The 144,179-nt window shown below is 25.1% G+C and overlaps 29 non-coding genes across 29 annotated transcripts; 13 read left to right on the top strand and 16 right to left on the bottom strand.

Annotated features, from left to right (window-relative positions):
- The first annotated feature begins 46,432 nt into the window (after window positions 1-46,432).
- On the top strand, window positions 46,433-46,504 carry Trnar-ucu (transfer RNA arginine (anticodon UCU)). Its single transcript has one exon. It is a non-coding gene; the product is annotated as a tRNA-Arg (tRNA).
- Window positions 46,505-48,729: 2,225 nt separating this feature from the next.
- Window positions 48,730-48,802, bottom strand: Trnav-aac (transfer RNA valine (anticodon AAC)). Its single transcript has one exon. It is a non-coding gene; the product is annotated as a tRNA-Val (tRNA).
- A 976-nt stretch (window positions 48,803-49,778) lies between these two features.
- Trnar-acg (transfer RNA arginine (anticodon ACG)) lies at window positions 49,779-49,851 on the top strand. The gene has a single exon. It is a non-coding gene; the product is annotated as a tRNA-Arg (tRNA).
- Window positions 49,852-50,214: 363 nt separating this feature from the next.
- On the bottom strand, window positions 50,215-50,286 carry Trnar-ccu (transfer RNA arginine (anticodon CCU)). The gene has a single exon. It is a non-coding gene; the product is annotated as a tRNA-Arg (tRNA).
- A 433-nt stretch (window positions 50,287-50,719) lies between these two features.
- Trnad-guc (transfer RNA aspartic acid (anticodon GUC)) lies at window positions 50,720-50,791 on the bottom strand. Its single transcript has one exon. It is a non-coding gene; the product is annotated as a tRNA-Asp (tRNA).
- Window positions 50,792-51,556: 765 nt separating this feature from the next.
- Window positions 51,557-51,628, bottom strand: Trnah-gug (transfer RNA histidin (anticodon GUG)). The gene has a single exon. It is a non-coding gene; the product is annotated as a tRNA-His (tRNA).
- Window positions 51,629-51,634: 6 nt separating this feature from the next.
- Trnae-uuc (transfer RNA glutamic acid (anticodon UUC)) lies at window positions 51,635-51,706 on the bottom strand. The gene has a single exon. It is a non-coding gene; the product is annotated as a tRNA-Glu (tRNA).
- A 10,687-nt stretch (window positions 51,707-62,393) lies between these two features.
- Window positions 62,394-62,465, top strand: Trnac-gca (transfer RNA cysteine (anticodon GCA)). Its single transcript has one exon. It is a non-coding gene; the product is annotated as a tRNA-Cys (tRNA).
- Window positions 62,466-62,666: 201 nt separating this feature from the next.
- On the bottom strand, window positions 62,667-62,738 carry Trnae-cuc (transfer RNA glutamic acid (anticodon CUC)). Its single transcript has one exon. It is a non-coding gene; the product is annotated as a tRNA-Glu (tRNA).
- A 6,209-nt stretch (window positions 62,739-68,947) lies between these two features.
- On the top strand, window positions 68,948-69,019 carry Trnae-cuc (transfer RNA glutamic acid (anticodon CUC)). The gene has a single exon. It is a non-coding gene; the product is annotated as a tRNA-Glu (tRNA).
- A 201-nt stretch (window positions 69,020-69,220) lies between these two features.
- Window positions 69,221-69,292, bottom strand: Trnac-gca (transfer RNA cysteine (anticodon GCA)). Its single transcript has one exon. It is a non-coding gene; the product is annotated as a tRNA-Cys (tRNA).
- A 7,734-nt stretch (window positions 69,293-77,026) lies between these two features.
- Window positions 77,027-77,098, top strand: Trnae-uuc (transfer RNA glutamic acid (anticodon UUC)). The gene has a single exon. It is a non-coding gene; the product is annotated as a tRNA-Glu (tRNA).
- Window positions 77,099-77,104: 6 nt separating this feature from the next.
- Trnah-gug (transfer RNA histidin (anticodon GUG)) lies at window positions 77,105-77,176 on the top strand. The gene has a single exon. It is a non-coding gene; the product is annotated as a tRNA-His (tRNA).
- A 773-nt stretch (window positions 77,177-77,949) lies between these two features.
- Window positions 77,950-78,021, top strand: Trnad-guc (transfer RNA aspartic acid (anticodon GUC)). Its single transcript has one exon. It is a non-coding gene; the product is annotated as a tRNA-Asp (tRNA).
- A 436-nt stretch (window positions 78,022-78,457) lies between these two features.
- On the top strand, window positions 78,458-78,530 carry Trnar-ccu (transfer RNA arginine (anticodon CCU)). Its single transcript has one exon. It is a non-coding gene; the product is annotated as a tRNA-Arg (tRNA).
- A 1,410-nt stretch (window positions 78,531-79,940) lies between these two features.
- Trnav-aac (transfer RNA valine (anticodon AAC)) lies at window positions 79,941-80,013 on the top strand. Its single transcript has one exon. It is a non-coding gene; the product is annotated as a tRNA-Val (tRNA).
- A 363-nt stretch (window positions 80,014-80,376) lies between these two features.
- Window positions 80,377-80,447, bottom strand: Trnag-gcc (transfer RNA glycine (anticodon GCC)). Its single transcript has one exon. It is a non-coding gene; the product is annotated as a tRNA-Gly (tRNA).
- A 1,789-nt stretch (window positions 80,448-82,236) lies between these two features.
- Window positions 82,237-82,308, bottom strand: Trnag-ucc (transfer RNA glycine (anticodon UCC)). Its single transcript has one exon. It is a non-coding gene; the product is annotated as a tRNA-Gly (tRNA).
- Window positions 82,309-118,340: 36,032 nt separating this feature from the next.
- Window positions 118,341-118,412, top strand: Trnag-ucc (transfer RNA glycine (anticodon UCC)). Its single transcript has one exon. It is a non-coding gene; the product is annotated as a tRNA-Gly (tRNA).
- Window positions 118,413-120,637: 2,225 nt separating this feature from the next.
- On the bottom strand, window positions 120,638-120,710 carry Trnav-aac (transfer RNA valine (anticodon AAC)). Its single transcript has one exon. It is a non-coding gene; the product is annotated as a tRNA-Val (tRNA).
- Window positions 120,711-121,688: 978 nt separating this feature from the next.
- On the top strand, window positions 121,689-121,761 carry Trnar-acg (transfer RNA arginine (anticodon ACG)). Its single transcript has one exon. It is a non-coding gene; the product is annotated as a tRNA-Arg (tRNA).
- A 363-nt stretch (window positions 121,762-122,124) lies between these two features.
- Trnar-ccu (transfer RNA arginine (anticodon CCU)) lies at window positions 122,125-122,197 on the bottom strand. Its single transcript has one exon. It is a non-coding gene; the product is annotated as a tRNA-Arg (tRNA).
- A 433-nt stretch (window positions 122,198-122,630) lies between these two features.
- Trnad-guc (transfer RNA aspartic acid (anticodon GUC)) lies at window positions 122,631-122,702 on the bottom strand. The gene has a single exon. It is a non-coding gene; the product is annotated as a tRNA-Asp (tRNA).
- Window positions 122,703-123,467: 765 nt separating this feature from the next.
- Window positions 123,468-123,539, bottom strand: Trnah-gug (transfer RNA histidin (anticodon GUG)). The gene has a single exon. It is a non-coding gene; the product is annotated as a tRNA-His (tRNA).
- A 6-nt stretch (window positions 123,540-123,545) lies between these two features.
- Window positions 123,546-123,617, bottom strand: Trnae-uuc (transfer RNA glutamic acid (anticodon UUC)). The gene has a single exon. It is a non-coding gene; the product is annotated as a tRNA-Glu (tRNA).
- Window positions 123,618-131,561: 7,944 nt separating this feature from the next.
- On the top strand, window positions 131,562-131,633 carry Trnac-gca (transfer RNA cysteine (anticodon GCA)). Its single transcript has one exon. It is a non-coding gene; the product is annotated as a tRNA-Cys (tRNA).
- Window positions 131,634-131,834: 201 nt separating this feature from the next.
- Window positions 131,835-131,906, bottom strand: Trnae-cuc (transfer RNA glutamic acid (anticodon CUC)). Its single transcript has one exon. It is a non-coding gene; the product is annotated as a tRNA-Glu (tRNA).
- Window positions 131,907-137,671: 5,765 nt separating this feature from the next.
- On the top strand, window positions 137,672-137,743 carry Trnae-cuc (transfer RNA glutamic acid (anticodon CUC)). The gene has a single exon. It is a non-coding gene; the product is annotated as a tRNA-Glu (tRNA).
- A 201-nt stretch (window positions 137,744-137,944) lies between these two features.
- Window positions 137,945-138,016, bottom strand: Trnac-gca (transfer RNA cysteine (anticodon GCA)). The gene has a single exon. It is a non-coding gene; the product is annotated as a tRNA-Cys (tRNA).
- Between the last annotated feature and the right edge of the window lie 6,163 nt (window positions 138,017-144,179).

Below are 144,179 nucleotides of genomic sequence, written 5' to 3'. Positions count from 1 at the left end.
TAAACGAAGCTTCAAATTTGATTTGATTAAAACTTTGCTACTAAACATTTATTATCAATGAGTCTACTTAAGTAAATAAATTTGTGCGTTAACTTTATTTATTTTGTAGGTTTGTTTAAAAGGAGTATTTTAAACTCTTAAATACTAAAGTAATATAATATTAAGTTGGTTCTTGTCTTCATACATTAAACATAAACTTAAATTGTTATACTAAAAAGTTAAAAATAATAATTTAAAGAAATTTTTTTTTTCTCCAGCTAGAAAAAATTCAAAACATTTCTGCTTTTATTCCAATTCTTTCCCTCAAAAAAAAAACTCATTTATTTAAAGAAGATAAATGAAAAATTCCAAACACCGTATGGCAATCTTTTGAAAAAGATAATTTAATATCATTGTAAGAAAGAGCTTCCTGATATAGCGCATGCTTATTAAATTATTGCCTCTTAGCAAAGCAATAGAAAAATCACGAGTAAAATTATTTTTAGCATTAAAGTTATCAAAACTTGTTTTAGAAATACTAAAAGTTTTTTTTTAATCTATCAGTTTAAACACAAACAAAGTCTTTTATTCTACACAAATATATTTCTACAAATTTATCTCAGTTTTATACAACAGTAACAATATAAAGAAAAATTTTAACTAATACAGCTTTAAAGTTAAATCAGAAATTAGTTAAAATTCTAAACAAACATAACATGATTGCAACTAAACAACGAAAAACAATAATAAACAATCAGAATCTTTCTTCCTAAAAAATTTTTGTATAAAAATTTAAATATTCTTTTTGTCCTGCAAAATATCCAATTATTTTGATTTTGCCTTATGCACGTCAAAAATCTTCTCAGATTTTCAAAAACATAAAAAAGTTAACGGAAAAAGTGTACCGTGCAGCTAAACCTTGAGTTATTTTTATATCAGGTTCTATTTTAAGTCTAGTACAGACCTTGTGTCTAAAAAACATATCAATTGCGTGGATTTGACGTTTGATTGCTGTTGCTATTCAATAGAATGTTGATCATACCCTAGGAACCTTAAAATAAGAATTAAAGAATATATTTCAAGTATGTAAGAGAACATATTAAAAAACTAGCCAAAGAAATTTAGTGTAGCAACTTGAAATGCAATAAATAACACTAAAAATTTAACGTCCACTGTCTATATAAAGCATGCATTACGATATTGTACAGTACAAATGATAGTAAGTAACAATGTTCAAATGGTAGTAAAATACTAATTGTTCTATGAACTACAAAAATTTTTGTATAAAATTTCAAACTACACATAGTTAATTAGTAAAGCTAGTAACACATAACTCAATATTACTAAATTAAAAGTAAACTGGTTTGATAAAAACTTCGCATTTAAATGCTTATTCTCAATTAGTCTGTTATTAATTACCTTAACAGGTAAAATTTTAGTTTAACTTAAGAATTTTATAAGTAATACTTTAAATTTTAAAAAACATAATTTTATAATGATAAGTTGGTTTTTGTGTTTTTACACTACACTAAGCTTAAGTATTTATACTTTTAAAATTAAAAATAAAACATTGTTTTGTTGCAAGCTAGAAAAATTTTAAGATATTTCAATTTTTATTCCTATTCTTAACATTAAAAAAAGATTTATTTAAAGAAGGTAAATGTAAAATTCCAAACACCGTATGGCAATCTTTCGAAACAGATAATTTAATAGTATTGTAAGAAAGAGCTTTCAGATATAGCGCATGTTTATTAGATTATTGCCTCTCAACAGAGCAATAAAAATCATGATTAAAATTGTTTCTATAAACACTACTAGTTTTTAAAAAATTATCAGATTATTAAAACAAAAGTCGATTTCGTTACTAAATTATATTGATATAATCTACTTAAAAGCAAGCAAAATTGTTTAGCTGTATACCTCAGCTGAATAAGGGTAAAACATGAAACACCTTGGAGTCCTTGTTTGCCTTTAACTGCTACATATCTAACAGTCTAACAACTAAAAATGTATCAAGTTTTAATAAATTCCATATCAAGTTAAAATATTCCCATACTAACTGTTTTATACAAAATTTATTTTACATATAGCATTTTACATAATTATTTAAATATATATAATAAAAAAGTAAAAATGACCTAGAAATTATTAAAACTTGACACATTTTTAGTTGTACAAATCCGTCTTTAGAAAATAACTTTGTTTATTATTAGAATTTTATTAGTTTTGCAGAGAAAAGTTAAAACTTCTTTAAACTAAACTACCTTAATTTAATGAATATATAACTAATCTAAATAAAGATACTTATGATTTATCACAACTCTCTAACAACTTTCAATTTAATTTTAAAACAAAATAATAAAAATATTTTAATTACTTAAATCTAAATTAAAAAGTTTTTATTGATAGTATATAAACTTAAAAACCAAAGAAAACTTTTGCTGATGTTTAATTGTAACATGTAAACAGTCTGAAAAAGTTTATATACCAGGTTTTGTAATCTTTTTGTTTAAAAGTTTTTTTTTCAGGATTTCAAAAAGTATTAAATTTAATTTTGATACAATACAAATAAAATATTTATACAGCTTAAATTGACTCATTGTTTAAATTTATTTTTAAAAACAGCTTATAGAAATTTTCTCGTTTGGTTTTTATTTAAGTAAAAAATTGTTGCCTCAAAATTGCGAATGTGTTTATTTTATAAAATTTTACATAACTTAGATTAAAATATTATGGTTTTAAACTCGGGAACAGGTCAAAATTGCACAAAGACAAAATTGCATGAGGTTACTAAATAGCACGAGGGGACAGCATTGCGGCAGAACAATATTGCACAAATGCACAAACTTGCACGAAGCCAAACTTGCACAAGGACATAAAATTGTACGAGAAATCAAAAATGCACGAGAAGAAAATTGCACGAGAACAAAATTGCACGAGTGCATAAAACTTTACGGAGATATTTTTAAACGAAGAAAAATTTGCACGAGGGCAAAAAATTGCACGAGGGATCAAAATTGCACGAAGACAATTTTGCACCAAGCGTTAGTTTTGCACGAGAGTAAAATAAACAGAAAACAAATTAAAAGATAAATTAATAAAAAAACAATAAGAAAAAAAAAAATACTTACCGAAGGTAAGAGTTAGGGGTAACAGTGGTAGTAAAAGCTAGATAAAAAAAATAAAAAATAATAAAAACATAATAAAATTAGTTAAAAAAAAACGCTACTGACCGAGGGTAAGGGTTAGAAGTAACAGTGAAAGTAAAAAAAAGCAAAAGTGTCTTCGTGCAAAAGTGACCTTTCGTACAAAAGTATCTTCGTGCATCTTTATCCCCTCGTGCAAAAGTGTCTTGGAGCAAAAGTATATTCGTGCAATTTTGTCCCCTTTAGAATTATGTACGCTCGTGCAAATTTGACAGCTACCCGTTAAACACACCACTTTTTAGTTAGATAGTTTTTTGATCGGTTCTAGTATATTATATTGGCAAAAGTCAAAACTACATAAGTTATGAAAAGTTGTAGACATTGATTAGTAGTTTAAAATAAAATATTTTTATAAATTTCAATAAAAAGGCTATATGAGATCGAAGCTCTAGTTTTGTTTTCTCAGCCACGAGTTTTTAAATGTCAATGTTGTTTAGCACAATTTTAATTCTATATTCACGCCAAAACAACAAGATTTGCTAATCTTAATAAGTACAATTTCCGTTTCAACAATTTTATGATATTTTCTGTTTGCATAATAATATATTCACCTTATGAAAGGTAAAATTAATATTTTTTAATAATGAAAAAATTAAGTTTGAAAAGTTGTGTTTCATAATATATAGAATTTTCTAATTAACAAACTTCAGCAAGTTTTAAAGACAGTTTTGAAGTTTTAAGTAGTAATTTTAAAATGGACATACACCTTATTTGTAAGTTAAATTCGTTTTTTAGAACTGTTCACAGTCTGGTAAGTAAAACTAGGCTAGAGGATGTATAAATTATTATTATAAACAAACAGTTTTAGTTTAAAACTTTATATTTTTAAACCTACAATGTAGTAAAAAAGATCATAAGAAGTACTATTTAAATTTGCTCAAAGTTCTTTTTTGAAAATAACAGTTTAGCTTTTATCCAAAATCTTTTTCAGTAAACTAATGAACTAAAGTGTATTTGGAAATAAATCGATAATAGAAATTTAATTATCTGCAGTTAGAGGTTAGCTGCACTTAAATAAGCTACACGTAACCTTAGAAGTTTAGTTTTTTATAAAAATATCTCTACTGCGTAACACCACCTTTAAAAATAGTATTTGAAAACTAATTTTTTATACGCTTGTTTAAAAAAACATAAATCTTTTAAATTAAAGCTTTTATTTAACAAGCATAAGATGTTGATTTAAAATTCGTTTGTAACTAGTTGATCAAAATTATTACTAAAATTCTTGATAAAAATACTTCTTAAAGAATATACAAATGTTAAAGCACTAGTTGACCTAGTAACACACTTAATAGTTAAGCTGATTAAAATCGAATAGTAAGAGTAAAAGTTTCTAATTAATTATTTATCTGTTTAAGATGTTTCGTTATCGATTAAATTGATTGATAATCTCAACGTACGAACTATTTTTTACAAACACTTAATAACTGTTAAAATTAGTACTTATACTTTAATTAGACTTGTTAGTATCAGCTTAAAACATTTTAAACACTTTGACGAATATATTTTGAATGAGAAGTTAACTTCTCTGAAGTTATCTATGCTTTTTATCAAAGTTATCATTTTACTAGGTTACTTGTTTTTTATTTGAAATTAAACAAAGTAGACAAATATATATTCAAAGTAGTTGATTACGTAACGTCCCTTGACTTATATTAGTAAGTAGTTATAAAACTTTCTTCAAGTGAAACAGTTTTTTAATTAGTTTAAATATTATTTGTAATATATAAACTAGATTTGTAATAGTTTAGCATTATCCTAACTTTTATTTTTATTAAAAAAAAAATTGTATTTATTAACTTGTATAGTATGTAGCTAAGTTAGTCATGAAATCATCCTAATTTGTCTAAAATTGTATAATTTCATGCTACATAAAATATTATAATCTTAATATAAGTGTTAAAGACTTGTGTTAAGAAGTTTATCAAAAATATAATCATATATTTTCTTAGCTAGTTGTCTTGTATACTTTAACAGCAAAACCAAAACAAGCCGTTTTGATATTAGTCTAGTTTTTATTTTAGTTAGTATATAACTAAATGACTTAATTTAGTACTGTTTCTAAGTTATATTTAAAACTAAACTAACTAATGTACAAGTATTTTTTGAACAATAATTGTTATGGTACAAATCAATTACTTTAATTCAAACATTTTTTTATTTGCCTGCTACTTCTTAAAGGTAATGAACTTATAAACCTAAATTAAATTAGAAAGTACTTATACTGAAAGAGATATCAAGTTCTCTGTTTTGAAAGACTGCGTTGCCCTTTTTTAAATTGTATTTTTATCCAGTTCAAAAAAGCCATTTGTATAAATATAAATGATTGCAATAAGAATAAAAACGTCTATTTTAAGTTTGAGACAGAACAACTTGGCATTATTACTGTAATTCATTTAAACTTGTAACGTTAATATTAAAGCTTTTTTTAACTTTTTTTGCTAAGGTTCACTAACGAACGGTTAGCTTTAGTTCAATGAAAAAAGTACTATGCAAATAGTTTTTTTTTTTATATTAATTTTAACTATTTGAAGCATTTCTGATATTTTTCAATAATATGGCTATAAATTTTTGCACAACTTTTCAAGTTTTGTAAAATTACGTCATTATAGTTTTGAGCATAAACTAAGTATAAAAGCAACTGTTCTCATTAGTACTGACTTACTAATTTAAACATAAGTTACTAAGTTAAGCAAATTAAAAAAACATGTTTAAGTTAACCTATAGTAGTTGGCCTTTTTTATTTGTTTATATATTTATTGTTCAACGAAGTTGAATTTAAATTTAATTAAATATATACCTAATTTGTTAAAGCAAATAGCTTTTAGACTAAAAGTTTATGATTTCTAAAATATATTTGTTCATTTTTTTAATGCAGATCAATATACTGAAGTCTCTAAACCATAGATATTAGTGGATGCAAAATTTAGTTTATAAATGACTTTAATGTTTTTAATTTTTAGGTTTTTATTTGTATTGGTAAGGTCGTTGAGCGAAAGACTTTTTACAAACTAAACTTTGAAAAATAAATATAATGGGTTTCAAAACAAATGACTAAAAAACTTAGCATAGCATATATTAATTATCTGTTTTAGTTGTTTTATCACATTAACTATTTATGTAGTAAATCAAGTTTAATCTTATAAAAGCTATATTTAATATGTTTGAATTTTTTATTCTATCTAAATAAACCAAAAATTTAACTTTAAAGCTAAATGTTAATAAAGCAAACAACAAAAACCGTACAACAAATAATTAATTCAATAAATTAACTTATAATTTTAAAATATTAGAATAATTTAACGTTTACCTGCAACTTTATTCAGTTTAAACAAAAATATTAAAAAAGCTTAAATTTTGTTGTACTTGAATTAAAAAATGTAAACATCATCTATTTTCCAAGTATTTTGGCTTTTTACTACTATGTATAAAATAGGATAAATTAAAAGAGAAATAGTAAATAGCATTAAGTAAAATATAATGCAGATGTTATACTTGAAATAAACTTCTTTAAATCAAATTGATACAACATACAAAGTCCACTTCATATAAAGTAAGGTTTTCTCCTATGTATGATAAAGATGGGTATTTAAATAAATAAGTTTTTAAGTACTTTATGAAGTAGTAAAGGTTTAAATAAATCGGTTATTTTCTAAGTTTTTATTTGTTTTTTTGGCTTCTATGGCTTGGTTAATATTTAAGTATAATTTAATAGCTGTTGTTTTAGTTTACTAAACTTGTTTTAGTAGTTTTGTGTTTTATTAAGTACACTACTAAGCATTAACCATGTAGCTGCTTTGAACAAAAACCGAAAAAATATAAAAGTTAACCAAAGAACTAAATTAAAATTGCACATGTATCTAATTATTTAAATATATTTGTTTAGTAAGTTTATTGTTTCTAGGGTTATAAATGGATACAATAAATAAAACATATGCGAGCTAAAAAAGTATTTGTTAGAGTTATTGTATAAAAGAATATTAAGCTAAAATTGTATTTATTATTTAACTTTTTTTTTGTTTAGTAAAGTAAGTGTTTTAAGATTTATAACCGGACATGTGCATGTTACTTTTGATTTTGTAAAAAACCTAAAGTTTAAATAATAATTTTTAATATTGATTTTACATTACTTATAAATGTAAAAAGTATTTGGAATAAACTAGTTATAATTAATAGCTGAACAAAAAGATTTTTATTACTTGCTATTAACCATAGTTAATGTTTAATTTTTCAACTACATCTATTCTTTGGCAAACTAATGTTATTACCTAGCAAACAAACTATAACTACTCGTTTTAACTACTTAGGTTTAATTAGTTAGTTTAAAACTTATCTTTCGGCAGTAACAATAAATTAAAACAATTTTATTGCCAAGTTGATATTCGTTAGTTTATAAAAAAATTTAAAGTTGGTATTTAACAAAAGTTCGAACATTTAAACTCAACTATTAGTAGGCTTGCATCTGCACGAGTAGCGTTTTAAGTTTGAATTTCAATATATAAACAATTAACTTATCAAATTTAAATAGTTGTTTTTCAACCTTAATTTTTTTTCTAAAACATAAAAGCGGTTTGTAATACATAAATGTAGAGTTTTGCACTAGTTAATACTTGTTAGGTACATTTTTTAACTACAAATACCAAACTTTGATTGATAAAGTACTTTATTCTTAAATTAGGTATATAAATTATAAGTATTAAAATAATATACGAATTGTGTTGCATTTATTAGAATATAGTTTCTATTGCTTGTTATAACTTTAAACAATTAGTTTAGTCTTACAGTTAACCAGCTTAGAGATAACTTTTATACTAAACAATGTTTAAAATGTTTTTAATACGACTTTGCAACAAAAGAAGGAAAAGAAAAAAGTTTACAGGTTATTTAAACATTTACTGATAGTTTTTATTTTTTGGTTTGCTTCTAAGTAGAGTATTTCGTATGTTTAAAGTAAACTGCTTTGGCTTTAACTATTAGTTATTGTAAGAATTAATTAAAGGTTTTATTAAATCAAATAACCGAATTGTAAAAAAAAGTTAATGATGTTATTTGGCCTTGAATTGAATTTGATGTAAAGATTATTAGTGTTTTGTTGCTACTTAATAAAAATAAACTTTACAAAAAACGGTTGATAAAGTGTGTGTCTATTGTTGTTGTAAAAAATTACTAACTTGAAAACAATATTTTTATAGAAGCTATTACACACTTGCAGTTGTTATTAATAGCTACAAAAGTATTATATTATAAATATAATAAAATTATAAAGACATTTTTTATAAGTTTACTAATTTCTATACCAAGGTTTCCAAAACTTTTTTTCATACGGCCCCTGTTTCAAGTTTAAAGGCCCCCTCTTACTAAATAAAAATCATCTAAATACACCTAAAACCTTCTGCTTTGCTTTTAACATTTAACTCCAGAATATCTTGTGTAAGTTTCAAATTATACTCTCATGCCTCCCCCTTTGACCCCTAAGTTGCTTCACTTTTAAAAACACTGAAAGCTCTGAGAACCAATGATCTTTAAATACTTTTTAAATATTTTATCAATTTTTTGTTATTTTTTTAGATATTAAGGAAAACATAGATGCACAGAGTGAGACAAGTAGAAAAGACGAAATAAGACCTTTAGTAAGTTGTTTGTTATAATCATTATTATTATTATTATTATTATTATTATTATTATTATTATTATTATTATTATTACTATTAGAAATTATTTCAAATATGATTTCATTATTATATAGAAACGACTTTATTTATTTCACAACAAAAAACTACTTAACTTTTTTTTTCAATTTGTTTAACAATTTAGATTTTTTTTCCATTATTTAACGTAAATAACTTTAGTCTAAACGTTTCGAAAACAGATGCTTGACAAAAGAAAAGGTTCAAAAGTTCAAATCATTCAAAGCATTGGCGACCTTGGAGAAGTAAAGAACGAAAACTGCGTTGCAAAATACACAGTTGCCCAAGTGGACGCCTTAGCCGAAAACGACCAAGGTAAAAGCAATGTGAAGTTTTAGTTTTAGTTGTGATTATTTTGTAAATTTACTTGCAGCTGGGATCTGTTTAAACGAAGTTGTGTTCGGTAAAGAGTTAGTTGAAAGAAACAGAGAGCAAACCGAATCTAATCAGGGAAAAAGCTTGAGTAAAAACAAAAAGGTTTAATAGTATGTTTTTATAGTTAGTTAACAGTTACAAGTATTACTAGTAAAAACTAAATTTAGCTAATATAGTTAATATAATATTGTAAGTAATAACTACATAAACAGTTCAATTTGATTAACCTAATAAAGTAAAAAGTATAATGTCAAGTCGTTGCTTGTTTAAAACGATTTAAGAAAAAAAATTACACTGAATTGTTTAAAGACAGTTTAATATTTTTTCATATTAGTTTGTATCATATATGAATTTCAGTTTACTTATAAACAAACTTTTATTTTCAGAAAAAGTCTGTCAAAATGAAACTTGACGAAAATGTACCTTACTTAGAAGAAGAAGTAAAAATTAAAAATAAACGCACAAAATGGTCGCGATTAAAATCGTTTTTCGGTTATCGACCTAATTAAAAAAAGACAAATTTTGTATTTAATTTTTTGTTCTAGCAAAAGTAAATTAGACAATTGTTATTTAGTTCGAAAATATACTTGGTTTTTTAAATTGATCTTCGACTATATTGCAATGAAAGTTGAGACTTGTGAAAACAAGTTTGAATAATATTTTTATTATAACTGAGAATCTCATTAATGTTGTTTACTAAAAAAGTGAGATGTTGTTTTTAAAATTATTTTGTGCATCAATAAATTAGTTATTGTTCTACTTAGATGCAAGTTTAGTTTTGTGATTGTTGCTCTCGAGCTAAATTAAAAGTAAACAGTCTGTAAAGTTAATTCTAAAACTCTTAAAGGTTTAAAAAAGTGTGAAAAACAACGTTTTATTCTAGAATTATTGTTTGTACAAAAAAAATCTGTAAAGTAAAAAACTAAGAAAATAATATTATAAGCATAAAACTACTTTAAACTCTAATAAATTATTAAAATACAATCTAATAATAGAAAAAAAAAACTTCACACTACAGTGTTATTTTTTAAATTTTAAATAGTATTTCAACAAAATTTTCTGTAAAATACGGCTGTTACAGTTAAAAAATTATTTGTAATCATCGTAAGTTTAAGTGCTAAAAAAGTTTAAAATCAAAATCACTACAATTAAACTTTTGACTGGTATGTTTCATCGAAGCTATTGTTTATTTGGTACACATCTCGTTTCTTTGAAAATACTTAATAAGCTTTAAAAAAAATCTTTTTGTTTTTGTTGTAAAGTATCTGTTAAAAATAACCCATTTTAGCTAAAAATATTTTAACCAAAGTTTTTTTCTATTTGTCACCATAATAACTTAGGTACTAAATAACTTTGCATTAGTTGTCCATATAATGATATACTCATAACGATTGAAGAAATTAATTAAAAATACTATATTTAGCTTTTAAGATTAATGATGTAGTTTAGTAAAAAAGCTTAAACTTTATATACCATAGTATATTTCACTATTAAATATCAGTAATAAACTGTTTTGTTGATAAGACTTATACTTAGATATACTAGAACTAGACGATAACATTCAAAAGTTTAATCAGTTGAATGAAAAACTATATAATCGAAAAATTAAGCATGCTTAATTTTCTTTTGATTATCTAGTTTTTTATTTAAAAAAAGAAGAATATTGAATACTACATTTTAGTAAAATAAAAGTAAGATACATAATTCCAAAATATATAAACAATTAACCAAAATAATACATACATTACCTTAAGTAAATATGTAAATTAGAAGTAAATTTACCGAAAATTTAATGTTAACTAGCATCAGAATTTGTTTCTAGATTTAAAAGAGAATTACAAAACCTAAGTAAATATTGTTTAAAAAAACTATATTGTAAACTAAGCAAACAGTTTTTGTTAAGTTTGTATAGTTTATGCACCAACAACAACTTTAAATCTTTTTTTTAATACTTTCTTCCACAAACTATTTTTTTTACATTATAAACAACTCTTTAAAAATATGTGACAGTTCACCATACAATACATAGATTAAATATAAGTAATTAAGCTTAATCGTTAAAAGTTGTTAACAACAAAACAAAACAAATTGCTACTTTTTATCAAAAAATAATAAAACTTGTAAATTTGAAATTATTTATGATTTCAATATAATTTTTCAATACTTTAGATTACATGTAAATCTTTCTTTGCAAACGTGAAAAACAATCTTGTATTGACATTTTAGATAAAATCACAAAAAGACACTTCCGAAATCTAGCTACCATACTATAATAATTTTAAATAAAATTGAGAAAAGGAATAATAATGCAGATAAATAAATACATTTTAATAGGTAAAGTTTTATTGTAAAATAACTAGATATTTTAAGTACAGTCCTTATTCACTTATCCGGACACTCACTTATCCGGACAGTTTTGGTCAGAAGAAAATTCAAAAAAATTTCAATAGTAAACACAAAGATTCATTTTAAAAGTTTCTCAACTTTTAAAATTCCATGAGTTTTCTGCTGAAAAACGTGGAAAAACTATAAAACAAACGTCTATTATTTCTAATTTTAGTAAAAATTCCAATTAAAAGTTAAAACTATTTTGTTAGGACTTAGGAGTGATGTGTTTCCGTTAAATTTACTTTAAACTTAGTCAAAGTTTCCCGTTTTTTTCTGTCTGTTTTTTAATTAAAAAAAAAGTCTTTCATTTCATTTAAAGAGATAGGTTTACATTATTTTTTGTTTTTAAGATAAATTCAATTTATATTTTCTCTTAAACAAAAATTAACATATTTTTTTAATTAATAGTTAGGGCAGTTGGAATTACAAATGATGAATTTTACTTGCTTGACCCATAAAAAATGTATATAGTTACAGAGGGTTAGTAAGTCTGATGTTATTCTACCATAGAAAAATAAATTAATTAACCGTAAGTTTAGCTTTTACTATTTATCATTTTATTATTAATTACTTACAGTTACTATGTATTTGTTTTTACCATAACACTTTTATTATGCATTGCATTGTATGCAGCAGTTATATTATTATATGAAAAAATTGATTTTTTGTAGTTTTCCGGATTTATAGTTATCCGTACACCTTTACAGAAAAGTCTTACTCAACATGTCCTGATAAGTGAATAAGCACTGTATTTAGAAAATCAAGTACTAAAACTGTTTTTGCTAACAAGCTATTTCTAAATGTCAGTTTCAAAAAAAATAATTTAACTAATACAAACGAGTAAATTTAATTATAACAACATTTAAACTAAAAACAAGCTTTTGTATTAAGTAAACAATTTATTAAAACATAAAGCATTAAACACAAAAGCATATTAGAAAGTATTTAGTAGTAAAGATATTTAGTATTTACATTTACATCAGAATGTTAATTTTGTTAATTCCCTTTACTGAACTTGATTAGGAAGTTGACTGTAAACTGGTGATGCAAATTAAAATAAAGATTGATAAAATTTTTAAAATTGTTTGTTTTTCTTAAGTTTGTGCTAGTAGAAAAAACATTATTCGATGAACATAACAACTCCAATTGAAAGAAAACTAATTTGAGTTTCTAAAGTAGTACGGTATGTTTTGTTTATTTCAAAAAAGATATTTTTTAGCTTTTGAAAATAATAAAATATAACTACGTTTATATATAAACTTATCAACAGAACATACCAACTGTAGGAGCTTGTTAAGTTGGGTAAGGTACATAAACTACTTGTTCTTGTTGAGTTTGAACATTATCCTGTAAAAAAACAAAGGTCTTTCATGAACCTTTTTGCACCAAATTTCTAACCCATTTATAGTTTTTAAATTTTTGTTGGTTTTTGAAAGTATTTTATACCAAGTAATAAAGCTTAAGTTAACTAAGAAGACTTTGTTTAATTCAACCTAATGTTTTAAAAAAGTTAAAGGTGATAAACATTGTTAAAATTTTAAATAATTTTTATTCTAAACACGAAAACGTTTTATTCATTTTTTAACGCTAGCCCTAACTAATATAAAAACAGTGCAAACAGAATGTATTAAATCCTGAAACACCGTAAGTAAAACTTGTAGTATTCAGTATTTAACTAACTTAAATTCAAAAAACTTACCATATTTCTGCAGCAATACTTGTTAAGGCAGCAACTGTAACTTGCGTTGATAATCAACAATACAAGGTTTGCAAAAGCCACAAGTGATATTACCACCTGTATTGCAAAAAGCCAAACTGAATCTGAATGCTGTAAATATTGAAGTTTTTATTTTAAATCCCTTTTTAAAGAGCAATTAAACTTTTTTTTTGCAATTATAAGTTTAGTACTTTACGAAATTATAAAGAATATATTTTTAAATGTAACTTTAAGCAATTTTTTTCAAACAAAGTTTGCCTCAAAGCCAATTTAAATATGTATGCACAAAGTGTACTTTAAGACAGATAACATAATGCATCACAAATTAATTACTTTAAAACCAATTAAAAATGTTTTAGTTACATTGTAATCTAGTATATTCAAAAAGAACTGATTTTTATAACTTTTTAACTTCCAACGATAAAACTTCTTTTAAAACCCTCTAATGAAAAAGTCTTTTTTTTTTTTCATCTGACCATACTAAAAGTAAAATATCTGTAGCAATATATTTATGATCAAGATTTTAATTTAGTTATATCTCTTAGAGAGCAAGAGTAAGTGTGCTCTTTTTTGTTTAAAAAAGACCTAATGTTAATGTACAACTCATAAAGTTAAAAACAAGCAAAATTTACTTACCCACGAATTAACTGTGAGAAAAAAAGGTTCCAACAATACAAGTAGACATGAAAATACTGCTCCAACAATGCTAAAACCCAAAACTAGACTTACCTATAATTTAAAAATATTTTTTCAGCTTTAAAAACTTTTGTATATGTTTATACTGAAAACTTACGTGTAAACAGTTTAAACCATAAATAACTTTGTATTTTTTACAAAGTCTTGTTTTATTCATATTATATATATACATTATTTTATTAACAAAACTGAATATTTTTAAAATCTTGCTGCTAATTTTTACTTATTATTTTATATACAGTTCAACATTTTTTTAAACCGATTTAATTTCTTTTAAAATAATCTTTCACTAATGTATATTTACAAATATTAAAAGTAAAAAAATCTATTTTTATTACAAACATTATTGAATATTTAGTAATTTAAGATGTTTATTAAAAGTAAACTCGATAAAAGCATAACAAAAAATAAATTACACTCAAAGTTAATTGATCTTGTATAAATATAAATATTTACTTTTGTTTGATTTTTCGCATTTTTACTTGCAACAATTCCTAAAATTCCAGCAGTCAGAGGCTAAAACGATTTTTTTTAATAATTTTTAAATGAGTAAAAATAATCATTAAAATTAGTTATAAACAGATAAATTTGTATTTTTAATAAATTTTTTGATATTTAAAATAACTTTTAGTTTCTTTTAATATACTCGAGATTCTGGCTTATTAAATTTTGCTTACTTATAAGAGATGTTTTTAGAACATGATTTAAAATAAAATGTTTTGTTATTCAACAGATATTATAAAATACAAGTATAAAAGTCTCACAAGTACAGAACACCAAATAGTCTGTCCGATAGTAATGGTACGACGACACCGTTTGTAAGGCTTTCCGGAATCATAATAGGTATCAGTATAACAGTGTTTTGAAGAAACCTCAATTATACCAGCTATAAACAAAAGAGCTGACAAAACAACAATTGATTTCTGTGAACAAGTAGTAAAATTATACCTATGTGATGAAATAACTTATATTAAAGTGTTATCAAGAAAATACATTTTTAAGCCATTAACTACTTGGGTATATAATTAAACTCATGAAGTTACAAATAGTTACAAGTCTATATATTAACTCCTTTTTTACATTTAATGCTAAATTACGATGTTTTTTCTGTTTAATATAAATACTAGTTATATTATAACATTGGTACCCCAAGTTTTTTGATAACGTTTCCTATTTTTCTCGATTTTGCTAATCTCAGATTATTGTTTGGAATTGATACTTGAACTTGAGGTTGTATTGTGACGTTGTTTTGCTGCAGGTAATCAGGTGACGTCATAATATAAATACTTATTAGAAAACTGATACAAGATTTATTCACATTTACTACATTTTATAAGAATAAATAGTTAAAACAGTATTTACTAATAAACATTAATTTTATCTAGCTTAAAAATAATTTTTTTTACTGAAATGTATTACCGATAGTTAATTCTTTTTAACCGACCGATTAAAAACTTTGGCTACTTTTATTTATTATTATAGAATTACAAAGTATTCATTTTATTAACAAAATAACTTTCATACATTTTGACGGTAATCCTGATAAACACAACTTTTTAAATGAAAAAGATTTTTTCTGATACTTAAAAGGTCATAAAGTTTAATTAATTCATAAATACTTATTTAAATTGGAAAGTGCTGAATTATCTAATAAAAGTCAAATAGTTTTCAGAAATGAACAAAACATATTTTGCTTCTGAAAACAAAATTAAAGCTTAGTTTGTATAGTTTACCAACAAACGACTAAAAATAAATTAAATACTTTTAAATTATATTTTGTCTAAAATTATTTTTGCTTTACTAAAAATACTTACAATAACCTTCAATAGTCAAAAACTAAAACAAAATGTTTCTATATATTTCTAACCGAATTTAACAATGTAGTAACCTTTCATAGCTAAGTGTTTAACAAAACTGTGTTTACTTGGAAAAGTCTTCTAACCTCAAGCTGTATCAAAAAAGGAGAAAAACTTTTGAAAAACAATCTTCCTACTAATAGAATAAATCTATTGTAACATACACGTGTATTAAGGAAACTCGCTTGAATACAAGATAAAAAAAACTTAAACAAGAAATTACACAACAGTGAAATTAAATGTTAATGATTTTGAATAATTTAAATTGAGCAAAAGAGTTTTCAAATTTTTTTATACTAAGCTTTAAGAAAAAAAGAAAAAATAAATATTTTGTAGTAATACTTCAACAATTAATGTTTTTTTTTTCAATCTCAACAAAGCTGAAAGCAAAACTTTAAAAAGCTTATTATAAACCATAAAAAGTTCCAACTTGCTTTTGTTAGTAGCTTTGCTACGAGTAAAACTGTATCTTCTTTAATACTTAAGGTTATTAAAAACTTAAGTTAAGTTATAATATACTTCTTAGTATAAGTTATGAAAAACATATAATTTTACAAAAACCTGTTAAAAAGAACTGTTTCGACTTTTTATCAGTCATTTTTTATGAAAAAACTGTGCGAAATAAATAAAAATTAGTGTTAAACAACTAAGTATACAAATAAAAAAGTAATAAGATATATATAAACAGTTATGTATTGAAATTATAAACTACAGCAAAATTACAGGTTACATAAATACTTATACATTATTAAATAGAATAACTAGTCAAAATTTTTTTGTGTGTGGGTAATACCCGGTTTAGTTATTTTCTTGTTTAAAACTAATCTATAACGTTAATTGAATACCATTTTATTGCAAGACACAAGACTTTTTACATTATTAATTTTATTAAGAGTTTAACAACGTTCGGAAATAATAAACCCCCTAGTCAAAAATACTAAGCCAGGGGTCGGCAAACTGCGGCCCGCGGTCCAACTGCGGCCCTGCGAGCATGTAAATGTGGCCCGCTGAGCAAAAATATGTTTTAAGTTAAAATTTTTCAGTAAATTGGTTTAATTTGATTAATTTTGTTTTAATTCCCTGTATATTATTTTAAAACAATTAAAATATTTTGCTGCTTTAACTTAAAAATGTTTAAAAGACAGATTAGGATTCCACCAGAGTATTTTTTCTCAGTTTCATAATAACTTTCTTCTTACAATAGCAAGTTATTATCTTTAAAAACGAGCTTTAACTTAGCTCGATTAACATTTTTCCAATTTTAAAAAAATTCCAAACTTTATATCTAATAATTTTCCTTATCGTTTTAGCTAACTAAGATTTCTTTTTACTCTAGAGAATTTTCCTTTGCCTTAAATTAAACAAAAATCCATTGGATTTGGGTTTAATTTTTGAGTTGGCCCTTTAGAAAAAAGTGTTTGTTTTTGGAACTTTTTCTAAAACCGATGTTTTACCCAGATTTTTTTTTTTTTTTTTACTTTGCTGTGTTATCAAGGGTCCTTTTTTTTCCGAATTTCTAATGTTTAAATAATATATAAAAATATGCCCGATCGTAAATTTCAAAGTCGTTCAATTTTTTAACGGTCTTTGTAGCAAAAAAATGCTTAATTTTTTACACTTAATTATGACTATTTAAAATGGTCCACGCTTTTTTATCTAAACTGTTTTTATGTAAGCCATGAACCATGCACATGAAACAAAAGAAACATGACTGCCTGATGAGTTCTAATAAGGACAAAACCGTTCTCAGTTTACCGAAAAATTGTGATCTGATGATCGAATTGGCATGGTCAACCCTTTGTACACTTTATTTAATTCTTAAGTTTGATTAAGTTTAGTTTGTGCATAGTTTTCTAACATTATTCTTTCTATATGTAACGTCCAAATGTGTATAGACACATTTAAAATAGTACATATGACATAAATTAAAATACTTTATGTTAAGTATACTTTTCTATTTTTCAAATAATGTTTTTTGACAAATTTGGTTAATTTTTATGCGTTGCATACTAATATAAACAGTTGCTGTATTCGGAACTACCTATTTAACACAAACTAGATTTAGGGATGGTAAATTTATTAAGCTTGTACATTGTTAATCGAAACAGTTTAAATTGAAGTAAATAAACAACTAAACATTAATACACACTCATACATTGACTGTTTGAAGACTTCAAATCTCATGCCAATTTATCATTTTTTTAAGCTTTCGGCTTTAACTGCATTTTGTATACTAAAACATCAGTCTAGTTGTTTTTGCTTTAAAGAGTGGCAAATTAAACTCATGATGTATAATTTGTTCAACTCACAGTGTGTGTTTAAATTATAATTTATGCTAATTTTTAAGTCTTGCAGCTGATTCACTTTGCAATATTATTTTTATTAATTGTACATATACAAGTGTGAACAATCAGTGTTGCCAAAAACTTGCTGGAAAATCTTGGAATTTTACAATTAGTTCTTAAATAATCTAGAAAATTCTTGAATTTGAGAATTTTTTTAAAAACCTGAAATTTTAAACAATTTTACCTGTAAAGTAAATAAATTCCGATTTAACACAAAAAATCTACCAAACAAATTCTTAGAAAATAAAACATATTTAAATTAGCTTAAGAGTTTCATTTTAAAGTTGCTATTAATATTTTAAGACAGTTTTTTTTTTACCTTAAACTTAGTTTTAAACTAAAAATAAGTTCAGATCACTTGGACACGTAAATTTGTAGACTAATTAACTTTGATACAAATTTAAATAATCAACTTGGTTCTGACAAAAGATCAAGAGTAACTATCAATATATTTCAATAATCCATTTTTTTAATTGATTTTTGTTTAAAAAAATACACTTTTGTTATTTTATTGTGTTATTGTTAAGTTAGAATTTATTGGCTCCCGTCTTTTTATCAGAATTGTTTAATCTATTTTTAGATACAAGTTTAGAAGTTCAGATAAAGTTATAACTTGGCTTATTGAAGTATTCAGCTTCCAAGATTGTAAAAGCGGTAAATGTATTCAATTTTCCAAATGTTTATTTATTATTATACGAAAATAGTCGGGTGTTAAACAACATTAACTAGTAAAACCTCTTTCAATCAATATATTCCGTCAATAAAAAGGTAACTTTACACAAGAATACTCCCTTGCAGTAATTTCTTGGTCGGGTTCATTCGACCATTTTCCTTCGGCGACGCCGTAGCTCATAGTCGAAAAACTCCCGAACGCGAAAATGTTGTTTTCGAACGACAGCGCCTCGCACACCCGCCCATGTAAAGCGGAAGTTGATGCTGACGTCACTCGAGTTGTAAACTTCGCACGTAAGAAATTCATGCTCGCCGCAAACAGCTTGCTTCCGACGGTGACCAGCTTGTGGTTCTTGCTCGAAAACATTATAATGCCAATTGCAACTACAATTAAAAACTACAAAACTCTTCAAACGCTACATTTGTCTTTTTTCCGAGACATAAGGTGTTACAGATAATGTTAAAAGACGATTGAAATTTGCGTTTGAAGAACACAATCTAAAGCCAGTTTTTAAACAAATATCCACAAAAAATGATGATGATAAATTGGAGTTTTTAGATGTCAACCACGTCATTGACAATACATATACAGGCGGGTTTTATGTAAAAAACTACATAAAACCAACAGCAAAAAATCTTATATTTGTAAGTAGAAAATCACACCATCCACGCTCCATTTACAGTCAGTTGTACTCGGAGAGTCAATAAGACTAAGAAGATTGTGCGAACGTGACAGTGATATATTTTTTTATTTAGAAGCAATAAGGTCTTTAAACGATTAAAGTTTAAAGTCTTGCTTCTGTAAGGCTTTAGTTGACGATATGATTAATATCACAGCAGAATGAAAAGATTGGTTTTGACCTCAAACGAAGAAGGCTAAAGAAATTAACGAGAATATAAGTGTTTGGACGACAAACGTTCCGAAACTATCAAAACTCACAAAGAAAGAAAGAGAATTAAACCCAAATGTTTTGTGGCATATAAACGTCCACAAACAATTGCGACACTATTAACAAACTATAAGATCGAAGCCCATGAAAATAGTGTAGCAATTGGTAGATCTGACCCTTGTGGAAAATGCTTATTATGCAGGCGAGGGGGAGTAGGCGGAATAGTAAAAAAACTAACTTAATAGAATCAAAAAGTGGTAAAATAATTAAATTGAAAATTAATTTGAGTTTTAAAAACTTTGGGATATATGCGTCAAAGTGCAATGTCTGTGATGAGCATTATTTCCCAAAGATGGTGCTCTCACAGACATAACTGGAAGAACATGAGCACCAGCGAGACAAATGATCGAGGTACACTCAAACTTAACTATGCCAACAAGCATCCAACATCGAGCAAAACCTTTAAAGAATCATTTTCAATCACTTTTACAAACTCAACAAGCAACCATACAAACTTAGATTATTTAAAAAGTAAATGGGTTAATTCATTAAAAGTAAGTATAAACATAAATAAAACAATACTGCCTTTTTATAGAAAACATCAAGCTTGTAAAACGAAAAATTTTACAACAACCGATTTTTGTTAGGATTGTTTTACAAAGAATATTTTTTGTTTCAGAATAGTTTTTAACCGTTTGTTTATTTGATAAAATGTTTACTTTAAAAACAAAATATTAGAAAATTAATTTACTGTTAAAACAATTTAATTTAATCCTTTATTTAATTTTTTTACTATTGTTTTACTTAGGTTTTGTTTCAAAATAGTTATTTTTATTCATCGATAATACTATTTCTTAAAAATAATAATTTAGTAAGATACAGTTTCTTCTTAATGTAGGTTTTTGTATTTAATTAAAGTATTGTTTGGAACCGTTTTTATTTTCACCAATAGCAGTAATTATTAAACTTACATCAAACAGTTCCTTACTAAGATAGTTTTTAAATTAAATTTTATATCGGTAAAGTGTTTGTTTTTATATTCATTTCATTTGGATTACTTTTACATACAAAAATATCGTTATAATGTAAAAAATCTTCTGGCTTTTAAAATACAGTTTTGGTTTAATACACAGTTATGAATTACTACGTCATGATTACTTTTTAACTTTTATTTACTTAGTTGCATATATTTGTTTAAGTTCTGTTAGTTTAAAGTTTACTAAAGAAAGACTGTTGTCCGAAATCGATTTGAACTAAGGTATGCAATACACTTGTAGGTTTTTTAAACCATCTTCTGATTTTTTGCAACTACTGATGCAGGAAAAAAATCATAAGTAAAAACAATTGACTCTGTCCATGACCGATTTGAGAATTGTATATAAATCTTGTCCAGTTATATTTACAATCAGTTATTAAAACAAACAAGTATTAATTGTATTCTAACGTAAATTATACAAAAACTAGAACTAAATTAATTTATAAAGAGTTAACGAATTTGTTGACTATCAGAAATTTGTCCAAGCTATGTAAGATTCATTTTATAAAAAAAAACGATTAGAAAATATATATTTTAAAAAATGCATTGTATACGGATAACATTTTGTTACTCATTTATAAATTATAAATAAAACTAAGCATTTTTTTATAAGATGTATCCATGTACAAAAAAGTTTTAGTAGTAAACTTAACTTTTTTTTACATTTTATTTAAATCTACTCTAAAACAATTTTGAAGTAAGCTGAAAAATTTTCCACACAAATAAAGCTTTAGAAATATTTTTTTAGTAAGTTTTATTGATACAAATAGTTAGGAACATCACAGACAAAATTTGTGTTTTATAAAAAAAAAAGTATAACACTTGTTTTTCCTTTTTGTTAGTAAAGAATTTAAAGTAATGTTTTCCTTTGAGACCAATTAATCAGTTTTTTTTTTACTTAGAAACTCATATTTTATATTCTGAAGATAAAAATGACTTACGCAATTAAATTACTACAAAAAAAATTAAACAAAACTGAAAAACAATTGAATAATAAAAACTTGGAATAGAGGTATTGCGTTTTAATTTGTAAATATTTACTTTTACATCATTAGTTTTTTTAACGAATCAAAATTGTTTTTACAATGTATACTACACACTGTATACTACTTTAAAGAAGTTTTAAAACTATTAAAGTTCTATATTAAGTAAATAGTACGCATTCAAACTAAACAAAGTTATAAATAAATCAAAGGAAACGTTAAAAATTGTGCTTGGCACGTAAACAAACTGTCAAAAGAATAATAACTACTAGCTAGTAGTAAAAAGTAAGTAATAATTACTTTTTTGCATTTCAAGTCGAAGTGTGGTTTGTTTAACTTTTTTTTGTCGATCACTCTTTACTGAGGCTGATTGTAGTTTGTTGCTGCAAAAAATAGCTAATTTCAACTTGTGCCTTTAGTATTGTTTTTTTTAAGGTTTTTATCATTTGTAAAACTATTATCAATCGAAAAACTATATCTTACTTTGTTTTTTTTTACTTTGTTTTGACATTCTCAGAAACTCAATTTGAATCAAATTGTCTTATGAATATGAACTTAATTTCTTATCTATCATAAATAAACTATCTTATAACTTGTTGTACTACTTGCGAATTTAAAGGACAGTTTAAATTAACAAGTTTAAACTGAATAACTAACCAGCTGTAGGGACTTGTTGATGTGGTGAATAAAGAACTTGCTGATTTTGTAGAGTACCCTGTAATATGCATAGGTATTTTTTTTAAATTAAAGCAGTCTGTATAATAAACAAACAATTAAAAGTTGACATAAAGTATATAAACTTATTGTTAATTAAATTTTAGTGGGAGATTTTTTTAAGAATTAGCTACTTTTATATTTTAAAACCTTTTATCAAGAATTGGAACTGACCTATCAAATTTAGTTTATAAACGCTACATTAATTGAAAAGTACCTGTCAAACTTAATAAAACGTTATATATTAAGTTAAGGTTTCAAAAACGAATAAAATAATTTAACACTAGTATAATTTTCAATAAATTAACTACAACCAATGAAAGTATCTTTTACTCCGATTAATAAGCTGACAGTAAGTAAATTTGAATAACTGATAAATATATTAAAACTTTATACATTTTAAATTAAACTTGTAGGATTCTATAGTAAACTATTAAGTTTATCTGTTTTGATTTTAAAAAAAAGTAAAGATATCTCAACGACTAGAGGAGAAATAATATATTTATTCTTTAAAGACTTTAATATACAAACTAAGTTTCGGTCAAAGACCTCGTCAGTGCTTAAATAAAAAAAATAAAAAGATATGTAACAGTCATGGAAAATAGTATTTAAGCAATTTAATAAAAAAAATGTGTTAATTGTTTAAAACTTCTATTATTTTACTCAAATTTTTAACTTAAAAACAAAACAATTTAATTTTAATCTTAAGGTTTAATTTATTGCAAATTTTAAGTTTTAGTTAAGTTTCAAAATCATTATAATATAAAACATTATATTAAGAACATATATGTAGGCTTCTTTTTTCTTCTAGTAAGTTTTCAAAATAAACATTGCTTAAATAAAAAAATAATTAATAGTAGTGAATAAGCTTTAAGTTGAAATACATTTTAGTGAAGCTTTTAATTTCAATGTACCGCACTTCAAAAACTCCACTTCAAAACTTAAATCTTAAGTTGTTCGTAATACAGATCCTATACATGCTCTTAAAAATTTTTTATGTAGGTACTATTTTTTGAAACTAAAAGTTTTTACAAAAATCATTCAAGCAAAATTTAAGATTATTATAGTTATAACGAGTAAACATTCTTTAAATTTTCGATAGAAGCGTCATTATTAAAGTTATCCACAATAAAATGCATTTCAACTTAAAGCTCATTTACTACTGATAAGTACATTTTTGTTTAAGCAATGTGTATTTTGAAAACTTTCTAGAAAAAAGAAGAAGATTCTTATTATTGTTTTTATTTTTAAATTGACTTTGAAACTTAACTAAAACTCAAACTTTACCATAAATTTAACCTTAAAATTAAAATTTAATTTGTTTTGCTTTTAAGTAAAAAAAAATTAATTAAATTTTTTTTAAAGAGTTATGTTTTTATTTAATTGTTTAAATACTTCTTTCCATGACTGTTACATATCTTTTTATATTTTTTATTTAAGCACTGACGAGGTCATGACCGAAACTTAGTTTGCATAGTAAAGTCTTGAAAGAATAAATATATGTAAACTATTAAGTATTAAAAAACTAACTTCATCCCTGCAGCAACAGTAACTGAGACAACAACAATAACTTGCGGTGATAACCAATAAGACAAAATTTGCGAAAGCCACTAGTAGTATTATAAGTTGAAGTGCTATAAACCCACTGCTATCGTAGTACTGTTAAAAAAGATAAGTAATTTGGTTTCTAATCTTTTGATACCAAATAACGTATTTAGACGTTATTTTTTATGATAAAAATAGGAGTTCTTTTTTAAATAAAACGATACAACGGAAGAATCATAACTAAAGTCATTTTTTTCCATTTTATGTTAATAAATTTCAAATTCTAAAACAAAGGTAAATGTATATGCACGAAGTATACTTTTGAACGATATGTGTTTTCGTAATGTTAGAAAATAAATTATTGAAACTACAAGTATGGTTTTTTTTAACTTCAATATACTCTATTCAAGTAGAACTTATTTGTTCTAGCCTAGTTATTAAAGAGTTATACTTAGCTGAAAACTTAATTGAAAATAAAATATTTTCTTTTATCGTACAATTGAACTTACATTTACATAAGTTAGTTTAAACAACAAAGTATTTAAATTTGAATTATTTGAGTTTTCTTGTATATTAAAAAATATTTATGTTTCTTACCGTTAAATTAGTATACAACTTGTAATTTTAAATTAAAAAACAAATTACTTACCGAAATATTTCTGAGATATAAAATTTCCATTAATAAAGGTATAAATGAAAATACTGCTCCAGCAATGCTAAAACCCATGACTAAACCTATCTATAGTATTAAATCTATTTAGTAATATTTTTATCATAAACTTTATATAACGATAAATGCATTTACACAACTATTACATATTTAAACAAAATTGTTTTATTACATAAACGAGACTGTTAATTTATAAATTTTTACTGCTAGGTCTTACTTAAAACAACACTTTATTACAAAATAAAATCAGTTTTGCATAAAACTTAGATTTTTATTTAACTCTTGCAACGGTTGTACTTATTTGCCTAACTGCGTTAAAGAAAAATATTGATACTTAGTGAAAAAAAAAACAATTTACTTAAAATAACTTTGGTCACGAAGTTTTAATTTGAATAAAAAAGAACGTTTTTTAAAATGAGCTTTTGATGATTTTATTGTATCTACTAGCATGCAAAACTACAAAAGTATTACTATATAGAAAATAAAATAACAATATCTTTAAAAAAATAAGGTTCTTACTTTGGTCTGGCTCTTTGCGCTTTTACTGGCACTAATTCCTAAAATTCCAGCAATTAGAGGCTAAAAAAAAAACATTTTTAGTGGTAATTTAAAAAGTTGATATGAAACTTTAAAATATATTATAAACTTAATTTTTCTTAAATTTTACTGCATAACGTTATAACACTTTATAACAAAAGAAATTCAAAACATTAAAAACAATACTTTGTATTACAAATAAACCTATACAGGAAATTACAAAAACTTGCCTTAATGAAATGACAAAAGAAAACTAACAAACAAAGAGCACCAAATACTTTGTCCAACATAGACAGGACACTGTTCATAATTTGGTTTTTCCCAGTCGTTGGTATACGGATAAGAACAGGGCCGTACACAAAGCTCAAGTATGCCAGCAAAAAATAAAAGAGTTGATAAAGACACAGTTGCGACCTGTAAAATAGTAATTAAAACAGTTATTTGTACTTAAATTATTTATCCAATATTTATTTTAAATGTTTATTACTAACAAAACAATGTTTCACTCCTATACTTGCATATAGGAGATCCTCAGTTGTTGTAAACAGGTCTTATTCAATTAGATTGTGTTTTTATATTGTTTTGTTAGTAATAAACTGTTAAAATAAATATTGGATAAAAATCTCCTTGAAGACATTCAGGTCGAGAACTTTAATTTGTTTAATTTAAAACAAGTTACATTATTAAAATATTTATGCTAAAAATTGTTCTTGAAACAAAAGACTGTGGGACAATGATCTAGAATGATTTTATAAGATATTGTTGAATAAACCAAGTAATATAAAAAACTTGAAGATTATGTCGCATTTTTGCATTTTAAATGATTTTTTATGTTAATTGATTTTGCTAAAATCCTACAATGTTTGTTTACAGAAAATTACATATTAGTAAAAACATTTATACCCCAAGTCCTTTAATAGTGTTTCCTAATTTCTTCATTTTTTCTGAATTATGATCATTATTCGGCATTAAGACTTGAACTTTAGGTTGCATTGTGACGTTCTTTGCTGCTGATAATCAGATGATGTAATAATAATTAATATTCCTATAGGATTTTTACAAAAGTTTATTAAGTTATACTGTAAACCAAAACTTTGATAAAAACTTTAAAGAGTTTTATTTCTTCTACTTAAATTGGATGTACTGATCATTATACTGATATTTTTATTATTTAAATATTCCTATTATTTATCACTTGATATTTAGTATTAAGCTGAAAAAGCACTTTTTGCCGAAATAATTAAATAAAAAAATGTTGAAATGTTATTTAAAAAGTAAGCTTGTAATATTTAAAAGACTAATTATTAAATAAACTTTTAAATGCTATAAGTTTATCTGAAAAAATTATAGAAACGAACAATCAGTTTATGAACAAAAAAAATAACTGTAACTGTAATACTAGCTTTTTTCAACTTAGTTAGATAATAGGTAGGTATTTTTGCTTTTTTTTAAATCTTACTAAAGATCTAAATTATCTTAAACCTATGGAAATATTTACATTAGTAACAATGCCACTTATTAACAAAGTTCTCTTTATTAAAATAGCAGATGAAATGTTTATCTTAAATATAAAATATTTAAAAGATGAGCCATGTAAATAAGCAAAACGTATAAACTAAAAAATAAGTTAATAATTTTAGTATTCTGAAAAGAATTAAGAATAACATTTGAATAAAATTAGTTTCGTTAGTATATGCTTAATATGTTTTGTTTTAATGGCTTTCTTTGCAAATTATTTTTTATATAATAAACAAAAACCATCGATAAACAACAAAAAAACTTTATATGATACTTTACTAAGTATAGAATTAATATGATGAAAAACTTAGTTCTAATTTAAATGTGTCGAGTTATTGATTAAAATCAAGTAAAACTAAATATGAGTTGAGTGAAATACATAACACAAACTATGTTTTTTTAATAGTTAAACAATTACGTTTATCAACAAAAAACTACATTAAATACGAATAAGCATTACAGTAAACCTTAAGTAAAAAGTATATCACATAACAAACTTTTTCTAATCTTAAAACTAGTTTTAACAGCGTAATCACCTTTCATAACTAAAGTTCAGTAAAAATATGTTTAGTGGAAAAATAGTTCGTTTTAATTAAAATACAGTTTCTATTCTTAAAATGTTGCAAATCATGAGAAAAGATTTCGGGAAAAAAGCTTTCTTCAAACTGAACAAATCTATTGTCATTTGTATTGCACGTATTCAGGAAACACTATTGTATACAGGAGCAAAAAAATCCTAAAATAATCATTACAAAGCAGCGATAGTATATGTTAATTTTATTATAATAAACTAAATTTTCGAAGGAAGTTATGAAATATTTTCTTTAAAGCTACAGGGCTTATTGTAAATAAAAAAAAGTTTAAACGAAATATTCTAGTATGTAATTTTAAATATATACTAAAACTAATTTTCAAAAATATCTTAGATAAAAACTTATTCTGTTTATATATTGCAAGCAAATAATTTTTTAAGTTTAGAAAGTTATATTGTCTTAAAATACTTTAAAATTAATGGAAATTTGAAGTACGCCAACTTAAACATAATAGCTGACAAAACAACATTTGCTATTTGTATATAAGTAATAAAAGTAATTGTTTCTAATTACATTAAATGTGCTAAAAAAGTGTTCTTTAATCGAAAAATTCTAAAGCTTTACTTTAGTTTCATAAGAAAGAGCTTAACGAAATAATTAGTAACCGACTACTTTGAAAAAATATATACTTTTAATTACTTATCAATAAAAACAGTTTTTCTAGGTTTTTTTTTTAGAGATTATACTTGCATTAAAAATATAATGTAAAGACTTTTTTTTTGTTTATAGAGAATTTCGGTTTAAGTTAAAAACCACTAGTCCTTTGATTACGTTTTCTAATTTCGTTTTTGCTGATTTCTTATTATTTTTCGGCATGAATACTGGAAGTTAAGGTTGCATTGCTACGTTGCTCGGCTACCGGTAGGACTTTTTATGGGTAGTTTTAGATATTGGGTACTTTTGATTGCAGCAATTTTGCAAAAAAAGTACCCAATATTTTGATGACGTCATTAACTTTACTTTGGGTAGTTTTGAAGCTTAAACTTTGTAAACAAAGCAAAATTGCTGTCCAGGCCTATGATAAATTCACATTGTTTATTTTTTTAAATATGAAAATGCATAAATCTGAAAAAAAACAATGAAATAGTACAAAACATTTCCCTTTGTTATTAAAGTTATAGAAATATAATGTCTAACTCTGATATTTTTTGTGTAAGTTACAATTTCAAACTCAAAACAAATTAAGCTATTCTCTTATTAATTTTTCCTTTTTAGTTTATTATTGATGACTTTAAGTCATTGAAAAAAATTAAACTAGTTATACATAAGTTTTGTAGTTCAATAAAACCTAGCACTTTTTTAGTTTGAAATAAAGCTAAAATGATGGTCATCAAACCTAGATGTTTATTGGAATCTTGGAATGTTGTATAAAATCCTAGAATAACTTAAAATTCTGATGACTTTTTCTTATAGAAAAATAAATAATACTTGTAATTAAAAAAGAATGTTAAATTAGGAAAAAATTGTAAAAATAAATAAAAGATGCAGTTGTAAAAATAATAGAAAAGTACATACACTTTACATTTGACTCTGTATTTTCTTTAACAATGCAAGTGGGAACACCACAAACGTGGATGGGAGTTGCCCACATTGCATGCAGTGCAATGGCACTTAATATACATATAAATACATTCTACCCATATGTAAATGGTCTAGAAAATACTATAGCCAAATTGCTTAACACAATTTTTAATTGTAAAGTTTATGGAAATGAAGTAACTATTGTAATTCAATGGTCTTCCATAACTTTTGTTACTAATAAATATTGGCAGCCAAATCATTTTGTTAGTTTGGTAAGTAAATTTAAGCAAAACAGTAAATTCAAAATAAGTAAAAGGAGAATTATAATTGTTGACAGCGATGATAAAGACAGTGATGATTTTTCAAATGCTAGTGTTAATGTTTATTCAAGTTTAAGTGAGAATTTGTTTAAAACAGTTAAAAACAATAAACAAAATGAGCCTCAAACAACTTATTCCAGTGATAGTTCAGATGATTTTGTAAATAATTTTAATGCTAAAAATAAAAAAGGTGGTAATTTTTATAACACAAAACACTTTTTTAAGCCTACTGAAAGAAAAAATAAAAAAAATCTTGTTATGTTCAGCAACCTTATTTAAAAAATAATACAGATAACAAAGATATTGTCAATAATGTAGATGGTATATATATCAAACCTTATAGTGAAATTAAAAGGCATAAAGGTATTTTTAAGGTTTTAGAAAAGTGTGACAAAGTTTTAGATGCTGTACCAAAGATTATGAAAAGTAATGTTCAATTTGTATTAAATAAATTTAGTTTAAGATTGGAATACTATCTATGGGTGATCCCAATTGTAATTTGACTGCAACTCTATCAACCTCATATGTGTCAAAGTGTACACTTTGTCAAGTGTTAAGTAGCCCTAAACAAACTTAGGAACTTCACTTAAATAAAAATTTTTGAACTCTTTTTCACATACTTTTATTGTGATTGAACTAAAGTACTATATTTGCCTGTATAAATTATTAGTGCACAAGTAGTTACCTAGGACTAATGATATTTCATTTTTTTGTTATACTAAAAAGTGTATGTTTTAGTATTTCTTTTTAATTTCTTTATTTGTTAGATTTAACTTTGTTTTTGTTAAGTGCTGTTTTATTTCAATTGTAAAAATAAATTTTTATCTGAGTTAGTCTGTTTCAATTTTTGACCATATAATTAAAATTAAATCATGGTTACATACTTAACTGTTTATTTTATAAAATCAGAACTGTGTTGTTTTATGATCTGTAACTGTCAGTAAACATTTTAATTAGATTTTTAAGTGTTAATTTTCTGTTTAAATATCAAGTAGTATTAATATTGATAACCAAAAGTTGCTTTTTTAAACAGGATTACCTAGGACTAATGACATTTCATTTTTTTTGTTATACTAAAGAGTGTATATTTCAGTATTTCGTTTTAGTTTCTTTATTTGTTAGATTTAACTTTGTTTTTTTAAGTGCTGTTTTGGTTCAGTTGTAAAAAGAAGTTTTTATCTGAGTTAGTCTATTTTAATTATTGACCATATAATTAAAAGTAAATCATGGTTACATACTTAACTGCTTATTTTATAAAATCAGATTTGTGTTTTTTTATGATCTATAACTGTCAGTAAACATTTAAACTAGATTTTTTGTGTTAATTTTCTGTAGTATTAATATTAATAACCGAAAATTGCTTATTTTAAACAAGATTACCTAGGACTAATGATATTTCATTTTTTGTTATACTAAAGATTGTATGTTTTAGATTTATATACCTGTTTTTAATTTTTCAACACATTTAACGGAAGAAATTGTTTGTTTTTATATTAAAAAGTTTAAGTATTAAATGTATTATAGATAGATGTTTTGTTTTCTGCTTTAAAAAAAAATTTCAAAATATGTTTGGATTATTTTAAATACTTAAGATAAGTGAGTTTTTTATTGTGTTTTATAATAAATTATGAATCTTATACATTTAGGTAAATATAAGGTTTTTTTTTAATTTGTTGTGTGTGTGAAAAAATTAACATAGTTTAAAATAATAAGTTTTTAAAAAATGCGAAAATGTTTCATTTCTTTATTTATTAATTAAAATTACAGGAGATACTTATTTTTGTTAGTATAATAAAATGTTTTAGTTATAATTGAATAATTTTACAGTTTTAACTTAAGCTTTAACTAGAAATAAGAGCAAGTAATAAAATTTGTTAAAAATAAATTTTAGAACCCTTATGGCAGGTTTAAAGTGTTATTTAAATAATTATGATAAACAGCTTACAATAAAAAAACTTTACTAGGTTTTTGTTTTTAAACAAAATGAGAGTAGTATCTTTAGATTTAATTTAAAACTAAATTGGTTATTTATGCCTTATTTTAGTTTATATATACACATCACATTACCGGCTTTAATCATTATATTAACTGGTCAAGTATGTTTTTTACGGAAATCATAACATAGAAGAAGTCTTATTGTATCATGATAAATAAGTTTTAAATGTATGATTTCAAAATTACTAGTAACTACAGTTTAATTAGTGTTCTTCTGTAGTTATAACTTAGTAAATAAGTTTATAAAGTACACATGACTCAAAGAAAATTACATATAAACTAAAAACAACCCACTTTATAATTGTCATTACATTTCATTAAAACTTATTAAATATTTAAAATAGTTTTTTATTTTATTTCTATATATGTGGTTGAATTTGTTTACAATTATAAATTACATAGAAAGCGTATTTTTTTATAAACAGAGACGCTTGTTCTTGTGTTTACAAAAATAAAGCTCCAAAAACTAGCAGTACGACTTTTAATGAAGCCATTTATATAGAATTTTTAAATGTAAAATTGTTCAATTTACTTTTCAGCGTGACGTATTTTTACAACTTTTTTGTATAATTTTAAAATCAAAACTACCCAAAATATGCTATGACGTCATCAAAATATTGGAGCCTTTTTTTGCAAAATTGCTGCAATTATACTCATGAAAAGTACCCAATATTGCTCGAAAAAAAACTACCCATAAAAAGTCCTACCCCTCGGCTACTTTTAATCAGATTACGTCATAATAGGTAATATTTCTCAAAATACTTCTAAAAAATAAATTAGTTACATTACATTTTTTAAGAAAAGCACCACTTTTAAGCATTTCAGTAGTGTATATTTTACTATTTTACTGATATTTTTCTTGTTATATAACTTTACTAATTAAATTTTATAAAAACATTTTATATAGAAAAATTATATGCAGAATTAGTCTTAATAAAAGTAAAAAACAAAAAACTGTTATAAATAGATAAAACAGTATGTAGTAAAAAAAAAATTTTATTTAGATAAGATATAAAAGTATATACTTTACAGTGACTAAAATGAAGAAATTGCACGATTAGGTGGTTTTAAAGTATAAACATTTCAAAAAAACTGTAATGTTTTACCTTTTTACATTGTTATTTTTGTAACTAATATGTGTAAACTGCCAGTTAAAAATTTAAACTACTTTAAACTTTTAATTGTAGAACTATAAAATATTTATTTCCTTTGCACATTGCTTATATATTGAATTTTTTGTTTGTTATTATTCGTAAAAAAAAAACTCATTTGTACAAAACAATTGTTACTAAATATCTTCTTCGATTACGTAAAAAAACGATCAGCATGTTTAGTTTAATAACAAACAACCACAAAAAAAACAATTTTTTTTTTTTTGTTATCTAAGTTTATTTTTCATTTACTTAGACAAGTAAATATTACAACTTACTTTAAACTGACAGTAATTGAAGAAAAAAGTATACATTTTTTGAAACTGAATATAACAACGCAGTAACTTTTTATAACTATGTGTTTAACAATACTTTGTTTACTTGGAAAAGTGTTCTATTCTTAAGATATATCAAAAAAAGAGAAAGACACTTTGAAAAACAATCGTCCTGTTAATAGAATAAATCAATTTATCAAACGCACATTTTAAGGAAACTTGATAGAAAAAAAAGCAAAACAAATTGCTTATAACGAATTAGATACTATTTACGTTATATGTAAACTTTTTTTGGAATAAATTAAACTTTGCATGAAAGTTCTAAAAATTTTTAAAGCTCGATTTTGGTAGAAAACAGTTTTTATTTTGTTTTCGTTTAACTTTGCAGATTTATGACTTTTATCTCTTCAAATTTTAACAAAATTACATACAAAACTTCCAAAAGTTAATTAAAAAACTATAAAAGCCATTAAATTGTTATTATTAGTAGCTTTGCTACGAGTAAAATCTTAAGCTTTGGTCGTATTTTATATAAGATAAGTTTCTAGAGTTACAGATAAGTTTTTATGATAAAAAATAGTTTAACTTAATACTGTTTCGCATTGCATACTGTTTATAACAATTGCAAACCACAGAATTTAAGGAGTTCAAAATGCTTCGCGAAATACTTGTTTAATAAAAATATGTATTAAAAATGTTATTTTGTGTTATAAAAACGAAATAAAACTAAGTTTTTTAGACGTCAATCACAAGGCACATAAACTAAAAAAATAGTCTTTAGAAAGTATACTAATGTTAACTACTAAAGTTTTGTATGACTATTCTAAAAAGATACTAAAAAAACTTTGTTTTCTTTAATTACTGTCATGTTAAAATTTATGCAAGCATATTAATATCATAACTAAAAGTTTATTTTACTACTAAAGTTGTTTATTGAAAAAAAACAAAAAATTGCTCAACAAATTTTGGTTTAAGGACCTGGATACCAAAAAGGACCCCTCGGTCATCAACTTAATCAAATTATACTGAGCTACAAACTAAAAATAAGAAAAAAATTTTACAGTCAAAATTTAGACTCTAAAATTAAAAACTCTAGAAAAATGAGACTATTAAACTTTTTATTATTAAATATTTCTCTAAAAAAAAAATTAAAAAAATTAAATAATTTATATACACACATATATCTAACATTGTATACACATAAAATATATATTGAACTCTACGTCAAAAGCTTAAGTTTCTATCTGAAATGTTTTTAGATTTAAAATTTATAAATGATTTCAGCAAATAATTTAACCTTTTATATGATTTGAAAAAGAGAAAAAAGAAATAATCAATAAATAAAATTGAAGTTTTTTTTTTAAGTATGTTTTAAAATTTTAACTATGTAATAAGGTTCTTATCAGGTTTATTTTTATTATTTTGGTATAAAAACATTTAAAATATAACTATTGCATTGTAAAAAATGTTTTCTACACACACTGGTAGGCAGTTTCGCTTTACTCTTTGTAATTAAAATAACAAAAAAAAAATTATTGACTTCTTTTTCCTTAGTTAAATAATTTCTTCATGTAAACGTTTAACTTATAAAACAAAGCCTCAATATTTTTCTCTGTTGTGAGATAACTAGACAATCGTTTATGTACCTTATGTAAAGAGCTCGGGACGATAATTCTTCAACAAACTTAGATTCTAAATATCCCATAAAGATAATAGCGAAAGTAGGCATAAGAAGAGAACCAATAGCAACTTTGTCTACTTGACTGTAAAACTATAAAAAATTAACATCAAATATAAATTCTTAAAGCTGACATATACTTGAAGTATTAAGTGAGTTTATATTTGTTATAGTTTTTAGGTATTACGAAAACAAAATAAGTTTTGAGATTTTTTGTTCTATTTACCTTATGGAATAGTTTTTTGCGGTTTAGTTTGCTGTTTTTTTTTTAATGACAAAATACATAAGTTTTGTAGACTGATTTTTTTAATGAAGTATTTTGAATTGTTGTAGGTTAGGCCGTAAGGGGTTTGAAAATACTTAAAAAAATGTTAATGCCATAGGGAGTGTAGGTCACTATATTTACAACTTGTTCTTATTCTGTGAGAATTAAGTAATCTACAAGTTGACTTATACCGTTTTTTAAGTTTAAAATATTTTTTAGATTTAGCTAGCAATACTCTAGAGTTCAATAGGTTCCTTAAGTTTTCAGCAACACTATAAATAGTTTTATAAACAAAAGAAAAATCAAACTTTGCTTTAAAGTTGTTAAGTATTGTCAGTACAACTTTCAAGGTATAAAGCTCAAAAGTTTTTGACTGTAAACATGTAAAAATTAAATTTTATTTTCTGAAACGTACAAAATATATTTGGTCACCAGCAAGACGTGCCCAGTAAAGTGAGGGAAATTTTATTATGTATAACTTAACGCCATGGTGTGCAAAACAAATTTGGTTAACAGTATAAAAACTTAAATGATGATCAGTTTAAATTTAAAGAATCATTTTTTGTTTTTATTTACTGTTGTACTATAATTTACACCTCATTTATTTTTTTAAAAATTGCAAATGTTTTTTTACAGATGAGAATGCTACTCGACTCTCACCACATGTTCACAGAATCGTGACATCAAAGCACAAGAAAACAGAAAGTTGAAGTTGAAGACTTATCAAATTAGTTAGTGTATACGTGTTTGACTTTATTTGAATTATATATTTAATTTTCTTGCTTTATGATAACTACATTACTTAAATTCAATATATGATGTACATACATCTTGCCAGTTTAAAAGCATATAGTTAGATAAACTTTACTTTTAACTGAAAATCTAGCCAACATTTGCTCTTTTTTCTATATTTAAAAACCAAGCTGGCTCATTTTCCTGTTAAATTGGCTAAATTAATGTTTTTTAAGTGTTTGGAACTTGTCTTATTTTGATATTTAGTTTATGTTTATTAATAAATATAAACTTACAGCAATTTGTTTTTCTTTATAATGAATCGTTATTGCTCAACAATCATTTTTATTACATTTACTAAAATTTTATAATAAAATTTTAACTTTTATAATAACAAGTAATTTTTAGGAATTTTGAATAAAAATTTTATGATGTTTAGTGAACTTAATTTAACACTTACAAAAAACTTAATAATTTCAATATAAAGCTATAATTTACTATAGAAATATAGATTACATTATTTAAAGCACACCTACTTTGATGTTCAAAATAGATTTAGACCAGGGTTTCCCAAACGAATTTATATTATTAACTCTATTGAGTTGATGCTCTATTTAATACTGTTGATCAGCATATTTTTGAAGTTGGCAAATTATTGAACTTTGTTTAAACATTATAATATTAGCTAGTTATCACAGTTAATCATAGGGTGGGCAACTTACAGCCCGCAGGATGGATCCAGGCCGCAGAATAGTAATTACAAGACCGTCAAAGGTAAAATGATATGTATTGGTATTTTAAAATATTGTAGAAAATACTTGAAACTTTGATCAGCAAAGTTACCTAAACCGTTATTACCGACACACTACGAATTTTTGACTAGTAAAATATATTTTCTTTTAACAATGTTTAAATACTTATGTAACCTGTAACTTTACTGTAGTTTATAATTTTGATATATAACTCATTATATATAGCTTATTATTTAATTTATTTCGTACATTTAATTTTTTTGATACTAATTTTTAGTAATTTTGTTTAGTTATTCATTTGAAAAACTGATGAAAAGTCTAAACGTCGTCGTTCAAACTAAAAAAATATAAACTAAATAATACTGTACATGACAAGATGTATTCACAAAAAAGCTAAATTTAACATATTTGTTTATATTTGTTAAAACATTATAAATTCGGAAAAAAAATAACGACCCTTAATAACACAGCAAGGTAAGAATAAAAAAAAATTCTGGCTAAAACACCGGTTTCAGAAAAATTTCTAAAAACAAACACTTTTTTCTAAGGGGCCAACTCAAAAAATAAAACCAAATCCAATGGATTTTTTTTTTTAATTTCAGGCAAAGGAGATTTCTCTAATCCTAGTTAGCTGTAAAGATAAGGAAAATAATTCGATATGAAGTTTGAAAACTTTAAAAAATTGCAAAAAAATCTGATCGAGCTAAGTTAACGCTCGTTTTTAAACATAATAACTTGCTGTTGTAAGAAGAAAGTTATTATGAAACTGATAATAAATACTCTGATTGAATCCTAATCTGTCTTTTAAACATTTTTAAGTTAAAGCAACAAAATATTTTAATTGTTTTGAAACAGGGACTTAAAACAAAATTAATCAGTTTAAACCATTTTACTGAAAAAATTTAACTTAAAACTTATTTTTGCTCAGCGGGCCACATTTACATGCTCGCAGGGCCGCAGTTGGACCGCGGGCCGCAGTTTGCCGACCCCTGGCTTAGTATTTTTGACCAGGGGGTTTGTGATTTTCGAAAGTTCTTAAACTCTTAATAAATTAATAATGTAAAAAGTCTTGTGTCTTGCAATAAAATGGTATTAAATTAAACGTTATAGATCAGTTTTAAACAAGAAAATAACTAAACCGGGTATTACTCACACACAAAAAATTTTGACTAGTTATTCTATTTGATAATGTATAAGTATTTATGAAACCTGTAATTTTGCTGTAGTTTATAATTTCAATACATAACTGTTTATATATATCTTATTACTGATTTTTTTTTTGTATACTTAGTTGTTTAACACTAATTTTTTATTTATTTCGCACAGTTTTTTCATAAAAAATGACTGATAAAAAGTCGAAACAGTTTTTTTAACAGGTTTTTGTAAAATTATATGTGTTTTATAACTTATATTAAGAAGTATATTATCACTTAACTTAAGTTTTTAATAACCTTAAGTATTAAAGAAGGTACAGTTTTACTCGTAGCAAAGCTACTAACATAAGCAAGTTGGAACTTTTTACGGTTTCATAATAAGCTTTTTAAAGTTTTGCTTTCAGCTTTGTTGAGATTGAAAAAAACATTAATTATTGAAGTATTACTACAAAATATTTATTTTTTCTTTTTTTCTTAAAGCCTAGTATAAAAAATTTTGAAAACTCTTTTGCTAAATTTAAATTATTCAAAATTATTAACATATAATTTCACTGTTGTGTAATTTCTTGTTTAAGTTTTTTTTTATCTTGTATTCAAGCGAGTTTCCTTAATACACGTGTATGTTACAATAGATTTACTCTATTAATAGGAAGATTGTTTTTCGAAAATTTTTCTCCTTTTTTGATACAGCTTAATGTTAGAAGACTTTTCCACGTAAACACAGTTTTGTTAAACACTTAACTATGAAAGGTTACAACATTGTTAAATTCGGTTTGAAATATATAGAAACATTTCGTTTTAATTTTTGACTATTGAAGGTTATTGTAAGTATTTTTTAGTAAAGCAAAAACAATTTTAGACAAAATATAATTTAAAAGTATTTAATCTATGTTTAGTCGTTTGTTGGTAAACTATACAAACTAAGCTTTAATTTTGTTTTCAGAAGCAAAATATGTTTTGTTCATTTCTGAAAACTTTTTGACTTTTATTTGGTAATTCAGCACTTTCCGATTTAAATAAGTGTTTCTGAATGAATTAAACTTTATAACCTTTTAAGTATCAGAAAAAAACTTTTTCATTTAAAAAGTCGTGTTTATCAGGATTACCGTCAAAATGTATGAAAGTTATTTTGTTAATAAAATTTAATTCTATAAAAATAAATGAAAGTAGTTTAAGTTTTTAATCGGTCGGTTAAAAAGCATTAACTATCGGTAATACATTTCACTTAAAAATATATTTTTGTTTAATTTAAATAAAATTAATGTTTATTATTAAATGCTGTTTTAACTATCTATTCTTATAAAATGTAGTATATGTGACTAAATCTTATATCAGTTTTCTAATAAGTATTTATATTATGATGTCACCTGATTACCAGCAGCAAAACAACGTCACAATGCAACCTCAAGTTCAAGTATCAATTCCAAACAATAATCAGAATTTAGCAAAATCGAGAAAAATAAGAAACGTTATCAAAAAACTTGGGGTACCAATGTTATAACTAGTATTTATATTAAATAGAAAAAAACATCGTAATTTAGCATTATATATAAAAAAATGAGTTAATATATAGATTTGTAACTATTTGTAACTTAATGAGTTTAGTTATATAACCAAGTAGTTAATGGCTTAAAAATGTATTTTCTTGATAACACTTTAATATAAGTTATTTCATCACATAGGTATAATTTTACTACTTGTTCACAGAAATCAATTGTGGTTTTGTCAGCTCTTTTGTTTATAGCTGGTATAATTGAGGTTTCTGCAAAACCCTGATATACTGATACCTATTATGATTCCGGAAAGCCTTACAAACGGTGTCATCGTACCATTACTATCGGACAGACTATTTGGTGTTCTGTACTTGTGAGTCTTTTATACTTGTATTTTATAATACTTGTTGAATAACAAAACGTTTTATTCTAAGTTATGTTCTAAAAACATCTCTTATAAGTAAGCAAAATTTAATAAGCTAGAATCTTGAGTATATTAAAAGAAACAAAAAGTAATTTTACATATTATAAATTTATTTAAAAATACAAATTCATCTGTTTATATCTATATTTAATGTTTTTTTTACTCATTTAAAAACTAAAAAATATCTTTTTAGCCTCTGACTGCTGGAATTTTAGGAATTGTTGCAGGTAAAAGTGCGAAAAATCAAACAAAAGTAAATTTTTATATTTATACGAGACTAATTAACTTTGAGTGTAATTTATTTTTTGTTATGCCTTTTTCAAGCTTACTTTAAAAAAACACTTTGAATTACTAAATGTTCCCTAGTGTTTTTAATAAAACTGACTATTTTACTTTTAGTCCTTGTAAACATACATTTATAAACGATTTTGTTTAAGAACTTCAAAACGTTTTTTATTGCTTTAAAGTTTCTTTGTTTCAACATAAAATTATAAACATGAAAAGTTGAAATAGTAATATATTTAAATTTAAATCAGTTTAAAACAGTTTTGAACTATATACAAAATAGTAAGTAAAAATTAGCAGAAAGGTTTAAAAATTAATAAATTTTGTTTATAAAACAATTGAAATAAATGATGCTAATTTAAAAAAAGGTTTAAAAACAATTTAAATTTATTTATGGTTTAGACTATTTATACTAAAATTTTCATTTAAAAGAAAAATAAAAACAGAAGTTTATAAGCTGAAAAACTACTTTCATACTATAGATAAACCTAGCTTTGGGTTTCAGCATCGTTGGAGCAGTATTTTCATGTCTACTTGTATTGATAGAACCTTTTTTTCTCACAATTAATTCGTGGGTAAGTAACTTTCGCTTGTTTTTTAACTTTATGAGTTGTAAATTAGGTCTTTTAAACAAAAAGAGCACACTTACTCTTGCTTTAAGAGATACAAGTAAATTAAAATCTTGATCATAAATATTTTACTTTTAGTATGGTTACATAAAACGGACTTTTTTATTAGAGGATTTTAAAAGAAGTTTTATTGTTGGAAGTTAAAAAGTTATAAAAACCAGTTATATTTGAATATACTAGATTGCAATATAACTAAAACATTTTTAATTGGTTTTTAAGTAATTAAGTTGTGGTGCATTATGCTATCTGTTTTAAAGTAAACTTTGTGCATACAGATTTAAATTGGCTTTGAGGAAAACTTTGTTTGAAAAAAAATTACTTAAAGTTATATATTTTTAATATATTCGTTATAATGTCGTAAAGTACTAAACTTATAATTACAAAACAAAAATAAATGTTCAATTGCTCTTTAAAAAGAGATTTAAAACAAAACTTCAATTTTTACAGCATTCTGATTCCGTTTGGCTTCTCCCAGTACAGGTGATAATATCACTTGTGGCTTTTGCAAACCTTGTCTTGTTGATTATCAACGCGAGTTACAGTTGCTGCCTTAACAAGTATTGCTGCAGAAATATGGTGAGTTTTTTTTATTTAAGTTAGTTAAATATTGATTACTACAAGTTTTACTTACGGTGTTTCAGGATTTAATACATTCTGTTTGCACTGTTTTTATATTTGTTACGGCTAGCGTTAAAAAATGGATAAAATATTTTTGTGTTTAGAATAAAAATTATTTCAAATTTTAACAGTGTTTATCACCTTTAAATTTTTATAAAACATTAGGTTAAATTAAACAAAGTCTTCTTAGTTAACTTAAGCTTTATTACTTCGTATTAAATACTTGCAAAAACCAACAAAAACTTAAAAACTATCAACGGGTTAGAAATTTGGTGCAAAAGGGTCATGAAAGACCTTAGTTTTTTTACAGGATAATGTTCAAACTCAACAAGTAGTTTATGTACCTTATCCAACTCAAAAAGCTCCTACAGTTGGTATGTTCTGTTGTTAAGTTTATATATAAACGTAGTTACACTTCTTTATTTTTCAAATGCTAAAAATTATCATTTTTGAAATAAACAAAACATACCGTACTACTTAAGAAATTCAAATTAGTTTTCTTTTAATTGAAGTTGTTATGTTCATCGAATAATGTTTTTTCTACTAGCATAAACTTAAAAATAACAAACAATTTCAAAAATTTTTTTAATCTTTGTTTTAATTTGCAGCACCAGTTTACAGTCAACTTCCTAATCAACTTCAGTAAAGGGGATTAACAAAATTAACACTCTGATGTAAATGTAAATACTAAATATATATACTACCAAATACTTTCTAATATGCTTATGTGTTTAATGCTTTATGTTTTAATAAATTTACTAAATAATACAAAATTACTAAATACAAAGGCTTTTTTTTATTTAAATGTTTTTATAATTAAGTTTACTCGTTTGTATTAGTTAAATTATTTTTGTTTGAAACTGACATTTAGAAATAGCTTGTTAGCAAAAACAGTTTTAGTACTTGATTTTCTAAATACTTAAAATATCTAGTTATTTTACAGTAAAACTTTACGTATTTAAATGTATTTATTTATCTGCATTATTATATCTTTTCTCAATTTTATTTAAAATTATTATAGTATGGTAGCTGGACTTCGGAAATGTCTTTTTGTGATTTAATCTAAAATGTCAATACAAGATTGTTTTTAACGTTTGCAAGGAAAGATTTACATTTAATCTAAAGTATTCAAAAAACAAATATTGAAATTATAAATAAAGTAAAATTTACAAGTTTTATTATTTTTTGATAAAAAAATTGCAGTTTTGTTATGTTGTTAACAACTTTAAACGATTAAGCTTAATTACTTAAATTTAATTTATGAATTGTATGGTGAACTGTCTCATATGTTTGAAAATTTGTTCTGAATGTAAAAAAAAAATAGTTTGTGGAAGAAAGTATTAGAAAAAATTAGGTTGAAAGTTGTTGTTGGTGCATAAACTATACAAACTTAACAAAAACTGTTTGCTTTGTTTACAAAATATTTTTTTTTAAACTTTATTTACTTAGGTTTTGTAACTCTACTTTAAATCTATAAAAAAATTTCTGATGCTAGTTATTACGATAAATTATATTTACTTTAGGTAATGTATGTATTATTTTGGTAAATTGTTTATATATTTTAGAATTATGTATCATACTTTCTATTTTACTAAAATAAAGTATTCAATATTTAAGCATGCTTTATTTTTTTGATTATATAGTTTTTCATTCAAATGATAAAACTTTTGAATGTTATCGTCTAGTTTTAGTATTTAAGTATCAGTCTTATCAACAAAAGAGTTTACTACTGATATTTAATAGTGAAATATACTATGGTATATAAATTTTAAGCTTTTTTACTAAACTACATCATTTATCTTTTAGCTAAATATAGTATTTTTAATTAATTTCTTCAATCGTTATCAGTATATCATTATATGGAAAACTATTGCAAAGTCATTTAGTACCTAAGTTGTTATGGCGACAAATAAAATAACAACTTAGGTTAAAATATTTTGAGCTTTAGTGAGAATATTCTTAACGGATACTTTACAATAAAAACAAAAAGATTTTTTTTTAAAGTTTATAGAGTATTTTCAAAGAAACGAGATGTGTACCAAATAAACATCAGCTTCGATAAAACATACAAGTCAAAAAGTTAGTTGTAGTGGTTTTGATCTTAAACTTTCTTAACACTTAAACTTACGATGGTTATGAATAATTTTTAACTGTAACAGCCGTAGTTTACAGAAAATTTTGTTGAAACACTATTTGAAAATTAAAAAATAATACTTTAGTGTGAAGTTTTTTTTTCTAGTAATAGATTGTATTTAAATAAATTTATTAAAGTTTAAAGTTGTTTTATGCTTATATTACTATTTTCTTAGTTTTTTACATATACAAACTTAATTTGTACAAACAATAATTCTTGAATAAAACGTAGTTTTTCACACTTTTTTAAACCTTTCAGAGTTTTAGAATTAACTTTACAAGCTGTTTACTTTTAATTTAGCTCAAGAGTAACAATCAAAAATCTAAACTTGCATCTAAGTAGAAAAATAACTAATTTATTGATGCACAAAATCGTTTTAAAAACAATATCTCACTATTATAGTAAACAAAATTAATGAGATTCTCAGTTATAATAAAAATCTTATTCAAACATATTATTATAAGTCTTAAATTTCCCTTGCAATATAGTCTAACATCAATTTAAAAAACCAAGTTTAATTTCGAACTGAAAAACAATTGTCTAATTTACTTTTTCTAAAACAAAGAATAAAAAACACACAACATTTGTATTTTTTTAATTAGGTCGATAACCGAAAAACGATTTTAATCGCGACCATTTTGTGCGTGCATTTTTACTTTTTACTTCTTCTTCTAAGCAAGGTACATTTTCGTCAAGTTTCATTTTGACAGACTTTTTCTGAAAAATAATTTTTTTTTTTAAGTTTACTTAAACTTATATATGATACAAACTAATATGAAAAAATAATAAACTGTCTTTAAACAATTCAGTGTAAAATATTTTTAAGATAAATAGTTTTAAATAAGCAACGACTTGACATTATACTTTTTACTTTTTTAGGTTAATCAAATTAAACTGTTTATGTACTTATTACTTACAGTATTTTAATTTAAACGATGTACGTCAAATATATTAGCTAAAGTTTGTTTTTACTAGTAATACTTGTAAGTGTCAACTAATTATAAAAATATACTATTAAACCTTTTTATTTTTACTCAAGCCTTTTCTCTGAACAGATTCAGTTTGCTCTCTGTTTCTTTCAACTAACTCTTTACCGAACACAACTTCGTTCAAACACATCCCAGCTGCAAGCAAATTTACAAAATAATCACAATTAAAACTAAAACTTCACATTGCTATTACCTTGGTCGTTTTCAGCTAAGGCGTTGACTTGGGTAACTGTGTATTTTGCAACGCAGTTTTCATTCTTTACTTCTCCAAGGTCGCCGATGCTTTGAATGATTTGAACTTTTGAACCTTTTCTTTTATCAAGCAACTGTTTTCGAAACATTTACACTGAATTTATTTAGGTTTAATAATGGAAAATAAATCCAAACTGTTAAATTTTTTTTTTTTTAAATAACTTTTTTTTAGTTGTAAAAGTAAAGTTGTTTCTATATAATAATGAAAACATATTTGAAACAATTTCTAATAGTAATAACAATAATAATCAACTTACTAAAGTTCTTGTTTTGTCTTTTCTACTTGTCTCACTTTGTGCATCTATGTTTTCCTTAGTATCTAAAGAATAGCGAAATTCAACAAAATATTTAAAAAGTCTTTAAAGATCATTGGTTCTCCAAGTTTTCAGTGTTTTCAAAAGTGAGCAATATGGCCCCCTTAGGGGTCAAAGGGGGAGCCATGAGGGTATAACTTGAAACTTACACAAGATATTCTGGAGTTAAAGGTTAAGAGCAAAACAAAAGGTTTTAGGTGTATTTATAGGTAAGTTTTTGAGAAATTTAGTCGGAAGGGGCAACAGCTTTTAAAATTCAAACAGGGGCCATATGAAAAAAAGTTTTGGAAACCCTGGTATAGAAATTAGTAAACATATCAAAAATACCATATAATTTTGTAATTATTAATAAAAATTGCAAGTTTGTAAAGAATTAAGAAACAACTTGAGACCCTGATCAGCGAAAATATTTTAATTAAACGTCATAATTCAATTTTAAACAAGCAGTTAACTAAACCGGGTAATACCGGCTCACCAAAATTTTTGACTAGTAATATGTATTTTTCTTTTAACAATGTGTGAATATTTATGAAACCTGTAACTTTACTGTAGTTTATAATTTAAATACATAACTCATTATATATAGCTTATTATTTAATTTATTTTGTATATTTAATTTTTTTGATACTAATTTTTAGTAATTTTGTTCAGTTATTCATTTGAAAAACTGATGAAAAGTCTAAACATCGTCGTTCAAACTAAATAATACTGTACAAGACAGGATGTATTCACAAAAAAAGCTAATGTTTAGCTTTAACTTATCCTTAACATACTTTTATCAATATAAAGAAAAGTAATAAAGTTTGTAATATCTGCAATACATTCTAAATTCTAGCATTATATCGAGTACTAACAACTTTAAAACAATATAAGTTTAATATTACTTCAACAAATAGAGAGATCTCAACTGCTGGAGGAGAAGTAATATATTTATTCCTTCAAAAATTTATTTTACAAACTAAGTTTTGGTCAAAGACCTCGTCAGTGCTTAAATAAATCAAAAAAATATATGTGACAGTCATGGAAAATAGCATTTAACAATTAAATTAAATAAAACCAAATTATTACTGAAAATTTTTACTTAAGAAACTAAACAAATCAAATTTTAATATTAAGACTGAGTTTTAGTACAAGTTTAAATTTTTAGCTAAGTTTTAAAATCAATATAACAACAATAATAATAATAATCAAAGCTGTATGTAGCTTTCTTTTTTCTTCTAGATAATTTACAGAGTAAACATTGCTTAAGCAAAAGTGTAATTAATGAAGTGAGCTTAAAATTTAATTGAATTTGGTGTAGCTTATTTTAATTGTGACGTAATTATTGAAAATTTGAACAATCTTGTGCTTTTAATCGGTATTAAAATTTAAAATCCCGCTCAAATGCTTTATATGAAAGCTTATGGTTGAAATAATTTTTTTACCTAAAAACAAAACAAGTTAAATTATGGTACTAAGTTTGAATTTTTGGCAAAGTTTAAATTCTAGTTAAATTTAAAAATCAAAGAACAACACAAACAATAAAAGTAAAAAAAAATCGTTTGTAGCTTTCTACTTTCTTCTAGTTGATTTTCAAAGTAAACATTGCTTAACTAAGAATGAGGTTAATAGTAATAAGTGGGCTTAAGTTAAGATGCATTTTAATCAAGCTAAATTTTATTGTGACTTGAATATTGTAAATTTAAGTAATTTTCTGCTTGTAATAGCTACGAAAATTTGAAAATTTTGCTTGGATGATTAAAAAAAAAAAATTTAACTTTAAGAAAATTATAGTTACAAAAATTAAAAAGCATGCACAAAACCTGTATTTTGAGTAATTTAAGTTTTGAAGTTTTAATATTACTTTAACAAAGATAAAACTTGTTTAAAATATTTAAAGAAAGCTACTTAAATTGTAAATATAGATTAAAGAGCACAAAGTTATTTCCAGATATACTGCTAAATGCTAAGCTTTACTGCTGGTTATACGTAGTGTTTACTGCTTTACACATGGGTTGTTTTTAGAAATAAGTTTAGAAACTAAATTTGTTGGAGTGTATAACAAGCGTCGATGGTGTAACGGTTAGCATTGGTGCCTTCTAAGCACTAGTTCCGGGTTCGACTCCCGGTCGACGCATTTTTATTTAAGTTTTTCAAACATTATCTAAATTAAAACTCTATTTTATTCAAAAACTCAAGTTAAGCCTTAGTTTCATTTTAGATTAATTAAAAATTGGAAGCAGCAAGTATTGCTTATTTTTTCAAAGCTTATAGTTATCTTAAGTAAAGCTAATTTACTTTATTCTACAAGGTAAAAAAAGTAAAAAAAAAACTTCTTAACATACTCTAAACTTTTCTTTACTTATAAAGAAATTTAAATTTTATTGTTTTAACTAAAACAATTTCCGCTTCAACCTTTACTTTTTACAAAGATTAACGTTTTCAAGGTTGAGTTAGTATGTTACACCATATGTAGTTTAGCCAGCTTTTGAGCTTTAACATTAAATCAAAATATATGCAATGTAAATACAAAAGCTTGGTTTCCGGGCCAAATTAACGCCTTTGCGGGTATCGTTTTACTTTTGACGGTCTCATAATTACCACTCTGCGGACCGGATCCAACCCGCGGGCCGTAAGTTGCCCACCCTATGGCTAACTGTGATGACTAACTATTGTTATGTTCGAACAAAATTTAATAAATTGCAGACTTCAACTATAGGCTGTTCAACAGTACTGTGCATAAAATCACCACAAATTAATATATTGGTTATAGTTCATAAAAAACACAATTCTGGTTTTATAAAATAAGCAGTTAAGTCTATAACTATGACTTTACTGTTAACTATATGGTTAATAATAAAAGTTGACCAAGTCAGCTAAAACTTTTTTTTACAATTTAACAAAAACTGCAGTTAACAAAATAATTCAATGTAAATTTTCAATAAAATAATATCAGTTAGACGCTTTATCTTGTATGTTTACAAAAATAGAGCTCCATGTACTAGCTCTAGCAGTAGTCTTTACATTTTGTAGAATTAGAAAAGAAAAAGAGATTTGTAAAATTGTTCAATTTACTTTTCAGCGTGACGTATTTTATAACTTTTTTGTGTAATTTTTTAATAACAAAACAATGAAAAAACATTAAATCATGGGCAAATTTAATTGCAGCAATTCTACCCACAAAATAGTGCCCATAAAATAGTACCCATAAAAAGTTCTACCCCTAGTTATTAAATGCTGATTTGATTACGCGTAAAAACTATTTGTGACGTAATGCACAAAAAAAATATTCGATTGATTTAATTGATTTCCAACATTTAATAATCTCAGCTGACTCAGTTTAGTTTTGTTTTTCTCACATGTTTTACTAAACTTTATACAACCACAAGAAAAATACTAGCTTTATGTATTAATGTAGGCATTAAAGTTTTGCAATTTTGTAAAGCTTAAATCTTTATTTAGAAAACTATTTTTTCTGAAAGCTTTTTTTAAGATTTAAAAACAGCTTTTACATCTTATTTAAAAATATTGTTTAAAAAAAATCAACACATTCCTATGTTTTTTTTAAAAATCTTCAACTTTATTTTAGTATACTGGTTTCAACTTCAATCGACATTTACTTTTTTTGTGTAAGTATTTCAAAATTTTTGTTTATATTTTTATATAACTAGAAAGTACATCAAATAATATTAACTTTTGGTATAAGTCTTGGGTTTTGAAAATAAAAAATACATAAATGTTTTTCTTTGGAATAAAACTATATTTTCCTGCATAATGGGCAAAAAATGAAAACCTTTTTTTTTAAACTTACAATGCGATGGTGGACTTTTTAAGAAAATATAAGCATTGAACAAGTAATATTTGCAGCTATACTAAGCACATAAGTGAAAAATAATTTATAACCTTCACAAACCGATTTAAAATAGATGCATTGTTGGTTTAGTTGTAGAATTCTCGCCTGCCACGCGGGAGGCCCGGGTTCGATCCCCGGACAATGCATTTTTGTCTGAAAATTGGTTTAATGCTTAAGATTCATTAATCAGAAATAAAAACTGTTGTAACTTTTTTTTATTGACCAAGATATTTTTCTTACTTTTATAATGCTTCTACACAAATAATAGAAAAAATATATAAAACTCACCATTTTAAGATTTATAGCTTAAAAACATTTGATTACATTTAATGGCAAAATAAAATTATTGACTTCTCATACGTGAATATATGTAAATAGTTAAAGTTTGATAAAACTTGTTTTTTCAGTAATCAATAAAAAAGAAAAAAATAGATGGTAGTTAGGTTATCTTAGTTGTATAATATGTGTGTTTTGGCAGTTTAATCATTATTTATTTTTTCAATGAAAAATGTTTCCGCCCGGGCTCGAACCGGGGACCTTTCGCGTGTTAGGCGAACGTGATAACCGCTACACTACGGAAACTTGTGCCGATACGCAGCTAATTGCGTTTATATACTGATATTAAACCGACAAGAGCTTGTATATAGTATTTTACAGCACACTTAAACCAGAATATAACTTTATCTTAGCATCAAATTAACGTAGCTTTTATTTGATACTTTGCATTCTGTTTTTACAAATGCATTTTGTATATATACTACAAAAAACACGTGTAGGTTTATACTACGAAATTCTATCTTGAAACCCACAACCTTTTAATAACAAAGTTTTTTAAAATTCAAACTTAAATCTTTATCAAACTTTTATAACTTTCTTCATTTTTCTAAGTACCTTTTAAAAAGTAAGTATTTATATGTAACTTACCTGTAAAATCTAATTATATCTATAAATCTAGTTCTCTAATTTTTATAAACTGTATTTTGTTTTTAATTGTAATTGGAATTCGTGAAAACGTATAACGACTTATACTTCACAGTATAAGTGAAATAAATAAATTTTAAAAATACATACTTAGTTGTAACCCTTAAAATTTTATTTTTTGCTCTGTATATTCTTTATACACAAGACGAAAATAATTTAAAATACTAACAGAAAGCAATTTTTTCGGCGTAAATTGTTATCAAGATTGCTGTACAAACTAATAGTCAAGTTTGACGTAGCAATTAAAATTTGACTGTTGGTAATAAAATTTATGATAAAGTATAAGTTTTAAATATCAAAATATTAAAATTTTAGAATAACTTTTTTTCTAGTAAAGTGAAATTAAAGCAACCGAAAAGAGTTCATTAAAAATTTTCCGAGCCAATAAGAATTACAACTGAACTTAAAAGCTAACAGCGATGTAATCTCAGTCAACAGCCAATTACCATCGTGACGTAACGATTTAGCCGAATTTATTTGCATTGCGCTGCATAGTTGAGAAATGTTTGAAGTGAATATTTCACGCGCGCATCAAATCTTAACATTTATAATTGCTAATACGAGCCCACAATAGACCGGCCGCGTGGCCCAATGGATAAGGCGTCCGGCTACGAACCGGAAGATTGTGGGTTCGAGTCCCATCGTGGTCAATTTTTAAAGGTGGTTATTGCACTGAAATATTAGTATTATGTAAATCGTTTGAATTTTGATTGGATAAATTATTTCAATACTTATGTACCATATACTTAAGACTTCTATTAAAATTGTTAAGGTAGTTTGTTTTCAATTAGAATTTGCGAAAAATGATGTTAGTTTAATTTTTCAGCAAACATTTTTGATTAACTTATTATTTACAATATCAAGATAGTCCTCTATATAAGAACGATATAAACAACTGTTTTAAAGCAGTTTTTTCAGGTGATATATTTATTAAAGTATAAACAAATCATTAGTATGCTCATTTGTTATTAATAGTTAATAAATTATGTGTAATTTCAAATTACATTACAAAAAGACCACGCCGGGACTCGAACCCGGAATCTTCTGATTAGGAGTCAGACGCCTTATCCATTGACCACGCAGTCTGTTATCCGTAACCAAATTATATGATTTATAAAGGTAATATTTTTTTGTTGCCTGTCTGCCTGATGTAGAATTTATAACAACAGCCTAAGGCAAGACCTGAACAAACGATGTTTTTTATAGACTAAACCAAAGAAATTAAGCTAAAAAATAAAGAAGCTAAACTACTTAATTTGGCTACTTTTCTTATCACTGTTAAAGATAAGATAACACACTTATGTCTTCAAGATTAGCTCATAGATTTAGAAATAAACTGAGGCCAGCATATATAAAATTACAAATTTATTGTTAATTTTTAATAACTTTTTCAACAAACTAAAATGTCGTTGTTATGATTTAGGTGCCTTGTAATGGATAACAATTTTCAATTTATTTATTTTGATATACATGTTTTTCAACAACAGTAGAGAAATCTTTAAACAAAGTTATAAAAACCTCCCCGTCGGGGAATCGAACCCCGGTCGCCCGCGTGACAGGCGGGAATACTCACCACTATACTAACGAGGACTTGTCAAGATACGACCTTATGCGTTTATAAACCTACAATGCTTACAAACATCACTTTGGTTTAAGCATACTTGTTGACAATCAAAAACTTTTGAGCTTTATACCTTGAAATTTGTACTGACAGTATTAAAACAGTTAACAACTTTTTAATCAAACCTAGATATTTATTCTGTTTTTAAAGTTACTTATGGTGATTAATTTGTTTGTACTAATACAAATTAAACTTTGTCCAAAACTTTGTTTCAAAAAGAGGTAAGGAAATTGGACCAGAAAAATATGTAATCAACTGAAAATTCCGAATACAAGTTTGTTAAGTTTTATTAAAAACTAAGTCCAAAAAGTTTTATTAAGATTAGTTATTAAAATAAAATTAGTATAACTTTTTAAAAGTCATAAGCCATGTTTTTATAAACAAACAACACTTTTCATTTACTTTTTTATTTAGTTTGAGAAATGCCGTCTTTTTGTATTTATATAATATTTAAAAAATATATAAAACTTTTATTTACGTAAACACTATAAAAAAATTGTATAGTGTTTATAAAGCAGTTTTTTTATTTTATTGATATTTCCGAAGGTCGGAATTTTTCTCACTGAAACCTGGAAAAAAATAGAAAATTTAGTTCTCACTTGTACTATTGCTTAAATAATTTTATACAATAAACTTTTATATAATATGTATTTTTTTTTAACTAGTGAATTTAAGTACCTATTTTATTTTTTATTACTCTTATTTCATTAATATTTAACATTCTGCATAAAATGTGCTGTAACCAGGATTCGAACCTGGGTTGTCACGGCCACAACGTGAAGTACTAACCACTATACGATTACAGCCAAATGTTCCTACACCAGGAATCGAACCCGGGCCGCCTGGGTGAAAGCCAGGAATCCTAACCACTAGACCATGTAGGACTTGTACGTATGACGCTTATTGCAATTTTGTTCTACAAATAAATGCATAGTGACGTAATAATAACTACACACATTGCAATTAAGAAATGCGTCGATTAGAACTTTATGTACAGTAACCTCTCGCTTATTTAAGCACATTGTGTCCACAGAAAAAATGCGTAAATATATGAGAGATCGTAAAGATACGAGAGGTACCAAATATACTTACTATAATGGCTGTTCTTTAATATTGTTTCTATTTAAAGAAGACTGGGGACTTTCCCACTTTTAACAATTTGCTTATTTATTTCTAAATATGAAAACAAAAGATAAAACTATACATAAATAAAAAATTAAAATATTTATATTAATAGAAAATAATAATACTTTAAAAGAAATTTACTAATTTTGAGAAAAAGTAGATTTTTAAGAAATAGAAAATTAGTGATATGTTTACTAAAAAAATCATTGAGATTTGTGATTAGTGCAAGATATATATTTATTAAGTATCACTGCTACTTTTTCCTAGGAAGTTTCATTAGATTTCTTTTTTAGATGTCTATTAATATATAGGGCAAGAGTGCTGTATTATTTATTTGTGTTTTAAACTCTCATTATTTCATTATACTTTCATTATTTAACACAGTCATATTTCTTTCAGAATTTTAATTTAATCTCTTTTGTTAACAAAATTCTGATATACTAAGGTATAACTAAATGTTTATCAATTAGTGAAGGAACATAAGTCTAAAGATATAGAGAGGTGAGGTAGCATTCAAAACATTTTTTAAATTAAAAATATACAAAAAACCTAATTTTTGCAATACTGAAAAAAAAAAAAGAATTATTTTTTAAAAACTCTAAAATGCGTAACTAAACAAGAGTGCGTAAGGTCACGAGTGCGTAAAGATGCGAGAGGTTACTGTATGTGAAACATTCTAATAGTTATATATTGATGAATGTATTGTGAGTTGGTTTTAAATTTCTCTGTTCGTTAAAAAAAAACTCTGCTAAATACTTCTTTCACAACCTTTTCGTTTTTTGTTGGTTTTTAAACAATATTTCATCATCGAAAGTTCTACTTTTGAATAATTTTAAAATAACAACTTTTTGATCCGTAACTAAACTAAAATTAAAAGTTTAGATGATTGGCTTCGTTTGGAACGTTAATATAGTAATGATTGAACTATCGAATTGAAAAACTAAATGAATAAGATCAATTTATTATAGCTCGTAAGAATTATCAAAAATATTTTTGACTGATTCAAAAATATTTTTGACTGATTGGTTAGTAAACTTTCGATTTTGACAATAATGCTTTAAATGCTCTAAAAAACTTTTTGCTAGGAAGTTTCATTAGATTTCTTTTTTAAATGTTTATTAATATATAGGGCAAGAGTGCTATATTATTTATTTGTGTTTCAAACTCTTATTATTTCATTTTACTTTCATTATTTAACACAGTCATAAAAACGTAGGAGTAGATAAGATTTTAGTGATTTCTCTTTATTCGTAATTTAGTTTTCTCCTCCCTTAAAGACCTATTAAACTCTCGACTATAAATAGCTAAATCTTAAAAATATACTTTAAAATCAAAAATTCTGTAAAAGTCAACTTGTAGCTTACTTGATACTCACAAAATAAGATCAAGTTGTAAATAAAGTGACCTACACTTCCTATGGCATTAACTTTTTTTAAGTATTTTCATACCCCTTATGGTCTTACCTACAAAAATTCAACATACTTCATTAAAGAAAAATTGGTATACAATACTTATGTATGTTGTTATATAAAAAGAAACAGCAAACCAAACCGCAAAAAAATATTCCTTAAACTTAATAGAACTAAAAATATCAAATTATTTTAATTTCGTAATACCTAAAAACGATAACAAATATAAACTCACTTATTACTTCAAGTATATTTCAACTCCAAGGATTTATATTTAATTTTAATTTTTTATAGTTTTATAGTCAAGTAGACAGAGTGGCTATTTGGTCTCCTCTTATGCCTACGTTCGCTATTATCTTTATTTAATATTTAGAATCTAAATTTGTTGAAGAGTTATCGTCCCGAGTTCTTTACATAAGGTACATGGACGATTGTCTAGTTTTCTCACAACAGAAAAAAGTAATGAGGCTTTGTTTTGTAAACTAAACGTGTTACATGAAAAAATTTCATTCACTAAGGAAATAGAAGTCAGTAGCCAAACTTTTTTTTTCTAGTTATATTATTTACAAAGAGTAAAGCGAAACTGCGTACCGTTGTGTATAGAAAACCTTTTTTAAAGGACAATATTTGCATTTTCAACCTTTCTGCACCAAAAAAAATAAAAATATACCTGATATGAACTTTATACTACAGTTAGTAAAATAATTTTTAGTTATGTTATTGATATGCTTGCAAATATTTCAAGTTTTCAGTAGTTAAAGAAGAATAAGTTGTTTTTTATATCATTTTAGAATAGTTATACAAAATCATTTGGTGATTAATTTTTGTACAATTTAAAAAAAATATTTTTATAGTTTGTGTGATTGACGCCTAAAAACACACGTGGTTCACATAAGATAGTACTTTTTTTTAAATCAGCATTGAGATACAAACTTTAAAATAACACTATTTTTATCATAGTTGAAACGTTTTAAATTTTTATAATATTTTTTTCTTTAAAATTTTTTTTTGCAAGTGTGATTTTATAAAAAAAGTAGTGAACTTGCTAATTTATTTACTAACTTTATTCGTGTTATCAGGGATATTAAACTTAAAAAATAAAATAAAAACATTATCGTAAATCAACTATACTAAACTATAGCTAAAGTTTTAATAATTCAACATACACATCGTTTAACAACTACTTAAGTTCTTATTGTTACGTCATAATGCTTATTGTAAACGTAGTAAATACCATTATGTTGTAGTCACACATGGTCTAGTCTTAGTGGTTAGGACTTCTAGCTTTCATCCAAGCGAACCGGGTTCGATTGCCATTTTAGGAATTTTAAAGTTAGTTCAAACAATTCTTTATCATATTTTTTTTCTCATTATGTTTTTTTTACTATATACAAGTGTCAATATTATATACGAATTTTTAAAACATATACTGTTAAAAACAAAATAAATGTTATAAAACTAGTATAAATAGAAGGATTATTCATGACATTTGCTTAGTTCCCGTAAAATTAAAGTTAAATAAATAAATATATCTATCTATATATATATATATATATATATATATATATATATACATAAAAAGGTTTATTCAAAGATGTAAAACTCGAAGAACTCAAGTTTCGTGATTACTCACTCATCAGCTTCAAAACAAGTTTAAAATAAAGCACAAAACAAAATCACTAATGAAGGTAAAAAAATTTTTTGCATAAATAGATTATGACGTAATTTTGAAACTATCAAAAATCGTGCAAAACGGCTTGTGCAAAAACTAATCTACCAACAGACAATAAACTAGCGAAAATTCATATAACCTCAGTGAGTAAATACATATTAGGACAGATAATTGGAAGAGATAAAGATAAAATTAAGATGCAAATTGAAATTTAGGTTATTTTAAGATGAAATTAAAACTTGTTAAACTTTAAAAGCGACTTTTTTATATGTCTACAAGACGATACAAACTCGCTTCTTTTGTTCAAACATCTTTTGTCTTTCAGTGCATATACAACGGCTGATGCTTCTTTGAGACACAGCCTACATATCGGGCTATTGCCGTCGGCTATAGGCTGTGCTCTTTTTATAACTTCCCAGGATATTTCGTAGTCAATGCCGCTGCGCTTTAAGCCACAAACATACTTCGAAAGTTCAGTGTCATTTTCATATATGCCGCCTTTAAAAGATTTTTTATGATTGGCATACCTGAATCTAAACTGAGTCGAGCACAAGCCGACATAGAACCTCGTCTCAACGCCAGAGTTAACTGTGGCCTTGTAGACGATGTTCTCTGAACGGCAATTACCCCCTTTCAAATTATATTTACAGCTACCAGCGCAGCCGCATTGACTTTGAATTCCTGAGTTTTGATTTAAAATTTTTTGGTTGTGTGCCTTAATGATATTCTCTAAATTTGCCGTACACGAATAACTTATTCGCATATTATGTTTGTTGAAGATTTTAGTTAGCGGATTTTGTTTGTTGAAGTGTTTCTTGACTAGATTTATAAATTTTCTTCCAATATTAGTTTTTACAGAATTGCTAAAAGGAGGGTTATACCAGATTACATTTCTTTTTCTTTTGTGTTTTTGATTATTAGGTTGTTGCTCAGGTTTTTCGAATTTAAGTTTGTTGTCGTATCCGCATTTTTTCATTATTTTTTCATATTCATCTTTAGTCTTTAAAAAAAATTTTCTTCTTTGCTTGATCGTTTATTTAGGCGTTGATTTATTATGTTAGGAATTTGTTTTATAATGTTTTTAGGGTGGCTTGATTGTTTGTTGACATACATAATTTTAGCGTTTTGTTTCCTGTAAGGCATAAAAGAGATATCATTCAAGTTGAGCTTCACATCTAGGAAGTCAGTTATCACTAGTGGAGATTCCACAGTGACTCTCAACCCCATAGATTTGAAGAAGGCATGGGTTTGTTTTTTTAGCTTCTCAACTTTAAAGCCAGAAGAGTTGGGCAATACAGCTAGACCATCGTCTCTGTATAGCCCAACTCTATTTAAACCAAAGATATCTTTTAACCCGTCTAACAAGAAAAGTCCAACAAGTTCGCATAGTTCTGCGCCCATGTAAGACCCCTGTGCTACGTCAAAAAGTGAGTTGGTGGTATTTACTCCCTTTCTACACCACAGAGCTCCTTGTTCGCAGAGTACCGATTTGCAGGCATTTCTTATCAGACTTAAGTCCTCGGCAGGTACGCTAATGTAATTATTAGCAAAGTTCAGTGATTTAATCACCAACTCTTCACTAATAGAAGGATAATAATCGACCACATCGAACTTGAAAAAGCTGTACTTCTGTTCCTCCAATCCAATAAACCAACTTAAGACTTGGTCTGTGTTGGTCCACTGCATAAGTTTGGATTTCAGACGCACAGCTTTGTTGATGCGGTCGATTTTGACCTTACATATACGTCCTACTTCAGACTTAGTTGGGTTAATCAATCTACATTTAAGTCCTACTTCCTAGATGTGAAGCTCAACTTGAATGATATCTCTTTTATGCCTTACAGGAAACAAAACGCTAAAATTATGTATGTCAACAAACAATCAAGCCACCCTAAAAACATTATAAAACAAATTCCTAACATAATAAATCAACGCCTAAATAAACGATCAAGCAAAGAAGAAAATTTTTTAAAGACTAAAGATGAATATGAAAAAATAATGAAAAAATGCGGATACGACAACAAACTTAAATTCGAAAAACCTGAGCAACAACCTAATAATCAAAAACACAAAAGAAAAAGAAATGTAATCTGGTATAACCCTCCTTTTAGCAATTCTGTAAAAACTAATATTGGAAGAAAATTTATAAATCTAGTCAAGAAACACTTCAACAAACAAAATCCGCTAACTAAAATCTTCAACAAACATAATATGCGAATAAGTTATTCGTGTACGGCAAATTTAGAGAATATCATTAAGGCACACAACCAAAAAATTTTAAATCAAAACTCAGGAATTCAAAGTCAATGCGGCTGCGCTGGTAGCTGTAAATATAATTTGAAAGGGGGTAATTGCCGTTCAGAGAACATCGTCTACAAGGCCACAGTTAACTCTGGCGTTGAGACGAGGTTCTATGTCGGCTTGTGCTCGACTCAGTTTAGATTCAGGTATGCCAATCATAAAAAATCTTTTAAAGGCGGCATATATGAAAATGACACTGAACTTTCGAAGTATGTTTGTGGCTTAAAGCGCAGCGGCATTGACTACGAAATATCCTGGGAAGTTATAAAAAGAGCACAGCCTATAGCCGACGGCAATAGCCCGATATGTAGGCTGTGTCTCAAAGAAGCATCAGCCGTTGTATATGCACTGAAAGACAAAAGATGTTTGAACAAAAGAAGCGAGTTTGTATCGTCTTGTAGACATATAAAAAAGTCGCTTTTAAAGTTTAACAAGTTTTAATTTCATCTTAAAATAACCTAAATTTCAATTTGCATCTTAATTTTATCTTTATCTCTTCCAATTATCTGTCCTAATATGTATTTACTCACTGAGGTTATATGAATTTTCGCTAGTTTATTGTCTGTTGGTAGATTAGTTTTTGCACAAGCCGTTTTGCACGATTTTTGATAGTTTCAAAATTACGTCATAATCTATTTATGCAAAAAATTTTTTTACCTTCATTAGTGATTTTGTTTTGTGCTTTATTTTAAACTTGTTTTGAAGCTGATGAGTGAGTAATCACGAAACTTGAGTTCTTCGAGTTTTACATCTTTGAATAAACCTTTTTATTAACAAAGCCCTCAAAGTGGGCTCAGTGTGAAAAATTTAATTTATTAAGTTAAATAACTTAATTCTATATATATACATATATATGAATGTGTGTACCAAGAGTTCTGCAAAACCTCTGCTTATCTTTAAGTAACTCTGTTTAATATTTGCTTAGTTACCTTTCATTTAAATTTTAATTTTTTAGCTTAATAGTCTAAATCTGGGTTTCTCAAAGTGGGCGACATCGCCCCCTGGGGAGATTTTAGTAAGTCGGGGGCAATAATTAATAAGGGGGCAAAAGGGTGGGCGACAACTAGTAAGGGGGCGAAAAGGGGGCGATTTTAAAATTTTTGGCTTTGATAAAATTTTTACTTTTTATATTGCTATTTTACTCATTTTAGCTTGCTACTAAATATTTGACCCTGAGGTAACACTTAAACAAAAAAAAGTTTATTTTCTTTATGTAAAATATAGAAAAAAATCAAGTACTTATGACTCCTATTTTCAAGTAAATTACATATTTTTATTCATATATTTTCTTATTTAACATTTATATAGATCATAGACGATCGGAATCCCTCTCACCTTTTTATAATCTGACATATATGTTATTTGGGATCATAAATTTGTAAAAATCTATGTTATATATTATTAAATTTTTAGGTAAACTGGCAACCCTGTATACTTTTATTTTTATTGGAAATATCATGAGGTGATACTTATATCACCTCATGATATTTCCAATTGTTTTTTAAAAAGTTACTAAGTTAGGCTAAGAAATAAAACTATACAGGGTTGCCAACTAACCTAGAAACCTGGAAAATCTGAAATTTGACAATTTACGCAAAAAAAAACCTAAAAAATCTGGAGTTTTTAAAAATTTCAACATATTAAGTAGTAAAATTTCGATTTGACACAAAAAAGCTATCATATAGATAAAAATATGGATCTTTTCGAGGCAGATCTTTTTAAAGTAAACGACTAACAGGAATCCTTCTCAGACTTACAAACTGACCTTGAACTTAAAGTATATTTTTCAAAAGAACGATATGAAAGCTTTAGGACTCAACAAAAACTAAGGCAAAAGTATCCAATCATTTGAGAGGGATTTAGATTGTTGTTTATAGTTTTTCCTTCTAGCTATGTTGTTGAGAAAGCTTTTAGATCAGTTGTCAACATCTTGAGCAAAAGATCTAATCTAGATATTTGTAAAGGAGGCTTTATTTTACTGATTAAGAATCATATTAGAAAAACTTGCAAGCAGTCATGAACCTCATCCTTCACATTCTATTAGACTTGAGTAGCAGACATTATTTTATGAAAGTTTTTTTTATTTTATTAAACCTTTTAAAACACTTCTTATTTAACCTGGTTTGTATTGTATTTAAGTAGTCTTTTTACAATAAAATTTTTATTAAGTTATTTATTCTACAACAGGTTTGCATAATGCCTAATAAAAATTAATTACGGTAGACTTCTTCTTGAGTTGGCAATATTTACCCTAAAAAAATGCAAACTTATATTTTCTAAAATTTAACTTAAATAAAGTCTATTACTATTAAGAATTAATAAAACAAAAAATACATAATATTTAATAGGTTATATAGATCAATTTTTTAATAACTAGTTGATTTCATGTTATATGCATAACGTTATTGCATATAACATATTTAAATTTATCATTTTGTAAAGACAGTGGTAATAATTTTTGAGTTTGCACTTTTTGATTTTGTTCAAAGTGCGAACTCAAACGAAAGTCTACTGTATTTATTAAATGGTTTATGTTTTAAACATTTTAATAGTTTTATTTTAACCTGGTTAATTTTGTTGTTTATATTTGTCTTTTTACATTACACTAAAAGTTTTTATAGCATAGTGATTAAAGTATTTGTTTAAAAGAAATTTATTTGACATACTTTTGTTATTATTTGTTTAACCTGTATAAATAAAAAAATCTTGATTACCATTAAATTTTTTATTTCAAATATTTTTTTGGTTTTAAAAGAGTATAGATTTGTGATCTCTAATTGAAATGACTTCAATTTTTTTATTTAAAAGACTCTTAAACTCAATTTTATTTTCTAACTTGATTTATTATTGTTAAAAAATTTATACATTAAGGATTTTGAAACTATTAATACAACTGTTTTTTTTTGTTTTATCTTAATTTTTAATATATTAGCAATTAGAATATGTTGTTTATTTTAATAGTTCAACACTAGCTTTTAGTTTTTCACTATTTTATTCTGGTAAATTATTATAGGCTAATAACTAGAGAAAAAATAAATTTAAACAGTATTAAATAAGCCATCAAAAGACTGCTACAGTTACAAAACAAAATTTTAACCTAATTAAAAAAAATTTTTAATCGATTACTTTCTGTTAACAGAATTAACTGTAAAACTTTAGACTTATTTTTTTGAATTCAATTTAAAAAAAAATAAAATGTAAATTTAAGGTTTAGTTTCCTAAAGGTTATTCCAAGTCAAATACTATTTAATGGCATTCTACTACAAAGCGTATAGTTTAAAAAGTTAAGTTTTTAACTTTACAACTAACTTGCTATAATATATCTTAGCATTGAAATTAATAATTTTACTGCATTAACTGAAGCTGTTTATGAGACCACTTTTCATGTGAGATAATCAAATAGTCGGTCGAACTTCCTCAAACTAGATCAGAAACTATGCTTTAATATTATTTTATTATGTGTAAAATAAATTGTTCATTCTTTTGTAGTTTTTTAATCTCTGGTAAAATTAATTTTAGAACATGCCTATTTATAAAATAGTATAAAGTATTTTGTGCGGCTAAAATAAGTTACTTAGTATTAATTTCTAAATGTCCGAAGTTCGTTATATGAGATATTATTATAATGTCAGGTTTAAGTTAAGATTTCAGATGGGTAACGTACGGTTAAGATCCAGTCAAATTTAGACCCGCTAAGTAACTTAAAAACTACTTGTGCAAAATAAACAAAATTTAGTTTTTTGATACTTAATATTTTGAAATTCACTTTCAATTTGGTTTTCAATTAAAAAAAGTATTTCCTAGATCACAATAATACTAAATCATTCTATTACAATTTTGTTCGAGTTTTTTAATTTTCATATATGTTATTTTTTTTAATATATGCAGCCCGCAAATACACTTTTTTAACGAGTTGAAACTAAAAAAGATTTATTTAGTAAATATTAATTGCTGACTACAAAAGTTGTCCACCACTACCCTAAAAGTTTCATTAGTTTCAAAACAATTCATACCTAAAAAGGATTGATTACAGATTGCACAAAGCTTTTTAATAGTTAAGTATTTTAATACACTTTACTGGGCTTATAAGAAAACAAATATAACTTATTTTCTCAAGCCCTGTAAACTACTTTGAACACAGCCCAAAACTGCGTGCATAAGAAGTACCAGACTAAATTACATTTCGAACAAAACTTTTTCGGCTCAAAAATTTGTACTCAAGAAAAAAAATACATTGTAAAATCGTGAGGGGCGATTATTTTTCAAATTTCTGAAAAGGGGGCGATTTAGAAAATGAGTTTGGGAAACCCTGGTCTAAATCTATTTTGAACATCAAAGTAGGTGTGCTTTAAATAATGTAATCTATATTTCTATAGTAAATTTTAGCTTTATATTGAAATTATTACGTTTTTTGTAAGTGTTAAATTAAGTTCACTAAACATTATAAAATTTTTATTCAACATTCCTAAAAATTACTTGTTATTATAAAAGTTAAAATTTTGTTATAAAATTTTACTAAATGTATAAAAAGTTTTACCATATTAAAGCTGTAGAAATTGTTGAAAAAATTGTAGTTAATTTTTTCAATTTTAAAATAATTTTATAAATGTTTCACTTTTTGTTAAAAAACTAGTAACTTATGTAAAAAAGTCATTACTTTATGTTTTAAGAATTGTAAATAATGTTCCAAAAAATACCCTAAAAGTTTTATATGCTATTCATGTTGTTATAAAAGGTTTTTAAATTTTTTAAAAATCTTCCTAAAGTTAAAAAAGTATACTTAATGTTATAAAGTTGTACTGTTAGTAGATTTTTAGGCTTAGTTTTATTTTGTTTTTATAACACAAAATCAAATATTTAATAAATACTTCATTTAAACAAGTATTTCTTAAAGCATTTTGAACTGCTTTAAATTTTAATTTTTTGACATTTAATTATTCTGTATTGTGGTCTGCAATTGTTATTAACGGTATACAATGCAATTAAATAAACATTGTATAGCATTTTGCTTTAGGCTAAACACAAAACTTGTTTATATTTTAGTTATACGCCTTCTTAACGCACGGGGATATAGCTCAGTGGTAGAGCAATCGACTGCAGATCGATAGGTCCTTGGTTCAAATCCGAGTGTCCCCTCCATTTTTAAAATTTCTTGAAAACATTTAAAAATAAATTATAGTAAAACTGTTTTTTATCAATAAGAGCAGATAAATGTTGACTAGCTTGATTATATATAATACTATAACGAAGACATGTAAATAAATTGAATAAAAAAATAAATACAAATAAGTTTATATCAAATTTTGAGAGTACTTGTTACTTCAATACCAAAAAATGTTCCCAGACCGGGAATCGAACCCGGGCCGCGTGGGTGAGAGCCACGAATCCTAACCACTAGACCACCTGGGAGAACGTTAGAGATGAAGAAATAGCATTTATATAGACTCTAAGTAGCGCTAAAGGTTATAAAAAGTTTATTTCTACCAAAAACTATCAAAATATTTTGATTTTTTAATGTTGTTGTTGGTCGTGTAGTGAAGTTAATTGTTTGTTAATTATTCAAAACACGACTATTATAAATGCTAATAGAAAAGTTAATAAATATAGACTATTAATGTATTTTCTAGTTAACGTATTGTAATAACAACATATATATATATATATATATATATATATATAAAAAAAGTTTTATTCAAAGATGAAAAAACGAGAAGAACTCAAGTTTCGTGATTACTCACTCATCAGCTTCAAAAACAAGTTTAAAATAAAGCACAAAACAAAATCACTAATGAAGGTAAAAAATTTTTTGCATAAATAGATTATGACGTAATTTTGAAACTATCAAAAATCGTGCAAAACGGCTTGTGCAAAAACTATATATATATATATGGAATTAAGTTATTTAACTTAATAAATTAAATTGTTCACACTGAGCCCACCTTGAGGGCTTTATTATTAAAAAGGTTTATTTAAAGATGCAAAACTCAAAGTACTCGAGTTTCGTGACTATTCACTCATCAGCTTCAAAACAAGTTTAAAATAAAGCACAAAACAAAATCACCAATGAAAGGTAAAAATTTTTTGCATAAATAGAATATGACGTAATTTTGAAACTATCAAAAATCATGCTAAACGGATTTTTCAAAAATTAATATACCAATAGACAATAAACTAGCGAAAATTCATATAACTTTAGTGAGTAACTATATATTAGGACAGATAATTGAAAGAGGTACAGATAAAATTAAGATGCAAATTAAAATTTAAGTTATTTTAAGATGAAATTAAAACTTGTTAAACTTTAAAAGCGACTTTTTTATATGTCTACAAGACGATACAAACTCGCTTCTTTTGTTTAGGCATCTCTTGTCTTTCTGCGCATAAACAACGGCTGATGCTTCTGTGAGACACAGCCTACATATTGGGCTATAGCCGTCGGCTATAGGCTGTGCTCTTTTTATAACTTCCCAGGATATTTCGAAGTCAATGCCGCTGCGCTTTAAGCCACAAACATACTTCGAAAGTTCAGTGTCATTTTCATATATGCCGACTTTAAAAGATTTTTTATGATTGGCATACCTGAATCTAAACTGAGTCGAGCACAAGCCGACATAGAACCTCGTCTCAACGCCAGAGTTAACTGTGGCCTTGTAGACGATGTTATCTGAACGGCAATTACCCCCTTTCAAATTATATTTACAGCTACCAGCGCAGCCACATTGACTTTGAAGTCCTGAGTTTTGATTTAAAATTTTTTGGTTGTGTGCCTTAATGATATTCTCAAAATTTGCCATACACGAATAACTTATTCGCATATTATGTTTGTTGAAAATTTTTGTTAGCGGGTTTTGTTTATTGAAGTGTTTTTTGACTAGATTTATAAATTTTCTTCCAATACTAGTTTTTACAGAATTACTAAAAGGAGGGTTGTACCAGATTACATTTCTTTTTCTTTTGTGTTTTTTATTATTAGGTTGTTGCTCAGATTTTTTAAATTTAAGTTTGTTGTCGTACCCGCATTTTTTTTTTTCATATTCATCTTTAGTCTTTAGAAAATTTTCTTCTTTGCTTGATCGTTTATTTAGGCGTTGATTTATTATTTTAGGAATTTGTTTTATAATGTTTTTAGGGTGGCTTGATTGTTGGTTTACAAACATAATTTTAGCGTTTTGTTTCCTGTAAGGCATAAAAGAGATATAATTCAAGTTGAGCTTCACATCTAGGAAGTCAGTTATCACTAGTGGAAATTCCACAGTGACTCTCAACCCCATAGACTTGAAGAAGGCATGAGTTTGTTTTTGTAGCCTTCAATTTTAAAGCCGGAAGAGTTGGGCAATACAGCTAGACCATCGTCTCTGTATAACCCAACTCTATTTAAACCAAAGATATCTTTTAACCCGCCTAACAAAAAAAGTCCAACAAGTTCGCATAGTTCTGCGCCCATGTAAGATCCCTGTCCTACGTCAAAAAGTTTGGTGGTATTTACTCCCTTTTTACGCCACAGGGCTCCTTGTTCGCAGAGTACCGATTTGCAGGCATTTCTTATCAGACTTAAGTCGTCGGCAGGTACGCTAATGTAATTATTAGCAAAGTTCAGTGATTTAATCACCAACTCTTCACTAATAGAAGGATAATAAACGACCACATCGAACTTGAAAAAGCTGTACTTCTGTTCTCCAATCCAATAAACCAACTTAAGACTTGGTCCGTGTTGGTCCACTGCATAAGTTTGGATTTCAGACGCACAGCTTTGTTGATGCGGTCGATTTTGACCTTACATATACGTCCTACATCAGACTTAGTGGGGTTAATCAATCTACATTTAGGGTGTGTTAAAAAATTCTCTTTGTGGTCTTTAACCGTTATATATGCACTTTATAATGGTAGTTTTTTTTATTCTGTCGTGTATTTTAAGTGTTTTTGTTAAATTTTTAGCTTCTAAGTTTATTTCATTTAAAAATGTTATAATACATTTTACATAGTCTTTAGTAATATTATTAATTAATAATTTTCTATTTTCACTCACTGAAACTTCATAAAAGTTTGCAGTTTTGTCTGAAGGTACAATCAAATTGTTGCACCTATATCCCGCACAATTATTAATAGTTCCGTCTGGAATTGGCTTCTTGTTTTTCTGAACTCCACGTTTTTCACCATTCTGATTAGATCTTCTTCAAAAGCCTGCAGATGTTCTATCGGCTTTGGTGTACGTGTGGTTTTGAAGCCGTAGTTGTCATGATCTTCTGTTGACACATCTTCTTCTTCGAAAAACTTTGCCTTTAAAAAAGTTTAACAAGTTTTAATTTCATCTTAAAATAACCTAAATTTTAATTTGCATCTTAATTTTATTTTTACCTCTTTTAATCATCTGTCCTAATATATAGTTACTCACTAAAGTTATATGAATTTTTGCTAGTTTATTGTCTATTGGTAAATTAATTTTTGTACAAGCCGTTTTGCATGATTTTTGATAGTTTCAAAATTACGTCATAATCTACTTATGCAAAAAGTTTTTAACTTTCATTGGTAATTTTGTTTTGTGCTTTATTTTAAACTTGTTTTGAAGCTGATGAGTGAATAGTCACGAAACTCGAGTACTTTGAGTTTTGCATCTTTAAATAAACCTTTTTAATATATATATATATATATATATATTAAAAAAAAATATATATATATAGTTTATATATATATATATATTTATATAAACATTAAAAAAAGAAAACAAAAAAAAAAGAAAACATTTATTCATCAATTTTAATAATCATAATGTAAAGTATATATGATTTAAAATTTTAAATAACAACAAGTCTATTGAACAAATAAAACAACATTTTATTTTACTTTTACACTATTATATTAAACAAATATCAGTTATTTTTTATTGGATGTAAGTTTATTAAATCTAGGTTTATAATGACTGAATTTTTTTTAATATAATAGTGTAAAAGTATAATAAATGTTGTTTTATTTGTTTAATAGACTTGATGTTATTCTAAATTTTAAATCATATATACCAGGGGCGTAGCCTGGGGAGGGACGCTGACCCATGCGTGCCACCAAAAAAATAAAGAAGTAAAAAAAAATGTAATATCTTTATCCTTAATTGTTTTTTTTTTTTTTTGCTTAATTTGACTTTTTTCAACTATGTTTTTCTACTATTCGAAAAGTAAAACGAAATTTCGAATACCAATTAGTGACAAGTTAGGAAAATTACCCAATATACTGATTCGGTGCGTAATTGCAAATGCGCACCGATGTTGATGAAAAACTCCATAAGGAAAAATGTTATAACTTCATTAACTTTATAAGAACTTAGACTCAAACGCAACTAGTAAGTGCACCGTAGTAGTATAACCTTATGACAGATTTTTTTACAAAGAAAAATGCTAACATTTTGATAACAAACCATAAAGCTAAACCTGTTTTATGGTGATAATGATTCAAGAATAAACAAACTGTATAAAAATAGCAATAAACAACTGCTAACAAAATAAAAATAAATTGATAATAAGAATAAAAATAATAACAACATAGTTTTAAAGAAAAATAGCAAAAAACAGAAAAAATAAAAGAATAATTTAAAAGAAATAATAAACAAACAGTTCATACTGTGATTACAGTTTTAATCTCACTATACAAAAACAGTTGTTTTAATTAACTAAAATTATTTTTGTTTTTATTTTTTTTATTTATTAAGATAACAAACAAATCGAACTTTGTTTTTTTATCAGCCATAAAGTTTAAAAATTAATCAATTTTTATAGCAAGTTATTTTAAAACTTCTTTAGTCACATCATAAATAGATTTAGAGCAACTTAGAAAACAAAATTTTCCCAATAAATTTTTAGTCTAAAAGACATAATTGATTAATTATAAATTTAAATTTATTTTGTTTTAAATCAAATTTTAAACGATATTTAAAAAAAAATTCTTTCTACTAATTGTTTGTAGTATTTAAAAAACGCTATTTCCTAAAGATCTTAGAAAAACTTACTTTAAGATAAGTGAAAAGTTATATTTATTGTGCATTTTTAAAAGCATGGAAAAGTTGACCTTAAAAAATTTATCTTTCAAACAATTTGCTTTGTTTCAGAAACATTTAGTAAAATCTTTCCACACACTCAGGATAACTCAGGATTTTATGAAGATTTTGAAAACTTTAGTATGACTCAGTAAAATCAGGATAACTCAGAATAGTTTAAGTATTTTTAAGCTCAGGCTGACTAAGGATAGATTGTTTTTTTTTTAACTCAGGCTAGATTTAGTGGCTTTAAAAGCTTTGTTATAAAGTTTAGTTTCTATTAGTTTAAAAACAATAAAAAAATTCTCTAAAAGAATTTAAAGTGCTTATGATGACACATGACATTTTTAAACTAGCTCAGGACAGTTATTTTGACTCAAAGAGTGGCAAGGCAATTCTGAATTCTTCAAAGTAATTTGTTTTTTGATTTTTTGTGTAAAATATGTTTTATAATATTAAAGAAAAAGTAAACATTTGTTTTCATTAATTTTTAGATTGTTATTTAAAAAAACATTCAAAGTAATATTGTATGGAATGTTGCAAGTATAAAAATATGTCAGGTAGGAAATTGTCTGAAGTTCAATAGCTTGAATTGAAAAATAGCAGACCAACACCAGATATTGCTATTACTTAAAACTGCAGTTCAGGTGGTATGAAGTTTTTAATTTTTATTTTGTTTATATTTCAGATTTTCTTCATTTATTAAGACTTATTTTTACAGTTTTATATTGTAATATAGGTAAAAATGTAGAAGTTAAAAAAAAAAACTAGCTCTTTAGGTTTCTCCTACAAAAAATTTAAAACTTTCAATTTTAATACTAAAGATTTAAAACTTTTATATAAAAGATAAAGATAGTATATTAAAAGCTGCAACAAACTAAAATATGAGTTATTTTGAGTTTTATACAATTTTTTTGTTGATATAAAATAGATATCGAACATTATTTAGAAGTTGCACAAAAAAAAAGTGTTTTGAGATATTAATAGTTATACTTAGTTGACTATTTATTTGTAGTTTAAGTCCATAGGGTGATTGAGCCATGTTTTTTAGAAGTTGATCTTATTTGAAAGATTTTTTTAAGCTTTAAGATGCTTTTAATTGTTTTAAAAAATTCGATTTATTTTTTGAGATATGATCAGTCAAAGTCGGGCCGCATAATAGGTTACCTATTGGAAGGATAAACTAAAACAGCGAAAAAAGCTAGTTTGTTTAAAATCTATCTCCTCCTACATTTTTCAAGCAATCTTCTTCAAACTTTAAGAGTTTAATCTTTACACAATAACAAAAAAATATTACTTGTTAACTCAAAATTTTATGGTAAATTTTTTTTTTTTTTGACAAAAAAAGATGATTTAATTTTTTTTATAAAATTACGTTAGCTAAAAATACATTTATAATCAATATTTATTAATTTTTCTCTGAGTTTTTATAAAAGTCTTGTTTTAAATAATTAACAAACAGTTAACTTCACTACACGACCAACAACAACATTAAAAAATCAAAATATTTTGATAGTTTTTGGTAGAAATAAACTTTTTATAACCTTTAGCGCTACTTAGAGTCTATATAAATGCTATTTCTTCATCTCAAACGTTCTCCCAGGTGGTCTAGTGGTTAGGATTCGCGGCTCTCACCCACGCGGCCCGGGTTCGATTCCCGGTCTGGGAACATTTTTTGGTATTGAAGTAACAAGTACTCTCAAAATTTGATATAAACTTACTTGTATTTATTGTTTTATTCAATTTATTTACATGTCTTCGTTATAGTATTATATATAATCAAGCTAGTCAACATTTATCTACTCTTATTGATAAAAAACAGTTTTACTATAATTTATTTTTAAATGTTTTCAAGAAATTTTAAAAATAGAGGGGACACTCGGATTTGAACCAAGGACCTATCGATCTGCAGTCGATTGCTCTACCACTGAGCTATATCCCCGTGCGTTAAGAAGGCGTATAACTAAAATATAAACAAGTTTTGTGTTTAGCCTAAAGCAAAATTCTATACAATGTTTATTTAATTGCATTGTATACCGTTAATAACAAGTGCAGACCACAATACAGAATAATTAAATGTCAAAAAACTAAAATTTAAAGCAGTTCAAAATGCTTTAAGAAATACTTGTTTAAATGAAGTATTTATTAAATATTTGATTTTGTGTTATAAAAACAAAATAAAACTAAGCCTAAAAATCTACTTAGTAAAAATATTATAATATTAACTAAAACAGAACTCAAAATTTAAAACTAATTTTGAAATAATAACGAAAAATTAATAAGTATGAAATTAAGTTTAATTTCTAAAACTATAAAATACAAAAACATATTTATTACTCAAATTAAAAAAAAAAGTTACTAATAACACAAACTACAACATTTATTACACTAAAAACAATTTCAAACATTTGGTACAATTTTTATAACATCAAATGAATTTTTAAAACATTATTGACAACATCTTATACATTTAAATAGGTGTTTTATATCATTTAGTGCAACTTTTACTCCATTGTTTACAAATTTTAAACTTTCAAGTGAACTTTTATAACATTCTACATTTTATAAAATTAAGTACAACTTTTTTAATATAATTTACAAATTTTTTAACATTTACCCATTTAAACTAAGAAAAATAAAAACTCATCTGCTATTTATTTAATAAACAATTTGATAGCAATACATACAATATTCACAACATAGAGTACAATTTAGTATAAAGTTTAAAACATAAACATGACTTTTATAATATTTAGTGCAACGTTTTATATATCTCAGTACAACTTTATAACATTAAGTATACTTTTTTAACTTTAGGAAGATTTTTTAAAAATTTAAAAACCTTTTATAACAACATGAATAGCATATAAAACTTTTAGGGTATTTTTTGGAACATTATTTACAATTCTTAAAACATAAAGTAATGACTTTTTTACATAAGTTACTAGTTTTTTAACAAAAAGTGAAACATTTATAAAATTATTTTAAAATTGAAAAAATTAACTACAATTTTTTCAACAATTTCTACAGCTTTAATATAGTAAAACTTTTTATACATTTAGTAAAATTTTATAACAAAATTTTAACTTTTATAATAACAAGTAATTTTTAGGAATGTTGAATAAAAATTTTATAATGTTTAGTGAACTTAATTTAACACTTACAAAAACCTTAATAATTTCAATATAAAGCTTAAATTTACTATAGAAATATAGATTACATTATTTAAAGCACACCTACTTTGATGTTCAAAATAGATTTAGACCAGGGTTTCCCAAACTCATTTTCTAAATCGCCCCCTTTTCAGAAATTTGAAAAATAATCGCCCCTCACGATTTTACAATGTATTTTTTTTTCTTGAGTACAAATTTTTGAGCCGAAAAAGTTGTGTTCGAAATGTAATTTAGTCTGGTACTTCTTATGCACGCACTTTTGGGCTGTGTTTAAAGTAGTTTACAGGGCTTGAGAAAATAAGTTATATTTGTTTTCTTATAAGCCCAGTAAAGTGTATTAAAATACTTAACTATTAAAAAGCTTTGTGCAATCTGTAATCAATCCTTTTTAGGTATGAATTGTTTTGAAACTAATGAAACTTTTAGGGTAGTGGTGGACAACTTTTGTAGTCAGCAATTAATATTTACTAAATAAATCTATTTTAGTTTCAACTCGTTAAAAAAGTGTATTTGCGGGCTGCATAAATTAAAAAAAAATAACATATATGAAAATTAAAAAACTCGAACAAAATTGTAATAGAATGATTTAGTATTATTGTGATCTAGGAAATACTTTTTTTAATTGAAAACCAAATTGAAAGTGTATTTCAAAATATTAAGTATCAAAAAACTAAATTTTGTTTATTTTGCACAAGTAGTTTTTAAGTTACTTAGCGGGTCTAAATTTGACTGGATCTTAACCGTACGTTACCCATCTGAAATCTTAACTTAAACCTGACATTATAATAATATCTCATATAACGAACTTCGGACATTTAGAAATTAATACTAAGTAACTTATTTTAGCCGCACAAAATACTTTATACTATTTTATAAATAGGCATGTTCTAAAATTAATTTTACCAGAGATTAAAAAACTACAAAAGAATGAACAATTTATTTTACACATAATAAAATAATATTAAAGCATAGTTTCTGATCTAGTTTGAGGAAGTTCGACCGACTATTTGATTATCTCACTTGAAAAGTGGTCTCATAAACAGCTTCAGTTAATGCAGTAAAATTATTAATTTCAATGCTAAGATATATTATAGCAAGTTAGTTGTAAAGTTAAAAACTTAACTTTTTAAAATATACGCTTTGTAGTAGAATGCCATTAAATAGTATTTGACTTGGAATAACCTTTAGGAAACTAAACCTTAAATTTACATTTTATTTTTTTTTTAAATTGAATTCAAAAAAATAAGTCTAAAGTTTTACAGTTAATTCTGTTAACAGAAAGTAATCGATTAAAATTTTTTTTTAATTAGGTTAAAGTTTTGTTTTGTAACTGTAGCAGTCTTTTTGATGGCTTATTTAATACTGTTTAAATTTATTTTTTCTCTAGTTATTAGCCTATAATAATTTACCAGAATAAAATAGTGAAAAATTAAAAGCTAGTGTTGAACTATTAAAATAAACAACATATTCTAATTGCTAATATATTAAAAATTAAGATAAAACAAAAAAAAAACAGTTGTATTAATAGTTTCAAAATCCTTAATGTATAAATTTTTTTAAAATAATAAATCAAGTTAGAAAAAAAAATTGAGTTTAAGAGTCTTTTAAATAAAAAAATTGAAGTCATTTCAATTAGAGATCACAAATCTATACTCTTTTAAAACCAAAAAAATATTTGAAATAAAAAATTTAATGGTAATCAAGATTTTTTTTATTTATACAGGTTAAACAAATAATAACAAAAGTATGTCAAATAAATTTCTTTTAAAAAAATACTTTAATCACTATGCTATAAAAACTTTTAGTGTAATGTAAAACGAGAAATATAAACTACAAAATTAACCAGGTTAAAATAAAACTATTAAAATGTTTAAAACATAAACCATTTAATAAATACAGTAGACTTTCGTTTGAGTTCGCACTTTGAACAAAATCAAAAAGTGCAAACTCAAAAATTATTACCACTGTCTTTACAAAATGATAAATTTAAATATGTTATATGCAATAATGTTATGTATATAACATGAAATCAACTAGTTATAAAAAAATTGATCTATATAAGCTATTAAATATTATGTACTTTTTGTTTTATTAATACTTAATAGTAATAGACTTTATTTAAGTTAAATTTTAGAAAATATAAGTTTGCATTTTTTTAGGGTAAAAATTGCCAACTCAAGAAGAAGTCTACCGTAATTAATTTTTATTAGGCATTATGCAAACCTGTTGTAGAATAAATAACTTAATAAAAATTTTATTATAAAAAGACTACTTAAATACAATACAAACCAGGTTAAATAAGAAGTGTTTTAAAAGGTTTAATAAAATAAAAAAAACTTTCATAAAATGATGTCTGCTACTCAAGTCTAATAGAATGTGAAGGATGAGGTTCATGACTGCTTGCAAGTTTTTCTAATATGATTCTTAATCAGTAAAATAAAGCCTCCTTTACAAATATCTAGATTAGATCTTTTGCTCAAGATGTTGACAACTGATCTAAAAGCTTTCTCAACAACATAGCTAGAAGGAAAAACTATAAACAACAATCTAAATCCCTCTCAAATGATTGGATACTTTTGCCTTGGTTTTTGTTGAGTCCTAAAGCTTTCATATCGTTCTTTTGAAAAATATACTTTAAGTTCAAGGTCAGTTTGTAAGTCTGAGAAGGATTCCTGTTAGTCGTTTACTTTAAAAAGATCTGCCTCGAAAAGATCCATATTTTTATCTATATGATAGCTTTTTTGTGTCAAATCGAAATTTTACTACTTAATATGTTGAAATTATTAAAAACTCCAGATTTTTTAGGTTTTTTTTTGCGTAAATTGTCAAATTTCAGATTTTTCAGGTTTCTAGGTTAATTGGCAACCCTGTATAATTTTATTTCTTAGCCTAACTTAGTAACTTTTTAAAAAACAATTGGAAATATCATGAGGTGATATAAGTATCACCTCATGATATTTCCAATAAAAATAAAAGTATACAGGGTTGCCAGTTTACCTAAAAATTTAATAATATATAACATAGATTTTTACAAATTTATGATCCCAAATAACATATATGTCAGATTATAAAAAGGTGAGAGGGATTCCGATCGTCTATGATCTATATAAATGTTAAATAAGAAAATATATGAATAAAAATATGTAATTTACTTGAAAATAGGAGTCATAAGTACTTGATTTTTTTCTATATTTTACATAAACAAAATAAACTTTTTTTTGTTTAAGTGTTACCTCAGGGTCAAATATTTAGTAGCAAGCTAAAATGAGTAAAATAGCAATATAAAAAGTAAATTGGTACACACATTCATATATATGTATATATATATATATAGATAGATATATTTATTTATTTAACTTTAATTTTACGGGAACTAAGCAAATGTCATGAATAATCCTTCTATTTATACTAGTTTTATAACATTTATTTTGTTTTTAACAGTATATGTTTTAAAAATTCGTATATAATATTGACACTTGTATATAGTAAAAAAAACATAATGAGAAAAAAAACTTGAAAAAGAATTGTTTGAACTAACTTTAATATTCCTAAAATGGCAATCGAACCCGGTTCGCTTGGATGAAAGCTAGAAGTCCTAACCACTAGGACTAGACCATGTGTGACTACAACATAATGGTATTTACTACGTTTACAATAAGCATTATGACATAACAATAAGAACTTAAGTAGTTGTTAAACGATGTGTATGTTGAATTATTAAAACTTTAGCTATAGTTTAGTATAGTTGATTTACGATAATGTTTTTATTTTATTTTTTAAGTTTAATATCCCTGATAACACGAATAAAGTTAGTAAATAAATTAGCAAGTTCACTACTTTTTTTATAAAATCACACTTGCAAAAAAAAATTTTAAAGAAAAAAATATTATAAAAATTTAAAACGTTTCAACTATGATAAAAGTAGTGTTATTTTAAAGTTTGTATCTCAATGCTGATTTAAAAAAAAGTACTATCTTATGTGAACCACGTGTGTTTTTAGGCGTCAATCACACAAACTATAAAAATATTTTTTTTTTAATTGTACAAAAATTAATCACCAAATGGTTTTGTATAACTATTCTAAAATGATATAAAAAACAACTTAATCTTCTTTAACTACTGAAAACTTAAAATTTTTGCAAGCATATCAATAACATAACTAAAAATTATTTTACTAACTGTAGTATAAAGTTTATATCAGGTATATTTTTATTTTTTTGGTGCAGAAAGTTTGAAAATGCAAATATTGTCCTTTAAAAAAGGTTTTCTATACACAACGGTACGCAGTTTTGCTTTACTCTTTGTAAATAATATAACTAAAAAAAAAAGTTTGGCTACTGACTTCTATTTCCTTAGTGAATGAAATTTTTTCATGTAACACGTTTAAGTTACAAAACAAAGCCTCATTACTTTTTTTTGTTGTGAGAAAACTAGACAATCGTCCATGTACCTTATGTAAAGAACTCGGGACGATAACTCTTCAACAAATTTAGATTCTAAATATTAAATAAAGATAATAGCGAACGTAGGCATAAGAGGAGACCACTCTGTCTACTTGACTATAAAACTATAAAAAATTAAAATTAAATATAAATCCTTGGAGTTGAAATATACTTGAAGTAATAAGTGAGTTTATATTTGTTATCGTTTTTAGGTATTACGAAATTAAAATAATTTGATATTTTTAGTTCTATTAACTTTAAGGAATATTTTTTTGCGGTTTGGTTTGCTGTTTCTTTTTATATAACAATATACATAAGTTTTGTATACCAATTTTTCTTTAATGAAGTATGTTGAATTTTTGTAGGTAAGACCATAAGGGGTATGAAAATACTTAAAAAAAGTTAATGCCATAGGAAGTGTAGGTCACTTTATTTACAACTTGATCTTATTTTGTGAGTATTAAGTAAGCTACAAGTTGACTTTTACAGAATTTTTGATTTTAAAGTATTTTTTTAAGATTTAGCTATTTATAGTCGAGAGTTTAATAGGTCTTTAAGGGAGAAGAAAACTAAATTACGAATAAAGAGAAATCACTAAAATCTTATCTACTCCTACGTTTTTATGACTGTGTTAAATAATGAAAGTAAAATGAAATAATGAGAGTTTGAAACACAAATAAATAATATAGCACTCTTGCCCTATATATTAATAAACATTTAAAAAAGAAATCTAATGAAACTTCCTAGAAAAAAGTTTTTTAGAGCATTTAAAGCATTATTGTCAAAATCGAAAGTTTACTAACCAATCAGTCAAAAATATTTTTGAATCAGTCAAAAATATTTTTGATAATTCTTACGAGCTATAATAAATTGATCATTTAGTTTTTCAATTCGATAGTTCAATCATTACTATATTAACGTTCCAAACGAAGCCAATCATCTAAACTTTTAATTTTAGTTTAGTTACGGATCAAAAAGTTGTTATTTTAAAATTATTCAAAAGTAGAACTTTCGATGATGAAATATTGATTAAAAACCAACAGAAAACGAAAAGGTTGTAAAAGAAGTATTTAGCAGTGTTTTTTTAACGAACAGAGAAATTAAAAACCAACTCACAATACATTCATCAATATATAACTATTAGAATGTTTCACATACAGTAACCTCTCGCATCTTTACGCACTCGTGACCTTACGCACTCTTGTTTAGTTACGCATTTTAGAGTTTTTAAAAAATAATACTTTTTTTTTTTCAGTATTGCAAAAATTAGGTTTTTTGTATATTTTTAATTTAAAAAATGTTTTGAATGCTACCTCACCTCTCTATATCTTTAGACTTATGTTCCTTCACTAATTGATAAACATTTAGTTATACCTTAGTATATCAGAATTGTGTTAACAAAAGAGATTAAATTAAAATTCTGAAAGAAATATGACTGTGTTAAATAATGAAAGTATAATGAAATAATGAGAGTTTAAAACACAAATAAATAATACAGCACTCTTGCCCTATATATTAATAGACATCTAAAAAAGAAATCTAATGAAACTTCCTAGGAAAAAGTAGCAGTGATACTTAATAAATATATATCTTGCACTAATCACAAATCTCAATGATTTTTTTAGTAAACATATCACTAATTTTCTATTTCTTAAAAATCTACTTTTTCTCAAAATTAGTAAATTTCTTTTAAAGTATTATTATTTTCTATTAATATAAATATTTTAATTTTTTATATATGTATAGTTTTATCTTTTGTTTTCATATTTAGAAATAAAGTAAGCAAATTGTTAAAAGTGGGAAAGTCCCCAGTCTTCTTTAAATAGAAACAATATTAAAAAACAGCCATTATAGTAAGTATATTTGGTACCTCTCGTATCTTTACGATCTCTCATATATTTACGCATTTTTTCTGTGGACACAATGTGCTTAAATAAGCGAGAGGTTACTGTACATAAAGTTCTAATCGACGCATTTCTTAATTGCAATGTATGTAGTTATTATTACGTCACTATGCATTTATTTGTAGAATAAAATTGCAATAAGCGTCATACGTACAAGTCCTACATGGTCTAGTGGTTAGGATTCCTGGCTTTCACCCAGGCGGCCCGGGTTCGATTCCCGGTGTAGGATCATTTGGCTGTAATCGTATAGTGGTTAGTACTTCACGTTGTGGCCGTGACAACCCAGGTTCGAATCCTGGTTACAGCACTTTTTATGCAGAATGTTAAATATTAATGAAATAAGAGTAATAAAAAATGAAAATAGGTACTTAAATTCACTAGTTAAAAAAAAAAATACATATTATATAAAAGTTAATTGTATAAAATTATTTAAGCAATAGTACAAGTGAGAACTAAATTTTATATTTTTTTTCAGGTTTCAGTGAGAAAAATTCCGACCTTCGGAAATATCAATAAAATAAAAAAACTGCTTTATAAACACTATACAATTTTTTTATAGTGTTTACGTAAATAAAAGTTTTATATATTTTTTAAATATTATATAAATACAAAAAGACGGCATTTCTCAAACTAAACAAAAAAGTAAATAAAAAGTATTGTTTGTTTATAAAAACATGGCTTATGACTTTTAAAAAGTTATACTAATTTTATTTTAATAACTAATCTTAATAAAACTTTTTGGACTTAGTTTTTAATAAAACTTAACAAACTTGTATTCGGAATTTTCAGTTGATTACATATTTTTCTGGTCCAATTTCCTTACCTCTTTTTAAAACAAAGTTTTAGACAAAGTTTTATTCAATTTGTATTAGTACAAACAAATTAATCACCATAAGTAGTTTTAAAAACAGAATAAATATCTAGGTTTGATTAAAAAGTTGTTAACTGTTTTAATACTGTGAGTACAAATTTCAAGGTATAAAGCTCAAAAGTTTTTGATTGTCAACAAGTATGCTTAAACCAAAGTGATGTTTATAAGCATTGTAGGTTTATAAATGCATAAGGTCGTATCTTGACAGGTCCTCGTTAGTATAGTGGTGAGTATTCCCGCCTGTCACGCGGGCGACCGGGGTTCGATTCCCCGACGGGGAGGTTTTTATAATTTTGTTTAAAGATTTCTCTACTGTTGTTGAAAAACATGTATATCAAAATAAATAAATTGAAAATTGTTATCCATTACAAGGCACCTAAATCATAACAACGACATTTAAGTTTGTTGAAAAAGTTATTAAAAATTAACAATAAATTTGTAATTTTATATATGCTGGCCTCAGTTTGTTTCTAAATCTATGAGCTAATCTTGAAGACATAAGTGTGTTATCTTATCTTTAACAGTGATAAGAAAAGTAGCCAAATTAAGTAGTTTAGCTTCTTTATTTTTTAGCTTAATTTCTTTGGTTTAGTCTATAAAAATAAACATCGTTTGTTCAGGTCTTGCCTTAGGCTGTTGTTATAAATTCTACATCAGGCAGACAGGCAACAAAAAAATATTACCTTTATAAATCATATAATTTGATTACGAATAACCGACCGCGTGGCCTAATGGATAAGGCGTCTGACTCCTAATCAGAAGAATCCGGGTTCGAGTCCCGGCGTGGTCTTTTTGTAATGTAATTTGAAATTACACATAATTTATTAACTATTAATAACAAATGAGCATACTAATGATTTGTTTATACTTTAATAAATATATCACCTGAAAAACTGCTTTAAAACAATTGTTTATATCGTTCTTATATAGAGGACTATCTTGTTATTGTAAATAATAAGTTATTGAAAAATGTATGCTGAAAAATTAAACTAACATCATTTTTCGCTAATTCTAACTGAAAACAAACTATTTTAACAATTTTAATAGAAGTCTTAAGTATATGGTACATAAGTATTGAAATAATTTATCCAATCAAAATTCAAACGATTTACATAATACTAATATTTCAGTGCATTAACCACCTTTAAAAAATGACCACAATGGGACCCCAACCCACAATCTTCCGGTTCGTAGCCGGACGCCTTATCCATTGGGCCACGCGGCCGGTCTATTATGGGCTCGTATTAGCAATTATAAATGTTAAGATTTGATGCCCGCGTGAAATATTCACTTCAAACATTTCTCAACTATGCAGCGCAATGCAAATAAATTCGGCTAAATGGTTACGTCACAATGGTAATTGGCTGTTGACTGAGATTATATCGCTGCTAGCTTTCAAGTTCAGCTGTAAGTCTTATTGGCTCGGAAAATTTTTAATGAACTCTTTTCGGTTGCTTTAATTTCACTTTACTAGAAAAAAAGTTATTCTAAAATTTTAATATTTTGATATTTAAAACTTATACTTTATCATAAATTTTATTACCAACAGTCAAATTTTAATTGCTACGTCTAACTTGACTATTAGTTTGTACAGCAATCTTGATAACAATTTACGCCGAAAAAATTGCTTTCTGTTAGTATTTTAAATTATTTTCGTCTTGTGTATATAGAATATACAGAGCAAAAAATAAAATTTTAAGGGTTACAACTAAGTATGTATTTTTAAAATTTATTTATTTCACTTATACTGTGAAGTATAAGTCGTTATACGTTTTAACGAATTCCAATTACAATTAAAAACAAAATATAGTTTATAAAAATTAGAGAACTAGATTTATAGATATAATTAGATTTTACAGGTAAGTTACATATAAATACTTACTTTTTAAAAGGTACTTAGAAAAATGAAGAAAGTTATAAAAGTTTGATAAAGATTTAAGTTTGAAATTTAAAAAACTTTGTTATTAAAAGGTTGTGGGTTTCAAGATAGAATTTCGTATATAAACCTACACGTGTTTTTTGTAGTATATATACAAAATGTATTTGTTAAAACAGAATACAAAGTCTCAAATAAAAGCTACGTTAATTTGATGCTAAGATAAAGTTATATTCTGGTTTAAGTGTGCTGTAAAATACTATATAGAAGCTCTTGTCGGTTTAATATCAGTATATAATCGCAATTAGCTACCATTGAGCACAAGTTTCCGTAGTGTAGCGGTTATCACGTTCGCCTAACACGCGAAAGGTCCCCGGTTCGAGCCCGGGCGGAAACGTTTTACTTTGAAAAAATAAATAATGATTAAACTGCCAAAACACACATATTATACAACTAAGATAACCTAACTACCATCTATTTTTTTCTTTTTTATTGATTACTGAAAAAACAAGTTTTATCAAAATTTAACTATTTACATATATTCACGTATGAGAAGTCAATAATTTTATTTTGCCATTAAATGTAATCAAATGTTTTTAAGCTGTAAATCTTAAAATGGTGAGTTTTATATATTTTTTCTATTATTTGTGTAGAAGCATTATAAAAGTAAGTAAAATATCTTGGTGAATAAAAAAATGTTACAACAGTTTTTATTTCTTATTAATGAATCTTAAGCATTAAACCAATTTTCAGACAAAAATACATTGTCCGGGAATCGAACCCGGGCCTCCCGCGTGGCAGGCGAGAATTCTACCACTGAACCAACAATGCATCTATTTTAAATCGGTTTGTGAAGGTTATAAATTATTTTTCACTTATGTGCTTAATATAGCTGCAAATATTACTTGTTCAATGCTTATATTTTCTTAAAAAGTCCACCATCGCATTATAAGTTTAAAAAAAAAGGTTTTCATTTTTTGCCCATTATGCAGGAAAATATAGTTTTATTCCAAAGAAAAACATTTATTTTTTATTTTCAAAACCCAAGACTTATACCAAAAGTTAATATTATTTGATGTACTTTCTAGTTATATAAAAATATAAACAAAAATTTTGAAATACTTATACAAAAAAAGTAAATGTCGATTGAAGTTGAAACCAGTATACTAAAATAAAGTTGAAGATTTAAAAAAAAACATAGGAATGTGTTGATTTTTTTTAAACAATATTTTTGAATAAGATGTAAAAGCTGTTTTTAAATCTTAAAAAAAAGCTTTCAGAAAAATAATTTTCTAAATAAAGATTTAAGCTTTACAAAATTGCAAAGCTTTAATGCCTACAATAATACATAAAGCTAGTATTTTTCTTGTGGTTGTATAAAGTTTAGTAAAACATGTGAGAAAAACAAAACTAAACTGAGTCAGCTGAGATTATTAAATGTTGGAAATCAATTAAATCAATCGAATTTTTTTTTTGTGCATTACGTCACAAATAGTTTTTACGCGTAATCAAATCAGCATTTAATAACTAGGGGTAGAACTTTTTATGGGTACTATTTTATGGGCACTATTTTGTGGGTAGAATTGCTGCAATTAAATTTGCCCATGATTTAATGTTTTGTCATTGTTTTGTTATTAAAAAATTACACAAAAAAGTTATAAAATACGTCACGCTGAAAAGTAAATTGAACAATTTTACAAATTTTCTTTTTCTTTTCTAATTCTACAAAATGTAAAGACTACTGCTAGAGCTAGTACATGGAGCTCTATTTTTGTAAACATACAAGATAAAGCGTCTAACTGATATTATTTTATTGAAAATTTACATTGAATTATTTTGTTAACTGCAGTTTTTGTTAAATTGTAAAAAAAAGTTTTAACTGACTTGGTCAACTTTTATTATTAACCATATACTTAACAGTAAAGTCATAGTTATAGACTTAACTGCTTATTTTATAAAACCAGAATTGTGTTTTTTATGAACTATAACCAATATATTATTTTGTGGTGATTTTATGCACAGTACTGTTGAACAGCCTATAGTTGAAGTCTGCAATTTATTAAATTTTGTTCGAACATAACAATAGTTAGTCATCACAGTTAGCCATAGGGTGGGCAACTTACGGCCCGCGGGTTGGATCCGGTCCGCAGAGTGGTAATTACGAGACCGTCAAAAGTAAAACGATACCCGCAAAGGCGTTAATTTGGCCCGCAAAACCAAGCTTTTGTATTTACATTGCATATATTTTGATTTAATGTTAAAGCTCAAAAGCTGGCTAAACTACATATGGTGTAACATACTAACTCAACCTTGAAAACGTTAATCTTTGTAAAAAATAAAGGTTGAAGCGGAAATTGTTTTAGTTAAAACAATAAAGTTTAAATTTCTTTATAAGTAAAGAAAAGTTTAGGGTATGTTAAGAAGTTTTTTTTTTACTTTTTTTACCTTGTAGAATAAAGTAAATTAGCTTTACTTAAGATAACTATAAGCTTTGAAAAAATAAGCAATACTTGCTGCTTCCAATTTTTAATTAATCTAAAAAAGAAACTAAGGCTTAACTTGAGTTTTTGAATAAAATAGAGTTTTAATTTAGATAATGTTTGAAAAACTTAAATAAAAATGCGTCGACCGGGAGTCGAACCCGGAACTAGTGCTTGGAAGGCACCAATGCTAACCGTTACACCATCGACGCTTGTTATATACTCCAACGAATTTAGTTTTTAAACTTATTTCTAAAACCAACCCATGTGTAAAGCAGTAAACACTACGTAAAACCAGCAGTAAAGCTTAGCATTTAGCAGTATATCTGGAAATAACTTTGTGCTCTTTAATCTATATTTACAATTTAAGTAGCTTTCTTTGAATATTTTAAACAAGTTTTATCTTTGTTAAAGTAATATTAAAACTTCAAAACTTAAATTACTCAAAATACAGGTTTTGTGCATGCTTTTTAATTTTTGTAACTATAATTTTCTTAAAGTTAAAAGTTTTTTTTTTTAATCATCCAAGCAAAATTTTCAAATTTTCGTAGCTATTACAAGCAGGAAATTACTTAAATTTACAATATTCAAGTCACAATAAAATTTAGCTTGATTAAAATGCATCTTAACTTAAGCCCACTTATTACTATTAACCTCATTCTTACTTAAGCAATGTTTACTTTGAAAATCAACTAGAAGAAAGTAGAAAGCTACAAACGATTTTTTTTTTACTTTTATTATTTGTGTTGTTCTTTGATTTTTAAATTTAACTAGAATTTAAACTTTGCCTAAAATTCAAACTTAGTACAATAATTTAACTTGTTTTGTTTTTAGGTAAAAAAATTATTTCAACCATAAGCTTTCATATAAAGCATTTGAGCGGGATTTTAAATTTTAATACCGATTAAAAGCACAAGATTGTTCAAATTTTCAATAATTACGTCACAATTAAAATAAGCTACACCAAATTCAATTAAATTTTAAGCTCACTTCATTAATTACACTTTTGCTTAAGCAATGTTTACTCTGTAAATTATCTAGAAGAAAAAAGAAAGCTACATACAGCTTTGATTATTATTATTATTGTTGTTATATTGATTTTAAAACTTAGCTAAAAATTTAAACTTCTACTAAAACTCAGTCTTAATATTAAAATTTGATTTGTTTAGTTTCTTAAGTAAAAATTTTCAGTAATAATTTAGTTTTATTTAATTTAATTGTTTAAATGCTATTTTCCATGACTATCACATATATTTTTTTGATTTATTTAAGCACTGACGAGGTCTTTGACCAAAACTTAGTTTGTAAAATAAATTTTTGAAAGAATAAATATATAACTTCTCCTCCAGCAGTTGAGATCTCTCTATTTGTTGAAGTAATATTAAACTTATATTGTTTTAAAGTAGTAAGTACTCGATATAATGCTAGAATTTAGAATGTATTGCAGATATTACAAACTTTATTTCTTTTCTTTATATTGATAAAAGTATGTTAAGGATAAGTTAAAGCTAAACATTAGCTTTTTTTGAGAATAACTCCTGTCTTGTACAGTATTATTTAGTTTGAACGACGATGTTTAGACTTTTCATCAGTTTTTCAAATGAATATATGAACAAAATTACTAAAAATTAGTATCAAAAAAATTAAATATACAAAATAAATTAAATAATAAGCTATATATAATGAGTTATGTATTTAAATTATAAACTACAGTAAAGTTACAGGTTTCATAAATATTCACACATTGTTAAAAGAAAAATACATATTACTAGTCAAAAATTTTGGTGAGCCGGTATTACCCGGTTTAGTTAACTGCTTGTTTAAAATTGAATTATGACGTTTAATTAAAATATTTTCGCTGATCAGGGTCTCAAGTTGTTTCTTAATTCTTTACAAACTTGCAATTTTTATTAATAATTACAAAATTATATGGTATTTTTGATATGTTTACTAATTTCTATACCAGGGTTTCCAAAACTTTTTTTCATATGGCCCCTGTTTGAATTTTAAAAGCTATTGCCCCTTCCGACTAAATTTCTCAAAAACTTACCTATAAATACACCTAAAACCTTTTGTTTTGCTCTTAACCTTTAACTCCAGAATATCTTGTGTAAGTTTCAAGTTATACCCTCATGGCTCCCCCTTTGACCCCTAAGGGGGCCATATTGCTCACTTTTGAAAACACTGAAAACTTGGAGAACCAATGATCTTCAAAGACTTTTTAAATATATTATTAAATTTCGCTATTCTTTAGATACTAAGGAAAACATAGATGCACAAAGTGAGACAAGTAGAAAAGACGAAACAAGAACTTTAGTAAGTTGATTATTATTGTTATTACTATTAGAAATTGTTTCAAATATGTTTTCATTATTATATAGAAACGACTTTACTTTTACAACAAAAAAAAAGTTATTTAAAAAAAAAATTTTAACAGTTTGGATTTATTTTTCATTATTAAACCTAAATAAATTCAGTGTAAATGTTTCGAAAACAGCTGCTTGGTAAAAGAAAAGGTTCAAAAGTTTAAATCATTCAAAGCATCGGCGACCTTGGAGAAGTAAAGAATGAAAACTGCGTTGCAAAATACACAGTTACTTAAGTCAACGCCTTAGCTGAAAACGACCAAGGTAATAGCAATGTGAAGTTTTAGTTTTAGTTGTGATTATTTTGTTAATTTGCTTGCAGCTGGGATGTGTTTGAACGAAGTTGTGTTCGGTAAAGAGTTAGTTGAAAGAAACAGAGAGCAAACTGAATCTGTTCAGAGAAAAGGCTTGAGTAAAAATAAAAAGGTTTAATAGTATATTTTTATAATTAGTTGACACTTACAAGTATTACTAGTAAAAACAAACTTTAGCTAATATATTTGACGTACATCGTTTAAATTAAAATACTGTAAGTAATAAGTACATAAACAGTTTAATTTGATTAACCTAAAAAAGTAAAAAGTATAATGTCAAGTCGTTGCTTATTTAAAACTATTTATCTTAAAAATATTTTACACTGAATTGTTTAAAGACAGTTTATTATTTTTTCATATTAGTTTGTATCATATATAAGTTTAAGTAAACTTAAAAAAAAAAATTAATTTTCAGAAAAAGTCTGTCAAAATGAAACTTGACGAAAATGTACCTTGCTTAGAAGAAGAAGTAAAAAGTAAAAATAAACGCACAAAATGGTCGCGATTAAAATCGTTTTTCGGTTATCGACCTAATTAAAAAAATACAAATGTTGTGTGTTTTTTATTCTTTGTTTTAGAAAAAGTAAATTAGACAATTGTTTTTCAGTTCGAAATTAAACTTGGTTTTTTAAATTGATGTTCGACTATATTGCAAGGGAAAGTTAAGACTTGTAAAAATATGTTTGAATAAGATTTTTATTATAACTGAGAATCTCATTAATGTTGTTTACTATAATAGTGATATATTGTTTTTAAAATAATTTTGTGCATCAATAAATTAGTTATTATTATACTTAGATGAAAGTTTATATTTGTGAGTGTTACTCTTGAGCTAAGTTAAAAGTAATCAGCTTGTAAAGTTAGTTCTAAAACTTTGAAAGGTTTAAAAAAGTTTGAAAAATTACGTTTTATTCCAGAATTATTGTTTGTACAAATAAAATTTGTATAAGTAATAAACTAAGAAAATAATAATATAAGCATAAAACTACTTTAAACTTTAATAAAGTTATTAAAACACAATCTATTAATAGAAAAAAAACTTCACACTACAGTATTATTTTTTAATTTTTAAATAGTATTTCAACAAAATTTTCTGTAAAATACGGCTGTTACACTTTAAAAACTATTCATAATCATCCTAAGTTTAAGTGTTAAGAAAGTTTAAGATCAAAATCACTACAGTTAACCTTTTGACTTGTATGTTTCATCGAAGCTATTGTTTATTAGGTACACATCTCGTTTCTTTGAAAATACTTAATAAACTTTTTAAAAAAATCTTTTTGTTTTTTATTGTAAAGTATCTGTTAAGAATATTCTCGCTAAAGCTCAAAATATTTTAAACAAAGTTGTTATTTTATTTTTCGCTATAATAACTTTGGTACTAAATAACTTTGCATTAGTTGTCCATATAAAGTAATACTCAAAACGAATGAAGAAATTAATTAAAAATACTTTATTTAGCTTTAAATATAAATGATGTAGTTTAGTAAAAAAGCATAAACTTTATATACCATAGTATATTTCACTATTAAATATCAGTAATAAACTGTTTTGTTGACAAGACTTATACTTAGATATACTAGAACTAGACGATAACATTCAAAAGTTAAATCATTTGAATGATAAACTATATAACCAAAAAATTAAGCATGCTTAATTTTATTTTGATTGTATAGTTTTTCATTTAAACAAGAAAAATATTAAAAATTATATTTTAGTAAAATAAAAAGTATGATACATAATTCCAAAATGTATAAACAATTCACCAAAATAATACATAAATTACCTGAAGTGAATATGTAAATTAGAAGTAAATTTATCGAAAATTATAATAATAACTAGCATCAGAATTTTTTTCTAGATTTAAAAGAGAATTACAAAACTTAAGTAAATAATATTTATAAAAAATCTATATTGTAAACTAAGCAAACAGTTTTTGTTAAGTTTGTATAGTTTATGCACAAACAAGAACTTTTAATTTATTCTTTTTTATACTTTCTTACACAAACCTTTTTTTTACACTAAGAACAACTCTTTAAACATATGAGACAGTTCACCATATAATTCATAGATTAAATATAACATATTAAGCTTAATCGTTAAAAATTGTTAACAACATAACAAAACAAAATTGCAACTTTTTATCAAAATATAATAAAACTTGTAAATTTTATACTAGTTTTGATTTCAATATATTTTTTTCAATTCTTTAGATTACATGTAAATCTTTCCTTGCAAACGTGAAAAACAATATTGTATTGACATTTTAGATTAAATCACAAAAAGACAATTCCGAAGTCTAGCTACTATACTATAATAATTTTATATAAAATTGAGAAAATATATAATAATGCAGATAAATAAATACATTTTAATACGTAAAGTTTTACTGTAAAGTAACTAGATATTATAAGTACAGTGCTTATTCACTTATCCGTTTTTCACTTATCCGGACGCTCACTTGTCCGGACAATTTCGGTAAGAAGAAAATTCAAAAAAATTTCAATAGTAAACACAAAGATTCGTTTAAAAAGTTTCGCAACTTTTTAAATTCCATTAGTTTTCTGCTGAAAAACGTGATAAAACTATAAAACAAACGTCTATTATTTCTAAGTTTAGTAAAACTTCCAATTAAAAGTTAAAACTAGTTTGTTAGGAGTGATATGTTTCCGTTAAATTGACTTTAAACTTAGTCAAAGTTTTCCGTTTTTTTCTGTCTGTTTTTTAATTTAAAAAAAAGTCTTTCATTTCATTTAATAAGATAGGTTTACATTATTTTTTGTTTTTAAGATAAATTCAATTTATATTTCATCTTAAACAAAAATTAATATATTTTTTTAATTAATAGTCAGGACAGTTGGAATTACAAATGATGAATTTTATTTGCTTGACCTATAAAAAATGTATACAGTTGCAGAGGGTTAGTAAGTCTGATGTTTTTCTACCATAAAAAATATATTAATTAACCTTAAGTTTAGCTTTTATTATTTATCATTTTATTATTTATTACTTACAGCTACTATACATTTGTTTTTACCATAAAACTTTTATTATGCATTGCATTATATGCAGCAGTTATATTATTGTATGAAAAAATAATTTTTTGTAGTTATCCGGATTTTTAGTTATCCAGATTCCGGACACCTTTACAGAAAAATTTTACCCAACGTGTCCTGATAAGTGAATAAGCACTGTATTTAGAAAATCAAGTACTTAAACTGTTTTTGCTAACAAGCTATTTCTAAATGTCAGTTTCAAACAAAAATAATTTAACTAATACAAACGAGTAAATTTAATTGTAGCAACATTTAAATAAAAAACAAGCTTTTGTATTTAGTAAAAAATTATCAATTTTAAAAAGCAATAAGAATAACAATAAAGCATCAAACACATAAGCAAACTAGAAAGTATTTGGTAGTATAGATATTTAGTATTTACATTTACATCAGAGTGTTAATTTTGTTAATCCCCTTTACTGAAGTTGATTAGGAAGTTGACTGTAAACTGGTGCTGCAAATTGAAATGTAAATTTAAAAAATTTTTGAAATTGTTTGTTTTTTTTAAGTTTGTGCTAATAGATAAAACATTATTCGATGAACAAAACAACTCCAATTGAAAGAAAACTAATTTGAACTTCTTAAGTAGGACGGTATGTTTTGTTTACTTCAAAAATGATATTTTTAGCTTTTGAAAAATAAAAAACATTACTATGTTTATATATAAACTTAACAAAAGAACATACCAACTGTAGGAGCTTGTTGAGTTGGGTAAGGTACATAAACTACTTGTTGAGTTTGAACATTATCCTGTAAAAAAACAAAGTTCTTTCATGAACTTTTTTGCACCGAATTTCTAACCCGTTGATAGTTATTAAAATTTTGTTGGTTTTTGCAAGTATTAAATACCAAACTATAAAGCTTATGTTAACTAAGAAGACTTTGTTTAATTTAATCTAATGATTTATAAATATTTTATAGGTGATAAAGACTGTAAAATTTAAAACAATTTTTATTCTAAACACAAAAATCTCTTTTTCATTTCTTAACGCTAGCCGTTAATAATATAAAAACAGTGCAAACAGAATGTATTAAATCTTGAAACAACGTAATTAAAACTTGTAGTATTCAATATTTAATAAACTTAAATTTAAAAAACTCACCATATTTCTGCAGCAATACTTGTTAAGGCAGCAACTGTAACTTGCGTTGATAATCAACAAAACAAGGTTTGCAAAAGCCACAAGTGATATTATCACCTGTACTGGGAGAAGCCAAACGGAATCAGAATGCTGTAAAAATTGAAGTTTTTGTTTTAAATCTCTTTTTAAAGAGCAATTGAACATTTATTTTTGTTTTGTAATTATAAATTTAGTACTTTACGACATTATAACAAATATATTAAAAATGTATAACTTTAAATAATTTTTTTCAAACAAAGTTTTCCTCAAAGCCAATTTAAATATGTATGCACAAAGTTTACTTTAAAAAAGATAACATAATGCACCACAACTTAATTACTTTAAAACCAATTAAAAATGTTTTAGTTATATTGCAATCTAGTATATTCAAATAGAACTGATTTTTATAACTTTTTAACTTCCAACAATAAAACTTCTTTTAAAACCCTCTAATAAAAAAGTCCTTTTTTTTATCTAATCATACTAAAAGTAAAATATCTGTAGCAACATATTTATGATCAGGATTTTAATTTACTTTTATCTCTTAAAGCAAGAGGAAGTGTGCTCTTTTTGTTTAAAAGACCTAATGTACAACTCATAAAGTTAAAAAACAAGCTAAAGTTACTTACCCACGAATTAACTGTGAGAAAAAAAGGTTCCATCAATACAAGTAGACATGAAAATACTGCTCCAACGATGCTAAAACCCAAAACTAGGTTTATCTATAGTATGAAAGTAGTTTTTCAGCTTATAAAATTTTGTATATATTTTTGTATTAAATGAAAACTTTAGTATAAATAGTTAAAACCATAAAAACTTTAAATTGTTTTTAAACCTTTTTTTAAATTAGCATCATTTATTTCAATTGTTTTATAAACAAAATTTATTATTTTTTAAACCTTTCTGCTAATTTTTACTTACTATTTTGTATATAGTTCAAAACTGTTTTAAACTGATTTAAATTTAAATACATTCCTATTTCAACTTTTCATGTTTATAATTTTATGTTGAAACAAAAAAACTTTAATGCAATAAAAAAAGTTTTGAAGTTCTTAAACAAAATCGTTTATAAATGTATGTTTACAAGTACTAAAAGTAAAATAGTCAGTTTTATTAAAACCATTAGTGAACATTTAGTAATTCAAAGTGTTTTTTTAAAGTAAGCTTGAAAAAGCATAACAAAAGATAAATCATACTCAAATTTAATTAGTCTTGTATAAATATAAAAATTTACTTTTGTTTGATTTTTCGCACTTTTACCTTCAACAATTCCTAAAATTCCAGCAGTCAGAGGCTAAAAAGATTTTTTAATAGTTTTTGAATGAGTAAATAAAATCATTAAATATAGATATTAACAGATGAATTTGTATTTTTAAATAAATTTATAATATGTAAAGTTACTTTTTGTATCTTTTAATATACTCAAGATTCTAGCTTATTAAATTTTGCTTACTTTTAAGAGATGTTTTTAGAACATGACTTAGAATAAAACGTTTTGTTATTCAACAACTATTATAAAATACAAGTATAAAAGACTCACAAGTACAGAACACCAAATAGTCTGTCCGATAGTAATGGTTCGATGACACCGTTTGTAAGGCTTTCCGGAATCATAATAGGTATCAGTATAACAGTGTTTTGAAGAAACCTCAATTATACCAGCTATAAACAAAAGAGCTGACAAGACAACAATTGATTTCTGTGAACAAGTAGTAAAATTATACCCATGTGATGAAATAACTTATATTAAAGTGTTATCAAGAAAATACATTTTTAAGCCATTAACTACTTGGTTATATAACTAAACTCATTAAGTTACAAATAGTTACAAGTCTATATATTAACTCCTTTTTTTACATATAATGCTAAATTACGATGTTTTTTTCTATTTAATATAAATACTAGTTACAACATTGGTACCCCAAGTTTTTTGATAACGTTTCTTATTTTTCTCGATTTTGCTAAATTCTGATTATTGTTTGGAATTGATACTTGAACTTGAGGTTGCATTGTGACGTTGTTTTGCTGCTGGTAATCAGGTGACATCATAATATAAATACTTATTAGAAAACTGATATGAGATTTAGTCACATATACTACATTTTATAAGAATATATAGTTAAAACAGCATTTAATAATAAACATTAATTTTATTTAAATTAAACAAAAATATATTTTTAACTGAAATGTACTACCAATATTAATGCTTTTTAACCGACCGATTAAAAACCTAAACTACTTTCATTTATTATTACAGAATTAAATTTTATTAACAAAATAACTTTCATACATTTTGACGGTAATCCTGATAAACACGACTTTTTAAATGAAAAAGTTTTTTTTTCTGATACTTAAAAGGTCATAAAGTTTAATTAATTCAAAAATACTTATTTAAATCGGAAAGTGCTGAACTATCAAATAAAAGTCAAATAGTTTTCAGAAATGAACAAAACATATTTTGCTTCTAAAAACAAAATTAAAGCTTAGTTTGTATAGTTTACCAACAAACGACTAAAAAAAGATTAAATACTTTTAAATTATATTTTGTCTAAAATTGTTTTTGCTTTACTAAAAAATACTTACAATAACCTTCAATAGTCAAAATTAAAACGAAATGTTTCTATATATTTCAAACCGAATTTAACAATGTAGTAACCTTTCATAGTTAAGTGTTTAACAAAACTGTGTTTACTTGGAAAAGTCTTCTAACCTTAAGCTGTATCAAAAAAGGAGAAAAACTTTTGAAAAACAATCTTCCTATTAATAGAGTAAATCTATTGTAACATACACGTATATTAAGGAAACTCGCTTGAATACAAGATAAAAAAAAAACTTAAACGAGAAATTACACAACAGTGAAGCTATATGTTAATGATTTTGAATAATTTAAATTTAGCAAAAGAGTTTTCAAAATTTTTTATACTAGGCTTTAAGAATAAAAGAAAAAATAAATATTTTGTAGTAATACTTCAAAAATTAATGTTTTTTTAATCTCAACAAAGCTGAAAGCAAAACTTAAAAAAGCTTATTATGAAACCATAAAAAGTTCCAACTTGCTTTTGTTAGTAGCTTTGCTACGAGTAAAACTGTATCTTCTTTAATACTTAAGGTTATTAAAAACTTAAGTTAATAAATAATATACTTCTTAATATAAGTTATAAAAAACATATAATTTTACAAAAACCTGTTAAAAAGAACTGTTTCGACTTTTTATCAGTCATTTTTTATGAAAAAACTGTGCGAAATAAATAAAAATTATTGTTAAACAACTAAGTATACAAAAAAAAATAAGTAATAAGATATATATAAACAGTTATGTATTGAAATTATAAACTACAGCAAAATTACAGGTTTCATAAATACTTATACATTATTAAATAGAATAACTAGTCATAATTTTTTGTGTGTGGGTAATACCCGGTTTAGTTATTTTCTTGTTTAAAACTGATCTATAACGTTTAATTTAATACCATTTTATTGCAAGACACAAGACTTTTTACATTATTAATTTTATTAAGAGTTTAAGAACTTCCAAAAATCACAAACCCCCTGGTCAAAAATACTAAGCCAGGGGTCGGCAAACTGCGGCCCTGCGAGCATGTAAATGTGGCCCGCTGAGCAAAAATAAGTTTTAAGTTAAATTTTTTCAGTAAAATGGTTTAAACTGATTAATTTTGTTTTAAGTCCCTGTATATTATTTCAAAACAATTAAAATATTTTGCTGCTTTAACTTAAAAATGTTTAAAAGACAGATTAGGATTCAATCAGAGTATTTATTATCAGTTTCATAATAACTTTCTTCTTACAACAGCAAGTTATTTTCTTTAAAAACGAGCGTTAACTTAGCTCGATCAGAATTTTTTGCAATTTTTTAAAATTTTCAAACTTCATATCGAATTATTTTCCTTATCTTTACAGCTAACTAGGATTAGAGAAATCTCCTTTGCCTGAAATTAAAAAATAATCCATTGGATTTAGTTTTATTTTTTGAGTTGGCCCCTTAGAAAAAATTGTTTGTTTTTAGAAATTTTTCTGAAACCGATGTTTTAGCCAGAATTTTTTTTTATTCTTACCTTGCTGTGTTATTAAGGGTCGTTATTTTTTTTCCGAATTTATAATGTTTTAACAAATATAAACAAATATGCCCGATCGTAAATTTCAAAGACATTCAATTTTCTAACTGTCTTTATAGCAAAAAAAAAGCTTAATTTAATACACTTAATTATGACTATTTCAAATGGTCAACGCTTTTTTATCTAAGCTGTTTTTATGTAAGACATGACCCATGCACGTTTTACTATAATTATCATTATTTGAACATGAGATTCCTCTTAAAAGAAACATGACTGTCTGATGAGTCTTAATAAGGACGAAACCGTTCTCAGTCTACCGAAAGATTGTGATCTGATGATCGAATTGGCATTGTCAACCCTTTGTACATTTTATTTAATACTTAAATTTGATTAAGTTTATATTGTGCATAATTTTTTAACATTATTCTTTCTATATGTAACATCCAAATGTGTATCGACACATTTAAAATAGTAAATATGACATAAATTAAAATATTTTTTGTTAGGTATACATTTTTATTTTTCAAATAATGTTTTTTGGCTAATTTGCTTAATTTTAATCCGTTGCATACTAATATACACAGTTGCTGTATTCGGAACTACCTATTTAACACAAACTAGATTTAGAAATGGTAAATTTATTAAACTTGTACATTGATAATCGAAATAGCTTAAATTGAAGTAATGAACAACTAAACATGGTACACACTCAAACATTGACTGTTTGAAGACTTCAAATCGCAGACCAATTTATTATTTTTTAGTTTTTGGCTTGAACTGTTTTTGTATACTAAAAATCAGGCTAGTAGTTTTAGTCACTCAGGCTAGCTTTTTTGCTTTAAAGAGTGGCAAATTAAACTTATGATGTATGTTTTGTTCAATTCACAGTGTGTGTTTAAATTATTTTATATGTTATTTTTTAAGTCTTGCAGCTTGTTCAGTTTGCAATATTATTTATATTGATTGTTCATATACAAGTGTGAACAATCAGTGTTGCCAAAAACATGCTGGAAAAGCTTGGAATTTTAACAATTTGTGCTTAAATAATCTAGAAAATTCTTGAATTTGATAATTTTTGAAAAAACCTGAAATTTTAAACAATTTTTACATGTCAAGTAAATAAATTCCGATTTGACACAAAAAATATACCAAATTCTTTAAAGATAAAACATACTTGAATTAGCATAAGAGAACAATTTTAATGTTGCTTTATTGTCTAAGACAGTTTTTTCACCTTTTCCTTAATTTTATACTAAAAATAAAAGCAAACAAATTGTACTTTAAAAAACTATATTTTGGTCCATTGCACCTTTGCTTTTAAAATCTCTTTACCTATTGTTGTACTTTGCATTGGAACTTAGAAATTAGTAAAAACACCTGTAATAAAAATTCTCAGATGAGCAATGTTTATTGTATCAGTGCTCTCATCTTAAGAGATTGATTAAAGGCCTGAGTTGATTTATGCAGCTTTATAATCTTCCAACATTTCCTAAACACGACTTCTTGTTGTCATTGAAGAAATAAACAAAAGTGTTTTACTACGGTTATCTCAAATTCTTTAAAATAGTTTTCAGTTCTATACGGGATAGCTATTTTAATAATTACTTAATTACTTTTGCTACTTAATAACTTGCCTTAACAATTGTTTTCTGTTCAGTCTGTAGTTACTGAAGATAACTATGTGTTGTTGAAACAGACTTAAGCAATTTTTTTTTTTTTTCGTTTCTTGCATTAAATCCTAACTATTTTTTAAGTTCTTATAGCTCTTATTTTTCACATTTACTCATGTTAAATGCAATATTTATATTCCAGATAAAAAACTGCTTTAATGCTCAATAAAAACTAAATTTTTATATTCCATTAATGGCTTGAAAAGTTTTTATCCTTTTGTTCAAAATATTTAAGAAACATAACGTCCGTTCAAGCTGACTTATAATATTTATTTTTGTAACATATTTATAACTATTTACTGTTAATAAACTTCGTTATTTCTTTATTCTGTGAACTTTATTTAAAACCTAGGTTGCCAAACAAACAGGCTAGTTTAAAAACTTTAAAATCTCAGACTAGGTTAAACTTATTTAATAGATTTTTTTTAAACTCAGGTAACAGGAAGTTTTCAGCTTTTTCAACGTTTGATAAATTTAAGCTGGTATAATATAACTTAGACATTTTTCCTTTTAAGTGCAGCCGTGTAAAAGAATAATAAACTACCAAAATTTAAGTTTTTTTTTAATTATTCAACTACTAATTATGTTATTTTTTTTTAGCTTTTGTACAACACAAAAAGGTATTAATTGTATACTAACATAAATTATACAAAAACTAAAACTAAATTCATTTATAAAGAGTTAACGAATTTGTTGACAATCAGAAATTTTTCCAAGCTATGTAAGATTTATGTTATAAAAAAAACATTTAGAAAATATATATTTTTTAAAATTCATTGTATCACTGTACAGATAACTTTTTTTACTCATTTAAAAATTATAAGTAAAACAAAGCATTAAATTTTTTTTTGTAAGATGTATCCATGGACAATAAAGTTTTAGTAGTAAACTTAACTCTTTATACATTTTATTCAAATCTACTAAAAACTATTTTAAAGTAAGCTGATAATTTTTTCACACAAATAAATCTTTAGAAATATTTTTTAGTAAGTTTTATTGATACAAATAGTTAGTAACATCACAGACAGAACTTGTGTTTAATAAAAAAAAAAGTAGAACACTTGTTTTCCTTTTTAATAGTAAAGAATTAAAAGTAATGCTTTCTATTAAGACCAAATAATCAGTTTTTTTACTTAGAAACACATATTTTATGTTTTGAAGATAAAAATCACTTACGCAATTAAATTACAAAAAAAAATCATTAAACAAAACCGAACATCAATTCAACTTGGAATAGAAGTATTGTATTTTAATTTGCGAAGGTTTACTTTTACATCGTTAGTTTTTTTTTAACAAAAACAAAGTTTTTATAATGTATACTACACACTGTATACTAAAAAAACTACTTAAAGAAGTTTAAAAATTATTAAAGTTCAATTTATAGTAAATAGTACGCATTCAAACTAAACAAAGTTATAAATAAATTTAAGGAAACGTTTTATGTGCTCGGCACATAAATAAACTGTCAAAAGAATAATAACTACTAGCTAGTAGTAAAAAGTAAGTAATAATTACTTTTTTGCATTTCAAGTCGGAGTGTGGTTTGTTTAACTTTTTTGATGATTTCTCTTTACTGAGGCTGATTGTAGTTTGTTGCTGCAAATAAAAAGTTAAATTCAACTTTTTTTATTAGTATAGTTTTTATTATTAGTAAAACTATTATCTATTAAAAAACGCTATCAAAAGTTTTTTATTTTTACTTTGTTTTAATATTCTTGAAAACTCATTTTGAACCAAGTTGTCTTATAAATATGTACTTAATTTCTTATATATCATAAATAAACTGTATTATAGCTTTTTGTATTATTTGCGATTATAAAGGATAGTTTTAATTAACAATTTTAAATTGAATAACTAACCAGCGGTAGGGACTTGTTGATTTGATGCATAAGTAACTTGTTGATTTTGTAGGGTAACCTGTAAAATGCATAGGTATTTTTTGAACGAAAGTTAACTAAAGTTTAATAAACAAACAACTGAAGGTTAACATAAAGCATATAAACTTTTTGTTAATTAAGTTTTAATGTGAGAGTTTTTATAACAACTAGCTACCTTTATATTTTAAAACCTTTTACTAAGAATATAGAACAAATCTGTCAAATTTAATTCATAAACGCCTCATTAACTAAAAAGTACTTGTCAAACTTAATAAAACGTTATATATTAAGTTAAGGTTTAAAAAAAAGAAAACAAAAATTAACACTAGTATAATTTGTAATAAATGAACTACAAACAATAAAGGTATCTTTTACTCTGATTAATAAGCTGACAGTAAAGTATATGTGAACGTAATATAATAAAACTTTAAACATTTTAAATAAAACTTGTAGGACTCTATAGTAAACTATTAAGTTTATCTGCTTGGATTTTTTAGAAATAATAAAGATATTTTAACTACTAGGGTAGAAATAGTATATTTATTATTTTAAGACTTCATTATGCAAACTAAGTTTCGGTCAAAGAACTCGTCAGTGCTTAAATAAAAAAAAATAAAATAAAGATATGTAAGAGTCATGGAAAATATTATTTAAGCAATTTATTTTAAAAAACGATTCAGTTGTTTAAAATTTCTATTATTTTACTTAAATTTTTTACTTGAAAATAAAAAATATTAATATTAAGGTTGAATTTAATGTAAAGTTTAAGTTCTCATTAAGTTTCAAAACCAATACAATATAAAAAATGATAATAAGAACATATATGCAGGATTCTTTTTTCTTCTAGTAAGTTTTCAAAATAAACATTGCTTAAACAAAAAAGTAATTAATAGTAGTGAATAGCTTTAAGTTGAGATACATTTCAGTGAAGATTTTTAGTTTTAATGTACCGAACTTCAAAAAACTCCACTTTAAAACTTAAGTCTTGAGTTGTTTGTAATATAGATCTTATACATGCTCTTGCTAAAATATTTATGTAGCTACTATTTTCTTGAACTAAAAGTTTTTATAAACTCATTCAAGCAAAATTTTAAATTTTCATAGCTATCACAAGTGATAAATTCTTTAAATTTTCGATAATTACGTCACCATTAAAGTTATCCACAAGAAAATGTATTTCAACTTAAAGCTCATTTACTACTATTAACTACATTTTTATTCAAGCAATGTTTATTTTGAAAACTTTCTAGGAGAAAAAAGAAGATTCTTAATATTGTTTTTATTTTTAAATTGACTTTGAAACTTAAGTAAAACTTAAAATTTACCATAATTTCAACCTTAAAATTAAAATTCAATTTGTTTTACCTTTAAGTAAAAAAACTTAATTAAAAATTTTAAATGAATTTTGCTTTTATTTAATTGTTTAAATAATATTTTCCATGACTGTTACATATCTTTTTATATTTTTTATTTAAGCACTGACGAGGTCATGACCAAAACTTAGTTTGCATAATAAAGTCTTGAAAAAATAAATATATGTAATTTATAAGATGTAACGTTAACAGGCGTTAAATCCTGGAGATCCTAATAAGCTAAGCTTATCGGAATATATACCACAGATGTTCTTGTGTCAAAACTTTATTTCAACTAACGGACTTTATTTAGTTGAAATAAACCAACCGTTAGTTGAAATAAAGTTTTGACACAAGAACATCTGTGGTATATGTAAACAATTAAGTATTAAAAAACTCACATCATCCCTGCAGCAACAGTAACTGAAACAACAACTGTAACTTGCGGTGATAATCAATAAGACGAAATTTGCGAAAGCCACTAGTAGTATTATTAGTTGAAGTGCTATAAACCCACTGCTATCGTAGTACTGTTAAAAAAGATAAGTAATTTGGTTTCTACTCTTTTGATACCAAATAACGTATTTAAACATTATTTTTTAGTATTTAAAGTATGAATTCTTTTTTTAATTACAAAGATATAACGAAAGAAGCATGAAAAAAGTAGGTTTTTTTTTCATTTTATGTTAATAAATTTTGAATTTTAAAACAAAGGTAAATGTATATGCACGAAGTATACTTTTGAGCGATAAGTGTTTTCGTAATGTTACAAAATTAAATTATTAAAACTACAAGTATGTTTTCTTAATTTCAATTTAATCTATTCAAGTAGAACTTATTTATTTTAGCTTAGTTATTAAAGAGTTATACTTAGCTGAAAACTTAATTAAAAATAGTATCTTTACTTTTATCGTACAATTGAACTTACAATGTAAAATACATAAGTTGGTTTAAACAACAAAGTATTTGAATTTGATTTATTTGAGTTTTCTTGTATGTTAAAAAAAAAGTTTATGTTTCTTACCGTTAAATTAGTATACTACTTGTAATTTTAAATTAAAAAAAAAATACTTACCGAAATATTTTTGAGATAAAAAATTTCCATTAACACAGGTATAAATGAAAATACTGCTCCAACAATGCTAAAACCCATGACTAAACCTATCTATAGTATTAAATATATTTAGTAATATTTTTTATCATAAACTTTATATAACGATAAATGCATTAACATAGATATTACAAATTTAATCAAAATTGTTTTATTACATAAACGGGACTGTTAACTTGTAAAACTTTACTTCTAGGTCTTACTTAAAATAACATTTTATTACAAAATAAAATCATTTTACATAAAACTTTGATTTTTAATTAACTCTTGCGACGGTTGTACTTATCTGCTGTACTGCGTTAAACAATAATATTGAAACTTATTTAAAAAAAACAATTTACTAAAAATAACTTTGGTCACGAAGTTGTAATTTGAATAAAAAAGAACGTTTTTTAAAATGAGCTTTTGATGATTTTGTTGTATCTACTAGCATGCAAATCCACAAAAAGTAACACTATATAGAAAATAAAATAACAATATCTTTAATAAGAAAAGTTCTCTTACTTTTGTCTGGCTCTTTGCGTTTTTACTGGTACTAATTCCTAAAATTCCAGCAATTAGAGGCTGAAAAAAACAACTTTTAGTAGTAATTTAAAAACTTAAGTTGGTATGAAACTTTAAAATATATTATAAACTTTAATTTTCTTAAGTTTTACTGCATAACGTTATAACATTTTATAACAAAAGAAATTTCAAACATTAAAAACAATACTTTGTTTTACACCTTTTAATAAACCTATACAGGAAATTACAAAAAGTTGACTTAATAAAAATGCCAAAAGAAAACTAACAAACAAAGAGCACCAAATACTTTGTCCAATATAGACGGGACACTGTTCATAATTTGGTTTTTCCCAGTCATTGAAATACGGATAAGAACAGGGCCGTACACAAAGCTCAAGTATTCCAGCAAAAAACAAAAGAGCTGATAAAGACACAGTTGCGACCTGAAAACAAGTAATTAAAACAGTCATTTGTACTTAAATGATTTATGCAAAAAATTGTTCTTGAAACAAAAGACTGTGGTACAATGATCTAGAATAGTTTAACAAGACATTGTTGAATAAAACAAGTAATATAAAAAAGTTTAAGATTAAGTCAGATTTTTGATTTTTAAATTATTTTTTATGTTAATTGATTTTGCTAGAATCCTAGAATATTTGTTAACAGAAAATTACATATTAGTATAAACATTTATACCCCAAATCCTTTGATAACGTTTCCTAATTTCTTCATTTTTTCTGAGTTATGATCATTGTTTGCCACTTTAACTTTAGGTTGCATTGTGAAGTTGTGTTGCTGCTGGTAATCAGGTGATGTAATAATAATTAATATTCCTATACAATTTATATTACAAGATTTATACAATAGTTTGTTAAGCTATACTTTTAACCAAAACTTTGATAAAAACTTTGAAGAGAATTTTTTTTCTTCTACTTATATTGAATGTACTGATCATTATACTGATATTTTTATTATTTAAATATTCCTATTGTTTATTACTTGATGTTTAGTATTAAGCTGAAAAAGCACTCTTTGCTGAAATAGTTAATTAAAAAATATCTTGAAATATTATTTGAAAATATAGCTTATAAAATTTAAAAGATTAATTGTTAAACAAACTTTTAAATTCTATATATTTATCTAAAAAATTTATAGAAACGAACTGTCAGTTGATGAACAAAAAAAAAAGAATAGTAACTGTAATACTAACTTTTTTCAACTTGGTTATGTAATAGGTAGGTTTTTTTGCTTTTTTTTTAATCTTACTAAAGATCTAAACTACCTTAAACCTATGGAAATATTTTTATATTGGTAACAAGGCCATTTATTAAACAAAGTTCTCTTTATTAAAATAGCAGATGAAATTTTTATCTTAAATATAAAGTATTTAAAAGATAAGCCTCGTAAATGAGCAAAAAGTATAAATTTAAAATATAAGTTAATAATTTTAGTATTCTGAATAGAATTAAGAATAACATTTGAACAGAATTAATTTTGTTAGTATATGTCTAAGATATATTTTTTTAAGGCTTTCATTACAAAGCATATTTTATATAATAAACAAAAACCATCGATATACAACAAAAAAACTTTATATGATACTTTACTAAGTATAGAGTTAATATAACAAAAAAAAAAACTTAGTTTTAATTTAAATGTGTCAAGTTATTGATAAAAATCAAGTAAAACTAAATATGAGTTGAGTGAAATACATAACGCAAAGTATGTTTTTTGAATAGTTAAACAATTACGTTTAGCAACAATAAGTTACCTCAAATACGAATAAGCTTAACAATAGACCTAAGCAAAGAGTATATCACATAACAAACTTTTCCTAGTCTTAAAACTAGTTTCAACAGCGCAATCATCTCTCAAATTTCAGTAAAACTATGTTTAGTGGAAAGATAGTTCGTTTTAATCAAAATACTGTTTCTATTCTTAAGGTGTTGCAAATCATGAGAAAAGATTTCGGGAAAAAAGCTTTCTTCAAACTGAATAAATCTATTGTTATTTGTAATGCACGTATTCAGGAAACACAATTGTATGTAGGAGCAAAAAATCCTAAAATAGTCATTACAAAGCAGCGATAGTATATGTTAATTTTATTATAGTAAACTAAATTTTCGAAGGAAGTTATGAAATATTTTCTTTAAAGCTACAGGGCTTATTGTAAATAAAAAGAAGTTTAAACGAAATATTCAACTATGTAATTTTAATATATACTAAAACTAATTTTCAAAAATTTCTTAGATAAAAACTTGTTCTGTTTATATATTGCAAGCAAATAATTTTTTAAGTTTAGAAAGTTATAATATCCTAACATACTTTAAACATTAAAGGAAATTTAAAGTACGCCAACTAAAAACAGAATAGCTGACAAAACAACGTTTGCTACCTGTAAATAAGCAATTAAAGTAATTGTTTCTAGTTACTTTAAATGTGCTAAAAAAGTGTTCTTTAATCGAAGAATTCTGAAGCTTTACATTAATGTCATAAAAAAGAGCTTAATTAAATAAGTACTTCAAGAAAAAGATATACTTTTAATTACTTATCGGTGTTAAACAGTTTTGCTAGGATTTGTTTATAGAGATTATACTTGTATCAAAAATATAATGTAAATTTTTTTTTTATATTTATAGACAATTTCGGATTAAGTTAAACAATTATACCACAAGTCCTTTGATTACGTTTTATAATTTCGTTTTTGCTAAATTCTTAACATTTTTCGGCATGAATACTAGAAGTTAAGGTTACATTGCTACGTTGCTCGGCTACTTTTAATCAGGTTACGTCATAATATGTGATATTTCTCAAAATACTTCTAAAACATTTAATTAGTTACACTACATTTTTTAAGAAAAGCATCACTTTTAAGCATTTAAGTAGTGTATAAATTGACTATTATACTGGTATTGTTATTCTTATACAACTTTACAAACTATTTTTTATAAAAAACATTTAATATAGAAAAAATATATGCAGAATTAGTCTTAATAAAAGTAAAAAACAAAAATCTATTGTAAATAGATAAAACAGCATGTAGTAAAAAAAAGTTTTATTTAGATAAGTTATAAAAATATATATTTTACAGATTTTACAGTGACGAAAATGTAGAATTTGCACGATTAGGTGCTTTTAAAGTATAAACATTTAAAATAAACTGCAATGTTTTACCTTTTTACATAGTTATTTTTGTAACTGATATGTTTAAATTGACAGTTAAAAATCTAAACTACTTTAAGCTTTTAATTATAGAACTATAAAATTTTAATTTCCTTTGCACATATAACTTGTTTATACATTGATTGTTTAGTTTGTATTTGTTCGTAAAAAAGAAAAAAATCTCAGTTGTACAAAACAAATATTACTAAATATCTTCTTCGATTACGAAAAAAACGATTAGTATGTATGGTTTACTAACAGACAACCACAAAAAAAAATTATGCTTTTTTGTTATCTAAGTTGATTTTTCCTTTTTTAGACAACTTTATATTACAACTTATCTTAAACTTACGATAATTAAAGAAACAAATATGAATTTTTGAATCTGAGTTTAACAACGCAGTAACCTCTTATAACTAGGTGTTTAACAATACTTTGTATACTTGGAAAAGTGTTCTTTTCTTAAGCTGTGTCAAAATAAGAGAAAAACATATTGAAAAACAATCTTCCTGTCAATAGAATAAATCAATTTATCAAACGCACGTTTTAAGGAAACTTGATTGAAAAAAAAGCAAAATTAATTACTAATAATGAATTACAAGTTATTTGCGTTATATGTTAACTTTTTTCGGAATAAATTAAATTTTGCATGAAAGTTTTAAAAGTTTATAAAGCTGATTTTAGGTAAAAAACAGTTATTTTTTTTTTATTATAAGTTCACAGATTTATGACAACTATATTTTTAAATTCTAGCAAAACTGCAAGCAAAACTCCCGAAAATTTATTTAAAAACCGAATAAGCCTTTACATTGTTATTATTAGTAGCTTTTTTACGAGTAAAATTTATAAGTTGGGGTCGTATTTTAAAGAAAATAAGTTTCTAGAGCTGCAGATAAGTTTTTACGATCACAGATCATTAATTTACTAATTAACCAGTGGTAGTTTAAGTTTTAAAGCAGTATTAAGCATTCAAAACAATATTTCAAACTACAGGTAGGAAAACAAAATGAAGCCTCAAAGCATACGCTTCAGCTTTTGAGCTAATTAAGTGCGTTTTTAGACAGTAAAATGTGTTTTGTTTTTGGTAAAGTTTTACAATTGGACTTTTTATTTTGGAATTACTCGTAGTTTATTATTGCTTATTTTGTTGAGTCTTAGCTTTAAGTAGTATTCTTATGTTCTTACTATAAATATTAATAATAGTTTTAGCGCGCCAAGGACTTTTTCCTACAAAATTTTTGCTTTAATTCTTATACGTTCGTTAGTATTTTTATTTTTTTAGTTATAAAAAACAGTAAGTAAGGCAAAAGCTTAATTTTTCAATTTAAACACATTTAAAATTCTTACTTGCAAATCTGTATGACGCACAAAACTACATTTATTTATATTATGCAAACAAAAGCTTCGTTATTTTGACGCATGTATAAACAGAAAAAAAAATTAAATTCCTTGTCAATTATCAGTTTATTAAGAAAAAATATTTCGCTAAAATATTAATTGTTTGTATATTACCAATAGTAAACAAAATTATTTACTTACTCATACAGTCATATTTGCTGAATATTTGTTTATAATACCTAATTTGTGCTTGTAACTAGTATGATAGTAGTTGTTATAAAAAGTTTTCATAATAATAATATAAATATCTTTATCATCAACTAATTTTAAGTAATGTTTAAGTAAGTTCGTTTTTAAAGTAGTGACATAAACTTTTATAGGTTTTCAGTTATAAGTCAAGTCTACGTGTTCAAACTTAAGTCTTGTGAAAATTTAGGTTACTATAGGAATGAATACAAAAGAGTTTATTAATAAAATATTATATGAGAATTGATGTTGTTGAAATACTTTGAAGACAAATCTCAGGAAAAAAATTATAAAAATGGTGTAAAAACTTTAAAGTTAAACAATAATATAAATGTGATTGTAATATTTTAAAGTGAGTTTTGTTTTAATCTCAGATCCATTAAAAAGCATCAACATTTCTAAATATTGCAGTTGTAAAATTGTAAGTTATTTGACTATTAAACCCAAGGTTTACAAACTTACTAAGACAAAAATAACTTATTTTTTGTAACTCTCACGAAACGGGCAAGTTTCAGTTTGAAACACAAAATCAATGCTCAAAAAAACTTTTTAATTCTTTGAAAATAGATACATTTCGTTAAAGTTTTTATCAATTATAAAATTACAACTGATACCGAATGTAAATAAGAAAAATAATACCAGTTAGTTGGTCAATATGTAATGGTTACTATGTTGAATACTATGTATGAGCAAAACATTAGTTTTTACTTGAAAAGTAAAAAAACTTTATTATTAATTCTTTTGACTTGTTACTTAATAAACTACGACGTCACTTGATTACAGCTACCAGCAGCAAAACAGCGTCACAATGCAACATCACGTTTAAGTATCAATTCCGAAAAAGAATCGGAATTCAGCAAATATTACGAAATTAATAAACGTTTTAAAAGGACTTGGGAAATAAATGATCAAACTAAACTTAAAGTTTTGTTAATTAAAAAAAGAAACAGTCATTTACCGGATCCAAGATCCGGTACCGGCCATCTTTTGCTTGAAACCAGGCCTAGGCTGGATCCATAAACTATAAAAATAGTTTTTAGAAAGTATACTAGAATTAACTACTAAAGTTTTGTATAACTATTCTAAAAGAAATAAAAAAAAACTTAGATTTCTTGATTTCTTTAACTACTTTTATCTTAAACATTGTGCAAACATATTAATAACATAACTAAAAATTTATTTTACTACTAAAGTGGTTTATTGAACAAAAACGAAAAATTGCTCAAAATTTTTTGGTTCAAGGACCTGGGTACGTAATAGACCTCTCGGTCATCGAATTGCATACCCAACTTAATCAAAAATATAATGAGCTACAAATGGTAAATAAAGGAAAAAAAACTTTAAAGTCAAAATTTAAACTCAATAACGAAAAACTCTATGAAAAATGAGACCATTAAATTTTACAACATTAAATATTATTTTTTTAAATACTAAAATGAAATAAAATAAAATAATTTCTATACACACACATATCTAACATTATATACACATAAAATATATATTGAACTCTACGTCAAAAGGTTAATTTTCCCTCTGAAATGTTTTTAATTCTAAAATTTATCAATAGGTTTAGCAAATAATTTAACCTTTTATATGTATTCATAAAATAAAAAAAAAATTAATAAATGAGTTTGAAGTTATTTTTTTAAGTATGTTTAAGATTTTAGACTTTGTTATAAAGTTCTTATCAGGTTTATTTTTTTGGTACAAAAATATTAAAAATGCAAATGTTGCCCTGTAAAAAAAGTTTTCTATACACACTGGTAGGCAGTTTTGCTTTACTGATTATTTAATTATTAACACTTGTAATTAGTACAATAACAAAAAAAAATTATTGACTTCTATTTTCTTAGTGAATGGAATTTTTTCATGTAACGCGTTTAGTTTACAAAACAAAGCCTCATTATTTTTTTCTCTGTTGTGAGATAACTAGACAATCGTCCATGTACCTTATGTAAAGAACTTGGGACGATAACTCTTCAACAAATTTAGATTCTAAGTATTCCATAAAGATAATAGCGAAAGTAGGCATAAGAAGAGAACCAATATAATAGCCACTTTGTCTATTTGACTATAAAACTATAAAGTGTTAACATCAAATATAAATTCTTAAAGCTGACATAAACTTAAAGTATTAAGTGAGTTTATATATGTTATCATTTATAGGTATTACGAAATCAAAATAACTTGAGATTTTTTGTTCTATTTACCTTATGGAATAGTTTTTTGCGGTTTGGTTTGCTGTTTTATTTAATGACAAAATACATAAGTTTTGTAGACCGATTTTTTTTAATGAAGTTTGTTGAATTGTTGTCGGTTAGGCCGTATGGGGTTTGAAAATATTTAAAAAAAGTTAATGCCATAGGGAGTGTAGGTCACTCTATTTACAACTTGATCTTATTTTGTGAAAATTAAGTAATCTACAAGTTGACTTTAACCGTATTTTTAAGTTTAAAATATTTTTTAGATTTAGCTAGCAAAACTCTAGAGTTCAATAGGTTCCTTAAGTTTTCAGCAACACTATAAATAGTTTTATTAACAAAAGAAAAATCAAATTTTGCTTTAAAGTTTTGAATTTTTAATACTGTCAATACAACTTTCAAGGTATAAAGCTCAAAAGTTTTTGACCGTAAACATGTAAAAATTTAATTTTATATTCTGCAACGTACAAAATAAATTTGGTTAACAGCAGGTGAAGTGAGGGAAATTTTATTATGTATAACTTAACGCCATGTTGTGCAAAATATATTTGCTTTACAGTATAAAAACTTAAATGATGATCAGTGTAGATTTAAAGAAACATTTTTAGTTTTTTTTTTTAATGTTGTACTATAATTTGCACCTTATTTATTTTTTTAAAAATTGCAAATGTTTTTTTAAAAATGAAAATGCTACTCGACTCTCACCACATGTTCACAAAATCGTGACATCAAAGCACAAGAAAACAGAAAGTTGAAGTTGAAGACTTATCAAATTAGTTAGTGTATACGTGTTTGACTCTATTTGAATTACTAATTAAATTTTCTTGCTTTATGATAACTAAATGAGTTAAATTCAATATATGATGTACCTACATCTTACCAGTTTAAAAGCATATAGTTAGATAAACTTTACTTTTAACTGAAAATCTAGCCAACATTTGCTCTTTTTTCTATATTTAAAAACCAAGCTGGCTCATTTTCCTGTTAAATTGGCTAAATTAATGTTTTTTAAGTGCTTGGAATTTGTCTTATTTTGATATTTAGTTTATGTTTATTAATAAACTTACAGCAATTTGTTTTTCTTTATAATGAATCGTTATTGCTCAACAATCATTTTTATTACATTTACTAAAATTTTATAATAAAATTTTAACTTTTATAATAACGAGTAATTTTTAGGAATGTTGAATAAAAATTTTATGATGTTTAGTGAACTTAATTCAACACTTATAAAAAACTTAATAATTTTAATATAAAGCTATAATTTACTATAGAAATATAGATTACATTATTTAAAGCACACCTACTTTGATGTTCAAAATAGATTTAGACCAGGGTTTCCCAAACGAATTTATATTATTAACTCTATTGTGTTGATACTCTATTTAATACTGTTGATCAGCCTATATTTGAAGTTGGCAAATTATTGAACTTTTTTTAATCATTATAATACTAGCTAGTTATTACAGTTAATCATAGGGTGGGCAACTTACTTCCGCGGTTTGGATCCAGGCCGCAGAATAGTAATTACAAGACCGTCAAAGGTAAAATGATATGTATTGGTATTTTAAAATAATGTAGAAAATACTTGAAACTTTGATCAGCAAAGTTACCTAAACCGTTATTACCGACACACTACGAATTTTTGACTAGTAATATATATTTTCTTTTAACAATGTTTAAATACTTATGTAACCTGTAACTTTACTGTAGTTTATAATTTTGATATATAACTCATTATATATAGCTTATTATTTAATTTATTTCGTACATTTAATTTTTTTGATACTAATTTTTAGTAATTTTGTTCAGTTATTCATTTGAAAAACTGATGAAAAGTCTAAACGTCGTCGTTCAAATTAAAAAAATATAAACTAAATAATACTGTACATGACAAGATGTATTCACAAAAAAGCTAAATTTAACATATTTGTTTATATTTGTTAAAACATTATAAATTCGGAAAAAAAGTAACGACCCTTAATAACACAGCAAGGTAAGAATAAAAAAAAATTCTGGCTAAAACATCGGTTTCAGAAAAATTTCTAAAAACAAACACTTTTTTCTAAGGGGCCAATTCAAAAAATAAAACCAAATCCAATGGATTTTTTTTTAATTTCAGGCAAAGGAGATTTCTCTAATCCTAGTTAGCTGTAAAGATAAGGAAAATAATTCGATATGAAGTTTGAAAACTTTAAAAAATTGCAAAAAATTCTGATCGAGCTAAGTTAACGCTCGTTTTTAAAGATAATAACTTGCTGTTGTAAGAAGAAAGTTATTATGAAACTGATAATAAATACTCTGATTGAATCCTAATCTGTCTTTTAAACATTTTTAAGTTAAAGCAACAAAATATTTTAATTGTTTTGAAACAGGGACTTAAAACAAAATTAATCAGTTTAAACCATTTTACTGAAAAAATTTAACTTAAAACTTATTTTTGCTCAGCGGGCAACAATTACATGCTCGCAGGGCCGCAGTTGGACCGCGGGCCGCAGTTTGCCGACCCCTGGCTTAGTATTTTTGACCAGGAGGTTTTAATTTTCGAAAGTTCTTAAACTCTTAATAAATTAATAATGTAAAAAGTCTTGTGTCTTGCAATAAAATGGTATTAAATTAAACGTTATAGATCAGTTTTAAACAAGAAAATAACTAAACCGGGTATTACTCACACACAAAAAATTTTGACTAGTTATTCTATTTAATAATGTATAAGTATTTATGAAACCTGTAATTTTGCTGTAGTTTATATTTTCAATACATAACTGTTTATATATATCTTATTACTTTTTTTTTTTTGTATACTTAGTTGTTTAACACTAATTTTTATTTATTTCGCACAGTTTTTTCATAAAAAATGACTGATAAAAAGTCGAAACAGTTTTTTTAACAGGTTTTTGTAAAATTATATGTTTTTTATAACTTATATTAAGAAGTATATTATCACTTAACTTAAGTTTTTAATAACCTTAAGTATTAAAGAAGGTACAGTTTTACTCGTAGCAAAGCTACTAACAAAAGCAAGTTGGAACTTTTTACGGTTTCATAATAAGCTTTTTAAAGTTTTGCTTTCAGCTTTGTTGAGATTGAAAAAAACATTAATTGTTGAAGTATTACTACAAAATATTTAAATTTTCTTTTTTTCTTAAAGCCTAGTATAAAAAATTTTGAAAACTCTTTTGCTAAATTTAAATTATTCAAAATTATTAACATATAATTTCACTGTTGTGTAATTTCTTGTTTAAGTTTTTTTTATCTTGTATTCAAGCGAGTTTCCTTAATACACGTGTATGTTACAATAGATTTACTCTATTAATAGGAAGATTGTTTTTCGAAAATTTTTCTCCTTTTTTGATACAGCTTAATGTTAGAAGACTTTTCCACGTAAACACAGTTTTGTTAAACACTTAACTATGAAAGGTTACTACATTGTTAAATTCGGTTTGAAATATATAGAAACATTTCGTTTTAATTTTTGACTATTGAAGGTTATTCTAAGTATTTTTTAGTAAAGCAAAAACAATTTTAGACAAAATATAATTTAAAAGTATTTAATCTATGTTTAGTCGTTTGTTGGTAAACTATACAAACTAAGCTTTAATTTTGTTTTCAGAAGCAAAATATGTTTTGTTCATTTCTGAAAACTATTTGACTTTTATTTGGTAATTCAGCACTTTCCGATTTAAATAAGTGTTTCTGAATGAATTAAACTTTATAACCTTTTAAGTATCAGAAAAAAACTTTTTCATTTAAAAAGTCGTGTTTATCAGGATTACTGTCAAAATGTATGAAAGTTATTTTGTTAATAAAATTTAATTCTATAATAATAAATGAAAGTAGTTTAAGTTTTTAATCGGTCGGTTAAAAAGCATTAACTATCGGTAATACATTTCAGTTAAAAATATATTTTTGTTTAATTTAAATAAAATTAATGTTTATTATTAAATGCTGTTTTAACTATCTATTCTTATAAAATGTAGTATATGTGACTAAATCTTATATCAGTTTTCTAATAAGTATTTATATTATGATGTCACCTGATTACCAGCAGCAAAACAACGTCACAATGCAACCTCAAGTTCAAGTATCAATTCCAAACAATAATCAGAATTTAGCAAAATCGAGAAAAATAAGAAACGTTATCAAAAAACTTGGGGTACCAATGTTATAACTAGTATTTATATTAAATAGAAAAAAACATCGTAATTTAGCATTATATATAAAAAAATGAGTTAATATATAGACTTATAACTATTTGTAACTTAATGAGTTTAGTTATATAACCAAGTAGTTAATGGCTTAAAAATGTATTTTCTTGATAACACTTTAATATAAGTTATTTCATCACATAGGTATAATTTTACTACTTGTTCACAGAAATCAATTGTTGTTTTGTCAGCTCTTTTGTTTATAGCTGGTATAATTGAGGTTTCTTCAAAACACTGTTATACTGATACCTATTATGATTCCGGAAAGCCTTACAAACGGTGTCATCGTACCATTACTATCGGACAGACTATTTGGTGTTCTGTACTTGTGATTCTTTTATACTTGTATTTTATAATACTTGTTGAATAACAAAACGTTTTATTCTAAGTTATGTTCTAAAAACATCTCTTATAAGTAAGCAAAATTTAATAAGCTAGAATCTTGAGTATATTAAAAGAAACAAAAAGTAATTTTACATATTATAAATTTATTTAAAAATACAAATTCATCTGTTTATATCTATATTTAATGTTTTTTTTTACTCATTTAAAAACTAAAAAAAAATCTTTTTAGCCTCTGACTGCTGGAATTTTAGGAATTGTTGCAGGTAAAAGTGCGAAAAATCAAACAAAAGTAAATTTTTATATTTATACGAGACTAATTAACTTTGAGTGTAATTTATTTTTTGTTATGCCTTTTTCAAGCTTACTTTAAAAAAACACTTTGAATTACTAAATGTTCCCTAGTGTTTTTAATAAAACTGACTATTTTACTTTTAGTACTTGTAAACATACATTTATAAACGATTTTGTTTAAGAACTTCAAAACGTTTTTTATTGCTTTAAAGTTTCTTTATTTCAACATAAAATTATAAACATGAAAAGTTAAAATAGTAATATATTTAAATTTAAATCCGTTTAAAACAGTTTTGAACTATATACAAAATAGTAAGTAAAAATTAGCAGAAAGGTTTAAAAATTAATAAATTTTGTTTATAAAACAATTGAAATAAATGATGCTAATTTAAAAAAAGGTTTAAAAACAATTTAAAATTATTTATGGTTTAGACTATTTATACTAAAATTTTCATTTAAAAGAAAAATAAAAACAGAAGTTTATAAGCTGAAAAACTACTTTCATACTATAGATAAACCTAGCTTTGGGTTTCAGCATCGTTGGAGCAGTATTTTCATGTCTACTTGTATTGATGGAACCTTTTTTTCTCACAATTAATTCGTGGGTAAGTAACTTTCGCTTGTTTTTTAACTTTATGAGTTGTAAATTAGGTCTTTTAAACAAAAAGAGCACACTTACTCTTGCTTTAAGAGATACAAGTAAATTAAAATCTTGATCATAAATATTTTACTTTTAGTATGGTTACATAAAACGGACTTTTTTATTAGAGGATTTTAAAAGAAGTTTTATTGTTGGAAGTTAAAAAGTTATAAAAACCAGTTATATTTGAATATACTAGATTGCAATATAACTAAAACATTTTTAATTGGTTTTTAAGTAATTAAGTTGTGGTGCATTATGCTATCTGTTTTAAAGTAAACTTTGTGCATACAGATTTAAATTGGCTTTGAGGAAAACTTTGTTTGAAAAAAAATTACTTAAAGTTATATATTTTTAATATATTCGTTATAATGTCGTAAAGTACTAAACTTATAATTACAAAACAAAAATAAATGCTCAATTGCTCTTTAAAAAGAGATTTAAAACAAAACTTCAATTTTTACAGCATTCTGATTCCGTTTGGCTTCTCCCAGTACAGGTGATAATATCACTTGTGGCTTTTGCAAACCTTGTATTATTGATTATCAACGCAAGTTACAGTTGCTGCCTTAACAAGTATTGCTGCAGAAGTATGGTGAGTTTTTTGCATTTAAGTTAGTTAAATATTGATTACTACAAGTTTTACTTACGGTGTTTCAGGATTTAATACATTCTGTTTGCACTGTTTTTATATTTGTTACGGCTAGCGTTAAAAAATGGATAAAATATTTTTGTGTTTAGAATAAAAACTATTTCAAATTTTAACAGTGTTTATCACCTTTAAATTTTTATAAAACATTAGGTTAAATTAAACAAAGTCTTCTTAGTTAACTTAAGCTTTATTACTTCGTATTAAATACTTGCAAAAACCAACAAAAACTTAAAAACTATCAACGGGTTAGAAATTTGGTGCAAAAAGGGTCATGAAAGACCTTTGTTTTTTTACAGGATAATGTTCAAACTCAACAAGTAGTTTATGTACCTTATCCAACTCAAAAAGCTCCTACAGTTGGTATGTTCTGTTGTTAAGTTTATATATAAACGTAGTTACACTTCTTTATTTTTCAAATGCTAAAAATTATCATTTTTGAAATAAACAAAACATACCGTACTACTTAAGAAATTCAAATTAGTTTTCTTTTAATTGAAGTTGTTATGTTCATCGAATAATGTTTTTTCTACTAGCACAAACTTAAAAATAACAAACAATTCCAAAAATTTTTTTAATCTTTATATTAATTTGCAGCACCAGTTTACAGTCAACTTCCTAATCAACTTCAGTAAAGGGGATTAACAAAATTAACACTCTGATGTAAATGTAAATACTAAATATATATACTACCAAATACTTTCTAACTTGCTTATGTGTTTAATGCTTTATGTTTTAATAAATTTACTAAATAATACAAAATTACTAAATACAAAGGCTTTTTTTTTATTTAAATGTTGTTATAATTAAATTTACTCGTTTGTATTAGTTAAATTATTTTTGTTTGAAACTGACATTTAGAAATAGCTTGTTAGCAAAAACAGTTTTAGTACTTGATTTTCTAAATACTTAAAATATCTAGTTATTTTACAGTAAAACTTTACGTATTTAAATGTATTTATTTATCTGCATTATTATATCTTTTCTCAATTTTATTTAAAATTATTATAGTATGGTAGCTGGACTTCAGAAATGTCTTTTTGTGATTTAATCTAAAATGTCAATACAAGATTGTTTTTAACGTTTGCAAGGAAAGATTTACATTTAATCTAAAGTATTCAAAAAACAAATATTGAAATTATAAATAAAGTAAAATTTACAAGTTTTATTATTTTTTGATAAAAAAATTGCAGTTTTGTTATGTTGTTAACAACTTTAAACGATTAAGCTTAATTACTTAAATTTTATTATGAATTGTATGGTGAACTGTCTCATATGTTTGAAAATTTGTTCTGAATGTAAAAAAAAATAGTTTGTGGAAGAAAGTATTAGAAAAAATTAGGTTAAAAGTTGTTGTTGGTGCATAAACTATACAAACTTAACAAAAACTGTTTGCTTTGTTTACAAAATATTTTTTTTAAACTTTATTTACTTAGGTTTTGTAACTCTACTTTAAATCTATAAAAAATTTTCTGATGCTAGTTATTACGATGAATAATATTTACTTTAGGTAATGTATGTATTATTTTGGTAAATTGTTTATATATTTTAGAATTATGTATCATACTTTCTATTTTACTAAAATAAAGTATTCAATATTTAAGCATGCTTTATTTTTTGATTATATAGTTTTTCATTCAAATGATAAAACTTTTGAATGTTATCGTCTAGTTTTAGTATTTAAGTATCAGTCTTATCAACAAAAGAGTTTACTACTGATATTTAATAGTGAAATATACTATGGTATATAAATTTTAAGCTTTTTTACTAAACTACATCATTTATCTTTAAGCTAAATATATTATTTTTAATTAATTTCTTCAATCGTTATGAGTATATCATTATATGGAAAACTATTGCAAAGTCATTTAGTACCTAAGTTATTATGGCGACAAATAAAATAACAACTTAGGTTAAAATATTTTGAGCTTTAGTGAGAATATTCTTAACAGATACTTTACAATAAAAACAAAAAGATTTTTTTTTAAAGTTTATAGAGTATTTTCAAAGAAACGAGATGTGTACCAAATAAACATCAGCTTCGATAAAACATACCAGTCAAAAAGTTAGTTGTAGTGGTTTTGATCTTAAACTTTCTTAACACTTAAACTTACGATGGTTATGAATAATTTTTAACTGTAACAGCCGTAGTTTACAGAAAATTTTGTTGAAACACTATTTGAAAATTAAAAAATAATACTGTAGTGTGAAGTTTTTTTTTCTAGTAATAGATTGTATTTTAATAAATTTATTAAAGTTTAAAGTTGTTTTATGCTTATATTACTATTTTCTTAGTTTTTTACTTATACAAACTTAATTTGTACAAACAATAATTCTTGAATAAAACGTAGTTTTTCACACTTTTTAAACCTTTCAGAGTTTTAGAATTAACTTTACAAGCTGTTTACTTTTAATTTAGCTCAAGAGTAACAATCAAAAATCTAAACTTGCATCTAAGTAGAAAAATAACTAATTTATTGATGCACAAAATCGTTTTAAAAACAATATCTCACTATTATAGTAAACAACATTAATGAGATTCTCAGTTATAATAAAAATCTTATTCAAACATATTATTATAAGTCTTAAATTTCCCTTGCAATATAGTCGAACATCAATTTAAAAAACCAAGTTTAATTTCGAACTGAAAAACAATTGTCTAATTTACTTTTTCTAAAACAAAGAATAAAAAACACACAACATTTGTATTTTTTTAATTAGGTCGATAACCGAAAAACGATTTTAATCGCGACCATTTTGTGCGTGCATTTTTACTTTTTACTTCTTCTTCTAAGCAAGGTACATTTTCGTCAAGTTTCATTTTGACAGACTTTTTCTGAAAACTAATTTTTTTTTTTAAGTTTACTTAAACTTATATATGATACAAACTAATATGAAAAAAAAATAAACTGTCTTTAAACAATTCAGTGTAAAATATTTTTAAGATAAATAGTTTTAAATAAGCAACGACTTGACATTATACTTTTTACTTTTTTAGGTTAATCAAATTAAACTGTTTATGTACTTATTACTTACAGTATTTTAATTTAAACGATGTACGTCAAATATATTAGCTAAAGTTTGTTTTTACTAGTAATACTTGTAAGTGTCAACTAATTATAAAAATATACTATTAAACCTTTTTATTTTTACTCAAGCCTTTTCTCTAAACAGATTCAGTTTGCTCTCTGTTTCTTTCAACTAACTCTTTACCGAACACAACTTCGTTTAAACACATCCCAGCTGCAAGCAAATTTACAAAATAATCACAACTAAAACTAAAACTTCACATTGCTATTACCTTGGTCGTTTTCAGCTAAGGCGTTGACTTGGGTAACTGTGTATTTTGCAACACAGTTTTCATTCTTTACTTCTCCAAGGTCGCCGATGCTTTGAATGATTTGAACTTTTGAACCTTTTCTTTTATCAAGCAACTGTTTTCGAAACATTTACACTGAATTTATTTAGGTTTAATAATGGAAAATAAATCCAAACTGTTAAAATTTTTTTTAAAAAATAACTTTTTTTTTGTTGTAAAAGTAAAGTCGTTTCTATATAATAATGAAAACATATTTGAAACAATTTCTAATAGTAATAACAATAATAATCAACTTACTAAAGTTCTTGTTTCGTCTTTTCTACTTGTCTCACTTTGTGCATCTATGTTTTCCTTAGTATCTAAAGAATAGCGAAATTAAATAATATATTTAAAAAGTCTTTGAAGATCATTGGTTCTCCAAGTTTTCAGTGTTTTCAAAAGTGAGCAATATGGCCCCCTTAGGGGTCAAAGGGGGAGCCATGAGGGTATAACTTGAAACTTACACAAGATATTCTGGAGTTAAAGGTTAAGAGCAAAACAAAAGGTTTTAGGTGTATTTATAGGTAAGTTTTTGAGAAATTTAGTCGGAAGGGGCAATAGCTTTTAAAATTCAAACAGGGGCCATATGAAAAAAAGTTTTGGAAACCCTGGTATAGAAATTAGTAAACATATCAAAAATACCATATAATTTTGTAATTATTAATAAAAATTGCAAGTTTGTAAAGAATTAAGAAACAACTTGAGACCCTGATCAGCGAAAATATTTTAATTAAACGTCATAATTCAATTTTAAACAAGCAGTTAACTAAACCGGGTAATACCGGCTCACCAAAATTTTTGACTAGTAATATGTATTTTTCTTTTAACAACGTGTGAATATTTATGAAACCTGTAACTTCACTGTAGTTTATAATTTAAATACATAACTCATTATATATAGCTTATTATTTAATTTATTTTGTATATTTAGTTTTTTTGATACTAATTTTTAGTAATTTTGTTCAGTTATTCATTTGAAAAACTGATTAAAAGTCTAAACATCGTCGTTCAAACTAAATAATACTGTACAAGACAGGATGTATTCACAAAAAAAGCTAGTGTTTAGCTTTAACTTATCCTTAACATACTTTTATCAATATAAAGAAAAGTAATAAAGTTTGTAATATCTGCAATACATTCTAAATTCTAGCATTATATCGAGTACTAACAACTTTAAAACAATATAAGTTTAATATTACTTCAACAAATAGAGAGATCTCAACTGCTGGAGGAGAAGTAATATATTTATTCCTTCAAAAGTTTATTTTACAAACTAAGTTTTGGTCAAAGACCTCGTCAGTGCTTAAATAAATCAAAAATATATATGTGACAGTCATGGAAAATAGCATTTAACAATTAAATTAAATAAAACCAAATTATTACTGAAAATTTTTACTTAAGAAACTAAACAAATCAAATTTTAATATTAAGACTGAGTTTTAGTAGAAGTTTAAATTTTTAGCTAAGTTTTAAAATCAATATAACAACAATAATAATAATAATCAAAGCTGTATGTAGCTTTCTTTTTTCTTCTAGATAATTTACAGAGTAAACATTGCTTAAGCAAAAGTGTAATTAATGAAGTGAGCTTAAAATTTAATTGAATTTGGTGTAGCTTATTTTAATTGTGACGTAATTATTGAAAATTTGAACAATCTTGTGCTTTTAATCGGTATTAAAATTTAAAATCCCGCTCAAATGCTTTATATGAAAGCTTATGGTTGAAATAATTTTTTTACCTAAAAACAAAACAAGTTAAATTATGGTACTAAGTTTGAATTTTTGGCAAAGTTTAAATTCTAGTTAAATTTAAAAATCAAAGAACAACACAAACAATAAAAGTAAAAAAAAAATCGTTTGTAGCTTTCTACTTTCTTCTAGTTGATTTTCAAAGTAAACATTGCTTAAGTAAGAATGAGGTTAATAGTAATAAGTGGGCTTAAGTTAAGATGCATTTTAATCAAGCTAAATTTTATTGTGACTTGAATATTGTAAATTTAAGTAATTTTCTGCTTGTAATAGCTACGAAAATTTGAAAATTTTGCTTGGATGATTAAAAAAAAAAAAACTTTTAACTTTAAGAAAATTATAGTTACAAAAATTAAAAAGCATGCACAAAACCTGTATTTTGAGTAATTTAAGTTTTGAAGTTTTAATATTACTTTAACAAAGATAAAACTTGTTTAAAATATTTAAAGAAAGCTACTTAAATTGTAAATATAGATTAAAGAGCACAAAGTTATTTCCAGATATACTGCTAAATGCTAAGCTTTACTGCTGGTTTTACGTAGTGTTTACTGCTTTACACATGGGTTGTTTTTAGAAATAAGTTTAAAAACTAAATTTGTTGGCTTGCGCACAAGCGTCGATGGTGTAACGGTTAGCATTGGTGCCTTCCAAGCACTAGTTCCGGGTTCGACTCCTGGTCGACGCATTTTTAGTTAAGTTTTTCAAACATTATCTAAATTAAAACTCTTTTTTATTCAAAAACTCAAGTTAAGCCTTAGTTTCTTTTTTATATTAATTAAAAATTGGAAGCAGCAAGTATTGCTTATTTTTTCAAAGCTTATAGTTATCTTAAGTAAAGCTAATTTACTTTATTCTACAAGGTAAAAAAAGTAAAAAAAAAACTTCTTAACATACCCTAAACTTTTCTTTACTTATAAAGAAATTTAAATTTTATTGTTTTAACTAAAACAATTTCCGCTTCAACCTTTATTTTTTACAAAGATTAACGTTTTCAAGGTTGAGTTAGTATGTTACACCATATGTAGTTTAGCCAGCTTTTGAGCTTTAACATTAAATCAAAGAATATAAAGTGTAAGTACAAAAGCTTGGTTTTGCGGGCAAGTTAACGTCTTTGCGAGTATCATTTTACTTTTTACGGTCTTGTAATTACCACTCTGCGGACCGGGTCCAACCCGCGGGCTGTAAGTTGCCCACCCTATGGCTAACTGTGATGACTAACTATTTTTATGTTCGAATAAAATTTAATAAATTACAGACTTCAACTATAGGCTGTTCAACAGTACTGTGCATAAAAACACCACAAAATAATATATTGGTTATAGTTCATAAAAAAACAATTCTGGTTTTATAAAATAAGCAGTTAAGTCTATAACTATGACTTTACTGTTAACTATATGGTTAATAATAAAAGTTGACCAAGTCAGCTAAAACTTTTTTTTACAATTTAACAAAAACTGCAGTTAACAAAATAATTCAATGTAAATTTTCAATAAAATAATATCAGCTAGACGCTTTATCTTGTATGTTTACAAAAATAGAGCTTTATGTAATAGCTTTAGCAGTAGTCTTTACATTTTGTAGAATTAGAAAAGAAAAAGAAAATTTGTAAAATTGTTCAATTTACTTTTCAGCGTGACGTATTTTATAACTTTTTTGTGTAATTTTTTAATAACAAAACAATGACAAAACATTAAATCATGGGCAAATTTAATTGCAGCAATTCTACCCACAAAATAGTGCCCATAAAATAGTACCCATTAAAAGTTCTACCCCTAGTTATTAAATGCTGATTTGATTACGCGTAAAAACTATTTGTGACGTAATGCACAAAAAAAATATTCGATTGATTTAATTGATTTCCAACATTTAATAATCTCAGCTGACTCAGTTTAGTTTTGTTTTTCTCACATGTTTTACTAAACTTTATACAACCACAAGAAAAATACTAGCTTTATGTATTATTGTAGGCATTAAAGTTTTGCAATTTTGTAAAGCTTAAATCTTTATTTAGAAAATTATTTTTTCTGAAAGCTTTTTTTTAAGATTTAAAAACAGCTTTTACATCTTATTTAAAAATATTGTTTAAAAACAATCAACACATTCCTATGTTTTTTTAAAAATCTTCAACTTTATTTTAGTATACTGGTTTCAACTTCAATCGACATTTACTTTTTTTGTGTAAGTATTTCAAAATTTTTGTTTATATTTTTATATAACTAGAAAGTACATCAAATAATATTAACTTTTGGTATAAGTCTTGGGTTTTGAAAATAAAAAATACATAAATGTTTTTCTTTGGAATAAAACTATATTTTCCTGCATAATGGGCAAAAAATGAAAATCTTTTTTTTTAAACTTATAATGCGATGGTGGACTTTTTAAGAAAATATAAGCATTGAACAAGTAATATTTGCAGCTATACTAAGCACATAAGTGAAAAATAATTTATAACCTTCACAAACCGATTTAAAATAGATGCAATGTTGGTTCAGTGGTAGAAATCTCGCCTGCCACGCGGGAGGTCCGGGTTCGATTCCCGGACAATGCATTTTGTCTGAAAATTGGTTTAATGCTTAAGATTCATTAATCAGAAATAAAAACTGTTGTAACATTTTTTTATTCACCAAGATATTTTACTTACTTTTATAATGCTTCTACACAAATAATAGAAAAAATATATAAAACTCACCATTTTAAGATTTATAGCTTAAAAACATTTGATTACATTTAATGGCAAAATAAAATTATTGACTTCTCATACGTGAATATATGTAAATAGTTAAAGTTTGATAAAACTTGTTTTTTCAGTAATAAATAAAAAAGAAAAAAATAGATGGTAGTTAGGTTATCTTAGTTGTATAATATGTGTGTTTTGGCAGTTTAATCATTATTTATTTTTTCAATGAAAAATGTTTCCGCCCGGGCTCGAACCGGGGACCTTTCGCGTGTTAGGCGAACGTGATAACCGCTACACTACGGAAACTTGTGCTAAATTGGCAGCTAATTGCGTTTATATACTGATATTAAACCGACAAGAGCTTCTATATAGTATTTTACAGCACACTTAAACCAGAATATAACTTTATCTTAGCATCAAATTAACGTAGCTTTTATTTGATACTTTGCATTCTGTTTTTACAAATGCATTTTGTATATATACTACAAAAAACACGTGTAGGTTTATACTACGAAGTTCTATCTTGAAACCCACAACCTTTTAATAACAAAGTTTTTTTAAAATTCAAACTAAAATCTTTATCAAACTTTTATAACTTTCTTCATTTTTCTAAGTACCTTTTAAAAAGTAAGTATTTATATGTAACTTACCTGTAAAATCTAATTATATCTATAAATCTAGTTCTCTAATTTTTATAAACTATATTTTGTTTTTAATTGTAATTGGAATTCGTGAAAACGTATAACGACTTATACTTCACAGTATAAGTGAAATAAATAAATTTTAAAAATACATACTTAGTTGTAACCCTTAAAATTTTATTTTTTGCTCTGTATATTCTATATACACAAGACGAAAATAATTTAAAATACTAACAGAAAGCAATTTTTTCGGCGTAAATTGTTATCAAGATTGCTGTACAAACTAATAGTCAAGTTTGACGTAGCAATTAAAATTTGACTGTTGGTAATAAAATTTATGATAAAGTATAAGTTTTAAATATCAAAATATTAAAATTTTAGAATAACTTTTTTTCTAGTAAAGTGAAATTAAAGCAACCGAAAAGAGTTCATTAAAAATTTTCCGAGCCAATAAGACTTACAGCTGAACTTGAAAGCTAGCAGCGATATAATCTCAGTCAACAGCCAATTACCATCGTGACGAAACAATTTAGCCGAATTTATTTGCATTGCGCTGCATAGTTGAGAAATGTTTGAAGTGAATATTTCACGCGCGCATCAAATCTTAACATTTATATTTGCTAATACGAGCCCACGATAGACCGGCCGCGTGGCCCAATGGATAAGGCGTCCGGCTACGAACCGGAAGATTGTGGGTTCGAGTCCCATCGTGGTCATTTTTCAATGGTCGTTATTGCACTGAAATATTAGTATTATGTAAATCGTTTGAATTTTGATTGGATAAATTATCTCAATTCTTATGTACCATATACTTAAGACTTCTATTAAAATTGTTAAGGTAGTTTGTTTTCAGTTAGAATTTGCGAAAAATGATGTTAGTTTAATTTTTCAGCAAACATTTTTCAATAACTTATTATTTACAATAACAAGATAGTCCTCTATATAAGAACGATATAAACAATTGTTTTAAAGCAGTTTTTTCAGGTGATATATTTATTAAAGTATAAACAAATCATTAGTATGCTCATTTGTTATTAATAGTTAATAAATTATGTGTAATTTCAAATTACATTACAAAAAGACCACGCCGGGACTCGAACCCGGAATCTTCTGATTAGGAGTCAGACGCCTTATCCATTAGGCCACGCAGTCGGTTATCCGTAACCAAATTATATGATTTATAAAGGTAATATTTTTTTGTTGCCTGTCTGCCTGATGTAGAATTTATAACAACAGCCTAAGGCAAGACCTGAACAAACGATGTTTTTTATAGACTAAACCAAAGAAATTAAGCTAAAAAATAAAGAAGCTAAACTACTTAATTTGGCTACTTTTCTTATCACTGTTAAAGATAAGATAACACACTTATGTCTTCAAGATTAGCTCATAGATTTAGAAATAAACTGAGGCCAGCATATATAAAATTACAAATTTATTGTTAATTTTTAATAACTTTTTCAACAAACTAAAATGTCGTTGTTATGATTTAGGTGCCTTGTAATGGATAATAATTTTCTATTTATTTATTTTGATATACATGTTTTTCAACAACAGTAGAGAAATCTTTAAACAAAATTATAAAAACCTCCCCGTCGGGGAATCGAACCCCGGTCGCCCGCGTGACAGGCGGGAATACTCACCACTATACTAACGAGGACTAGTCAAAATACGACCTTATGCGTTTATAAACCTACAATGCTTACAAACATCACTTTGGCTTAAGCATACTTGTTGACAATCAAAAACTTTTGAGCTTTATACCTTGAAATTTGTACTGACAGTATTAAAACAGTTAACAACTTTTTAATCAAACCTAGATATTTATTCTGTTTTTAAAGTTACTTATGGTGATTAATTTGTTTGTACTAATACAAATTAAACTTTGTCCAAAACATTGTTTTAAAAAGAGGTAAGGAAATTGGACCAGAAAAATATGTAATCAACTGAAAATTCCGAATACAAGTTTGTTAAGTTTTATTAAAAACTAAGTCCAAAAAGTTTTATTAAGATTAGTTATTAAAATAAAATTAGTATAACTTTTTAAAAGTCATAAGCCATGTTTTTATAAACAAACAATACTTTTCATTTACTTTTTTGTTTAGTTTGAGAAATGCCGTCTTTTTGTATTTATATAATATTTAAAAAATATATAAAACTTTTATTTACGTAAACACTATAAAAAAATTGTATAGTGTTTATAAAGCAGTTTTTTTATTTTATTGATATTTCCGAAGGTCGGAATTTTTCTCACTGAAACCTGGAAAAAAATAGAAAATTTAGTTCTCACTTGTACTATTGCTTAAATAATTTTATACAATTAACTTTTATATAATATGTATTTTTTTTTAACTAGTGAATTTAAGTACCTATTTCATTTTTTATTACTCTTTTTTCATTAATATTTAACATTCTGCATAAAAAGTGCTGTAACCAGGATTCGAACCTGGGTTGTCACGGCCACAACGTGAAGTACTAACCACTATACGATTACAGCCAAATGTTCCTACACCGGGAATCGAACCCGAGCCGCCTGGGTGAAAGCCAGGAATCCTAACCACTAGACCATGTAGGACTTGTACGTAAAATGCTTATTGCAATTTTATTCTACAAATAAATGCATAGTGACGTAATAATAACTACACACATTGCAATTAAGAAATGCGTCGATTAGAACTTTATGTACAGTAACCTCTCGCTTATTTAAGCACATTGTGTCCACAGAAAAAATGCGTAAATATATGAGAGATCGTAAAGATACGAGAGGTACCAAATATACTTACTATAATGGCTGTTTTTAATATTGTTTCTATTTAAAGAAGACTGGGGACTTTCCCACTTTTAACAATTTGCTTACTTTATTTCTAAATATGAAAACAAAAGATAAAACTATACATATATAAAAAATTAAAATATTTATATTAATAGAAAATAATAATACTTTAAAAGAAAATTACTAATTTTGAGAAAAAGTAGATTTTTAAGAAATAGAAAATTAGTGATATGTTTACTAAAAAAATCATTGAGATTTGTGATTAGTGCAAGATATATATTTATTAAGTATCACTGCTACTTTTTCCTAGGAAGTTTCATTAGATTTCTTTTCTAGATGTCTATTAATATATAGGGCAAGAGTGCTGTATTATTTATTTGTGTTTTAAACTCTCATTATTTCATTATACTTTTATTATTTAACACAGTCATATTTCTTTCAGAATTTTAATTTAATCTCTTTTGTTAACACAATTCTGATATACTAAGGTATAACTAAATGTTTATCAATTAGTGAAGGAACATAAGTCTAAAGATATAGAGAGGTGAGGTAGCATTCAAAACATTTTTTAAATTAAAAATATACAAAAAACCTAATTTTTGCAATACTGAAAAAAAAAGAATTATTTTTTAAAAACTCTAAAATGCGTAACTAAACAAGAGTGCGTAAGGTCACAAGTGCGTAAAGATGCGAGAGGTTACTGTATGTGAAACATTCTAATAGTTATATATTGATGAATGTATTGTGAGTTGGTTTTTAATTTCTCTGTTCGTTAAAAAAACACTGCTAAATACTTCTTTTACAACCTTTTCGTTTTTTGTTGGTTTTTAATCAATATTTCATCATCGAAAGTTCTACTTTTGAATAATTTTAAAATAACAACTTTTTGATCCGTAACTAAACTAAAATTAAAAGTTTAGATGATTGGCTTCGTTTGGAACGTTAATATAGTAATGATTGAACTATCGAATTGAAAAAGTAAATGAATAAGATCAATTTATTATAGCTCGTAAGAATTATCAAAAATATTTTTGACTGATTCAAAAATATTTTTGACTGATTGGTTAGTAAACTTTCGATTTTGACAATAATGCTTTAAATGCTCTAAAAAACTTTTTGCTAGGAAGTTTCATTAGATTTCTTTTTTAAATGTTTATTAATATATAGGGCAAGAGTGCTATATAATTTATTTGTGTTACAAACTCTCATTATTTCATTTTACTTTCATTATTTAACACAGTCATAAAAACGTAGGAGTAGATAAGATTTTAGTGATTTCTCTTTATTCGTAATTTAGTTTTCTCCTCCCTTAAAGACCTATTAAACTCTCGACTATAAATAGCTAAATCTTAAAAAAATACTTTAAAATCAAAAATTCTGTAAAAGTCAACTTGTAGCTTACTTGATACTCACAAAATAAGATCAAGTTGTAAATAAAGTGACCTACACTTCCTATGGCATTAACTTTTTTTAAGTATTTTCATACCCCTTATGGTCTTACCTACAAAAATTCAACATACTTCATTAAAGAAAAATTGGAATACAAAACTTATGTATGTTGTTATATAAAAAGAAACAGCAAACCAAACCGCAGAAAAATATTCCTTAAAGTTAATAGAACTAAAAATATCAAATTATTTTAATTTCGTAATACCTAAAAACGATAACAAATATAAACTCACTTATTACTTCAAGTATATTTCAACTCCAAGAATTTATATTTAATTTTAATTTTTTATAGTTTTATAGTCAAGTAGACAGAGTGGCTATTTGGCCTCCTCTTATGCCTACGTTCGCTATCATCTTTATTTAATATTTAGAATCTAAATTTGTTGAAGAGTTATCGTCCCGAGTTCTTTACATAAGGTACATGGACGATTGTCTAGTTTTCTCACAACAGAGAAAAGTAATGAGGCTTTGTTTTGTAAACTAAACGTGTTACATGAAAAAATTTCATTCACTAAGGAAATAGAAGTCAGTAGCCAAACTTTTTTTTTCTAGTTATATTATTTACAAAGAGTAAAGCGAAACTGCGTACCGTTGTGTATAGAAAACCTTTTTTAAAGGACAATATTTGCATTTTCAATCTTTCTGCACCAAAAAAATAAAAATATACCTGATATGAACTTTATACTACAGTTAGAAAAATAATTTTTAGTTATGTTATTGATATGCTTGCAAAAATTTTAAGTTTTCAGTAGTTAAAGAAGATTAAGTTGTTTTTTATATCATTTTAGAATAGTTATACAAAACCATTTGGTGATTAATTTTTGTACAATTAAAAAAAAATATTTTTATAGTTTGTGTGATTGACGCCTAAAAACACACGTGGTTCACATAAGATAGTACTTTTTTTTAAATCAGCATTGAGATATAAACTTTAAAATAACACTACTTTTATCATAGTTGAAACGTTTTAAATTTTTATAATATTTTTTTCTTTAAAAATTTTTTTTGCAAGTGTGATTTTATAAAAAAAGTAGTGAACTTGCTAATTTATTTACTAACTTTATTCGTGTTATCAGGGATATTAAACTTAAAAAATAAAATAAAAACATTATCGTAAATCAACTATACTAAACTATAGCTAAAGTTTTAATAATTCAACATACACATCGTTTAACAACTACTTAAGTTCTTATTGTTACGTCATAATGCTTATTGTAAACGTAGTAAATACCATTATGTTGTAGTCACACATGGTCTAGTCCTAGTGGTTAGGACTTCTAGCTTTTATCCAAGCGAACCGGGTTCGATTGCCATTTTAGGAATTTTAAAGTTAGTTCAAACAATTCTTTATCAAGTTTTTTTTCTCATTATGTTTTTTTACTATATACAAGTGTCAATATTATATACGAATTTTTAAAACATATACTGTTAAAAACAAAATAAATGTTATAAAACTAGTATAAATAGAAGGATTATTCATGACATTTGCTTAGTTCCCGTAAAATTAAAGTTAAATAAATAAATATATCTATCTATATATATTTATATATATATATATACATATATATGAATGTGTGTACCAAGAGTTCTGCAAAACCTCTGCTTATCTTTAAGTAACTGTGTTTAATATTTGCTTAGTTACCTTTCATTTAAATTTTAATTTTTTAGCTTAATAGTCTAAATCAGGGTTACTCAAAGTGGGCGATATCGCCCCTGGGGAGATTTTAGTAAGTCGGGGGGCAATAATTAATAAGGGGGCAAAAGGGTGGGCGATAACTAGTAAGGGGGCGAAAAGGGGGCGATTTTAAAATTTTTGGCTTTGATAAAATTTTTACTTTTTATATTGCTATTTTACTCATTTTAGCTTGCTACTAAATATTTGACCCTGAGGTAACACTTAAACAAAAAAAAGTTTATTTTGTTTATGTAAAATATAGAAAAAAATCAAGTACTTATGACTCCTATTTTCAAGTAAATTACATATTTTTATTCATATATTTTCTTATTTAACATTTATATAGATCATAGACGATCGGAATCCCTCTCACCTTTTTATAATCTGACATATATGTTATTTGGGATCATAAATTTGTAAAAATCTATGTTATATATTATTAAATTTTTAGGTAAACTGGCAACCCTGTATACTTTTATTTTTATTGGAAATATCATGAGGTGATACTTATATCACCTCATGATATTTCCAATTGTTTTTTAAAAAGTTACTAAGTGAGGCTAAGAAATAAAACTATACAGGGTTGCCAATTAACCTAGAAACCTGGAAAATCTGAAATTTGACAATTTACGCAAAAAAAAACCTAAAAAATCTGGAGTTTTTAAAAATTTCAACATATTAAGTAGTAAAATTTCGATTTGACACAAAAAAGCTATCATATAGATAAAAATATGGATCTTTTCGAGGCAGATCTTTTTAAAGTAAACGACTAACAGGAATCCTTCTCAGACTTACAAACTGACCTTGAACTTAAAGTATATTTTTCAAAAGAACGATATGAAAGCTTTAGGACTCAACAAAAACTAAGGCAAAAGTATCCAATCATTTGAGAGGGATTTAGATTGTTGTTTATAGTTTTTCCTTCTAGCTATGTTGTTGAGAAAGCTTTTAGATCAGTTGTCAACATCTTGAGCAAAAGATCTAATCTAGATATTTGTAAAGGAGGCTTTATTTTACTGATTAAGAATCAGATTAGAAAAACTTGCAAGCAGTCATGAACCTCATCCTTCACATTCTATTAGACTTGAGTAGCAGACATTATTTTATGAAAGTTTTTTTTATTTTATTAAACCTTTTAAAACACTTCTTATTTAACCTGGTTTGTATTGTATTTAAGTAGTCTTTTTATAATAAAATTTTTATTAAGTTATTTATTCTACAACAGGTTTGCATAATGCCTAATAAAAATTAATTACGGTAGACTTCTTCTTGAGTTGGCAATTTTTACCCTAAAAAAATGCAAACTTATATTTTCTAAAATTTAACTTAAATAAAGTCTATTACTATTAAGTATTAATAAAACAAAAATTACATAATATTTAATAGCTTATATAGATCAATTTTTTATAACTAGTTGATTTCATGTTATATGCATAACGTTATTGCATATAACATATTTAAATTTATCATTTTGTAAAGACAGTGGTAATAGTTTTTGAGTTTGCACTTTTTGATTTTGTTCAAAGTGCGAACTCAAACGAAAGTCTGTTGTATTTATTAAATGGTTTATGTTTTAAACATTTTAATAGTTTTATTTTAACCTGGTTAATTTTGTAGTTTATATTTGTCGTTTTACATTACACTAAAAGTTTTTATAGCATAGTGATTAAAGTATTTGTTTAAAAGAAATTTATTTGACATACTTTTGTTATTATTTGTTTAACCTGTATAAATAAAAAAATATTTGATTACCATTAAATTTTTTATTTCAAATATTTTTTTGGTTTTAAAAGAGTATAGATTTGTGATCTCTAATTGAAATGACTTCAATTTTTTTATTTAAAAGACTCTTAAACTCAATTTTATTTTCTAACTTGATTTATTATTGTTAAAAAATTTATACATTAAGGATTTTGAAACTATTAATACAACTGCTTTTTTTTTGTTTTATCTTAATTTTTAATATATTAGCAATTAGAATATGTTGTTTATTTTAATAGTTCAACACTAGCTTTTAGTTTTTCACTATTTTATTCTGGTAAATTATTATAGGCTAATAACTAGAGAAAAAATAAATTTAAACAGTATTAAATAAGCCATCAAAAAGACTGCTACAGTTACAAAACAAAATTTTAACCTAATTAAAAAAAATTTTTAATCGATTACTTTCTGTTAACAGAATTAACTGTAAAACTTTAGACTTATTTTTTTGAATTCAATTTAAAAAAAAAATAAAATGTAAATTTAAGGTTTAGTTTCCTAAAGGTTATTCCAAGTCAAATACTATTTAATGGCATTCTACTACAAAGCGTATAGTTTAAAAAGTTAAGTTTTTAACTTTACAACTAACTTGCAATAATATATCTTAGCATTGAAATTAATAATTTTACTGCATTAACTGAAACTGTTTATGAGACCACTTTTCATGTGAGATAATCAAATAGTCGGTCGAACTTCCTCAAACTAGATCAGAAACTATGCTTTAATATTATTTTATTATGTGTAAAATAAATTGTTCATTCTTTTGTAGTTTTTTAATCTCTGGTAAAATTAATTTTAGAACATGCCTATTTATAAAATAGTATAAAGTATTTTGTGCGGCTAAAATAAGTTACTTAGTATTAATTTCTAAATGTCCGAAGTTCGTTATATGAGATATTATTATAATGTCAGGTTTAAGTTAAGATTTCAGATGGGTAACGTACGGTTAAGATCCAGTCAAATTTAGACCCGCTAAGTAACTTAAAAACTACTTGTGCAAAATAAACAAAATTTAGTTTTTTGATACTTAATATTTTGAAATACACTTTCAATTTGGTTTTCAATTAAAAAAAGTATTTCCTAGATCACAATAAAACTAAATCATTCTATTACAATTTTGTTCGAGTTTTTTAATTTTCATATATGTTATTTTTTTTAATTTATGCAGCCCGCAAATACACTTTTTTAACGAGTTGAAACTAAAAAAGATTTATTTAGTAAATATTAATTGCTGACTACAAAAGTTGTCCACCACTACCCTAAAAGTTTCATTAGTTTCAAAACAATTCATACCTAAAAAGGATTGATTACAGATTGCACAAAGCTTTTTAATAGTTAAGTATTTTAATACACTTTACTGGGCTTATAAGAAAACAAATATAACTTATTTTCTCAAGCCCTGTAAACTACTTTAAACACAGCCCAAAAGTGCGTGCATAAGAAGTACCAGACTAAATTACATTTCGAACACAACTTTTTCGGCTCAAAAATTTGTACTCAAGAAAAAAAATACATTGTAAAATCGTGAGGGGCGATTATTTTTCAAATTTCTGAAAAGGGGGCGATTTAGAAAATGAGTTTGGGAAACCCTGGTCTAAATCTATTTTGAACATCAAAGTAGGTGTGCTTTAAATAATGTAATTTATATTTCTATAGTAAATTTAAGCTTTATATTGAAATTATTAAGTTTTTTGTAAGTGTTAAATTAAGTTCACTAAACATTATAAATTTTTATTCAACATTCCTAAAAATTACTTGTTATTATAAAAGTTAAAATTTTGTTATAAAATTTTACTAAATGTATAAAAAGTTTTACTATATTAAAGCTGTAGAAATTGTTGAAAAAATTGTAGTTAATTTTTTCAATTTTAAAATAATTTTATAAATGTTTCACTTTTTGTTAAAAAACTAGTAACTTATGTAAAAAAGTCATTACTTTATGTTTTAAGAATTGTAAATAATGTTCCAAAAAATACCCTAAAAGTTTTATATGCTATTCATGTTGTTATAAAAGGTTTTTAAATTTTTAAAAAATCTTCCTAAAGTTAAAAAAGTATACTTAATGTTATAAAGTTGTACTTAGATATATAAAACGTTGCACTAAATATTATAAAAGTCATGTTTATGTTTTAAACTTAATACTTAATTGTATATAAAATTGTACTCTATGTTGTGAATATTGTATGTATTGCTATCAAATTGTTTATTAAATAAATAGCAGATGAGTTTTTATTTTTCTTAGTTTAAATGGGTAAATGTTAAAAAATTTGTAAATTATATTATAAAAGTTGTACTTAATTTTATAAAATGTAGAATGTTATAAAAGTTCACTTGAAAGTTTAAAATTTGTAAACAATGTTTTAAAAATTCATTTGATGTTATAAAAATTGTACCAAATGTTTGAAATTGTGTTTAGTGTAATAAATGTTGTAGTTTGTGTTATTAGTAACTTTTTTTTTAATTTGAGTAATAAATATGTTTTTGTATTTTATAGTTTTAGAAATTAAACTTAATTTCATAGTTATTAATTTTTCGTTATTATTTCAAAATTAGTTTTAAATTTTGAGTTCTGTTTTAGTTAATATTATAATATTTTTACTAAGTAGATTTTTAGGCTTAGTTTTATTTTGTTTTTATAACACAAAATCAAATATTTAATAAATACTTCATTTAAACAAGTATTTCTTAAAGAATTTTGAACTGCTTTAAATTTTAATTTTTTGACATTTAATTATTCTGTATTGTGGTCTGCAATTGTTATTAACGGTATACAATGCAATTAAATAAACATTGTATAGCATTTTGCTTTAGGCTAAACACAAAACTTGTTTATATTTTAGTTATACGCCTTCTTAACGCACGGGGATATAGCTCAGTGGTAGAGCAATCGACTGCAGATCGATAGGCCCTTGGTTCAAATCCGAGTGTCCCCTCTATTTTTAAAATTTCTTGAAAACATTTAAAAATAAATTATAGTAAAACTGTTTTTTATCAATAAGAGCAGATAAATGTTGACTAGCTTGATTAAATATAATACTATAACGAAGACATGTAAATAAATTGAATAAAACAATAAATACAAGTAAGTTTATATCAAATTTTGAGAGTACTTGTTACTTCAATATCAAAAAATGTTCCCAGACCGGGAATCGAACCCGGGCCGCGTGGGTGAGAGCCACGAATCCTAACCACTAGACCACCTCGGAGAACGTTTGGGATGAAGAAATAGCATTTATATAGACTCTAAGTAGCGCTAAAGGTTATAAAAAGTTTATTTCTACCAAAACCTATCAAAATATTTTGATTTTTTAATGTTGTTGTTGGTCGTGTAGTGAAGTTAATTGTTTGTTAATTATTCAAAACACGACTTTTATAAATGCTCATAGAAAAGTTAATAAATATAGACTATTAATGTATTTTCTAGTTAACGTATTGTAATAACAACATATATATATATATATATATATATATACGGAATTAAGTTATTTAACTTAATAAATTAAATTGTTCACACTGAGCCCACCTTGAGGGCTTTATTATTAAAAAGGTTTATAAGATGCAAAACTCAAAGTACTCGAGTTTCGTGACTATTCACTCATCAGCTTCAAAACAAGTTTAAAATAAAGCACAAAACAAAATTACCAATGAAAGGTAAAAATTTTTTGCATAAATAGATTATGACGTAATTTTGAAACTATCAAAAATCATGCAAAACGGCTTTTTCAAAAATTAATTTACCAATAGACAATAAACTAGCGAAAATTCATATAACTTTAGTGAGTAACTATATATTAGGACAGATAATTGAAAGAGGTACAGATAAAATTAAGATGCAAATTAAAATTTAAGTTATTTTAAGATGAAATTAAAACTTGTTAAACTTTAAAAGCGACTTTTTTATATGTCTACAAGACGATACAAACTCGCTTCTTTTGTTTAGGCATCTCTTGTCTTTCTGCGCATAAACAACGGCTGATGCTTCTGTGAGACACAGCCTACATATTGGGCTAGAGCCGTCGGCTATAGGCTGTGCTCTTTTTATAACTTCCCAGGATATTTCGAAGTCAATGCCGCTGCGCTTTAAGCCACAAACATACTTCGAAAGTTCAGTGTCATTTTCATATATGCCGACTTTAAAAGATTTTTTATGATTGGCATACCTGAATCTAAACAGAGTCGAGCACAAGCCGACATAGAACCTCGTCTCAACGCCAGAGTTAACTGTGGCCTTGTAGACGATGTTATCTTAACGGCAATTACCCCCTTTCAAATTATATTTACAGCTACCAGCGCAGCCACATTGACTTTGAAGTCCTGAGTTTTGATTTAAAATTTTTTGGTTGTGTGCCTTAATGATATTCTTAAAATTTGCCATACACGAATAACTTATTCGCATATTATGTTTGTTGAAAATTTTTATTAGCGGGTTTTGTTTATTGAAGTGTTTTTTGATTAGATTTATAATTTTTCTTCCAATACTAGTTTTTACAGAATTACTAAAAGGAGGGTTGTACCAGATTACATTTCTTTTTCTTTTGTGTTTTTTATTATTAGGTTGTTGCTCAGATTTTTCAAATTTAAGTTTGTTGTCGTACCCGCATTTTTTTTTTCATATTCATCTTTAGTCTTTAGAAAATTTTCTTCTTTGCTTGATCGTTTATTTAGGCGTTGATTTATTATTTTAGGAATTTGTTTTATAATGTTTTTAGGGTGGCTTGATTGTTGGTTTACATACATAATTTTAGCGTTTTGTTTCGTGGAAGGCATAAAAGAGATATAATTCAAGTTGAGCTTCACATCTAGGAAGTCAGTTATCACTAGTGGAGATTCCACAGTGACTCTCAACCCCATAGACTTGAAGAAGGCATGAGTTTGTTTTTGTAGCCTTCAATTTTAAAGCCGGAAGAGTTGGGCAATACAGCTAGACCATCGTCTCTGTATAACCCAACTCTATTTAAACCAAAGATATCTTTTAACCCGTCTAACAAAAAAAGTCCAACAAGTTCGCATAGTTCTGCGCCCATGTAAGATCCCTGTCCTACGTCAAAAAGTTTGGTGGTATTTACTCCCTTTTTACGCCACAGGGCTCCTTGTTCGCAGAGTACCGATTTGCAGGCATTTCTTATCAGACTTAAGTCCTCGGCAGGTACGCTAATGTAATTATTAGCAAATTTCAGTGATTTAATCACCAACTCTTCACTAATAGAAGGATAATAATCGACCACATCGAACTTGAAAAAGCTGTACTTCTGTTCTCCAATCCAATAAACCAACTTAAGACTTGGTTCGTGTTGGTCCACTGCATAAGTTTGGATTTCAGACGCACAGCTTTGTTGATGCGGTCGATTTTGACCTTACATATACGTCCTACATCAGACTTAGTGGGGTTAATCAATCTACATTTATGGTGTGTTAAAAAATTCTCTTTGTGGTCTTTAACCGTTATATATGCACTTTATAATGGTAGTTTTTTTTATTCTGTCGTGTATTTTAAGTGTTTTTGTTAAATTTTTAGCTTCTAAGTTTATTTCATTTAAAAATGTTATAATACATTTTACATAGTCTTTAGTAATATTATTAATTAATAATTTTCTATTTTCACTCACTGAAACTTCATAAAAGTTTGCAGTTTTGTCTGAAGGTACAATCAAATTGTTGCACCTATATCCCGCACAATTATTAATAGTTCCGTCTGGAATTGGCTTCTTGTTTTTCTGAACTCCACGTTTTCACCATTCTGATTAGATCTTCTTCAAAAGCCTGCAGATGTTCTATCGGCTTTGGTGTACGTGTGGTTTTGAAGCCGTAGTTGTCATGATTCTCTGTTGACACATCTTCTTCTTCGAAAAACTTTGCCTTTAAAAAAGTTTAACAAGTTTTAATTTCATCTTAAAATAACCTAAATTTTAATTTGCATCTTAATTTTATTTTTACCTCTTTTAATTATCTGTCCTAATATATAGTTACTCACTAAAGTTATATGAATTTTTGCTAGTTTATTGTCTATTGGTAAATTAATTTTTGTACAAGCCGTTTTGCATGATTTTTGATAGTTTCAAAATTACGTCATAATCTACTTATGCAAAAAGTTTTTAACTTTCATTGGTAATTTTGTTTTGTGCTTTATTTTAAACTTGTTTTGAAGCTGATGAGTGAATAGTCACGAAACTCGAGTACTTTGAGTTTTGCATCTTTAAATAAACCTATAAAATATACTGATTCGGTGCGTAATTGCAAATGCGCACCGATGTTGATGAAAAACTCCATAAGGAAAAATGTTATAACTTCATTAACTTTATAAGAACTTAGACTCAAACAGTACGCAACTAGTAAGTGCACCGTAGTAGTATAACCTTATGACAGATTTTTTTACAAAGAAAAATGCTAACATTTTGATAACATACCATAAAGCTAAACCTGTTTTAATGTGATAATGATTCAAGAATAAACAAACTGTATAAAAATAGCAATAAACAACTGCTAACAAAATAAAAATAAATTGATAATAAGAATAAAAATATTAACAACATAATTTTAAAGAAAAATAGCAAAAAACAGAAAAAATAAAAAAATAATTTAAAAGAAATAATAAACAAACAGTTCATACTGTGATTACAGTTTTAATCTCACTATACAAAAACAGTTGTTTTAATTAACTAAAATTATTTTTGTTTTTATTTTTTTTATTTATTAAGATAACAAACAAATCAAACTTTGTTTTTTTATCAGCGATAAAGTTTAAAAATTAATCAATTTTTATAGCAAGTTATTTTAAAACTTCTTTAGTCACATCATGAATAGATTTATAGCAACTTAGAAAACAAAATTTTCCCAATAAATTTTTAGTCTAAAAGACATAATTGATTAATTATAAATTTATTTTGTTTTAAATCAAATTTTAAACGATATTTAAAAAAAAAATTCTTTCTACTAATTGTTTGTAGTATTTAAAAAATGCTATTTCCTAAAGATCTTAGAAAAACTTACTTTAAGATAAGTGAAAAGTTATATTTATTGTGCATTTTTAAAAGCATGGAAAAGTTGACCTTAAAAAATTTATCTTTCAAACAATTTGTTTTGTTTCAGAAACATTTAGTAAAATCTTTCCACACACTCAGGATAACTCAGGATTTTATGAAGATTTTGAAAACTTTAGTATGACTCAGTAAAATCATGATCACTCAGAATGTTATAAGTATTTTTAAGCTCAGGCTAACTAAGGATAGATTGTTTTTTTTTTAACTCAGGGTAGATTTAGTGGTTTTAAAAGCTTTGTTATAAAGTTTAGTTTCTATTAGTTTAAAAACAATAAAAAAGTTCTCTAAAAGAATTTAAAGTGCTTATGATGACACATGACATTTTTAAACTAGCTCAGGACAGTTATTTTGACTCAAAGAGTGGCAAGGCAATTCTGAATTCTTCAAAGTAATTTGTTTTTTGATTTTTTGTGTAAAATATGTTTTATAATATTAAAGAAAAAGTAAACATTTGTTTTCATTAATTTTTAGATTGTTATTTTAAAAAACATTCAAAGTAATATTGTATGGAATGTTGCAAGTATAAAAATATGTCAGGTAGGAAATTGTCTGAAGTTCAATAGCTTGAATTGAAAAATAGCAGACCAACACCAGATATTGCTATTACTTAAGACTGCAGTTCAAGTGATTTGAAATTTTTAATTTTTATTTTGTTTATATTTCAGATTTTCTTCATTTATTAAGACTTATTTTTACAGTTTTATATTGTAATATAGGTAAAAATGTAGAAGTTAAAAAAAAACTAGCTCTTTAGGTTTCTCCTACAAAAAATTTAAAACTTTCAATTTTAATACTAAAGATTTAAAACTTTTATATAAAAGATAAAGATAGTATATTAAAAGCTGCAACAAACTAAAAGTATGAGTTATTTTGAGTTTTATACAATTTTTTTGTTGATATAAAATAGATATCGAACATTATTTAGAAGTTGCACAAAAAAAAGTGTTTTGAGATATTAATAGTTATACTTAGTTGACTATTTATTTGTAGTTTAAGTCCATAGGGTGATTGAGCCATGTTTTTTAGAAGTTGATCTTATTTGAAAGATTTTTTTAAGCTTTAAGATGCTTTTAATTGTTTTAAAAAATTCGAATTATTTTTTGAGATATGACCAGTCAAAGTCGGGCCGCATAATAGGTTACCTATTGGAAGGATAAACTAAAACAGCGAAAAAAGCTAGTTTGTTTAAAATCTATCTCCTCCTACATTTTTCAAGCAATCTTCTTCAAACTTTAAGAGTTTAATCTTTATACAATAACAAAAAAATATTACTTGTTAACTCAAAATTTTATGGTAAATTTTTTTTTTTTTTGACAAAAAAAGATGATTTAATTTTTTTTATAAAATTTTTATCTGTTTTAATTATCTAAATTCATAAGTAACGTTTTTTTTCTTGTAATATAAGAAACATTTTCTAAAATTTGAAGAATATTTCTTGAAAAATGAAGTTGGAGATAGATTTTAAGTAATTTTTTAAATTTCCGAGAAAATTGACAACGAAAAATTTGCGGTCCAAAAGTTTTAATTTAGGGGATTTTTTGAGAAAAAAATTTGCACAACCCCTGACCAAAATACCACGCTACGCAAATGATATATACTATAAATTATGATTATTAAAGATGATGAATAAATGTTTTCTTTCTTTTTGTTCTATTGTTTTAATGTTTATATATGTATATATATATATATATATATGTTGTTATTACAATACGTTAACTAGAAAATACATTAATAGTCTATATTTATTAACTTTTCTATGAGCATTTATAAAAGTCGTGTTTTGAATAATTAACAAACAATTAACTTCACTACACGACCAACAACAACATTAAAAAATCAAAATATTTTGATAGTTTTTGGTAGAAATAAACTTTTTATAACCTTTAGCGCTACTTAGAGTCTATATAAATGCTGTTTCTTCATCTCAAACGTTTTCCCAGGTGGTCTAGTGGTTAGGATTCGTGGCTCTCACCCACGCGGCCCGGGTTCGATTCCCGGTCTGGGAACATTTTTTGGTATTGAAGTAACAAGTACTCTCAAAATTTGATATAAACTTACTTGTATTTATTGTTTTATTCAATTTATTTACATGTGTTCGTTATAGTATTATATATAATCAAGCTAGTCAACATTTATCTGCTCTTATTGATAAAAAACAGTTTTACTATAATTTATTTTTAAATGTTTTCAAGAAATTTTAAAAATAGAGGGGACACTCGGATTTGAGCCAAGGACCTATCGATCTGCAGTCGATTGCTCTACCACTGAGCTATATCCCCGTGCGTTAAGAAGGCGTATAACTAAAATATAAACAAGTTTTGTGTTTAGCCTAAAGCAAAATGCTATACAATGTTTATTTAATTGCATTGTATACCGTTAATAACAATTGCAGACCACAATACAGAATAATTAAATGTCAAAAAATTAAAATTTAAAGCAGTTCAAAATGCTTTAAGAAATACTTGTTTAAATGAAGTATTTATTAAATATTTGATTTTGTGTTATAAAAACAAAATAAAACTAAGCCTAAAAATCTACTTAGTAAAAATATTATAATATTAACTAAAACAGAACTCAAAATTTAGAACTAATTTTGAAATAATAACGAAAAATTAATAAGTATGAAATTAAGTTTAATTTCTAAAACTATAAAATACAAAAACATATTTATTACTCAAATTAAAAAAAAAAGTTACTAATAACACAAACTACAACATTTATTACACTAAACACATATTCAAACATTTGGTACAATTTTTATAACATCAAATGAATTTTTAAAACATTATTGACAACATCTTATACATTTTAATAGGTGTTTTATATCATTTAGTGCAACTTTTACTCCATTGTTTACAAATTTTAAACTTTCAAGTGAACTTTTATAACATTCTACATTTTATAAAATTAAGTACAACTTTTATAATATAATTTACAAATTTTTTAACATTTACCCATTTAAACTAAGAAAAATAAAAACTCATCTGCTATTTATTTAATAAACAATTTGATAGCAATACATACAATATTCACAACATAGAGTACAATTTTATATACAATTAAGTATAAAGTTTAAAACATAAACATGACTTTTATAATATTTAGTGCAACGTTTTATATATCTAAGTAAAACTTTATAACATTAAGTATACTTTTTTAACTTTAGGAGATTTTTTAAAAATTTAAAAACCTTTTATAACAACATGAATAGCATATAAAACTTTTAGGGTATTTTTTGGAACATTATTTACAATTCTTAAAACATAAAGTAATGACTTTTTTACATAAGTTACTAGGTTTTTAACAAAAAGTGAAACATTTATAAAATTATTTTAAAATTGAAAAAATTAACTACAATTTTTTCAACAATTTCTACAGCTTTAATATAGTAAAACTTTTTATACATTTAGTAAAATTTTATAACAAAATTTTAACTTTTATAATAACAAGTAATTTTTAGGAATGTTGAATAAAAATTTTATAATGTTTAGTGAACTTAAATTAACACTTACAAAAAACTTAATAATTTCAATATAAAGCTTAAATTTACTATAGAAATATAGATTAAATTATTTAAAGCACACCTACTTTGATGTTCAAAATAGATTTAGACCAGGGTTTCCCAAACTCATTTTCTAAATCGCCCCCTTTTCAGAAATTTGAAAAATAATCGCCCCTCACGATTTTACAATGTATTTTTTTTCTTGAGTACAAATTTTTAAGCCGAAAAAGTTGTGTTCGAAATGTAATTTAGTCTGGTACTTCTTATGCACGCACTTTTGGGCTGTGTTTAAAGTAGTTTACAGGGCTTGAGAAAATAAGTTATATTTGTTTTCTTATAAGCCCAGTAAAGTGTATAAAATACTTAACTATTAAAAAGCTTTGTGCAATCTGTAATCAATCCTTTTTAGGTATGAATTGTTTTGAAACTAATGAAACTTTTAGGGTAGTGGTGGACAACTTTTGTAGTCAGCAATTAATATTTACTAAATAAAACTTTTTTAGTTTCAACTCGTTAAAAAAGTGTATTTGCGGGCTGCATAAATTAAAAAAAATAACATATATGAAAATTAAAAAACTCGAACAAAATTGTAATAGAATGATTTAGTATTATTGTGATCTAGGAAATACTTTTTTTAATTGAAAACCAAATTGAAAGTGTATTTCAAAATTTTAAGTATCAAAAAACTAAATTTTGTTTATTTTGCACAAGTAGTTTTTAAGTTACTTAGCGGGTCTAAATTTGACTGGATCTTAACCGTACGTTACCCATCTGAAATCTTAACTTAAACCTGACATTATAATAATATCTCATATAACGAACTTCGGACATTTAGAAATTAATACTAAGTAACTTATTTTAGCCGCACAAAATACTTTATACTATTTTATAAATAGGCATGTTCTAAAATTAATTTTACCAGAGATTAAAAAACTACAAAAGAATGAACAATTTTTTTTACACATAATAAAATAATATTAAAGCATAGTTTCTGATCTAGTTTGAGGAAGTTCGACCGACTATTTGATTATCTCACATGAAAAGTGGTCTCATAAACAGCTTCAGTTAATGCAGTAAAATTATTAATTTCAATGCTAAGATATATTATAGCAAGTTAGTTGTAAAGTTAAAAACTTAACTTTTTAAACTATACGCTTTGTAGTAGAATGCCATTAAATAGTATTTGACTTGGAATAACCTTTAGGAAACTAAACCTTAAATTTACATTTTATTTTTTTTTTAAATTGAATTCAAAAAAATAAGTCTAAAGTTTTACAGTTAATTCTGTTAACAGAAAGTAATCGATTAAAAATTTTTTTAATTAGGTTAAAATTTTGTTTTGTAACTGTAGCAGTCTTTTTGATGGCTTATTTAATACTGTTTAAATTTATTTTTTCTCTATTTATTAGCCTATAATAATTTACCAGAATAAAATAGTGAAAAACTAAAAGCTAGTGTTGAACTATTAAAATAAACAACATATTCTAATTGCTAATATATTAAAAATTAAGATAAAACAAAAAAACAGTTGTATTAATAGTTTCAAAATCCTTAATGTATAAATTTTTTTACAATAATAAATCAAGTTAGAAAATAAAATTGAGTTTAAGAGTCTTTTAAATAAAAAAATTGAAGTCATTTTAATTAGAGATCACAAATCTATACTCTTTTAAAACCAAAAAAATATTTGAAATAAAAAATTTAATGGTAATCAAGATTTTTTTATTTATACAGGTTAAACAAATAATAACAAAAGTATGTCAAATAAATTTCTTTTAAACAAATACTTTAATCACTATGCTATAAAAACTTTTAGTGTAATGTAAAACGACAAATATAAACTACAAAATTAACCAGGTTAAAATAAAACTATTAAAATGTTTAAAACATAAATCATTTAATAAATACAGTAGACTTTCGTTTGAGTTCGCACTTTGAACAAAATCAAAAAGTGCAAACTCAAAAATTATTACCACTGTCTTTACAAAATGATAAATTTAAATATGTTATATGCAATAACGTTATGCATATAACATGAAATCAACTAGTTATTAAAAAATTGATCTATATAAGCTATTAAATATTATGTATTTTTTTTTTATTAATACTTAATAGTAATAGACTTTATTTAAGTTAAATTTTAGAAAATATAAGTTTGCATTTTTTTAGGGTAAAAATTGCCAACTCAAGAAGAAGTCTACCGTAATTAATTTTTATTAGGCATTATGCAAACCTGTTGTAGAATAAATAACTTAATAAAAATTTTATTATAAAAAGACTACTTAAATACAATACAAACCAGGTTAAATAAGAAGTGTTTTAAAAGGTTTAATAAAATAAAAAAAACTTTCATAAAATAATGTCTGCTACTCAAGTCTAATAGAATGTGAAGGATGAGGTTCATGACTGCTTGCAAGTTTTTCTAATATGATTCTTAATCAGTAAAATAAAGCCTCCTTTACAAATATCTAGATTAGATCTTTTGCTCAAGATGTTGACAACTGATCTAAAAGCTTTCTCAACAACATAGCTAGAAGGAAAAACTATAAACAACAATCTAAATCCCTCTCAAATGATTGGATACTTTTGCCTTAGTTTTTGTTGAGTCCTAAAGCTTTCATATCGTTCTTTTGAAAAATATACTTTAAGTTCAAGGTCAGTTTGTAAGTCTAAGAAGGATTCCTGTTAGTCGTTTACTTTCAAAAAGATCTGCCTCGAAAAGATCCATATTTTTATCTATATGATAGCTTTTTTGTGTCAAATCGAAATTTTACTACTTAATATGTTGAAATTTTTAAAAACTCCAGATTTTTTGGGTTTTTTTTTTTGCGTAAATTGTCAAATTTCAGATTTTCCAGGTTTCTAGGTTAATTGGCAACCCTGTATAGTTTTATTTCTTAGCCTAACTTAGTAACTTTTTAAAAAACAATTGGAAATATCATGAGGTGATATAAGTATCACCTCATGATATTTCCAATAAAAATAAAAGTATACAGGGTTGCCAGTTTACCTAAAAATTTAATAATATATAACATAGATTTTTACAAATTTATGATCCCAAATAACATATATGTCAGATTATAAAAAGGTGAGAGGGATTCCGATCGTCTATGATCTATATAAATGTTAAATAAGAAAATATATGAATAAAAATATGTAATTTACTTGAAAATAGGAGTCATAAGTACTTGATTTTTTTCTATATTTTACATAAACAAAATAAACTTTTTTTTGTTTAAGTGTTACCTCAGGGTCAAATATTTAGTAGCAAGCTAAAATGAGTAAAATAGCAATATAAAAATTAAAAATTTTATCAAAGCCAAAAATTTTAAAATCGCCCCCTTTTCGCCCCCTTACTAGTTGTCGCCCACCCTTTTTCCCCCTTATTAATTATTGCCCCCCGACTTACTAAAATCTCCCCAGGGGCGATATCGCCCACTTTGAGAAACCCTGATTTAGACTATTAAACTAAAAAATTAAAATTTTAATGAAAGGTAACTAAGCAAATATTAAACACAGTTACTTAAAGATAAGCAGAGGTTTTGCAGAACTCTTGGTACACACATTCATATATATGTATATATATATATATATATATATATAGATAGATATATTTATTTATTTAACTTTAATTTTACGGGAACTAAGCAAATGTCATGAATAATCCTTCTATTTATACTAGTTTTATAACATTTATTTTGTTTTTAACAGTATATGTTTTAAAAATTCGTATATAATATTGACACTTGTATATAGTAAAAAAAACATAATGAGAAAAAAAACTTGATAAAGAATTGTTTGAACTAACTTTAAAATTCCTAAAATGGCAATCGAACCCGGTTCGCTTGGATGAAAGCTAGAAGTCCTAACCACTAGGACTAGACCATGTGTGACTACAACATAATGGTATTTACTACGTTTACAATAAGCATTATGACGTAACAATAAGAACTTAAGTAGTTGTTAAACGATGTGTATGTTGAATTATTAAAACTTTAGCTATAGTTTAGTATAGTTGATTTACGATAATGTTTTTATTTTATTTTTTAAGTTTAATATCCCTGATAACACGAATAAAGTTAGTAAATAAATTAGCAAGTTCACTACTTTTTTTATAAAATCACACTTGCAAAAAAAAATTTTAAAGAAAAAAATATTATAAAAATTTAAAACGTTTCAACTATGATAAAAGTAGTGTTATTTTAAAGTTTGTATCTCAATGCTGATTTAAAAAAAAGTACTATCTTATGTGAACCACGTGTGTTTTTAGGCGTCAATCACACAAACTATAAAAATATTTTTTTTTTAAATTGTACAAAAATTAATCACCAAATGATTTTGTATAACTATTCTAAAATGATATAAAAAACAACTTAATCTTCTTTAACTACTGAAAACTTAAAATTTTTGCAAGCATATCAATAACATAACTAAAAATTATTTTACTAACTGTAGTATAAAGTTCATATCAGGTATATTTTTATTTTTTTGGTGCAGAAAGATTGAAAATGCAAATATTGTCCTTTAAAAAAGGTTTTCTATACACAACGGTACGCAGTTTCGCTTTACTCTTTGTAAATAATATAACTGAAAAAAAAAAGTTTGGCTACTGACTTCTATTTCCTTAGTGAATGAAATTTTTTCATGTAACACGTTTAAGTTACAAAACAAAGCCTCATTACTTTTTTCTGTTGTGAGAAAACTAGACAATCGTCCATGTACCTTATGTAAAGAACTTGGGATGATAACTCTTCAACAAATTTAGATTCTAAATATTAAATAAAGATAATAGCGAACGTAGGCATAAGAGGAGGCCAAATAGCCACTCTGTCTACTTGACTATAAAACTAAAAAAAATTAAAATTAAATATAAATCCTTGGAGTTAAAATATACTTGAAGTAATAAGTGAGTTTATATTTGTTACCGTTTTTAGGTATTA

This window comes from Thalia democratica, chromosome 5 (assembly GCF_965202585.1).
Source record: "Thalia democratica chromosome 5, ktThaDemo2.hap1.1, whole genome shotgun sequence".
Lineage (NCBI taxonomy): Eukaryota > Metazoa > Chordata > Thaliacea > Salpida > Salpidae > Thalia > Thalia democratica.
This window is presented reverse-complemented; position numbering and strand designations above follow the sequence as displayed.